General features: G+C 38.2%; 1 protein-coding gene across 1 annotated transcript; it reads right to left on the bottom strand.

The window, feature by feature from the left end:
- Window positions 1–73353: 73353 nt before the first annotated feature.
- LOC122808366 (2',3'-cyclic-nucleotide 3'-phosphodiesterase-like) lies at window positions 73354–135724 on the bottom strand. The gene is made up of 2 exons (XM_044079333.1): window positions 135710–135724; window positions 73354–73938 (listed from the first exon to the last, which is right to left on the bottom strand). The coding sequence occupies exons 1-2, from the start codon at window positions 135722–135724 to the stop codon at window positions 73354–73356; spliced, it is 600 nt and encodes a 199-aa protein (XP_043935268.1).
- Between the last annotated feature and the right edge of the window lie 8455 nt (window positions 135725–144179).

Genomic DNA, 144179 nt, shown 5'->3' with positions numbered 1-144179 from the left:
GTTTTTCAAATCAAGTCAGTCATCTGTTACATTTGGAGCTCATACCCACTGTGAAGAAAGTATTACTTTTTGTTATTAAACATTAAATAAGCTAACTGTGTGTGTGTGTGTGTGTGTGTGTGTGTGTGTGTGTGTGTGTGTGTGTGTGTGTGTGCGCGTGTGTGTGTGTGCGCATCCATGCCTGTCTGTGTGTCTGTGTGCCTGTGTCTGTATGTGTGTTTGTGCATTTGTTGAGTTCAATATACAAATATATATAGTGTATATATATATATATATATATATATATATATATATATATATACATATATACCCACTTCTTATATAAAAAGACTTTTGACAAAACATAAGCCCACAAAACTCGCAGATGACAACCTTCCCTCAGAATACCTAAAAATAGCAGCCGACACCCTAGCCTATCCAATTTCCATATCAATTAACTGCTCCATATCAGAAAGCTATGTACCTACACTGTGGAAAATTTTACACATCATTCCCTAACACAAAGGTGGCTTCCCCACTGACCTTTCCAATTACCACCCCATTGCCATCCTGTCCCCACTATCCAAGATTTTTGAGAAATATATTAACTCTCAGGTACTAAACTATCTCCTAGCTAATAATCTCCTCTCCAAAACCCAACATGGCTTCAGGCCATATCACAGCAACACCGCCACCTTGCTCTTCTTCACTGACATGATCCTACAACATAAAAACAATGGCTTATTCTCCACCGCTATAATTCTGGACCTATCAAAGGCATTTGATATGGTATCACACAATATACATCTCTCTGTCATCATTAATCTCTCTTTTTCCCACTTTACCACCAACTGGTTCCATAGTTATCTCTCTGGCCAACAGCAGTCAGTGGTTTGGCAAGATCAGCTATCCCCTCATCTCCCTGTCTCTCTCGGGGTCCCCCAAGGCTTTATTTTCCCTTTTCACCAACAACCTTCCTACTGCCACCAAATATGCCACTTTCATACAATACGCAGATGACTCCACCCTTATCTGCTCTGCCCCCACTTTACCAGAACTTCAAAAGATCACATAAGAGTTATTCACATTTGTAGAAAGTTGGCTTTCCAATGCCCAACTTCTACTCAATCCCAGCAAAAACAAACTCCTTATTTTTCAACCCTCCAAATCTAACCAATCTTCTGCCCACTTCAACATTTGTGCCAAAAACAACACCATTATCTCCCCATCAGAGCACACCAAACTTCTTGCTGTGGAGATTGACAACAATCTCAAATTTGACCTCCACATATCTCTTACCATAAAAAAGTTCACAAAAAACTGGGGTGCTATATAGAAACAAACAATACCTAACCAAAACAGCCAGAACCACTATTACCAAATCCCAAGTAATCTCCACCTTACTCTACGCCTTTCCCATACTCACTAACCTTAGACAGACTGACCTAAACAGACTTGAAACCTGCTACAATAAAATTGTAAAATTTGCAACAGGTGCATCCTACCACAGCCACCGCTGTAACACACTTAGGGAACTTGACTGGCTTGAACTCCCACAATTTCTTCACCTGAATCAACTCTCATTTGCCCACAAACTAGTAAACCACCCCCATAAAATCGCATCTCTTCAAAACCTAGTCCAACCCTACTCCTCCCTATGATTCAACATCAAAAATCTACTTCTTACCACCAAACCCAAAAACTCAGCAAGAGAAGCCCTATTCTTCTGTGCCATTTCCAAACTATGGAACAACCCCCCCCCCCCCCCCAATAACCAAATTACCATCCAGCAGTCTATTCGAAACCACTCTCAAGTCTCACCTAAAAATGCATTGGCTCTGCCCTTGCTCCAACCCTGACTAACAAAACTCCTAGCCAATCAATACAGCATTATTTCTTTTATATATTTGTATGTGCCACTAAACATGCTTTATCAGCATAATCCTTAAGTATCGTTTATTTGTCAGCTCAGTTTAACAACAGTCTAGTTCTTGGCATGCATTGTATGTTTTGTTTCTTACTATTGATCTATGTACTCTGCATGTCATGCTGTTTATTCTAAAGTCATTTACTAGTGTAATATTTATTATTGTAAGATTTACTTATTTGTACTTGTGGAGCTTTTCTCCCAGGGCCTCCCCTGAAAAAGGACCCATGTCCAGTCGGTAAACAAATGTAAATAAATAAATATTTGCATTTTTCTAAAATAATTTCATACCTTATACTAACCTTCAGTCATTATGCAGAAAAGCATTTTATGTCAAATGTATGAAAATAATATTTATTAATAATAAAACAAATGCAAAACAACTTATCAGACACCTCATTTTCATAATAACACCATCCAGAATATGTCTTACAGGGATATAATGGACACTCCTGTGGTGGTGCAGCTGTCTGCCATCAGAATTAGGCAGTGCAATATCTCTAGACAGAATATTATTTCTCTATAAATCCCGCACTGAGAGGTATTAGTACTTGCTTATTTCATTTGAAGAAAGGTATCATTTAACTATTTTGTCTATAAAAAGTAAGCTGCATCTTTTTGTATAAAGCAAATTACAGTGACCTATTTTATGAACATACTACAAGTGTTTAGAGTAGAAGTGTGTTTCTGAATTGTAGTATGGAAAACATTAAGGCAGTCACATTTAGTGAAAAGTGATACGAATCATTGGTTCCATGGATTAGGTGGATGAATAACTAACCATAACTCAGCTGACCCAGATCTGATTAGCAGCTCAAGTGCAGGAGCTCACACAGGTATTGAGGTGAAAGGCATGACAATGTCAGATTGTCTGTCTCAGTGGGGCAGAGGGGGGGCTGGGGACATGCATGCTCGGGGACTGCATAAACTGACATTCTAGTGGATACCAGAAGTCAAAATGAGAAGCTATTTTGACTTAGAATGGTGGGAGGATTATTTAGGAGCACATTATCGTGCAGGTGTGGATAACTGTCTTGCCACACTGCATTCAAATCTAAGCACATCACCCAGAAAATCCAGATGTAAGGGTGTAGCTAAGCCGGTCAGTATACAAAATGAGCAAGGGTGTAGGTACGCCAATCAGTACACAGGCTGGCCACAGTATAATGACTGCCTGTGCACAGCATCATGTTTCTTATCATAAGCAGTACACAGCTTAACAGTCATCGGGTTGTCCTCTCTGGAAAGAGAAGATAAACTCAAGGTAGTGTCACATTGTCCAGACTGTGGCACAGAGGGATAAAGCCCTTACTGTGTCTGAGATGATCTGGATTCAACTAGTGGCACAGTTGCTAGTGGGACTGATGGGTGGAGGATGGAGGAGACCAGCTGATGCAGGTTCACCCATCCTGGGCAATGGATGCTGTCTATGCTTGATGCAGTAGCAGTATTAAGAGCCAGTTAAGGTCTGCACAAAAGCAGTATAAGCTTGATCAGGAGGTTGAGCATGCACTGAAAAACAGGTGCACCTCCTGTAGACAGCAATTGTGAGAGATCACAAGGCTGCTGCAAGGGTGGGATTCATACCTCTCAGTTGTCCAGATTTTTGGCTCATACTTTTGGCGTGGCAAATCACTCAGAAATGAAGTCACTAAATAACAATATACATTTGAGTTTTAGACTTCATGTCCTTCAGAAAATCCATGCTAATACAAATCCTGTTATTCTAGTAACTTTCTAAGTTTATAAGAGCAGTGTTTAAAACCTGTGGCTATTTTTGACATTTGAACCCCCATTATTTTAGGCTTTGCCTGATTTCTTGTCTTAAGCCTCGTCCAGTAGATGTGCTGAATGAGGAGAGGAGCTGGTGTGGGGAGGAGGAACAAAAAAGAAAGAAAAAGAATGAAAGAAAGAAAGAAACATAGAAAGTGTCACAGCTGGGTACATCCCAGCAGTGGCCTAGAGTGAATGTAGTAGTAGGAGCAGGAGTGTAAAGTCAATGACATCTGACCTCTGAATTCAAGACAACATACAACAAATTGAGAGGGAAAATTTGCTCTGTGATAGTCTATGCTTTTGGCACGATAACTGATGATTATCATTTTGGACTGCATTATCTAGGAATGTTCAGTAAAGTAAAGAAAAGGTTAGATGTAAGGGTCATATGGGGTGCAGTAAGAAGCAGTATCACCTCACAGCAAAAGGATCTCTGTTTTGATTCTCAGTTGGGGTGCTGTCTATGCAGACTTTGCATATCTTACCTACATCTGGATTTGTTTTCTCTGGGTACTCTGGTGTCCTATTACATTCAAAAGACATGCAGTAGGTGGATTGGTGAAATCTAAACATCCTCATGTGTGTGTACAGTGTGTAAGTGATACAGAAGACAGGCCTGGCCATCTACTTCTGTTCCCTACATGCCTTTAAACTCTGTGAATAATGGTAGCTGTTAACAGGCTCACCATAGGAGCTGATATGAATGATAAGCATGGCTGGAGTCACAAATAAAGCAAAAACTGAGATTTTTATTTTTGGTGCAGAACATACATCTCACACGTTAAGAGGATGTGTAGGTGGATATTTAAATCAGAGTAGAGAGTGAAATCCTGAAATGATGATTTGTGGTATAAGTGACAAAGAAGGTGACTAGAATTAGGATCCCGCCAAACTCATGAACAGAATCAACCAGCTAGCACCTAAATGTCAGTTGGGACAATTCCCAAATATGCTTCTACATTCTGTAAAATAAACAAGGAGATCATTATTGTGAACTTCCTGATTTAATAGCACTACAGTTGAACATATTATAGTCTCTATTCCAGTTTGTAATACTTCTATATGTTATTTAATTACAGTATGTGCATATTAGCAGAAGCAGAATATACCTTTGAAATCTGAACCACAATGATTCAGTTTTGGGTTATAAATGGGCTTCATTCAAAGGAGCATTAAATTCCATTTCAGCTTATGATAAACATTGCACATCTAGCATGAAATGTAAAGTGGTAGCCAATAAAGACACCTGTTACTCAAACTGCAGTGAGGTTCCTAGATATGGCCAGTTCATTTAATTTAACAATTTTACTTTGGAATACTTATGCACGCTATATTATTTTCAGGTCTCAACTGAGGGATGTGCTTGTCACATTAGATGTGCCTTCATAGTTTTCATTTAGAAGTAGGTCATTATTTTAAACTTTCATTAGGCTGATGCATTGTCTAACCTAGGGGCAATGATAACAATACTGAGGCATTAGCATTCGTTATGCAGTCTTTATAAAATGCACCAACCTTTAAAGTAAGCAAATAAACAAAAGCAGAAAAAAAGTGTAATAAGACAGCAGTAAATGAGACATGAAACAATAGTATCAAAAACTGAGGCTGATGAGAGTGAAAGCACATTTACGAAGCTTAAATATAAAAACAAATGCTTAAGGAATGTTTACTTTGTTATCTAAATCTATGGCATTACACAAATGCTGCAGATAGAGCAATGTAAGTTAATAAGGTGGTGTAAAACTACAGAACCCTGCCAGGAATAAAGTTTTATTTAGGGGGTTAGTGCTAAGAGAATGAATGCAACAATGTTAGATAGGACATAAGGAGTGTGCTTTGCATGTGCATGAAGCATGATCTCCCAAGATTTGGAAAACTCATTTATGCCTAGCAAATGGAACTTTATGTTCCATCCTTGCCTTTTTTTCCCCATAAGGCATATTTTAAGTTTACCAGTTAATGCAGCGAAACATGTCAGTTAATGAGCAACCTCCTGTAAAGTAGGATACAAGGTTTGACTCCTTCAAAGTCCATTTGCTACTGTGTGACTCTGAGCAAGTCATTTAACCAGGCAATGCTTCTGGGTCACTCCTGAAAAGGGACAATTATTTTCAGTGGTTAACAAATGAAAAAAAAAGTTATTGTGAGCAGCCCTCCAAATAACATTAGAGTCATAACCACACATAAAAAATCAGTTATCTCCCAAAACACAACTCGGTTTATGTATTTGTTTTTTTACTTACTTCTTCATTACTTTTTTTCTGTTAGTATCCATTTTTTTTCATGTGCTTGTTTCTGTCATAGACCATTCACCCTCTCTCTGTCCCTTTCATTCCAAAGGTAGAAGCTTTGAGGATTCACACAATCATGCTGCTCATCTGGAAGAGGTTAGCTATGGAACCACAATTATAAAAGTTCAGACTCTGAGCTATACATACTGATGTTTCCACATGTCTTGTCATGTTAGCTTGACTAGTCCTATTCTGCTATGAGGTCTTTCAGGTAGGATGCTGTCATCACCAACAGGAAGACATAGGCCTATGTCTCTCAGTTCCATGACAGAGACATTCAGTCACTTGCACCCCCTTTCCCAGAGTGGTTCTCCAGTTCTAAAGCTGCTAACTGAATCCATGTCATCAATGACATGTATGGGTGCCCTGTGCACCCACATTATTATTATCTGAATAAAACAGCAGATCATGTCAAATTTAATGAAGACAGTCAAATAACATATAACAGAATCCAGAGAACGTTACAATGGTAACCAGATTGCCAGGACTCTTCAAGCCATTGTTAAATTAAATATATGTATATATTTTCCTTCATATTTGGCTTGTATTATCAGCCAGAAGAATTTTATTGGAGAATGTTGGTTGATGTTTGGAATTGTCATACCCATGTGTTATTTACATGTGTCACTTTAGCATTACTGGTGGCGTGTATAATTACTTCCCTTACTTACTTCTGTGCATGTGCACAGCACATATACACTGCTGTTTCAGCTGTCTGGAGCACGTTAGCATATTTAAACTTTTCTCTAGAGGTCTGGATTACAAGACAGTAGGCTTTTACCTGTTCTGATGCACAGTGATTAACAACACAGAGTGACTATAAGAACTAAGAACTGAGTGCATATGCATTAAGGAAAAAATAAGGTGAATATGAAATCCTGTAAAGTGGAGAGAACTAGCCTGGTTAAAGCATAGGTAAATGATCAGCGAAAACATGAAAGACTATAGACTGAAGATAACTTCAGGGAAAATAATGTGAATGCCATGAAAAAATACCATCCTCTGGCAGGCAAAGGTAGATTTGTAAAAAAGAAGGCCAGGCAGGGAAGGAATGGATGAGCAATATCTTCATGTACAATTGATAACATTACAGGAATCAATGCCACATTTTGCTGGTGTAAAGAGATAGAAGTAGAACATTCTCAAAATTATGCCAGTTAGGCAGCAATGCTGAATGTGTTGAAGGTTTATTTATGCAGGTGACGAGGTAGATAAGACATTAGAGGGGCAAATGGGCAAATGCGAAAAGGCAGTGGAAGTACTAAAAAGACATTGGTGAGATAAAGCACAAGGTTTGGATGAGCAGCACACTTAAATTCTAAAACAGATCTAGAAATGGTGTTTGCTGATAAGAAAACAGTCTTTCACAATGGTGTGGAGCAGTAGGTAGGTGCATAAGTGTGCTTCAGCGAGAATATAGGTAAGTTAGGAGGAACAGGAGTATGGGTATGTGTGGTACAGAAGGATGGGTGTAACTGTGGTGTTGCAAGACTGTGGGTAACTATGGTGAAGCAGGATAGTGAGTAACTGTGATGCAGACAGGACTGTGGGTAACTGTGATGCAGACAGGACTGTGGGTAAGTGTCATGTGGCAGGACTGAGAGAAGTGGGGTGCAGCAGGACTGCGGGTAAGTGTGATGTAGCGGGACTGTGGGTAAGTGCGGTGTGGGTACATGTGGTGCAGCAGGACTGTAGGTAAGTGTGGTGTGGGTACGATTGGTGCAGCAGGACTGTGGGTAAGTGTGGTGCAACAGGACTGCAGGTAAGTGTGATACAGCAGGACTGTGAGTAAGTGTGATGCAGTAGGACTGTGGGTCAGTGTAATACGGCAGGACTGCAGATAAGTGTGCTACAGCAGGACTGCATGTAAGTGTGGTGCAGCAAGACTGCAGGTAAGTGTTGTGCAACAGGACTGCAGGTAAGTGTGATGCAGCAGGACTGTGGGTAAACCAGGAGGAGCAGGAGTATGGGTATGTGTGGTGCAGCAGGACTATGGGTAAGTGTGGTGTGGGTAAGTGTGGTGCAGCAAGACTGTGGATAAGTATGGTGCAGCAGGACTACAGGTAAATGTGATGCAGCAGGACTGTGGGTAAGTGTGATGGAGCCGGACTATGGATAAGTGTGATGCAGGAGGACTGCGGGTAAGTGTGATACAGCAGGACTGCAGGTAAGTGTGGTGCAGCAAAACTGCCGGTAAGTGTGATGGAGCCGGACTGTCTGGGGTTCAGAAAAGAACCTACTATGCTCACATAAATTGCTGCAGACAAAAGGGGCAGTTAAAGTAAATGTGGGAAATGAGATTCAGAGACATGATTAGTCTCGATGAGAAATACCTCAATATTAACTAATTTGCATGTCTCTGAATCAGGTGTAATAATTTCTAGTGCAAAGCATAGACGGTTTTGATTAGGTGTCCAATCTGAACCATGTTATTATGTGTTCAAGACATAGATGCCAAGAAATTCACCTCAAGAGTGAGTCTCCAGACATGAATCTTGGCATTCATATCAAGAACATATAATAATGGGTTAAGATCAGTGAGACCCGATCATAACTCTTTGTACTGTTTGGAGTCTTATCTACTCCATGTACCGTTACAAAAGAAAAAAAATGTGATCTGTTTTACAGGCTTTGAAAGCCAGTAAAGCACTTAGCAAGACAACGAGTAAGAAAAAAGTCAGGGACAGTTTTTAAATACTATCCTAATTTAATTAAATTATTTACAGATTAACATTTGTAAACGTTAGTGAGCATAGGATCAAAGATATTCAGGGATCAAAGGAACATCCATTCCCTTATACCCAACCATTACACACCTCTAAAAATGCTGTTATGGTCAGGTCTTGTGGTACAGTAATGCATAACAGGCTTAACCTTTTTAAGATTTGGAGCATAATCTTGGAGCTGCATGCACTACATTATTTTTCATGTGTAATCATCACTGGTAGCACAGGCAACCCCCCCCCCCCCCATCATTCACTCTCCCACACGCACATGCAGACATTCATTCAGACACACACACACACACACACACACACACACACATGCACACTCTCACCCTTTCATGCATACACCCATCAACTCACCCACCCATACATCTCAACTGTTCCTAATTTTACAGAAATTCCTTGATTTCACTTCTTATTTTTGTCTCTTCCCTCATAAAATAAATCAAGGAGGATTACAGTCTGTTAATAATGCCAGTCATTAGAGTTTCATATGTAATGTTCATTCATAGGCAGATATTTTGGGGATACTGTATAAATGTGCATATTCATTGTTTGTATCCTCAGATATGATAAAATTGTATATCCTTACATATTCCATTTTGCCACATGCAAACCTATTCCTTACTACATTGCGCTGAGTGACATGTTTGGCAATATTTTATCATAGCTCTTCAATCTGCCTTGAGTCAGCATTTATGCACATCTATCATAGGTTCATAGGTTCTTAGGTATGTACTCGGCTAACGGACCTGAAGCCTTTACAAGTCTAGCCCATAGGATTACCCTGGCATCGTGCCACCCTACCTTAGTTCCTAGTGCCTCTGTCGAGTAGAGCCACTGCAGTGATCCCAAGGGTGAAATTTCTATTTCCCATCCACTCATCAAGATTTCTCTTGAAGAGGGCCAGTGAGGTTCTCTGTTTGACATGTATGGGAAGTCTATTCCATTGCATGGGCAGTCTCTGGGTTATGAACCTGTCCCTCCAGCATGTTCTGTTGGTTGTGGTAATGAGGTTGAAGTCTCTGGAGTGTGTGGTGCTGATGGATTTGGATTTCTTTAGATGTAGCATTTCTAACATAGCTGGGTCAGACATGGCTTTGTAAATCAAGCAGAGATCGCCTGTAAGTAGGCAATATGAGACAGAGAATAGTTGGAGCTTTTTGAGTCTGTCCATATAGGACAAGTGTTTAAGGCCTAGGATCCTCTTTGTGAGGCACTTTTGAGGCCTCTCCAGTTATTGCAGGTGTCTAGTAAGATAAATGCCAAATGGGGCATTATACTTGATGATTGAAGTAACGAGGGAAGAGTAGAGTGAGACAAAGACCTCTTTCTTCCTGGATGCAAAACCCTTAGTAATTAGATGTGCCACATAGAAGGACTTTCTGACCACAGTGGCAATGTGGTGGTCAAAAGAGAGGTTGCTGTCAACCTGTGTTCCCAGATCTCCTATAAATCCTTCTGTGTTCAGTGGACTACCATCGATGTGGTAATTCATGGGAACCTGTTTTTTCCCAAAGGGGATGAAACACATTTTTTTGGCATTGAGCTTAAGGCCATGGTTCTGACACCAGTCATTGGTCTCAATGATGCCTTTCTGTAGGATGTCAAGATCACTTGGGGAGTTAATAATGGCTCCCAACCTGCAATCATCTGCAAAATTTGTCAGCCATAGTCCCTTCATGTTGGCCTGGACTTCAGAGAAGTAGATACCAAGCAGGAGAGGACCTAGGACTGAACCCTGTGGGACTCCACTTGTGACTGGTCAGCAGTCTGACTTGGAGTCAGCTACTTTCACACTGTGGGTTCTATCTGTGAGCCAGTTTGCAACCCACCTAGTGATATAGGGGTTGATGCCTAGCTTAGTGAGTTTTTCTATGATTCCTGAGTGGGGAATGGTATCAAAGGCCTTGGCCAGTTCAAGGTAGGCTGTATGAACCACCTTGCCTTCATCCACAGCTCTGGCACCTGACTCAAAGAAGTCGACCATGTTGAATAGGCATGATCTAACCTTCACAAAACCAAACTGTGTGCGATCCAGAGTTTGGAGATTCCCTATATCCTTGTTTATTAGGTCCATGATGATGATGCATTCCATAGCTTTGCATATCAGACTCATCAGGCTAATGGGGCGAATGTTCCCAGGGTCTGTAGTCACTCCTCCTTTGTGGAGAGGGATGACTGTAGCAGTGTGCCATTTGGTAGGGACAAAGACTGAGCTGAGGCTGTGATTGAACAGGACACACAGGTGAGGTGCCAGTTCACTCTGTAGTTCATGTAGAACACAGCCAGGGATATTGTCAGGTCCCATAGAAGCTGCATTCTTGGCCTTGGACAGTGCTGTTTTAACCTGTGCAGCAGTAATACTGGGTGCCTGGCAATCTACTGGCATTGTGATTGGTCTTTTGGGGGGGTGGGGTAAAGTTAGCAGTGAATCTGTCGGCCAGTATATTGGCAATATCTGTTGGCTTGGTATAGGCGGTACTATCGTGCAGTAGCTCAGAAGAAATCTGGGTATTGCCGTGGAGATTCTTTTCATAACTATAGAAGGCCTTGTGGTTGTCTTTACTATCTGCTGTAGTTCTGTTTTCATAGCTAGCTTTAGAGGATTTGATGAGGGATCTCACCTTTTTGTTGAGGCTGATTAGGGAGTTTTTCCAGTCTTGGGACTTCAGCTTATTCCGCATCAGTTTCCTCCTTCTGCTGTAGAGTTTGTTTATGGCAGGGGACCACCAGATTGGCTTCCTTTTTTTGGAGGACAGCATCTTGGTTCTATTGGGTATGTTGAAATCCATGCATTTATGTACGTGTTCATACAGTGCATTGGTGTATGATTCAGCGGTCATGCAACTATTCTCCATTTGCATGAGTGCCATGAAGTTAGCCACCTCTGTTTTTAGGAGCCCAAAGTTAGCATTGGAGAAGTTTTTCATGGTGGTTACTTTTGCAGTTGTGTTTTGTTTTCCTGATGTGTATATCATGTTAGATGTTCAGGTCTGCTATCATGAACATTGTCAGTATGTGGAGTTGCTGTATATACCGCTCACTCTTCAGCTGAAGTACAGTGCTAACAGTCTAAATGAAAAGAAGTACTTGAATAGATCAAGACACCAATTTGCTTCACATGGGTATAGGCATGCATTAGCATGACTGGTAGCCTGACACTGGTGTTTTATAGATATATATATATATATATATATATATATATATATATATATATATATATATATATATATATATATATATATATATACACACACACACACACACACACACACACACACACACATGTATATATATATATATATGTACACACACACATAGATATATATATATATATATATATATATAGGTCCACTAGAGAATTTTTAAGTTCCACAATCCCGACTTTCTAAATACCAACGCTCAGAACCTCAAGATTGTGGAATCTCTAAATTAAAAAAAAAACAAAAACAAAAACAAACAAGAATACATCAAAAAACACATTTTTGCAGGGGCAAGCCCCCCTGCACCCCCCCCCCTGCAACTTGAATATACTAACTGTGAGGTCGCACTACAGTGAAGAGAATGGTAATGTTCCCATTCCGCACTGTGTGGTGATCTCCATTTACAGGTTTTAGGATTCCTCAATCTTGAGGTTCTGAGCGTCAGTATTTAGAACATCAGGATTGTGGAATTTTGAAAGTCTATAGTGGATCCATATATACTGTATATATATATATATATATATATATATATATATATATATATATATATATATATATATATATATATAGTTTTGGATTCTTGTCAAGAATGTCACACTGGAGGTATTGTTTGCTACTACATATCTCTGTGTAAATATCAATGTGTACCATCAAGAGAAAAGCAACACCACCGTTCAAGCAGTAAAATGAAAATTTAACAACAACGCAATCTTTTTTCATGAGGCATTCTCTTCTTCAGCAATAAATGTGAATGACATGTCTCTCTTACATGAATTAGAAAACCTGGCATGAATTAAGATAATTGCAGGTCAAGTCAGTTAAGTGGACTATGATGTTTGCAGATGACATTGTGATCTGTAGTGAGAGTAGGAATCAGGTTGAGGAGACTCTGGAGAGGTGGAGATATGCTCTAGAGAGCAGAGGAATGAAGGTCAGCAGGGCTAAGACAGAATATATCTGTGTAAATGAGAGGGAGGGTAGAGGAATGGTGAGGATGCAGGGAGTAGAGTTGGTATGTGAATGTGGAAGAGAGGTGAAGAAGAGAGTACAGGCAGGGTGGAATGGGTGGAGAAGAGTGTCAGGAGTGATTTGTGACAGACGGGTACCAGTAAGAGTGAAAGGGAAGGTCTACAAGAGGGTAGTGAGACCAGCTATGTTATATGGGTTGGAGACAGTGGCATTGACGAAAAGGCAGGAGTCAGAGCTGGATGTGACAGAGTTAAAGATGTTAAGATTTGCACTCTGTGTGACTAGGATGGATAGGATTAGGAATCAGTATATTAGAGGGTCAGCTCATGTTGGACAGTTTGGAGATAAAGCAAGAGAGATGAGATTGCATTGGTTTGGACATGTGCTGAGGAGGGATGATGGGTATATTGGGAAAAAGATGCAAAGGATGGAGCTGCCAGGTAAGAGGAAAAGAGGAAGGCCTAAGATAAGGTTTATGGACATGGTGAGAGAGGACATGCAGGCAGTTGGTGTGACAGAGCAAGATGCAGAGGATAGGAAGAAATGGAAAGAGATGATCCGCTGTGGCGACCCCTAATGGAAAAAGCCGAAAGAGAATGATGATGCAGGTCAAGTCAGTTCAGACTGAGCCTGTAGTGTAATAGAATCATTTGTATGGATAATGTCATTTAAAGTAAGACAGACATAGCTTTAAACTGTCTAGGTTTTCGCAAATATTTTTGCCTCATAGTTTTGGTTTGCTCCTCATAAAACTTGTGATTTTCTGCCAAATCACCACTATATAATGACAGTCGTTTGAGTTTCAGACTTCATGTCCTTCAGAAAATGTATGCTAACATAAAACCTGTTATTTTACCCACTTTCTATGAGCAATATTTAAAATCTGTCCATATTTTTGAGCCTTTGCCTCCCCATAATTTTGGCTTTGTCCACATTTTTTATGATAAAGAGGTTGATAGGTATGTATATAAAATGAAACCAAAAGAAAACTAAATGAGGCATAAACCTATTAAGAATAAAATATGATCATGCAGTTTGTTCTAAGAATTAAACCATGATATTAAGTCAAAACCTCGTTTTACATCCATCAGTATAAGCATATTTAGGAAAAATATCCAGATATTTTCTTTCTACTTAAATCTATTCTCATCATGCCTGAAAGGTTTAATTTGTGCATCGCTCATATATCTGAACTGAAAGTTGAAATTCTATAGGTAGTTCTGGGATACACATTCTCAAACAATAGTAATAGCTTGAAAAAATGAACAGGATTAGACAGTAATTTTCTATAGCTTTTATTATCGGACAATCAGTTCTTTTCTGTCTGGAAGATAACACATACTGTACTAGCATACTCAGATTATATTTAACAATAATAAAAGAAAAAGCAACGAGCTCACAATATTTAGCAGATTTTTCTCAAAGACAGAAAAAGCAGGCATTGTCAGCATTAGCCAAAAAGTGGATTTAGGAGTAAATAATTGAGAACGCAGTCTGCTGCCAGAATTAACAAATTAAATTTCCTACATGTTCTTCTCTGCATCATTTAATTTATATATAGTGTCATCTTCTATTTCAGAGGTTTTATAAAACATAGAAAATGTTTATTTGTCTTTTATTTGTCTAAAAATAAAAAAAATCATTTATGACATATTTGCAATCCAGAAACACTTATAAAATTATAAAAGTATTCAACATTAGTGAACATAAAGAGCAATCCTTTTATGTAAGACCCTGAAGTTTAGAAATATAAAAAAGTATCCTACCATTTAGCTAATATTGTTGATTACATGTATACCTGTATACTTTTATAACATTGAATTAAGGGCCTTGTGCAAAAATTATTTATATAACAAATATATGCAGGCTCGAACCAGGGCTGGAAGTATTGCTAGAAGCTTGTTTCTTTTTTCTCCGTTTACAAGTAAATGTTCAAGGATTTTCATTTCGCTGGCATCTGTCTTCTGTCATTGGGCAAAGAGTACCCTGATTTCTGTCTTTGGTTATTGGCATAAAAGTAATCAGCATAAGAATCCTCAGCTTGTTTTTCAGCATTTATTCACTGTCACAATCTGACAGTGTACAGTCTATTTCTCCTTGAATTGATCTGCATTCAGAGTGATCCAAAAACGTGTCAAATTGTGCTTTAGAGTTAATAATATATTTTATGTCAGCCAGGCTTTCACTATCAAATTTGATAAATAAAGCCAGAAACATAAGTTTGCATAAGAATTAATTACAGCTAACAAATCATCCTGAAAGGGGAACAAACTGACACCAGAAGCAACAGTTAGAAAAGAAAGTAAAGTTGAAAAAGTCATTTGTGTTTATAGTGTTCCAAAACTACAAGGTTTTAAAAATGTCATCAGACTCTTTTTTATCCTTTGGTTAAATCTCTTACCTATGTCTACTAAACCAGGATCTAGAGTAATGCTTTCTTTATTCATTATTAATAAGAAAAGTTTACTGATGCAGCTGCAATACATTTGGGGTACAGTAAAACAGCACCAAATTCCTATAAGCCTAGTGGTGCATTCAACAAGTAGCAATGTAGAAAGATAATGTATAATTGTCCAGGAAAAGCAGAAATACATTTGGGGTGTAGTAAAACAGCAGCAAATTCCAATAAGCTTAGTGGTGCATTCAACAAGTAATAATGTGGAGACAGAATGTATAATTGTCCAGGAAAAGCAGCACTTTTCAATTTAGAATAGGTGTATAGTGAAAAAATTATATTAATAACAGTTCAAAGAAAAAGCAAGACCACTGTTCAAGCAGCAAATTAAAATGAAATTGTTCACAGCCCTGTTTATTGTGCTGAATACAAATCTATCTTCAATGATGAATTGAAACAGTGCAGCTGCCTTATATAGCTGCAAAAAAGTAGCATTAATAAAGAAAATTAAATCTTACATCCAGCCATATCAGGAATGAACTGTAATGAACTCATTTAAAAGGCCACATATATGCATCTATCATAGTAAATCAAAGCCAAATGCATGACACTCCAAAGAGAAATAATGAATCAACAAAATCATCAGAGCCTAGCAAAGACATTGTAACCTGCAGTGTGTTATAAGAATTACACTTGAAAATTATTTTAACCAAAAACACCCTTCCATCTAAGGATATTCAGTTTTCTACCATGAATGCTAAGAGTTTTACTACATTCAGTGCTCAAAATATAAAACCTCTACACCGAAGTTATGATGGGCAGCAACACATTTTTCAGTGAGGGGACCCATTTTTCTCTAATAGAATTTTTCATATGTTCCCTACTATACTGCACCTGGTGTTATCTTGTCAGGTTCCACATGGTGCACAGTGATGTCCTCAGCAAAATTGTAAGCACACCAATGTGGCATGCAGAGCTGTTTCTATGTGGTTCTGTCCTCTGTTCTGTCAGGTGCATTTAATCTGTACTATAGCCTTAGGTCCACTAAATGAAGGGAAAGTATCCAACTGGGGGTTCAAGAAAAAATGCATGCTGATATGATTTACTCTAGGCTTGATTATAAGACTGACACCTGTACCAGGTGTCAATGACAGAAAAGTAAAACCAACAGCAACAGCATCTGCAGCGTTTGATAATATAATCTGATAGAAAAATGGCAATGTGTGGCTGATTAGTATAGTTCTCACTTTTTTGGGACATCTATTATACTTTTACTTTTTTCTGTATATCGTAGTATAACAGCTCATCTTGGGTTGGTTATGATATATATAATTATTTTTTCATTCATAGTCCCTAGATATTTTTCTCTTGTTTCTGATTGTGTTTTGACCACATTTGTTATGCTGTTGTGATTGCACTTACGAATAGTTTTATATGAAAATCTTTATTTCATCTAATCTGTACAGTTGGATTATGCACAGACAGGCTCATGTGTTCATACAAACATGTACATAATGCCCTACATAGTACATGGAGCACCATGATTATGCTCCAATATCAGTTAAAAGACACTCCTGGTTCAGTACTACTCTGTCGTGAAATCTGATCCTAACAATGCTTAGAAGGATGCTTAGTAATTATTAAGCACTCCCTACATGCTGGTAAGATCACGCCTGGTGCTAGACACTAAATGCTGTCAGTGCTGACCAGTAAACACAGGCAGCAGAACATGAAACAGCTTCATTTCAAGTCCTTTTCTGCCTGCTGTCTACAACATTACATGCACTCAAAGCACACCTAGGAACCAACTGCTTCTCTTAGACATGGAATACATATCTTTTCTACAGTCCTATTCATGATTGTTTTATGGACAGGAAATCAAGTCACTACTGAAATACAGGGTATATCCATTTTGTGGATGTGAAGGTTGAAGCTTTGTTGTTCATAGGTTCATAGGTTTATACTAGGCTATCTGCCCTAAGGCATTTATAAGCCTAGCCCAAATTTTTGTGGCTTACGCCACCCCTTATATGAAAAAATACTGTGCCCATTAGTTTGTTGGGCTTCTGTCCAGCAGTGACACAGAGATGAATCCCGGGGTAAACCTACGATCTCCCATCCACAGGTCTAGATTTCTCTTGAACAGAGTCAGCGAGGTGCTCTGCCTCACATGGACCGGGATTTTATTCCACAGCATAGGGAGTCTCTGAGTGATAAATCTATCCCTCCAGCACGTCCTATTTATATCCGTGCTAAGGTTTAAGTCGCTTGCTCTAGTGGTTTTGGTGGATTTGGATTTTTTGAGGTGGAGCATGTCCATTAATTCTGGGTTGGACATGGCCTTGTATGTCAGGCACATGTCACCTCTGAGCAGACGGTATGCGACTGAATAGAGCTGGAGTTTCTTCAATCTGGCAGCATATGACAGATTTTGGAGTCCCTTTATCCTTTTGGTGAGGAACTTTTGGGGTCTCTCCAATTGCTGCAGATGTCGGGTGAGATACATCCCGAATGGGGCATTGTACTCGATCATTGGTCTGATAAGTGAAGAGTACAGGAGAACAATAACCTCACTAGATCTGGATGTGAATCCCTTCATGATCAAGTGGGCAATGTAGAAGGTCTTTCTAACCACTTTAGCAATGTGAGTGTCAAAAGAAAGGCCACTGTCAACCTGGGTCCCCAGGTCCCTGATAACCTCTTCTGTGCTTAGTGGATTGCCACCTATATGGTAGCTTGGGGTTACCTTGTTTTTCCCGAAGGGTATGACTATAAATTTTTTGGCGTTTAACTTCAGGCCATGGCTCTGGCACCAGCTATCTGTTTCCGTGAGTCCCTTCTGAAGGATATCCGTGTCTGATGCACTTTCCACTATGGCCCAGTTTGCAGTCATCTGCAAACTTTGTCAGCAAAGTCCTCCTATGTTGGCCTGTACTTCTGAGAAGTAGATGCCAAACAATAGGGGGCCAAGGACCGAGCCCTGTGGGACACCACTTGTGACCGGCATGGAGTCTGACACAGCGCCAGCAACTCTAACCCTGTGGGTTCTGTCCTTAAGCCAGTTTGCAACCCATCTTGTGACATATGGGTTCACATTTAAGCTGGTAAGTTTTTCTACAATACCCGAGTGGGGTATTGTGTCGAAAGCCTTTGCAAGGTCAAGGTAGGCTGTATGGACTGCCTTTCCCTCATCAATGGCCTTGGTGACTGTTTCGAAGAAGTCGACCAAGTTCAAAAGGCATGATCTTCCCTTGACAAAGCCAAACTGGGTCGGGTCCCCTTTGTTTATGAGCTCCATTATGATCCTCTCCATAGCTTTGCAGACTAGACTTGTTAAGCTTATGGGGCGGTAATTACCAGGGTCCGTAGAGGCGCCGCCTTTGTGGAGTGGGACAACAGTTGCCGTACGCCACTCCTTGGGCACGTATCCTGTGGTAAGGCTGAGATTAAACAGCTGCCTTATGTGCGGGTTTAATTCCTCATTTAGCTCGTGTAGCACACAGCCGGGGACACCATCTGGTCCCATTGATGCTGTGTTTTTAGCTTTAGAGAGAGCAGCTTTCACCTGCGCATTTGAGATGTCCGGGAGGCTACACTCGGCTGGGATAGTTATCTCTCCTTTAGGGGGGGAGAGGGGGGTGAAGTTTGCACTGAACCTGTCTGCCAGTATGTTGGCAATGTCTGTGGGTTCAGTGATGTCTGTGGGTTCAGTGTATATAGATTATGCTGCCCTCTTGGCCTCAAGTGACTGGGATGTCCAGTTTGCACTAGAACAGATCACTGCTGCTTGTGATGCAGATGGGATGAAAATCAACATCTCCAAATTAGAAATTATTGCTCTATTCTAAGAAGGAATGGATTACATTATGCAGGTGACCAGGAAACAGCTCTCCCAGGTGGAGGTAGTTAAGTAGTCTGGGGTCTTGTTCATAAGCTTAAATGAGAAATGACTAATGTTGAAGCACTCAGATTATTGGTCAGTCTATGTCCCTAGCATCATTTATGGTCATGTGCTGAAGGAACTGACTGAAAGGATTTGATCACAGATACAGGCAGCAAAAATTAAGTTCATTCACTACATTATTTAACTCAGAGTTCATGATAATATAAAAAACTTGAAAATCCTGGAGGTTCCTGCTCATGTAGGCTGGCAGGCTGGGGTAATTTGGACACCTGGTGATGATGTCTCTCGAATGCCTCCAGGTTCACTGGTAGACCCCCACTAGAAGGAGGCCCAGGAGCATAATCTGGACATGCTGGAGAAATGATTTCACTCATCCTGCCTAATAACACATGGATATCTACAGGATAAAACTGGGAACCACTTTTGCAGAGAATAAAGTCTGATTTTTCCTACATACCTTGCTACCGCCATGACCCCCACAAGTCGAAACAGCTTGGCTGGGTGGACGGATGGCTGGATAGTATAAATCAGAGAGCAGCACAAATATCTGTCTATATTGTTCAAGTGAACTGTGTAATGATAAGTTTCACCATAGCTGTATAGAAGATAATCGAGTAAAAGTTATTATGACGAATAATAAATTAGTAGAAAAAAGTGAAGTGGATTATATTGCTAAGATAGACTTAATCTGATTCTTTGACAATGCATGTAAGAGAAGGGAGTGGCCAGCTTCAATGGGAACACTTATTGTGAAGGAAAGGTTTAAAGAATAAAATGGTGGACAGTTTGGCTTAGACACTCCTTAAGCTGGAGACAAAGACATAATTAGCTCCTACATTACAGTGCTTACATATCTCAGTGGCTATCACTAAGCAGGGCATAGGACCCACATAAGTTTGTTTCCTGAATAAATATTTTACATTTGGTAACTAAGATCCCATTGGGTGCAGGTTTTATCTATGGCTGAACAAGTAAACGTAGGACTACTTCCAGAGTCAATATTAGGACAACTGTAACTTCTCCAATATGACAACATTTTGACCTTACTGTAGTCCATGGAATATTTAAAATAACTGTTAGTTAAAAAGGTCATTCACACAAATGCCTGACTCAATGTTTTTCTAAGTTGGAAGAAAACAAAATTCATGCTGTTCACCAGCAATATAATGGATCCAGATTTATTTTCTAACATTAAAATGTTGTCTAGAACTCAGACTGAGGAAGTCAACAACACAAAACTAATCAATGTTATCAGTGACTACAAATTAAAATTGTATCTCCATGTTGGCAAAGCTGTTTGAAAATGGACATCAAGAGCCTGGCCTTTTGCACAGAATAAACCATATAAAAAGATATGATACAGATGAAGCTTACGTCATCATCATACCCTTTTACTACCAAGGACACTTTGTTCAGGCTCTATACTTAGTCGATCTACCCATTTGTCAGTTTTCAGACATGTCATAAAATTGCTAAATTTGTATCTATCTAAGAAACAAAAATGTTCAATGCCTCGGCCTGCAGAAGATCAGTTTGCTAGAGCTTTCTCACTTTATTAGCTCTACACAAATAAAACTGGTCCACCAGCCACACAGTGGTATAAACATTGACTCTAGGTTAAGCATTGGCTCTAGGTGTTTTGGTGGCATTGAGTTATGTTGATGTGCCACCCTAAACCGCCATGTAAAAATGGAAAAAGTATGGTTTATCGTGATGGTGACATCCTACATTCCTCTGATTAAACTCTATAGTGAGATGTTCAGTAATGTACCTCCGTGTGCAAAGTTAGGTAGCAGTCACAATATCTGATCAAATCCAGTGTCCATTAACCACCAAGGTGACTTGCTTTGTCCCATTTAAGTGCCTGCCTCTGTAATAAAGAAAAACAAGACAGATTACAAAAACTATATTCAAAAACCAGCTGGCTGCATATGAAGATATAAAGCTTTTACAACTTTAATAAAACTGGAATACCGCTAAAGAAGGAAAGTCTTAGTGGCACCTTGATTCTTTTTCGAAGATATAAAGCAAACCATAAATGAAATGTGATTCACGCATCAGTAAGAAAATAACCTTATTTTTTTAAAACAATCAGTAAATGCTTTCATCATATATAAGATATTAACAGACTTCATGAGACTACCACATTAAATGTTAACCAAACCTTTATACACAAATTGTAACCATCACATAACCTGAATCCAAAAATCATGCAGTCGAGTACCCAACTGACATGTCTTATTAACATTTTCATTCAAACCAGGTGAGGACAATGAATCTAAACTGTCAAATATGTTTGTGCCTGTCTAATGCAGCCTCAACACCCCACACCCTTAATTAGTTTAATCAGTTTCAATTTTTTTCCAGCACAAAAAAAAGTAATTTAATCTTTCAAGTTGAATGATTCAAAACTTTGACATTTTGCATGGTAAACAATAGCCAATGTTTCACATAAATATCTACCATATGAAAAAACTGTCCCAGATGTTAAAAATGTATCTGCACTGAACTTAGGAACACCTTATGGCTAAAAAAAAGATACCAAAATGACTTAGTATAACATAGTTTAGTTGTACAAACTTTAGGAGGTTTACATTTTTTATGCTGGAAAAAATGAGTTAAGGGGGATTGTTGAGACTATGTTAGATAAAATGAAAAAAGAAATCACTGAAAACCAGGGCAGAGAGAGCTAGAATTCTTTAATAATTCCAAACAATTTTTCCAGGTGCACAGAGTAAACTGAAGTCATTTAATGATTTCAAGCAATTTTAAGGAGAGCACAAACTTATTTGGCAGTTTAAATAAATTTTCCTGCATTGTTTAAATGAAAATGCTGATATGGCATGTTTTTTTTTTTTTCAATTAAATTGTTGCAATATTGAGCCATATGATTTGTGGCTTCAAGTCATGTGACAACTACAATTTGTGTTTAAAGATTTTGTTAACATTCAGTGTTATAGCCTGATGAGGTCTGTTAATCTATTCTATGGGACAAAAGCACTTACTAACTGTGTTTTTAAAAAAAATATTTTATTAAACAGTGTGATATTTCTATGAACAAGTTGTGTTTTATTTATAGATTACAGTAAATAATCAGATTAACAAAGCAGTTTAATCCCTCACACTGGCTTGTAACTATAAGTGAGATATCATGTAAACCTACCTATAATTCCGTAGATGTTAAATGGTTACAATTATTTAAGCTCTAAGCTATATCCTCCTATCCAGAGATCTACACACTCATCTGTTTCCCAAACAATTAAATCATGTCCTCTTTGTCCTTTTTTCTCTTGGTCTCTTCTTGCTCTTGTCTTGCTGCCCTTAGCACCCCTCTTTACCAATCTCTCCATATTCTATATTTCCTCTCGCTAACTCGTTTGGACTCTCATCGTCTCTCTCTCATACTCTATCATAGCTCCACTGTATATCTTTCTTTTGAACCATTACATTTGGTGAAATTGCTTATCCTTCTAGGAATATATGGGTAAATTATACTCTTCATGAAACAAATAATATATTTTACTTCTACTGTAAATGTGTGGATTCTGAGTTAATATGACAATTCCAAAACCAAAATATTTAATTAAATAAACATATGTGGCTACTGATACTTGTTTATTTCCTCACAGTGTTTTGGTTATCATGTATTCAAGAGAAATGTTAGAACTAAAAATACGCCTTAACATATAATATAAATAATTAACCAAAAATAGTCAAATACGGCATACAAGTGAAGGCTTAAAGAAACAAACTACTAAACATTTTTATACTAAGATGCCACAATAATATGTGTATGTGCAAAAGTTTAGAGGTGTGCTTTTAAATACCCAAGATATGTAAAATAGTTAATGCATGAGTGAAATAATTTTACATAAATCCAAAAATTTTAAACATAGAAAATGCCACAAAAGTCATTTAATAGGAAAACAGTATTAAGAATTTTATAATTACTATGTTAAATATGAAAATGTAGTGTATCTCCAGTATTTCCAAATACAGTGTGCTCTTCTCCACCTAACAGAGATCTTCAGGGCATGCATTACTCTGCACCTGAAACTAGATATATTTTTAGAGGGTATGTTGAAAAAAAATTCATAGCTTCATAGGTAAATACTAGGCATTCAGTCAACAGATTAATACAAGCATAGCCAATAAACTATATTCAGAAGTTCCCTGCAGCCTCAAGGAGATTGGAGGACATGAATTTACCCATCCAAGTGCCTACGTTTACCTTGAAGTTGTGTTCTGCTCTACTTGACATGTACTGGCAATTTGTTCCAAAGATGTGGATTACATGATTCTATTATGCCAATGTGATTTATTTGTCTGTGAATGAATTAAATGGGCATTTGAGGACCCATTTGCAATGTGAAGGAACAGGAGCTTAAGGAAGGATGACACTTTCATGGCACAAAAGGCTAAACACAGATCACCATGGAAGGGTCTATAAGAGACATAATACAAGTAGATAACTGGACAACTAAAAGTATTGAAGGCATTGAGCTCTTTTAGTTAGAAATGTATGGGGTTTCAGGTTCACTGATATGTTTCAACAAACACATCCCAAAGGGGAGCATTATATTCAGTAATGGTTTTGATATGAGATGAGTAAAAGAGAATAACTGCTATGGGGACATGGTGGTCGAAAGGTAAGTAATTATCAACAAGATTGTCTAGATTACTTATAACAGTGTCCGACTGATAGAGTTATCGCCTATATGGTATGATGTGAAAACATTTTCTTTACCAAATTAACTATACTATATTTTTTTCAAATTTAGTCTGAGACTACTGCCCTGCACCAAACATGGTCTAATCCATGTTTGGGAAATTGTGAGTGAGTGGAGAAATGAATAACAACTCTCAATTTACTGTTGTCCTCAAACTTTGATAATCATGAGCTTGGAGTGTTGGCTTGAAGGTCTAAATAATAGATGTGAAGTAGGACAGAGTCCAGCACTGACCCTTGTGAACACCACAGGTATATTTTCTCTTTCCAGAAGTGACACCTGTGAATCTAACCACATGGATTGAAGTCATACAACCAGATAGCTATCCATCATCCCACACAAGATATGGAATTATATTCAGATTTATAAGTCTGTCAGTAATATCTGTATGAAAATTAGTGTCAAAAGCCTTGACCAGGTCCATATATGCTGCAGGTACTGCATATCGATTATCTACTGTTTGGTGAATTATTTTTAAGAAATTAATAAGGTTAAGAAGGCATGACCTTCTTTCAAGGAAATCCATATTAAAGAGGTTCCAGTCTTAAGAGATTTTCAATGCCCAGATTAATGTGTTCTGAGATAATACATTCCATAGCTTTGCATATATGGCTAGAAAAAGAGCAATAGGCCTATATTTACTTGGGTATGTAGTAGGGCCATCCTTGTGTAGCGGTATTACAATGGGCCTATATTTACTTGGGTATATAGTAGTGCTACCCTTCTGTGATGGTATTACAATGGGCCTATATTTACTTGGGTATGTAGCTGGGCCACCCTTGTGTAATGGTATTACAATGGGCCTATATTTACTTGGGTATGTAGTAGGGTAACCCTTCTGTGATGGTATTACAATGGGCCTATATTTACTTGGTTATGCAGTAGGGCCACCCTTCTGTAATGGCATTACAATGGGCCTATATTTACTTGGGTATGTAGTTGGGCCACCCTTGTGTAATGGTATTACAATGGGCCTATATTTACTTGGGTATGTAGTTGGGCCACCCTTGTGTAGTGGTTTTACAATGGGCCTATATTTACTTCGATATGTAGTAGGGCCACCCTTGTGTAATAATATTACAATGGGCCTATATTTCCTTGAGTATGTAGTAGGGCCATCCTTGTGTAAGGGTATTACAATGGGCTTATATTTACTTGGGTATGTAGTAGGGACACCCTTCTGTAATGGTATTACAATGGACCTATATTTACTTGGGTATGTAGTAGGGTCACCCTTCTGTAATGGTATTACAATGGGCCTATATTTACTTGGGTATGTAGAAGAGCTACCCTTCTGTAATGGTATTACAATGGGCCTATATTTACTTGGGTATGTAGTAGGGCCACCCTTCTATAATGGTATTACAGTGGCTGCTTTCCAGGTTTCATTAATGTAACTAGTGGGGGTGTAGATTAAAGAGTTTAAGCAGGGTTTCATACAGGCTATATCTGACACTTACTATCAGACAACCTGGTACATTATCAGGGCTTATGCATGAGATGCCTTAGCTTTTGAGAGTATTGTGAGGACTTCTTTCATAGCAGTTATAGAGAGAGAGATCTGAGACTGTGGAATCTGCTGAATAGTCAGAACTGCGGGTGTAGTAAATTTGCATGAAATGTATCATTTAGGATATTAGCCATTTTGAGTGGGTGGTATTATTGCGGCCTAGCTCTAAACATTATTGGTTGTTAGCTCCCAACTTCACATCATAGCTAAAGAAAGATCTGTAGTTATTTTTTATTTCAATGGCTTTCAGCTTCCTAACACTATCTAGTTTGCTTAAGTTTGCTATTAAGATGGGTAGAATGGGACCTCTTAAAAGGATTAAGTAATTTATTTCTCTTATTATATAGTTTACTTATGCTGGTGTTCCATCACAGGAGTTACTTTTTTTAGGTTTCACATCATGTGGGTCACACAGACTGCTTTATTAAAACATTTAAAGGCGATAAAAGTCAGAGGCATGGGCAGCAAGATTAGACATGAAGGGTTGTAGGGAATCATAAAGAACTGTAAACAATGCTGTTTTATATATCTCCCATGTGTTCCTGTATGTGAAATATGAATTGTCCAATAGTACTACCCTTATAATTAATATTGTAAGCACATGGTTCAATAGACAATTTTTTCTGTATCACAAGTCAGGAGGAATGCAGCTCACTACCAGCCTTTGCCTGATTACACATTCTGTTTTTGTTTCCAAGTTTCTATGTATGATATGCCTATGTTTCTTAAAACTGTCATTACGTAAAGGTGGGAAGCCTAATTTGTGTTTGGATTCTGGGTGGCAATTAGCTTTTTACAAGGAATGATCAAAGATTATGACCACTATAAAAGAAACCAGGAACTTCAGTATTTAATTAATTTTAAAAATGTTAACTAAAATAATAACTTCCAGGCATCAAATGTGTTATAGTCCAAGACTGATTGTTCTCTCTGTTCTTTTCTTAGTATAAACAAAGTCCTGCAATTATTGTATAGCAGCACCTCTCTAGGTATTTCATTAACCATCTTTACAACTTTTGCTTCGGTATAGGTTCTGAATTTCCTCCTGGTAACAATCTTATTTGAAGGTCTATACATACTATTCTGAAATCTTACAAAACGTGCAATTTATGGATTATTTTTATCCATTTCATGGATGTCAGGCTCAATACCACTACTTAAATGACTGTCTCATTGTTGATCACTACTGTCGGAGGATTTTGAAACTAAAGATTGAAACTGTGCTATCTTGGGGATATATGCACACATGGTTCCCCTGCATTTGACTGAATGTACGAATGCTGGGGGTGTGATTTTATGCTGATGATGAAGAAGGCCAAACGGTGGATATGTCAACTGTACGGAATGCTTGGGGAGATGATAGCTTGTGTGTGTGTGTGTGTGTGTGTGTGTGTGTGTGTGTGTGTGTGTGTGTGTGTGTGTGTGTGTGTGTGTGTGTGAGTTAGAGTAAGGGTCAAGGAGGTCAGTGAAGGATAGGTGTTGTGTGTTTGCAAGTGAGTTGGTGTATTTTAGGCTAAGAGTAAGGGTTAGGTTACAGGATAGATGGAGCGTTGTTTGTGTATGTTTGTGAATGTTTGCATGTCTGAGTCTGTCTTGTGCAGTGACAGTGTCACGAGAAGGTTTTAATGACCTTAAGGTATAGTGTTAGGGCTGGAGGAAGGGACATTAGGTTTAGGGTTAGTACCCATTATTAAGTTGGTACAGGGGAGGCAGACTCTTCTTAGTAATGAGTGGTAAACCTAACCCTAACGCTGACCCTTCCCCCAACCTTAACCTTACACCTTAAGGTAAGAGTCTTACTTATTAACATCAATAATTTTATGTTGACTCTTTTCATATCTAGCTGTTATGATTTAATTCATTAAGTAATGATCTGAGATCTGTTGGTACTAAGACAGACAAGATTCAGTACAGCTACAGAAATGATCGGTATGCAGCTGACTTATAAATATCAAAGGTGGAGGACACAAAACAAGATGCAGTTATCTGATGACTGGGCTGTGCTGTGGGTTTTAGTCTTTCTAACAGGACTTAACTTACTAGGATGACATATTGTAACAGGAGGGGTCAGCTAACCGGAATGATACTGTATCTGGCTGAGTTAATTATCAGCAGAGGCAGATGAAAAGTAACAAAGGTCTATTTATGTATAGATGCATTTATACATTTATTTAATAATTTATCTATGTACTTATTTATTATTTGATTGAAAAGTTTCACAGCACCACATCCTGTAAGGAGATTAAGAGTTTAATAAATACAGAAAATATTACATTTGTCATTGCACTCAAGAGTACTGTGCTACCTCAGAAAGCACATGATCTTAACTTTTGCTAAACTTAGTGCATGAAGACGACTTTAGTTTCTCCATGGGATTATAACAAACAGCTTGTAAAAAGTATTAAATGCTTCTAACATGCTATTTCTGAATGACAAATATCAAGCCTTTTGCAATGATCTGCTGCTTTCTGTTTGTTTCTGGCCTTATCTTCATTATGTAAGTTAGACCTGACTATTTCTTAGTTTAACTAGATGCATTCCACTTACTGCCATCTAAAATGTGGAAATCAGTATTGTCTGCACCTTAATCTGCATTATTGCCACTTCCTGGAAAAGACTGATTCCAAAGCCCTCTGGGATTTAAATATCTTTAGAAAATAAAATTCTATGGACGTTGCATGTCCATATGATTTCTGCGATATCTTAGGGGTCATCATAATGTTGTCAGCACTAAGCTGTAAGTGTTTTTCCAGAGTTTTATGACACACCTGCCTTTGTAAAACTCATCCCAATCATTACACTGGAAATGTGTCACATGTGTCACAGCAGAAGGTGCTCGTTGTCAGCCATAAATCTGACAGAAGAATCACTTCTAACAAGCAGAGCTACAGTCACATTTCTTGATTTCTGTTATTATATCTCACTCTACATGCTGAGTATTGCTATCAAACAGTGTTTTAATTGCTTTCCAGTAATGATACAGTGACTCAAATGCCATTTCAATCATTCTGTCTGCCCAAATATAGTTATCCTGAAACTACGAAGTATAAAAATGGTTTACACATGTGTAGGTTCACAAATTTATAAAAATGTAATTTCATAAATATAAAAAGAATATGTCCCATTATAGTTACATACTTTACAGTTCAGATTTCTGTTAAACCTCAGTGCACTCTAACAACTACTATTGAATCTTTTTGGCTGATTATATTCCATGGAACTGCACAGAACACAAGAGAAATGGCATTTACAAAAATAGGTAAACTGTGCAACCAAAGTGGAAACCTTTTATATATACATATATATATACATTTATATAAAGAGATAGAGAGAGAGTGAGAGACAGGTTCTACAGTTATCGTGTGTTGTCTTATTTTAGCAATCCATTTATGATGGTGTCTTCTACATTCATCATACAATGTCTTCCGAGTTTGTTTCTTAGGACCTTGAGAAAATTAAATAATTTCACCAATTCTCCAGGAACACAACATTAGGAAACTGTTACAAAGAAAATGAATGATCATCTGTAGTCAATGAAGGAAACCGTGCCCTTGTAAAGAACAAATGTTGAATAAATGACAGCAGTTAGTGCAAACGATTAAGAACATAGCTCTCAACCTGTTAGCACAAACAATCTGGATAGAGACAAAAATAATGGGGGGACAAAGCCCCAAAAATAGAGACAAATTTTAAATATTGCTCTTAGAAACTTAGCAATTTGCCAAAATAATGGGTTTTGTGCTACCATGCATTTTCTGAACAGTATGAAGTCAGAAACTCAAATGCCTGTCATTATTTAATGAATTCATTCCTTGCTGATTTGCCACAAAAATCCACAAAACTTATGAGGAACAGACACAAAATATGTTGCAAAAATCTGGACAGTTGAGAGGTATGATACGGTTATTAACTGTTAACAAGGTGCTTACTGTTGTCAACATTTGATAATCTCAGCATTCATGTATTTATTGTGTGACTGAGCAAGTCACTTAATCAAAGTGCTCTGGAGCAACTGGGAACCTGAACTAGGCTTCTCATTGGCCTTCTGAACCTCAAGCCTAACAACAACAACAACAACCTAGAACCATTAAGGTGGGCAGGAAATTGTACAGTCCAAGGTAAACTTTGCCCATCCAGTATCTTTTAAGTGTGATGCAATAATGAAACACAATGAAACAATTAGAGGCACTGTTGTACTCCCAAAATCTGAACCCCCCCCCAAAAAAAAACATATACGCTGTGCACTCTGCATACATTTCATTCGGTACTAACTCAGTTTACTTTTCCTGATTTTTCTACTGCATGCTTTCTTGTGTCCTATGTCATACTCTGTATCCTTGCTGTCTGCACCTACAGATGAGCTACTCTTAACCATACGCGAAACAATACTTTTGTCAGTGTTACCATTTTTCCCTAAATATTATTTCTTCCTAGTTTCTATTTTCAGACCGTTTTTCATCTGACAATGACTGTTTATATCCCAGCTGTCTCAGTTTACTTATACTTCACTCCCTGAATATGGCTATCCCAAACCTCCAGCCTGATCATCCAAAACCATTTCCTCTAGAACTTAATCAACTCATCACTCAGTCTCACTCCCTTTAAAACTTCTGTGCCTTCCAAATTCAGTTAAAACCTCCTTAGAGTCATCCCAAAATATCATAAACTCTGATCCAGTATGCCCCCACTATTATGCATTTGTGCCCAGTATGTAACTGGTCTACACCCTCCTCTCCACACTTCTAGCACTTAACATCACCAAAAAAAAAAATCACCATTTTATAGGTTCATAGGTTTGTAGGTATTTACTAGGCTAATGACCACAAGGGCCATTTCAAGCATAGCCATGCATCCCAAATGTCTGACAGGTTCTGGTACGCTTGATAGGTGTACGCAGGGGCTTGGAAGATGAAACATTTACAAGCAGGGGCCTGGGAAATGAACCATTTATGGGTTGCCTATGTCCATTAGAGACATAGGTTCCAAGCCAGGGATGAATTTACTGTTCCCCGTCCCATTGTGCAAGTTACACTTGAATTGGGTTAGGGAGGAACTCTGCTTCACATGGATGGGCAGCCTGTTCCAGAGACAGGGTAGTCTCTGGGATACATACCTGTCTCTCCAGCAGGTCCTATTTATATTACAGGCAAGGTTTAAGTTTTTTTAGAATAGGTAATTCTGGTTCTGCTAGTTTTGTGGATATGCAGCAGGTCCATCAGAGTGGGGTCTGACAATGCCCTGTACACCATGCATAGATCTCCCTTAACAGATTGTAGAAGATTTTAAATAAAAAAAAAAAAAAAAATCTTGCATTTTAAAATTCAACAAAGTTTCTTTCTCATTTTATTTTTCTTAAAATGTATACTCTCCATCCCTTTCTCCACCACCACCATAATCTTATTCTTCTTAAGTCAACTGCACACTCTCATAATTTGTTATAGTTTCTCACACCCACATTGCCATACATTCCATAGTGCCCCATCAAAAGTCAATCCATTTTTTTTTCTTTTTTTTCTTTTTGCAACATCCTTATACCCTCCATTTATCATCATATAATACCTTCACAGATATTTCAAGGCCACCATGAATCATGTCAATTCCCACCTTTCCAATATCCTGCCTCAAACAGCACTTCCTTTCTCCAGGAGGGTCAACCAGTCAATCCTGTATAAAATTTGTGGATACCCATCACATTATCTAGTTGCATTTAAAGGAAGGTGGTGAGTCACACTGCATAACATGCAGGGACGGTCTATTTCTGCGGACTGGAAAAAAGTGGGCTCTAAATCTGTAACTTCATCATGTTTTATTTACATGTTGGTGAATATATATGTCCCTGATTCTAGTATTTGTAGAGATATTACAGAGAAACATGACATCCAAGATAATTGCATCTCTAATGTTGAGATAAACAAGAACAATATCACCCCTCTGCCATCTATAAAACACAAAATAAAAGGATAAAGCTTCCAGCTTCACTTAGTTGTTCAGGAACATTTGGCCTCTGACCTTTTTTGATTAGGAACATTTGGGGCCTTTATAACTGTTTGATATGTTTATTGAGATACTGTACTCAATAGCTGGCCTGATCAATGATGAATATAAGGGAGTGATTACCTCTTTAGACCTTAATAGTATTCATTTGGCAATTAGTTGTGTTTAATAAAAGGATTTCCCAACAACTATTGTTACAATTATCAAAAGAGAAGGAGCTATCAACCCAAATAATTAAGTCCCTAACTTCATTTTGATTTTGTAACAGTGAGCTGTCTAGACAGTAGGGTGAGAAGAAAGATTGCCCATGAAAAGTAGAGATAATAGGGAGGTGGAACCAAGATGGCACCGAGTTAACAGCTCTTTTTAGAGCTCTGCAGTATTTTATAAATTCTGACAGGAAAAATCCTAAAATGATTATATTTTTATATCCTAAAGTTTTCTAAGTACTTCTTCTTTTTCTACAGTCTAAAGTTTGGATTTTTTTTTTTGAGAAAAAAATTCTTGTCAAACTATTTAATGGAATAAATTCCTATATACTCAAAGATGAGTAACTCAAACAGTAATCATACAGATCCTTCTATTAAGAAAGAATTAAATCAAGTCACAACAACTCTTCAGGTTTACCAATTAAAATAGATGGATTCCAGGAAAATCTGCTTGAAGTTGAAGAAAATAGTCTTAAGCCAAGTAATATCTTTAAAGACTTATTTCAACAACTGCAATCAACAATTTTGGATTTTGAATATGCTCTGTCTAAAATTGATAATAGATTGAAAGAAAATGAATTTCAAACAGAAGCTTTAAAAAACACAATTCCTTTTTATTAGAGAAACTGGATGATCTAGAAAACTTAAAGAGAAGGAACAACTTAAGATGTTTTAGTTTGCCAGAAAAATCAGAAAGAAATGACATGCTTTCTTTTTTGACAGCCTGGATTCCAAAGATTCTTAATCTACAAGAAAGTTTCTCTTATGGAATAGAAAGAACACATAGTTTGATTGGGAAAATCCCTCCTACTAGTCCTTCAGCTAGACCTAGCTCTATTATAGTAAACATTTTATCCTGTTTAGACAATGAATTAGTACTAAAGTCTGCTTGGTCAAACACTCCAATAAAATTTAGACAATCACTTATTAGATTTGACAATGATTGTTCATCCAATTCTATGGAACTTTGAAAGAAAACTTGGCCACTAATTAAGCATCTTAAGCAAAACCATGTCAAAGCTCAATTTGTCTTCCCTGCAAAAGTTGGACTGCAACTGCCTTCTGGCATAAGGACTTTTTCCACTACTGAAGAAACACTCTCTTTTATTAAAAAAAATAATAACATCTTTCTCTTTCAGAAGATATGGATTTGATATCTTCCACTCCTAAAAGGTTATCAAAAAAAAGACAATTGATCTCACACCTCAATTGATGGTTTTATTTCTAAACTTTTAATATACAAGTCATCTATGTTTAAATAGACAAGGCTGTTCTTCATACCTGCAGACATTCAGCTAATACAATACAAAATCCACAAAAATATGAACTTACAGATTGTTTTTCTGCTTAGCTAGTCCAGCTAAGAAGAGACCAAGGTCCATCCTGCTCTGTTCACCCTCGGGCTCACTCCACTCCCCCACCCTACCCCTATATCCCAGCCACCCCCACTGCATCTAAACCCATACAAAACTAGCTAAACCCACAACAAGTTATCAACCTATCACCAGAAGACTCTAATTAAATACACATAATCACATTAACTATTCATATCCTTTCACCTAATCCCTAACAACTAACACTACACGTGATCTTGTTACCTCACACAATACAACCTTTTAACTAGAAACAATGAATCACAACCACTTTAGTAGTCTCCAAATTAATACATCTAAATCTCCTACCTATAATACTTACAAAAATGTCCTTACCAAGTTTACTTTACATAATAGTTATATTCAACAAATAAAATGTTATCCCTACAAATTATAATATTTACTATGCTTTCCTTGGCCTCAATCTTAACTACCTATACTCACCTAAATACATCATCTGTCAACCAAAAATCCACAAGTTCTTTCCAACTCCAGAAATCAAACCATACTTCAAAATATTCCCAACTATTTTTAACACTACCATCATAGATCCATTTACTTACAAAATACCTTCACCTGATGCTCCACTACACATCTCTTTCAGGGTTCATAAATGCTTATTACCTTCCTTAAAACACTAGTAAATATAGCACCTTGACTTATAATAAGCAATGATATCCACCCAAACTCTGGCCGTTCAACTACCCCTCATCCACCTTCTAAGACCACCTCACAACCTCAGAATATATCAAACATACCTCGGACTGGATCTGACCTCTTTCTCTTAAACTAAATATTAGAAGCCTTCTTAACAAGATTCATGAATTTCATTCCACACTCTCACTATACACACCAGACAAAGTTGTATTAACAGAAACATGGCTAAAATCTCAGGCACAAGATAAAGAGATTCTTCCCCCCAGCTACAATATTCTCAAACTAGACAGAAAAGGTAAAAAGTAAGAGGGGTAGCCATGGTTTTTAAAAATAAACTAACATTACAACCATTAAACCTTAACATCCCAACTTTCAATAATGCTGAAATTGTTTTCACTAAACTAAAAATAAACTCCAACAAATACCTAGTCATAGTAGGAGCTTACATACCACCCAGTAACAAACTCACCAGCCTTGAACACCTCAAAAACTCTTCCCCAAGAAACAATTATCATGGGAGATTTTAACATAGACTGGTTTACTTGTAACTATCAAAACCACACATATCATTTGAACCTGTACGGATATACGCCATGGCTTTCTAAAGAGTCTAAACTCAAAATTACCCTTAGAAACAAAGCATGGGCTTTATGGCGTTCTTCTAAAGACCCTCAAAATCACATTAAATATAGGCAATCCAGGAAAGAAACCAAAAAATCAATTTTACAAGACAAAAAACAATACTACTGTAATTTACAGACAGTAAATCAAAATAACCCTCAGAAATTTTGGGCAGGTTTAAGTAATCTACTACATCCTGGACAAACTTCAACCCCAATCCCTGCTGCTACTATTGACAAAAACCCTTGAAGATGTTTCTGACAGTTTTAACTGATTCTTTACTGAGACGATTCAAGCCCTAGCTAGCCAACTACCTCCTAGCTCCCCTGGTCCTGAAAGTAGCACCCCTAGAAACCTACTCGCGTTCAGCTTCCAACCATTCACCACTTCACTTATCCGTACCTTGATCAAAAAATTAAAATCCACTACACTTTCTGCAGATCAACTCCCTGCCGAGTACCTACAAAAATCAGCTGATGCTATTGCTTACCCCGTCTCAATACTAATCAATCGAACCATAGTAGAAGCTAAAATTCTCACCATCTGGAAAATATCCTATGTAATCCCACCTCACAAAGGAGGCAGCTCTACTGAATTCTCCAATTATAGGCCGATAGCTATACTCTCTCCCCTTGCAAAGATTATGGAAAAATGTATTCATAGACAACTCATGCACCACCTAATCCAGAATCACCTTATGGCAGACACTCAACATGGCTTCCGTCCTCATCACAGCACTACTTCAGCCCTCCTAGCCTTTACCAACACCATAAGCCATAATTGCAACAATAATTATATATCCTCAGCCATCTTCTTGGATCTTTCCAAGGCATTCGATATGGTCGATCACCAACTTTTAATCCACACCCTACAAACATTCTGTCTAGATACTAGAGCCCTTCAATGGTTTCAATCCTACCTGAATGGTCGACAGCAGGCTGTCCTCTGGCAGAACAAACTCTCTAACCTTCTACCTAACACCCTTGGAGTACCACAAGGCTCTATACTAGGACCCTTGCTGTTCTCCATCTTTATTAACGACCTTTATACTGTCATCCCAAAAGTCAGCTGTATCCAATATGCTGATGACTCTACTCTGATTTGCTCAGCCAAATCTCCAGTAGAGTTATGGTCAGCTACCCAGACCACCTTTAACACGATAGAAAACTGGCTTTCTGAACATTGTCTTGATCCTAAATCCCACAAAAACTAAAATGCTGTTATTTTCACCAACACGTAGGTCTACCACTTTCACCTTTACCATAAAATCAAATGATGGCACAATAATCTCCCCTGACCCCTCTACAAAACTATTAGGTGTCATCATAGACAATAATCTAAAATTTGACCTACATGTTAACCAAACTATCAAAACCATCAATAAAAAACTAGGGTCACTTTACAGAATAAAAGCCTTAGCTTAAAGTTAAAATTGCCATAGCTCGCTCTCACCTTCTTTCAACCCTTCTGTATGCATCCCCGCTACTCTCGAATTTAAACAAGACTGTCCTTAACAAACTCTCCATTTGCTACAACCACATTGCCAGGTTTGCCACTGGGCTGCCTTTTAGGACACATCATTGCATCAATCTAAATCAGCTTGGGTGGCTTGAACTACCCAACCTAATCCAGTATAACCAACTGATTATGGCCTATAAAATCCTCTATAATCCGGACAATACTCCTGCACTTAAAAATATTATCACCCCCTATAACAATCCTAGACCACTTCGATCCTCTAACAAACTACTAATTCAGACTAGCAAAATTAATAACACAGCCGGTGATTCTCTCTTTGCAAACTCTGTAAGTAGATCCTGGAACTTTCTTCCAGCTGATATTACCTTACTTTCCGCATTAGGTCAATTTAAAACTAGACTCAAACAACATTTGTCACTTAACTGGCTATGTCAATGTATCAAGCCTGGCTAACTCTCTCTAGAATGTGTAAAAATCTGCTAACCAGTTTACTGTGTAATTTAATTTAATCCTGACTTGCGCTCAGAATTAGCTGTAACCTGTGGAACTTGTTTAACTTGCTTACTTATGTAATCTCTGTAAATAGTCTGTTTGTAATATGTAATGCTGGTATTATGTAATGCTGTATCTGCTTACCCTTGGAGCTTTTCTCCTCGGGCCTCCGCTGAAAATGGACATGCATCCAGTCGGACTATCCCGGTCAACAAATGTAAAATAAAATTAAATAAATAAAAATAAAATAAATATACACATCTTATTCAACATACCACAGGAATAAATAAAAAATCAAAAAGGCAATCCATCCTAGGCCGGACCCTTACCAACAAAACTTCATACTACAAACATTCCAGCTGCCTTCCAGATAGTCTAAGCAACCATTCTCCAACCTTCCTACTGAGACAAAAGTCCAATATTATTAAATGTACTGCCTACCATCAAATCCGAAACAAGAAAAAATGTAATCCCCAGACTATGGTAACCACACTCAACCAATGCAACTGGGCTATTCTAAAGGAACTACCACTTAGATCAGCTGTAGAATAGTTTAATAACACATTCCTAAATATTCTTAATAACTAGGCACCTCCAAGGACAGTTAGAACTAAAACTAACTACACCCCTTGGTTAACCAATGAAACCAGAAATCTATTCAAGCTAAGAGATAAAGGCTGGGAACACTGGAAAATTACTAAGTCTCTTCAAAATTGATTAGTTTACCTTCATCTTAGAAACTAAGCTAAATCTCAAATTAAACAAGATAAAACAAATTATTACACCAACATACAAATCACAAGTCAAATGAGGAACCAGAAAAGAACAGAATTAATAAACAAAAAATATTCCCAGGTAAAATGGGCTGCTCATACAAATCAGCTTTTCATCAGTAAGACTTCTTTGTAATACAATAGACACCCTGAATCAGTTCCTTTATGTATATGTATATGTGTATATATATATATATATATATATATATATATATATATATATATATATATATATATATATATACTTACACACACACACACACACACACACACACACACACACACACACACACACACTGAGTTGATAGTCTTAATCAAGTTTGTGACAAAATGAAATGTCCTAAAGTGAAGTTTAAAAACACACCACTAATTTTTTTTTTCTCTGACATGAAAAAGACTGAATAAAATATAAAAACTGTGTAAATATGAGAAGTGTAATAAAGACTAAGTAACTCTATGCAGTAAAACTTTATAAAACCACAGTATACAACAAAATAAAAATAATAACAAATATATAACTTATTTAGGTTCTGAGTTATATATATTTACATATGTATATTAATGTCTAACAATAGTGGAACTTCCAGCATAAGCAATAATAGATTTTTGTGTGTTTAGGCTGACTAATATTTCTCTGCCCTGAATTTTAATAATGACACCAGGTATAGGCAGTCATTCATTCCAGGGAAATGGGTTGTATCTAGTTTAATTTGCCAACTCAACTCTTTTAATTCCAACTTGTCTTTCCACCCAGCCCCTCTAGGATCAACAGGAACATTTTCCAATATAATAAACAAAAATTGCTTAAAGCCACTACAACAGGATGATGATAGACTTTGCTGCATTTTGTAGCTGCAGTACTGGATGGCCCAATATATCTTTTCTCTGGCTACACATTCCATATTTTTGGGTACTTTTACAAACTTTTTTCTTTTTCCTCTTTGTTGTCACCACTAGATTCTAAACTATTCTAGATATTTTTACCTTTTTTGTATATAAAAGTGGGTCTATTACCCACTATATCTCTGATTTGTCCATCTTCTACCAATATTCCCCAGTTTTTACTTATGATGTCCCTAATGCTATTGGAACCAACACCTTATTCAAGTTCCATAGCTCTAGGGAAGTCTTTAGCTTTTACTACTTCCTCACATTCTAACTGTGGACAAGCATCTATTCCTTCTTCCCCATTTTGAATATTATTGTTAATAGATACCAAAATAGCTCCCTTATTTAAGTCTGTTCCCAATAGGGGAAGATATTTCTTCCCTCTGTTTTGGGCAACCTCTGTGCTAATGGTTCTTACAAAAACCTCAGAGTATCTCCTATCAAGGAACATATCCTCCAATTTTCTTTTTTCAGTTTCAAAAGTTAGATTATCAGACACCATCCTCACCAATCTAATAAACTGTCCCTTAAAAAGACTTTTTTTCCTGGGACAAAGGATGCATACTACTAAAATGTAAATAACAGTTCGAGAAAGTTGGGTTTTGGTAAATAATAGAGGAAAACCCATTTTCTTTCTTCTCTAAGGTGAAGTCCAAGTAATTGATGCTTTTTTGTCCATTTGGTAAGTGAATTTCAAGAAAGGGGTAGTATTATTCCAATACTCTCTGAGCATACCAATCACATGTCAAAGAAATCCACAAAAATGTTGGTCAGCTATTAAAACTATTCTACACTTTGGTCAAGCATCTACCCCTCCACCCTCTATCACCCAAAACTCAACTTCTATTCCCAAAAATGTTAACAAATATTTCATTGAAAGTATTTTAGCTCTATCATTAAACAACTGTCCTCTACCAACCCCTGCACCATTACCAGAAGTAACGAAAAACACAACATTCACCTTTCAACCGACACAAACAAACACCATTAAAAAAACACCATTAAAAACCTGCTTAAGAAACTAAAGTCAGCAACCACAGCTGCAGACCAACTCCCTATGGAATACCTCAAAATAGCAGCTGATGCTATTGCCTTCCCTGTTTCTATTCTTATCAATAGGTTTATTCATGAAAATCAGGTCCCTCAAATCTGGAAGGTCTCTTACATAATCCCCCAACACAAAGGAGGTAATTCAACTGAACTATCAAACTATTGACCTATTGCCATACTATCTCCTCTTTCCAAAATTGTAGAAAGGTGCATACACTCTCAACTTATGCATTACCTTTCGACCAATAACTTTCTTGTCAATTCTCAACATGGTTTCAGACCCAACCACAGTACAACTACAGCCGCCCTCCCAAATTTCACTAACACCGTCAATCAACACAGAAGCAAAGGCAAATTAGTCTCATAAGTATTCCTTGACATGTCTAAAGCCTTCGACACAGTGTCCCACTACAAGCTACCCACTTCCGTATCTAACCTAAACCTCAGTTTATCAGCTGTCTCTTGGTTCCATAGCTATCTAACCAGTCGACAGCAAGCAGTGAAGTGGCTGCAAGACATCACCTCCTTCCTCCCAGTCACATTAGGGATCCAACAAGGCTCCATTCTTGGACCCCTTCTTTTCAATATCTTCACTAATAATGTAAATGCAGCCACTTCTCTAGGTATCTTCATCCAATATGCAGATGACTCCACACTAATATGTGCAGCCCACTCCCTTCACGAAGTAAAGGGCAGAACACAAAAATCCTTTACAGCAGTTGAAACATGGCTCACCAACTCACAACTTATACTTAACCCTAATAAAAACAAGCTCGTAATCTTCCACCCTATTAGAGACACAACTGTCCCCCCTTATTTTCCATAACTGCCACAGATAACACAACTATCATACCTGTTACCCAGACAAAAATCCTGGATGTCATTATTGACAATAACATGAGGTTTGACCATCATATATCACAAACAGTTAAGACAGTTAACAAAAAAACTGGGCACCCTATATAAAAACAAACAGTTCCTATCTAATAACACCAAAGTCACCACCGCTAGAACATCCCTACTTTAAACACTTCTTTACTCCTCACCTATACTCACTAACCTCAGAAAAATAGACCTTGGAAAACTCAAAACATGCTATAACAAAATAGCAAAATTTGCCAATCACTCCCCTTACAGAACACACCACTGCTCTATACTAAAAAGCTATCATGGCTGAATTCCCACAACATCTACATTATAACCAATAGCACATAAGTTATATAATGAACCAGGCAAAATTCATGTATTGCTAAATCTGCTTAATCCATATTCTAATCACAGATTGCTTTTCTCATCTAACAAATCTTTACTAAAAGTTACCAAAGCCACAAATCCCTCAGCAGGCTCTCTCTACTCTAGCTATGTAGCCAAATGTGGAATTCCCTACCTCTAGATTTAAGAACCACAACTAGTAACACTCAATTTAAAAAAAAAAAATGCTCAAGGAACATCTATCCAGCAATTGGCTTTTCTCATGTAATGGACCAGGATAAAACAATAATTGTCCCTGTCCTCTTCAAAAAACACATCACACTGAATGACATTTGATGACCTTTATTAAATTTCCATAAACATAAACGTTAACCAATATTCATTCATTTCAGGCAAACATGATACAGGTGAAACAACAGTCATGTAACATAATCATAGAACAGGACAGCATAAACCTGCTCATCCTGATAAGTAAGCAGTGTCCATACCTCTACTTACTTACTTATGAAGCAGCGTACCCGCTCACGTCCGTTACCATTTAATGCATTATACCATCAACCAATAAGCAGCTTCCTCCGCTTATGTACTTATCAAGCAGCATAACCGCTCACTTTCCTTTTCCAACTTATTGAATTGACCATCCAACACCAGAGGGGGAACAGAAGAAGGCAAGCCTGCCCCTCTTCTCCTCCCTATCAAAACTACACATAACCACATCCTTACTAATAAAAAGAGGAAGGGGAGGGGTGGGTAGCACGTTCATGCCAAAATGTGACTCCTACTCCAGTTACACTTGCCTAACATCCATTAAGCCCCTCCCTACCCCTACCTCACTTTCTCCCAAACCTCATCCATTCCTATTTAACTCTATCCTCCCAGTTCCTGCTACTCTATTTATCTAACCCCCCCCCCCCCTTGAAGATGTCCATGGACAAATTGGTCTGTTACAAACCTCATTTGTCCCGGTCCCCTTCAAGAAACACATCACACCAAAGACATTTGACGACCTTCATTAAATTTGCATAAACGTAAATATTAACCAATATTCATTCATTTCAACCAAACATGATACAGGTGAAATAACAGTCATGTAACATTATCATAGAACAGGACAGAGTAAACCTGCTCATTCTGATCAGTAAGCAGCATCCATACCTCCACTCACTTACTTATGAAGCAGCGTACCCACTCACTTCCATTACCATTTAATGCATTATACCATCAGCCAATAAGCAGCTTCTGTTGCTTGCTTATGTACTTATCAAGCAGCATAACCACTCACTTTCATTACTGTTTATTGCATTATACCATCAACCAAATAAGCATCTTCCTTTGTTTACTTATGTACTTATCAAGCAGTGTAACCGCTCACTTTCCTTTCCCAACTTATTGAATTGATCATCCAACACCAGTGTGGGAACAGAAAAGGGCAAGCCTGCCCCTCTTCTCTGCCCACCAGCCTGACCAGGCTGTCTCCCCTCTCTCCACCAAACCTCCATCATCTAGACACCATTAGGGGATAAGGCCAAACATCATTCAGTGTACAATAATTACCAGGACATTACCAGCCCCTGGCAATTAACTAATGATTACCAGGGCATGACCTGCCACTGGAGCAGGAATACTCAACCCCCAACCACCAAAACCACCCTTCAAATAGCAACCCCTTTTATTTGCCCAGTGACATTTAAAACAACCTGAAAACTTTCAAATGCCATTTAACAGCCACCTTGCCAACACCAACTACCCATTATAAATAATAAGGTACCTAAACCCCATGATAGTTTTAGCAATCTGACCCCTCTTAGCTCTATCAGTACCCTTGAATGCCACCAGCAATATGCCAAACTTGAAAATGCCCTATGCCACCCATTCAAAACAAGATTAGTGACATGCCAACTCTGTCCAGAATGTAGAAAATAATCCATACCCTTTCTCTCCTTCAAGTACGGTAAATCAAAGCCACACTTCCCATGAAAGGACACCCCATATATTTCACCACCTGAACCCACTTACTCAATGCAACCCACTAATCCCCTACCCCTGAAGGCTGCAACCCTACCCGAGCTCATCCAAGAAAAAGAAAAAAAAACACAGTTACCAATAATACAGTGTAAATTCACTCCTGATACCCCCACCCAAAACAAGCAAACAAACCATTACATTGTAACTATTGGGAAGAAAATATAACAACAATTCCATGTGTGGCTGCTTTGCTGGAAGACCATAAACTCTTTTTACACCACTCTATCAACCGACATCATCCTCGATCCCCTCTCTCGCCTGTCGAAGCCACCTTCCTTCAACCTAGCAAGTAATGCCCAATCTTCCCTTCTCCATTTGCAACCTCTGAGGGATCTGTGAAAGAAAAAACTGTAAATACTTCATTCACACATAATTACAGCTTCTTAATGACAGTATGCACCACCACTGGCATAGTTCCTTCATCAACTGCATAAAATGCATCTACTACCGCAAACAAAAAAAAAACAATGAAACTTAAGGTGTGTTAACAAAAATACCAGTAAGATTTCCTCCACACCTCATAGAATCATGGTACAATCGACACCCATGCGAAATAAAACAAATATGCGAAATAAAACAAATGATTGCATTAAAAGGCCTATTCTATAAATAAATATATGACTCTTTTCCCTGCAGGATAGTTCCCAACAACATTGTGACCCATAATTAAGGCAAAGAAAAAACATCCATAATTGTGCTATTATAGCCTATTACCAAACCTGAAGTGTAAATTCCCCCCTATGGCTCTACCTATATCCCTTTGGACACAGGCAACAATCACCCATGTCCCTCTTAAATAAGAGCAACATGCAGTGCACTCTGGATTAAGGAATCTTACTTACCTGAAGCTGGCTCAGGCGGCCACGGTGGTGCAGCGGTTAGCGTTGCCGCCTCACAGCAAGAGGTTCTATGGTTTGATTCTCAGCTGGAGTGCCTTCTGTGTGGAGTCTGCATGTCCTCCCTATGGTCACGTGGGTTTCCTCCAGGTACTCCGGTTTCCTCCCACATCCCAAAGACATGCAGTAGGTGGATTGGACACTTCAAATTGGCCCTAGGTGTGAGTGTGTGCATGTGTGTGCCTTCTGTGGAAGGTTGGGCACCGGACTGGCAACTCAACACCGTAAAACTCCATTGCCAATCATGAGCAGACAGATGATCCGCTGTGGCATCCCCTTACTGGGAAAAGCTGGAAGAAGATGAAGAAGACTTACCTGAAGCTGGCTAGTTCATCAAAACCTTAGAGCCATTAACCTAGTAACTACCCCCGCTCCTGAAATTGGTGCCACTCCTCCCTCCAGTAAGAACCTAAAACTACTTCTAAGCAAATATCAAACCCTGCTATAACATGCCCTCGACATACCTTATCCTCCCTTGGCCTTAACCTACCCAGCTGCACCAACCTTGAAACGCCTTAATGAATACAAAACAAACACTTGTTAACATACCATCTACCAGACATCAACCAAGCCTCCCCCAGCAGAATACCTTACCTCCAAATACAAGTGCATAATAACCATAAATAAAACAAATATAGATAAACTGACTTTTAAGGGCCCTATCACCAGTAACCTAGTGACTTTCTATGCCTTTAATTACTGCGCATCCAACCCATCTGTGGAAAACCCCCAGACCCCTCCATAACAGATCCGCAACCCTGCTTTACCCAGCCCCCAACCTACTCCTTTACTTGTCGATACCCTAGCCAAACCGCACCAAGTTCGACATATCTTGCTAAACAGCAAATAAAATAAAATTCCCTATGACCCCTTTGTACACAACTCCAACAACTGGAACGTCCAGCCCCTCAACATCAACTATCTTTAACCACTTCCTGCAGGACAGTGACTGTTTACATTACACTCCCCAATCAAGCACATTTATGCATCATTCCATCAATGGCAACAGCCACTGGTACATGCACTGTCACACCCCTAGTCCTACCTTACCTTGACCCAAACATACCTCCTTACATAACTCCCTATGCACCACTCCAGTAGCAAAATCCACAATCCCATTATACACTAGTCCAACCATCAAAATCCACATAAAGCATCCATTACCTTTCAAAGGGATTTAATCAGGGTTCTGACCACTGGTCACTCAGCACATGCCCATCTCTGGCCTTCCTATGCAACATCCAAGCAGCAGTGGCATCCATTGAAATGGCTCCAACACCTCCAACTCTCCTTCCCTCCAGTCACCAATCCCATCCACTTGATTCCACACCTCCGCAATCTATAATAATGTATTGTCGTATATACCTTTTCTCTCAGAATACCTACAGGTTGTCATGGGTGTACCTTACTTTAGCAAGTTCACGCCAAAATGTGACTCCTACTCCAGTTACACTTGTCTAACATCCTTTAAGCCCCTCCCCACCCCTACCTCACTTCCTCCCAATCCTCATCCATTTCTATTTAACCCTATCCTCCCCCTATCCTCCCAATTCCTGCTACTCTATTTAGCCAACCCCTCCCCCCCTGAAGATGTCCCTGGACAAATTGGTCTGTTCCAAACCTCATTTCTCCTAGATTCCCTTCCACCACACATTACATGTTTGCAAACCTCTTCTTGACTTTACTGTTTATACTGTCTACTTCCATGAATAACTCTCCAGCTTTTTTCTACCACATGTCATAGAATCTCTCTCTCATCCGAACGTTATAAATTAACTTTGATAGGCTTGACTTTTAATAGATTACTTTATGTCTTTACCTTATAATTATGTTTTTATTTAAGCGAATACCTTATATTACCCAGCTCACTACTTTGAAATCCTTACTTGACAAAATGATGAATAAATTCTAACTGTAATCAAGAGTATCTCACCAGTTTAATACTGTTTATATTGTACCCCTGAAATAGTTATTGTTAAATATGTCCTTGTTATTACTTGTCTGTACTTTATGTGGAGCTTTTCTCCCTGGGCCTCCCCTGAAAATGGGCTCACACCTACTCGGACTATCCCAGAAAACAAACACAAAATAATATAAATAAAGAAATAAAAAAAATAGAAAAAAAAAGAAACAAAAACAATTTCTTCTAAAGATGCATCTACTAAAAAATTATACAGACTTAGTGTAATATGTTTATATCATTATTAAATGTGACATTAATTACATTATAATTCTTCTTCTGCCACATAATAAGGTAAGGTCTTTTGAGATGTTTACTTTTCCTGACTTTCCTTCATAGTGTGTCGCACCTAATAGATCTTATTCCAAGTAACGTGGTTTGTACTGTAAGTGAGAAGGAGCATTCTTATATAAATAATTAGGTTTGGTTTCGTGGTGTTTATGAGAGATTTTAATATGGGACTGCTGGAGGATAGGTGATCTTTCTCTTCGGTGTTTGGAAGGTCTGTAGATGGAAGGATCATGGAAATGTTTTTTTTTTATTATTATTATTATTATTATTTTTGTTTTGTTTTGTGGTGGTTTTTGGTTTCTTTATCTTAGTGATTTATGTGGTTTCAAGCTGGTTTAGACACATGTATTGGGTTGTTGTTATGTCTTCTTCTTGGTGTGGTTCCTGGTTGGCATCACAAATTAACTTTTTTTTTCATAACTCATACTTGTCAGTTAGATTCAAATGAATAGATTGAAGCTTCTGTTGTTCAGCTCATGAGAGGTTCTTTCCACTTAATGCATGCCTTTCAGCTCTGCAGGATTTTATAGAATGTCTGGATTTTCACATCATATTTGTGGTCTGTTTGTCATGGGACTATGATTTTCTGGCAAGCCATTGGCAGATTGATGGTGGTTTGGGTCTGGAAGTGGCGACAGTCATTTGAGTTTTGGATTTCATGCCCTTTACAGTATTCATACTAATATATCTATATATTCATACTAATATATCAATATATCCCTGAGCCAGAGGAAACCACAACCCAAGCTGCGGAAGCCCTTACAAATGCCTTCTATGAACACCTCCAGGACTGCATGGATCAGGCAATCCCAAATAAAACCAAGACTCTTTCCACAAAGGGCAAACGTCCAGTCTGGTGGACCCCAGCCATTAACAAACTTTACAATAAGAGGAGAAAGCTATTACATGATAGAACAAAATCCATAAAAGGGAAGTCACCCCTGATCATTATGAGTAAAAAATTACGAGCACTCATAAAATCAACTAAGGCCAATTTTGAGAGAAAAATTGCCATGGATTCAAAGGACAATCATAAGGCCTTTTTCAGCTATGTTAGGAACCTGGGTGGAAACTCCCAGATATGCTCAGAATTAGTCCAAAATGATACAAAAATCACTGAACCCACAGACATTGCCAACATACTGGCAGACAGGTTCAGTGCAAACTTCACCCCCCTCCCCCCCTCTAAAGGAGAGATAACTATCCCAGCCGAGTGTAGCCTCCCGGACATCTCAAATGCGCAGGTGAAAGCTGCTCTCTCTAAAGCTAAAAACACAGCATCAATGGGACCGGATGGTGTCCCCGGCTGTGTGCTACACGAGCTAAATGAGGAATTAACCCCGCACATAAGGCAGCTGTTTAATCTCAGCCTTACCACAGGATACGTGCCCAAGGAGTGGCGTCCGGCAACTGTGGTCCCACTCCACAAAGGCGGCGCCTCTACGGACCCTGGTAATTACCGCCCCATAAGCTTAACAAGTCTAGTCTGCAAAGCTATGGAGAGGATCATAATGGAGCTCATAAACAAAGATATAGGGGACTTGCAGACATTGGACCCGACCCAGTTTGGCTTTGTCAAGGGAAGATCATGCCTTTTGAACTTGGTCGACTTCTTCGAAACAGTCACCAAGGCCATTGATGAGGGAAAGGCAGTCCATACAGCCTACCTTGACCTTGCAAAGGCTTTCGACACAATACCCCACTCGGGTATTGTAGAAAAACTTACCAGCTTAAATGTAAACCCATATGTCACAAGATGGGTTGCAAACTGGCTTAAGGACAGAACCCACAGGGTTAGAGTTGCTGGCGCTGTGTCAGACTCCAAGCTGGTCACAAGTGGTGTCCCACAGGGCTCGGTCCTTGGCCCCCTATTGTTTGGCATCTACTTCTCAGAAGTACAGGCCAGCATGGGAGGACTTTGGCTGACAAAGTTTGCAGACGACTGCAAACTGGGCGCCATAGTGGAAAGTGCATCGGACACGGATATCCTTCAGAAGGGACTCACGGAAACAGATAGTTGGTGCCAGAGCCATGGCCTGAAGTTAAACGCCAAAAATGTATAGTCATACCCTTCGGGAAAAACAAGGTAACCCCAAGCTACCATATAGGTGGCAATCCACTAAGCACAGAAGAGGTTATCAGGGACCTGAGGACCCAGGTTGACAGTGGCCTTTCTTTTGACACTCACATTGCTAAAGTGGTTAGAAAGACCTTCTACATTGCCCACCTGATCATGAAGGGATTCACATCCAGATCTAGTGAGGTCATTGTTCCCCTGTACTCTTCACTTATCAGACCAATGATCGAGTACAATGCCCCATTCGGGATGTATCTCACCCGACATCTGCAGCAATTGGAGAGGCCCAAAAGTTCCTCACCAAAAGGATAAAGGGACTCCAAAATCTGTCATATGCTGCCAGATTGAAGAAACTCCAGCTCTACTCAGTCGCATACCATCTGCTCAGAGGTGACATGTGCCTGACATACAAGGCCATGTCCAACCCGGAATTAATGGACATGCTCCACCTCAAAAAATCCAAATCCACCAAAACCACTAGAGCAAGCGACTTAAACCTTAGCACGGATATAAATAGGATGTGCTGGAGGGATAGATTTATCACTCAGAGACTCCCTATGCTGTGGAATAAAATCCCGGTCCATGTGAGGCAGAGCACCTCGCTGACTCTGTTCAAGAGAAATCTAGACCTGTGGATGGGAGATCGTAGGTTTACCCCGGGAATCATCTCTGTGTCACTGCTGGACAGAGGCACAACAAACTAATGGGCACAGTATTTTTTCATATAATGGGTGGCGTAAGCCACAAAAATTTGGGCTAGGCTTATAAATGCCTTAGGGCAGATAGCCTAGTATAAACCTATGAACCTATGAACCTATAATAATATCTTTAAAGCATCATTCTATCTGCTTCTGAGTTCATAAGAGCAATATTTAAAAAGTGTACCTGTTTCTGGAGCCTTGCCCCCTTGTTGTTTGTGCCTTTGTCCAGATTTCTTGCTCTGAGAAATCGGGAGATATGGCTTAATGTTCTTGATCAAGAAAGCTTTTTAAAGTATGAATGTCTCAGAAGAGGTGTGGCTTCTTCTGAGATGCTCTACTCTCAGTTTTGCAAAGTTTGTTCCATTACACAGGTCAGTGCATTCTGACATTTGGACAATTTCTAAAGTCAGTCAAATATTTTATAGTCAGAAGACATGGTGGATAGTGATTTTAGTCGCACATTTTTTCAGGGATAGTGGATTTTATTCAGAGCTGGCTTGCATTTCTGTAGATTTAAATAGTATACTAGTGAATATGCCCTATCAGCTTTAGAGTGAATATTTTTATAATTCTTGTTACCTTATTTCAAATTAAGTAAAAGCTAAATGAGTGAATGCAACGTCACAGTATTTTACAAGGTATAAATAAATAAAAATAAGATTTTAAAAGGGAGAAAAGTGGAGGAAAAGGGAGAGAAAAGGAAAAAACTAACACAAGGAATACTTAGTCTACAGAATACTGCTCTTTGAACTGGAATTATTATTTTCATATATATATATATATATTATTTCATATATATTTTGCAACAGATTTGTGTTACATTGGAAAAACTATTGAAAATAATACTCTGCTTATAATATGTCTATTGATAATATCAGATTCTGAAGCAGTGCCGAAAATTTAAAATAAAAGAGAGCATTAACTTCTGTTTACATTCTCTTCTTACTATCAAAGCGCCTCTGTTATCTTTCCAGATGGGATGCTCACTGTAGAAAAAGTTATACACTATTCTTTTTCACATTTATTCTGCAGACCCTGGTGTCATGAAGAATGGATTTACTATATAGTAACAATGCATCAGAGACACAGGCTTATCATTGTTCTAGGGTCAAGTCTTGAAGGACTCCTTCAGCAATGCAGTCAGTTGTTTTCATCTGATCAGCTTTTTTTGTTCAATTCAGCACATGCTTTGTAATTATGATCCTTTTAAGCTTTATAAAGGAATTAGTTTCTTGTCTAACATAATTCTCACAGATCATAATATCTATGTGTATGTGTTTAAGTGAGTATGAGTCTGTGTATGGCTGTGTGTGTGTGCGTGTGTGTGTGTGTGTGTGTGTGTGTGTGTGTGTGTGTGTGTGTGTGTGTGTATACATATCTATGTATGTGCATGTGCACATGCAATTATGTAAGTGTGCATGTTTAATGATATACTTATTTGAAAAATATTTTATTCAAACACCCTGAGAGAACAAGGTGTGTCTATATTACCATGCTGTTTAGTTTTGTGGCCTTTTTGTTTTTGCTCCAGAGTATTACTCTTCAACTGTGAAAAGTTTTAATAGCTTTTATGCTGTTTAGATATGTTATTACTTTATGTATATTACAACATGTACAGGGGAAAACAAATCCATTCTTTGATTATAATTAATTTAAAATGATATATGTACAATGGCAGTGGATAATGGAGAAAAGCAATGCTTATACAAATATATATGAACTGTGAATACATTGCTATAAACTGGTAACACCTCCAAATGTATATTCATGAAAAATCACATGTATACACACACTAGTTTTTGTTCACATTATATTTTATTTCTAGTTGTCATTGTTTTCATCTGAATAGCTGAATGTGTAGCATGTTAGAAGTATTTCTATTTGTTATGAACTAAAAAGGAATCTATATTTTAATGTGTATCTTCTGACAAATTAGTGCTTTATCTATAATATAACAGTCTTACTCCTGATTTGGAGATTTGATTGTGAATCTGATAAATGTTTATATTTACCGTGGACAACAAGAAACAAACCAATTGGGTGCACACCAGCAGACGAACACCAAGGTACTCCTAAAAACACAGGTTTATTCAGAAATGTACAGTTGAGCACTTTCATCATAAAGACACCTACGATGTATTTTCTAGGACATGTGTTTTTAAATGGAATGGATTTCAACTAATTGATTAATTAACTAAAAATAGGAAGGGTATAAAAGGGAAGTGTTTAACAAAGGGAGTTGTTCTGATGAAGTCTGATTCAGGTAACAGATGAAAGCGCTCAACTGTACATTTCTGAATAAACCTGTGTTTTTAGGAGTACCTCGGTGTTCGTCTGCTGGTGTGCACCCAAATGTCCATATTTGCCTGACATCTGTAAAGGAAACATAATGCTCTGATAACTGTTGGTGGTAATCTGTGTTCTGGGTTTCACACTGTATGTGCCTTAATTTAAACAGTGGGTTTCTTCACTGTTTGCTGCTGTCATTACAATACATTTTGACACTGGTTTGATGTACACATAAACAATTATTTTAACTAGACTTCACCTCTTCTCATGAGGTCAAAGGTTCAGATACACTGAAATGTGTCTATACCCTATATATAATCTTATTTTGATATGGTCAGTACATTGAAGTGGCAGTTTCTTCTCATTGCTACATTACAACTGTATGGTTGAATATATTTTGTTACAGTCATTTTGCACTATGCAATGCATAATGTTTGGATAGTCAGTAGCACTACTTGATGTCTATACATGGCATTTGTCAGTCAGTGATATGATTCAATTTTTTAACCTTGCATAATTCTGCATGCCATCCATCTGCTGCATTTATACAGTGTCTTATAAGGTTCAAAAAGCTGTGCAAAGCCAACATTTATTTTTCTCGGTAAAGATGCAGTTAAGGTACAAAATAAAAAAAATGTGAAAAAATGTAAATTGTTGATATAGTCAGTACATTGAAATGGCAAGAATGTACTAGTCCATCTCATTTATACTGAAATTATTTCAACTAACTTAAACACTTATTTCAAATTTAGTTGTAAATAGAAATATCAAAAGATGCATAGTTAGTCAGTTGAGATGTTCACAATATAGTCTAAGACATGAGTTCTATACTATTTTCATAGACATGTAGATTTTACTAATATTGTAATGTTATTTAACCTTTAAGCATTATTCTATTGAAATTAGGAACTCTGACATAGTTATTTCTATATGTCATTTCTATAAGGGAACTTTGAAAAAGTTGTACTAAGGAGATATTTTATATGTTCTATGACCTTTTCTCCTTGTATTAACATATAGGTTCATAGGTTCATAGGTTGGTACTAGGCTATCGGCCCTAGGGCCTATGCAAGCCTAGCCATAACAATTCCCTGGATATTTCTTCCCACAATATTTACTTGTCTGGGTCCCTGTCTAGCAGGGCAACTGACATGATCCCCAGGGTGAATTTCCTATCTCCCATCCAATCATCAAGGTTCCTTTTGAAGAGGGCCAATGAGGCACTCTGCTTGACATGTATGGGCAGTCTATTCCAGAGTATGGGGAATCTCTGGGTCAGGAACCTATCCCTCTAGCATGTTTTGTTCATTGTGATGACAAGGTTTAGATCCCTGGAGCGTGTGGCTCTGAGGGATTGGGATTTCTTTAAGTGAAGCATGTCCAACAGCACAGGGTTTGACATGGCCTTGTATGTTAAGCAGAGATCACCTCTGAATAGACGATATGCCACGGAGTATAGCTGGAGTTTTTTTAGTCGGTCAGCATATGGCATCTGCTTTAGGCCTGTGATTCTTTTAGTGAGGTATTTCTGTGGCCTTTCCAGCTGTTGCAGATGTCTTGTGAGGTACATACCAAACGGGGCATTATATTCTATAATGGGTCTAATGAGGGATGAGTACAGTGGGACAATGACCTCCTTTTCTCTGGATGAAAAGCCCTTAGTGATGAGGTGTGCCACATAGAAGGATTTTCTGACTGTTGTGGCGATGTGGTTATCGAAAGTGAGACCACTGTCCACCTGTGTCCTTAAGTCTCTCATCACACTTTTGATGTTTAGCGTCCTGCCACCTATGTGGTAATTCATGGGTACATGTTTTTTTTCCAAAGGGGATAACTATACATTTCTTGGCATTAACCACCAGGCATCTGTTTCTGTAAGGCCTTTTTGTAGAATATCCACATCATTTGGGGATTCAATAATGGCTCCCAGTTTGCAGTCATCTGCAAACTTTGTTAGCCAGAGTCCCTTAGTGTTGGCCTGTACTTCAGAGAAGTAGATGCCAAACAAGAGTGGTCCCAGGACTGAACCCTGAGGTACTCCACTTGTCACTTGTCTGGAGCTGGATTTGGAGTCAGCTACTTTTGCAGTCTGGGTTCTGTCAGTAAGCCAGTTGGCAACCCATCAAGTGACGTAGGGATTTATGCCCAGTTTAGTAAGTTTATCTATGATTCCAGAGTAGGGGATGGTGTTGAAGTCCTTGGTGAGGTCCAGATAGGCTGTGTAGATCACCTTACCCTCGTCCACAGCTCTGGAGAGGGATTTATATGGCATTTAAATGAAGTTAAGAAGGCTTGCTTAGATTAATATAAGGAAACAGTTATTAGACAGTTGAAAACATATGGAATATCTTCAATTTTTGAATACTCTTGACTTAATATAGTCTAGTGAACTCATTTTAAGACAATGACAATATTACCATGTACTACAAATCTTTTATGGTTTTAGCACAGTAATTTAAAGATGTTTGACACTTCTGTTTATATTAATTGTCAACTGATTATATAACATACATAGTAAGTTTTAAACTCATCTAATGATTTTCTCATTCTCACCCTTTTGCTGTACTGAATGAAAATTCTTAGAATGTATTGTTCTAATAAGACATGCTTTGACATATATGCTTGTATGTTTACATTTAAATTTAAATAGCAAATATTTTAACCTTTACACTATTAGTTTGATTATGCTAATCATTTTATTATATTCTATTTGTTTGTGATGCCCATGCACTGGCCCAGTAATCAGGGAGCCTCAATCCTCACCACTAGCACCAGTCATGGGTGTCCTCATTGGGAGGATAACAAGTACAATTTCCCTTAAGAGCACACAGAGATCACAGTCAGTCTGGGGCTGGTTTCTCCCTTTCTCTCCAGATCCCCACTAAGACTCTCCACTGACACAGCTATAGGGTTCAGATCTCAGCCTAGTGGTCAAGCCAAAACCTCCAGCACTGTCAGCCTGGGTACTACTACTCACCTCTACCTTTGCAGTCACTCTGTCTAAGGGAACATCAGTACCTACAAGTAGCTGTGGCTCACCTTCAGTCTCACTGCTACAGGGAATCTTCCTCCCTGAAGTAACCACCTCACCAGTCCTGGCTGCAAGTGTGGAGTCTGTCTGGGTCTCCCCCAGACTACCAGACCCACATGCTTGTCTCCAAGCCTGACTGCGTGTAACTGCATGAGCACATGGTACTGCATTATCAAAATCATTCCCTATCAGGACATCTGCAAGGATATCCTCAAACACACCTACTTGCTGGCTTCCTTTTCCACCCTAGTCCAAACAGCACGCCTTGCACGTACAGCATGCTCGGCCAAACCAAATCAAGAAGAAACACTAGAGGCCAGCATGAGTAGTTCCACGACTTTATTGGTATTTTTATAATAATCTGCAAAAGGACATGATAATGTCCAAATATCAAAACTCAAACCAGTTTCGGCTAATGCCTTCTTCAGTGAGAGAAAAAGAATTACTTAAACCAGCAAACCAGTTAATATTTATATATTTACCCAGCCAATAGCAAAAAAAGGTATGGTCCATACACTCTGAATTATTCATTAGTTAGCAAACCAGGCTAAAGTGAACAAAAATCAAAGGAAGACATATTCCTAAGATGCCCTTAATGATAGGTTAATGTTTGGTATATAACATAAAAATTATGCACTTATATAGCAAAAAACATTAGCTGATGAATTCATAATCTATCTAGATATACACAATTTAACAATAGTTGAAAATTAAGCAACAGGGCAATAATGTATTATCTAATATTTGTAAGAATCAATAAACAATATCTCTGAGTCCTGTAGTCTCATAATAATAAATAAAGGAGTATACTCATCATAAATGGTCATTCAGACCTGGTGGAAATAGAGCTCCGAGATGAATAATCCAATATTTTTCTTTATGACTACGTCTACTTGGCCGTCCTTGTTGATTATGCCTGTTGCCAGTAATTTTATCAATGACTGTAAACATGAATTTAGCCGTGGGGTGTTTAATGCTATGTTGGTAAAGAGCATTCATCGATTTCATATTACGAATGTCACTCCGATGTTCACCTATTCTTATTCTTAGTGAGCGTGAAGTTTTGCCCACATAGAAAGCAGAACACTGACATGTGGCCAAGTATATGACCCAGCTGCTAGAACAATTACCAAATATCCTAACATCATAAACTTTGCTTGTGTTGGTACTGGTAAATTGTTTAAGCTTGTTCACCTGATTACACGAAGAGCAGTTGCCACAAAGGAAAGTTCCCAAGAGTTCATCCCCTATTATAGTCAGTTGTTTGTATTTGGCCCCGCCACTCTCTCTCTCTGTTTGTAATGTGAAAATAATGATCCCAAGGTTTTACCTCTCCTATATGATAATTGACATTTGTTACCCAGGATACTACAAAGATAGTCATTTACTAACAAAATGTTCCAATTGTCATTCAAAACATTCCTAACCACCTGGTGGTTCCTACCAAAGGGGGTAATAAACCTAAGAGTGGTGTCCATTGGGTTGTGGGTGCGGTCCTTGTATTCTAGCAAGGTTTTTCTATCTTGTTCGTCTGTCCATGCACTGGTGGATGCAATATCAAAGTTACAATATCCCCTATCCAAGAATCTATTCTGCAGATCTACTTTAGCATTCTCATAGTCGATATTAGAAGAACTGATCCGTTTAATTCTCAAATATTGAGATTTGGGGATATGCGGATGCATACTAGATGCATGAAGTAATGAGTTGAATTGTGGATATTTGCGATGAATCTTGGTACTAAGGGTATGGTCCTCATTCCGATACACAGTAACATCCAAAAAATCAATATGATAAAGATGAGATGTAATAGAGAACTCAATACCCCATATATTGCTGTTAAGATATTCCACAAATTCATTAAGATATGTTAAGTCAGCACGCCACACCATCCAACAATCATCAAGATATCTCCGCCAGATGTCAATTTCCACCAAATAAATGTTATGCAGGGGATTATAAATAAGGCATTCCTCAAGATAGGCCATAAACAGATCTGCATATATGGGGGCAAAGGAGGCCCCCATGGCCATACCTTGCAATTGCCAATAGCACTCCCCTTGGAAATAAAAAACATTTTTGCTAAGCACATGCTCAGACATACAGATTAGCAATGTATTGAATCCCGGTGGATACAGTTCGACCTTGTTCAACCAGTGTTGCAGGGCCTGCAACCCTGCCCAGTGTGGTATACTTGTGTACAAGGATTTTACATCAAGTGTGCACATCAACCATTGAGGCTCAAGTTGTGTATCTTCAATCATTTTCAAAAATTCTGTAGTATCCTGTATTCTTGCCCTTACATGTCCCAGGAGTGGTTTAAGATATTGGGTTAAGAATACCGACAATGGTTCCGTAAGTGAACCATTACCCGATGCAATGGGCCTACCTGGAGGATGAGTAATGGATTTGTGTATCTTTGGGAGTAGATACAGAATTTGCTTAGATGGATCCTTAACTTTAAGGTGTTGCACTGTTTTAATGGGAATAATACCTTCTTCCACTGCTGAGTCAAGAAATACATCAATCTCCTTCTTAAACCGATGTGTAGGATCAATACCAATGTACATATAACATTTGGAGTTAGATAATTGTCTGAGTCCCTCTTAGACATAATAATCCATATTTAGAATAACCACAGCTCCTCCCTTGTCAGCTGGGAGTATAGCAATGTTATGATTTTGCCTAAGTTCAGTCAGAGCCCTCTTCTCAGATGAATTAATATTGTCTTGTGAAATATGACATTCCAAATGAGGGAAATGTAAATCCTTAAGTACTGCCTGTTGAAAAATGGCAACATTTTTATTCATGGGTGGTTGAAAAGAAGATTTTTGAAATCTAAATCCAGCAGATCTTTGAGTATTTGATGTGTCTTGTTCTGAAAAAAATATTTTAAGATTAAAACGTCGACAATAATCCAACACATCCAATGCAATTTGATATTGATCAGAGAAAAAGCTAGGTACAAAACCCAATCCTTTATTAAGTATTTTATATTGGTCATCAGTCAGTACAGAATCAGATAAATTTAGAACATTGTTGAACTTCGTTGTTACTGTTTCAGTAAGGACTGAATCAGTCCTGTCATTGATTCTGTTCCTAGTTCGATTGGTATGTTTCCCCACCCCTCTATATTTCCTGCCTCTCCTAAAGGGATGTTGGTATTAATTTTTTTCTTTAATGGTGAGTTGACCAATGTTCCACACTCACTGTCGGTATATGAGGACTCCTCCCCTGATGTACTGGTATAAGATTTGTCCCTATGTTTAAGTATGGATCTTGGTCTCTTTCTGGTCCTGCCCCTAGCTGTTCCTGGGGCCGAGTCCTGAAATCTCACTGTCCTTTGTATTTGAAAAGGGTGTCCCTTATTGTAGTCCATAACATCCCTGTTAAATTTTTTAACTTTTCTGTCCCTTATCATTTTGTCATATGTGGTTAGTTCCTTGGACAACCTATCCACTAAGTCATGATAATTGGGAGCTAGACTGGAATTTTTTACACTCTGTACTCAAATCCTTGACTTCTGATACACATAAGTCAATAATCCTTTCATAGTATGAAGCTAAGATTTTGACAAAAATCATAGAGCCATTCTGCAATGCCTGTTCCCATTCATCAGTCAGCCTCTGTTCAGATCTGATGACTATTGGTCGTAACTTTATACAAAGGCCTCTGGGGGCCATATTTTTATGCAAATAGGCCCTAAATAGCCTAAGATGCCATATATTAGCTCTTAGCCCTTTCAGGCCTTTCTCTAAGTTCCGAAACGCCAATTCACAACTATGAGAAATATTACAATTTGGTTGACTTTGGTTGTTGCTTGGGATTTGGTCTAATCCAAACACACCAATATCTTCCCTATCAGCACACAACCTGTCCAATATTTTATCCAAATCCATTATTAAATTTGGTATAGGTTGTCCAAAAACTAATATCACAACAGTTCAAATGAAAGGTTCCTCAGTAAATCCCAATGGAAAGACCAGGGGCAGGGCCAGAAAAAGTGACCAATCTGTTCCACACAATATATGTAGAATTGTAACTATTAATGATACATAGGACAAATCAGACCAGTACTTAAAGTAGAACTAGTATGATATATATCCAAAATGACTACACATTCCTATCACCATGATAGTATTGGGGAAAAAGAGTGTAATAATAAGGCACCTGTGCATTCAATAACACTTATAACACAGTCTACAAATGGGGATGGATTTTGTTAGTGTTGCTCTATTTTGCTGTTACAGATGCTGTATTTTACCAAAATGTTATTGAATAGTGATGCTTACAGTAGAAAAGTCAAAACACCACTTAATCAGAATGAAATAAGTAATGCACTGTTGTGATATTATCAAAAGTCACATGCTCATTGCCCCATTATATGTTCATAAATCCAAAATCAAAAACACAATATTAATAATCATGAATGACTCACAGAGTAGGTTCAAAGTAATAACAACATCTGAATAGCTCTTGTAGTCTGTAGATTGAAAAAATCCCCTCAAAATATAGTATTCGAATGTGTTAATATGCCTAAATGATAATATTTGGGGAACTTATATTATTAAATGATAACCTGTTAACTATCCCTGAAGATGATACATAAATGACTAGCAAATAAGCAAAATCATGCATAAAACAATATTAGAGAGGGTATGCCCAATGATATATCAACATCCTAACTGTTCCCAGCAGTTAACCAAAAATATCCGATAATCCATTTCTCATATTGTATATATACACAAATGACATTCATAAACAATATGCCTCAGAGAGCATGCCTCAGCGGGCTGAACGACACTAAATGTCCATAAAATATATTTAAGTCCAAACCTGGGTGAAAGATAGACCAAATAATGTTCTCCACAGAGATTAATGGCGTGCTTCCAGATAAACCATAGGCCCTCCACAGTGTAATTCCAATGCATGAGCGCTGTAATCCACAAAGTCAAATGTCAATATGTAGAAATCATTTGTTGCTTCGCCCTCCTTTAATGAGTCATTATCAGCCCCAAATGTCTAAAAGAAATCCTGTTTTATATAGAATATTCAGTACCTAAATTCCACATAAACACTCGCTCCTTGTCGCAAAAAACAGTCAATCGCACTTGTGCGTTAATCCAACCATAAGCCCAGGTAGCCAAAAGATAGATAATTCCAATAGAATATAGACCCAAAAATTCGCTGGTATAATGCTGGTGTAACGCTGGTATAATGTAATAATATTCCAGGGGAGGAGTCCTCTCCTACCGAAAGTGGAACTAGACGCCAACAGCGAGAGCCAACAAACCAAGTTCAAACAGCACGCCTTGCACGTACAGCATGCTCAGCCAAACCAAATCAAGAAGAAACACTAGAGGCCAGCATGAGTAGTTCCACGACTTTATTGGTATTTTTATAATAATCTGCAAAAGGACATGATAATGTCCAAATATCAAAACTCAAACCGGTTTCGGCTAATGCCTTCTTCAGTGAGAGAAAAAGAATTACTTAAACCAGCAAACCAGTTAATATTTATATATTTACCCAGCCAATAGCAAAAAAAGGTATGGTCCATACACTCTGAATTATTCATTAGTTAGCAAACCAGGCTACAGTGAACAAAAAGCAAAGGAAGACATATTCCTAAGATGCCCTTAATGATAGGTTAATGTTTGGTATATAACATAAAAATTATGCACTTATATAGCAAAAAACATTAGATGATGAATTCATAATCTATCTAAATATACACAATTTAACAATAGTTGAAAATTAAGCAACAGGGCAATAATGTATCATCTAATATTTGTAAGAATCAATAAACAATATCTCTGAGTCCTATAGTCTCATAATAATAAATAAATTAGTATACTCATCATAAATGGTCATTCAGACCTGGTGGAAATAGAGCTCCGAGATGAATAATCCAATATTTTTCTTTATGACTAAGTCTACTTGGCCGTCCTTGTTGATTATGCCTGTTGCCAGTAATTTTATCAATGACTGTAAACATGAATTTAGCCGTGGGGTGTTTAATGCTATGTTGGTAAAGAGCATTCATCGATTTCATATTACGAATGTCACTCCGATGTTCACCTATTCTTATTCTTAGTGAGCGTGAAGTTTTGCCCACATAGAAAGCAGAACACTGACATGTGGCCAAGTATATGACCCAGCTGCTAGAACAATTACCAAATATCCTAACATCATAAACTTTGCTTGTGCTGGTACTGGTAAATTGTTTAAGCTTGTTCACCTGATTACAAGACGAGCAGTGGCCACAAGGGAAAGTTCCCAAGAGTTCATCCCCTATTATAGTCAGTTGTTTGTATTTGGCTCCTCCACTCTCTTTCTGTTTGTAATGTGAAAATAATGATCCCAAGGTTTTACCTCTCCTACATGATAATTGACATTTGTTACCCAGGATACTACGAAGATAGTCATTTGCTAACAAAATGTTCCAATTGTCATTCAGAACATTCCTAACCACCTGGTGGTTCCTAGCAAAGGTGGTAATAAACCTAAGAGTGGTGCCCATTGGGTTGTGTGTGCGGTCCTTGTATTCTAGCAAGGTTTTCCTATCTTGTTTGTCTGTCCATGCACTGGCGGATGCAATATCAAAGTTACAATATCCCTTATCCAAGAATCTATTCCGCAGATCTACTTTAGCATTCTCATAGTCGATATTAGAAGAACTGATCCGTTTAATTCTCAAATATTGAGATTTGGGGATATTGCGGATGATGCAGCGCGGATGCATACTAGATGCATGAAGTAATGAGTTGAATTGTGGATATTTGTGATGAATCTTGGTACTAAGGGTATTGTCCTCATTTGATACACAGTAACATCCAAAAAATCAATATGACAAAGATGAGATGTAATAGAGAACTCAATACCCCATATATTGCTGTTAAGATATTCCACAAATTCATTAAGATATGTTAAGTCAGCATGCCACACCATCCAACAATCATCAAGATATCTCTGCCAGATGTCAATTTCCACCAAATAAATGTTATGCAGGGGATTATAAATAAGGCATTCCTCAAGATAGGCCATAAAAAGATCTGCATATATGGGGGCAAAGGAGGCCCCCATGGCCATACCTTGCAATTGCCAATAGCACTCCCCTTGGAAATAAAAAACATTTTTGCTAAGCACATGCTCAGACATACAGATTAGCAATGTATTGAATCCCGGTGGATACAGTTCGCCCTTGTTCAACCAGTGTTGCAGGGCCTACAACTCTGCCCAGTGTGGTATACTTGTGTACAAGGACTTTACATCAAGTGTGCACATCAACCATTGAGGCTCAAGTTGTGTATCTTCAATCATTTTCAAAAATTCTGTAGTATCCTGTATTCTTGCCCTTACATGTCCCAGGAGTGGTTTAAGATATTGGGTTAAGAATACCGATAATGGTTCTGTAAGTGAACCATTACCCGATACAATGGGCCTACCTGGAGGATGAGTAATGGATTTGTGTATCTTTGGGTGTAGATACAGAATTTGCTTAGATGGAGCCTTAACTTTAAGGTGTTGCACTGTTTTAATGGGAATAATACCTTCTTCCACTGCTGAGTCAAGAAATGCATCAATCTCCTTCTTACACCGATGTGTAGGATCAATACCCATGTACATATAACATTTGGAGTCAGATAATTGTCTGAGTCCCTCTTGAGCATAATAATCCATATTTAGAATAACCACAGCTCCTCCCTTGTCAGCTGGGAGTATAGCATTGTTATGATTTTGACTAAGTTCAGTCAGAGCCCTCTTCTCAGATGAATTAATATTGTCTTGTGAAATATGACATTCCAAATGAGGGAAATGTAAATCCTTAAGTACTGCCTGTTGAAAAATGGCAACATTTTTATTCATGGGTGGTTGAAAAGAAGATTTTTGAAATCTAAATCCAGCAGATCTTTGAGTATTTGATGTGTCTTGTTCTGAAAAAAATATTTTAAGATTAAGACGTTGACAATAATCCAACACATCCAATGCAATTTGATATTGATCAGAGAAAAAACTAGGTACAAAACCCAATCCTTTATTAAGTATTTTATATTGGTCATCAGTCAGTACAGAATCAGATAAATTTAGAACATTGTTGAACTTCGTTGTTACTGTTGCAGTAAGGACTGAATCAGTCCTGTCATTGATTCTGTTCCTATTTCGATTGGCATGTTTCCTCCCCCCTCTATATTTCCTGCCTCTCCTAAAGGGATGTTGGTATTCATTTTTTTCTTTAATGGTGAGTTGACCAATGTTCCACCCTCACTGTCGGTATATGAGGACTCCTCCCCTGATGTACTGGTATAAGATTTGTCCCTATGTTTAAGTATGGATCTTGGTCTCTTTCTGGTCCTGCCCCTAGTCGTTCCTGGGGCCGAGTCCTGAAATCTCACTGTCCTTTGTATTTGAAAAGGGTGTCCCTTATTGTAGTCCATAACATCCCTGTTAAATTTTTTAACTTTTCTGTCCCTTATCATTTTGTCATATGTGGTTAGTTCCTTGGACAACCTATCCACTGAGTCATGATAATTGGTGCTAGACTGAAATTTTTTACACTCTGTATTCAAATCCTTGACTTCTGATACACATAAGTCAATAATCCTTTCATAGTAAGAAGCTAAGATTTTGACAAAAATCAGTGAGCCATTCTGCAATGCCTGTTCCCATTCATCAGTCAGCTTCTGTTCAGATCTGCTGACTATTGGTCGTAACTTTATACGAAGACCTCTGGGGGCCATATTTTTATGCAAATAGGCCCTAAATAGCCTAAGATGCCATATATGAGCTCAGCCCTTTCAGGCCTTTCTCTAAGTTCCAAAACGCCAATTCACAACTATCAGAAATATTACAATTTGGTTGACTTTGGTTGTTGCTTGGGATTTGGTCTAATCCAAACACACCAATATCTTCCCTATCAGCACACAACCCGTCCAATATTTTATACAAATCCATTATTAAATTTGGTATAGGTTGTCCAAAAACTAATATCACAACAGTTCAAATGAAAGGTTCCTCAGTAAATCCCAATGGAAAACCAGGGGCAGGGCCAGAAAAAGTAACCAATCTGTTCCACACAATATATGTAGAATTGTAACTATTAATGATACATAGGACAAATCAGACCAGTACTTAAAGTAGAACTAGTATGATATATATATATAAAATGACTACACATTCCTATCACCATGATAGTATTGGGGAAAAAGAGTGTAATAATAATAAGGCACCTGTGCATTCAATACAACTTATAACACATTCTACAAATGGGGATAGATTTTGTTAGTTTTGCTCTATTTTGCTGTTACAGATGTTGAATTTTACCAAAATGTTATTGAATAGTGATGCTTACAATAGAAAAGTCAAAACACCACTTAATCAGAATGAAATAAGTAATGCACTGTTGTGATATTATCAAAAGTCACATACTCATTGCCCCATTATATGTTCATAAATCCAAAAATCAAAAACACAATATTAATAATCATGAATGATTCACAGAGTGGGTTCAAAGTAATAACAACATCTGAATAGCACTTGTAGTCTGTAGATTGAAAAAATCCCCTCAAAATATAGTATTCGAATGTGTTAATATGCCTAAATGATAATATTTGGGGAACTTATATTATTAAATGATAACCTGTTAACTATCCCTGAAGATGATACATAAATGACTAGCAAATAAGCAAAATCATGCATAAAACAATATTAGAGAGGGTATGCCCAATGATATATCAACATCCTAACTGTTCCCAGCAGTTAACCAAAAATATCCGATAATCCATTTCTCATATTGTATATATATATACACAAATGACATTCATAAACAATATGCCTCAGAGAGCATTCCTCAGCGGGCTGAATGACATTAAATGTCCATAAAATATATTTAAGTCCAAACCTGGGTGAAAGATAGACCAAATAAAGTCCTCCACAGAGATTAACGGCGTGCTTCCAGATAAACCATAGGCCCTCCACAGTGTAATTCCAATGCGTGAGCGCTGTAATCCACAAAGTCAAATGTCAATATGTAGAAATCATTCGTTGCTTCGCCCTCCTTTAATGAGTCATTATCAGCCCCAAATGCCTAAAAGAAATCCTGTTTTATATAGAATATTCAGTACCTGAATTCCGCATAAACACTCGCTCCTTGTCGCAAAAAACAGTCAATCGCACTTGTACGTTAATCCAACCATAAGCCCAGGTAGCCAAAAGATAGATAATTCCAATAGAATATAGACCCAAAAATTTGCTGGTATAATGCTGGTGTAACGCTGGTATAATGTAATAATATTCCAGGGGAGGAGTCCTCTCCTACCGAAAGTGGAACTAGACAACAACAGCGAGAGCCAACAAACCAAGTCCAAATAGCACGCCTCGCACGTACAACATGCTCGGCCAAACCAAATCAAGAAGAAACACTAGAGGCCAGCATGAGTAGTTCCATGACTTTATTGGTATTTTTATAATAAACTGCAAAAGGACATGATAATGTCCAAATATCAAAACTCAAACCGGTTTCGGCTAATGTCTTCTTCAGTGAGAGAAAAAGAATTACTTAAACCAGCAAACCAGTAAATATTTATATATTTACCCAGCCAATAGCAAAAAAAGGTATGGTCCATACACTCTGAATTTTTCATTAGTTAGCAAACCAGGCTACAGTGAACAAAAAGCAAAGGAAGACATATTCCTAAGATGCCCTTAATGATAGGTTAATGTTTGGTATATAACATAAAAATTATGCACTTATATAGCAAAAAACATTAGCTGATGAATTCATAATCTATCTAAATATACACAATTTAACAATAGTTGAAAATTAAGCAACAGGGCAATAATGTATCATCTAATATTTGTAAGAATCAATAAACAATATCTCTGATTCCTATAGTCTCATAATAATAAATAAAGGAGTATACTCATCATAAATGGTCATTCAGATCTGTTGGAGATAGGGCTCCGAGATGAATAATCCAATACTTTTCTTTATGACTAAGTATACTTGGCCATCCTTGTTGATTATGCCTGTTGCCAGTAAGTTTATCAATGATTCTTATAAATATTAGATAAGAGACAACTGACTGTTGGCATTTTGTCCTTCCCACTTACTGGCTCCCTTACCATTTGTTCCCCACCTTGCCTCTGTAGGCATCTATATGCCACATGGCCCCACTGGTTGCATTCAAAACATTTAACTCTAGGTACTGGACATGTATCTGGACTAGTGGCTTCCCCTGCTACTGGCAGATTCTGTTGGGGCAGTCAGGGCTACCCACCATGGGTTCCCTTAGACCCATGAGCAGCACTGAGGGTCCCTTTCCTGTGCAGGGATGCCCTGCTTCTTAGGTATAGGTCTCCCTTCTTCCCCAACTCATCTGAAGTAGCACATTGTCTATCAGCTAACCAGATCCTCATGTCCTCAGGCAAAGTGCTAAGGGCTTGTTCCCTTACCAAAAGGTCTGTCAGCCCTTCAAAAGTGGTGACCTGACATCCACTCACCCACCTATGAAAATAAGAGCTTAGTTCACCAACATATTCACACACACTTTCATCTGCCTTGCCTCTATGCTCACAAAACTTTTTCCTATAAGCTTCAGGTGTTAGCTTAAAAAATTCTAGCAAACAATTTTTTACAGCATTATAATTTAAGAAATCATTGTCAGGCAGTTTGGAAAGTACATTTACAGCTTTACTATGGAGTAAGGGGGTCAGGAACCATACCCAGAGCCTTTGGTCAACATCATACTGTTTACATACCCTCTCAAACATATGAATGAAACTATTAAAATGATCCCCCGCTGTAAACTGTGGAAGAAATTTACTGACCTTTTGTACTTCTGGGGTACAGTTACTCTCTTCCCTATTACCTCCATGACTCTGACAAAGAGTCAGCATCTCCTTTTTATGTTGCCTCTGCCTCTCCTTCTCCTCAGCTTCTATTTCCAAATGCCAGGCCTTCAACTCAAGTCTCTTTAGCTCCAGATGGATTTTTATGTCCTCTGTAGAAAAGTTGAGCTGTCCCTTCTCTGAGTGTTGCACATCTCCACAGCCAGTCTGACCATCCTCCTGGTTGCTATTTTCTGATGCAGCTCTGACCAAAACTGCAATAATGTCTGCCTTAGTCAGGTTTCCATGCACCAGTCCTTTAGCCTGGCACATTTCAGCCAAGTGGCTCCTAGTCAGCTTGCCATATTACTCATTCCTCTGCTGACATGTTTGCCTGTTCTCCATGACTAACTAAGCTAACAAAAGAAATAAAACAATTATGATCTGAACTCTGAATGTTCACTGTGTGGCTGATTTAGAGTGCAAAAACACCTTTACTGATCACTGTACACAAGCTACAGGAATTCAATATCCACACCACTACAAGCCAATTAATATGTGATGTGGCTAACTCACCACTATCAAACAATTAATACTAGAGGTGAATATCCCACCACTGCCAAACAATTAATATGTGATGCCTATGCACTGGCCCAGTAAATAAGGAGCCTCAATTCTCACCACTAGCACCAGTCAGGGGCATCCACATTGGGAGGATAACAAGCACACATACAGTAAAGTACAATTTCCCTTAAGAGCGCACAGAGATCACAGTCCATCTGGGGATGGATTTTCCCTTTCTCTCCAGATCCTCATTTAGACTCCCCACTGGAACAGCTATATGGTTCAGATCTTAGCCTAGAGGTCAAGCCAAAACCTCCAGCACCCTCTCTGTTCAACCAGTGCTTTGTGTCCCTGCCCATGTAGCTGGCACACACACACTGTGAGATTTGATTTATATACAAACACACAGGCACTCCTGGGGAAGGCTGGTACAGATTCTACGGCTATGCCCCCTTTCTGCCCAGACTATAAGGTAGTACGGCTGCCAACAACCACTACTAGCAGCTACTATAAAGGCCCTTACCAAAGGAGGTACAATTCGACTGTGCAATATTACTGCTATCCAAATAGGCTATTGGCGAGGCTTTGCAAAATATCACCAAATACATGCAAGTACTCTAGAGCTTAAATTATCTCTACACAAAACAGCCACAGATGAAAGGTTTAAAAATATTTAATACTGATAAAATCACAAGACAATACTCATTACTTCACCACAATGACATTACAGAGTTCAGAAATCACAGGAAATACTTTAAAACAATATTGTTGGATAGTCTGACAGAAATATAGAAAACAGCTGGACTAATCTGGCTAAATTCCTATCTAACTCTAAGAGAAATCACTGTTCTAAATACTACTTACATACAGAGCAATCAAGTTGTGGAGAGTGGATGTTCTTACTAGATCCAAGACAAGATACAAAATGCTCAATCTTTCTCTCTGAGAAAGTCTTAAATTGACAATGCACAGTACTGTTGACTCATCTCAGATTACATCATTTTTATCATTTCTCCTATGGTTCGCAGGCTAACAGAAACTCAAAATTTACATTTCTTTGTTAGCTGCACCTGCCAGGAAACCACAGCAATAAAAGACATGTTTACATGTGAAACCTAGTAATTATCAATGTCTTAAGACAATTGAAAAAATGTCCCAGCCCAGACATCCTGTCTCCAAGCTTGAGATCAAAGAGACATAAAATGCTTTACTTAACAGCTTTCTTCCAGCAGGGTGCACTATGGTTATCTTTTTGAAGCTCAGAACATAACACAATTTTCTTACATTTGTTACACAAGCCTGTGGATCATATTAGTATTTACAATGACATAGAAATATTTACAAAATTCTATCAAGCTAGGCTGGCAGCCTTCACATTGTTCATAACTATGTTAGAATATTTTGGGGGGAGGAGAGGAAGAACATTTAAAATAATGACTTAAATTATTTTTAGACAGAAATACTATGTTAACCTGTAAATTTTGTTTTATAACCAGCTGTTTTTTGTTAAGTTTGTAGGAGAGAGGAAATAGGAGTGTTAGTATATCAAATATTATATATACATATATATATATATATATATATATATATATATATATATATATATATATATATATATATATATATAGTTATTATTATTATTATTTTCCTTTTCTCTTTGTTTCAGTCATTATTTTAGATACAAAATATTTTTTTTCTGTTTTAATTCCAATTACATTAATCATTTACTGCAGAGCTCTTTAAATATGTTATAGAAAATTTCTTTTTTATCTTTTGGGTGCTGGGACCGAATTAGTCTTGAGATTTGGTTTTCTCAGATAAGGACTAGGAATCATAGTTATTCCATGTGTAGGATTTTATGGAATGGGAGATGTTTTATTGTTATTATTTTTTCTTTTGACTGAGAGCCTTTTTAACTTAACTATATTAAAATATAAGATTATATGTAATTTTATCAAACCATTTTTCTAGAATATGGAATTAAACTTATTATCATTAAACATAATGGTCTAAATAATGCTAAAAATATGACAACTTTATTAAAATAATTCGAACTAAATAAACCACATTGTATTCCTTCAAGAGACACATTCTTCCTATGAAACTGATAATCAATTTTTGGAATTTTAATAAATTTAATTCAATCTTCCTCTAAATCTGAAAAAGAGAGGTAGCTATACTACGGAAAAAAAGAGATTCAAATGCCACAAATTTTATTTAAATACTAAGAAAAGGAGGGTTTAATCACTTTGATTAATATAAAATATTGTGATAGGATTTGGACTTTGGCAAATGTATATTGTTTCTCTGGAATGGGAGTCAAATTAGCCAAAAAAATTGATTTTATAATAAATAATTATAAGTTTAATTTAATATTAGGAGGTGATTGCAACAGTCATTTAGATGATTCTGAATCCAACTCAGGTAGAAATTTCAAATTACACCCTGTTACAAATTTTAAAGAATAGAAAGATACTTTTAATATTAAAGACACATTTAATTTCATGGATAAGAACTCTTTAGATGCCATCCATTATTCTTTTAATTATGGTACTCAAATGACAATTAATAAAATACTGATTTCTCTAAATATTACATCTAAAATAATCAGTTTCAATGCAATACCTTGTCCATTTTCAGACCATAATGCATTCATATTAAAAATAGAAATCAATTTTAAACATCTGACTTTTATTAATGGAATTCCATCATATTTATTTATTTATTTATTTCAGTTTGATTACCGGGGAAGTCCACTGGGCCAAGAAGTACCCATTTTCAGTGGAGGCCCGGGGAGAAAAGCTCCATAGGCAGTACAATAAGGATACAATGCAAGAGATAAAAATTACAATAGAATGTCCATACAGCAAGAATACATAATAAGAACACTGCAAATCTAAAATTACAATAGAATGTCCACACAGCAAGAATACATATTAAAAACACTGCAAATGCTAAATAACAATTTTTTTTTTTTTTTTTTTTTTTTTAGGTACCAACATAATTTGCAATATTTTTATCCTTACAGCCAAGTGAGAGTCAGCTAAAACCATTTGCTGGAATTAGAGAGCAGAAAGGTTCTGGAGTAGAGGGGCTTAGTGTAGAAAAACCTTGAAATTATGTAGGGTGAAAGCAGGAACATTTCCATTTGGAAGATAGGTGTAAGAAGAGTTGGATTTTGAAGTATTCCATGTTAGGTATGGTCCTAAGTGAAGGAGGGAGAGAGTTCCATTTTCTACCTAGAGAGAAGGATAGTAGTTGCTGGCCGGCGGGATGTTTAGGTCTGGGAATGGAGATTAGATTTTGGTGTTCGGATCTTAATGATTATCTAGGGATGTAAGGAGGAAGGATGTTGGATAAGGCTGGGCATTTTTCTGAGTAGAATATTAATTTATGAGTGGTAGTTAGTTGCAGATAGTCAAGGTGGTTGGGAAGTTCTAACCAGTTCAGAGATTGAAGGGTGAGGCAGTGGTGGGTTGAGGTTTTGGATTTTGTGGCGAATTTAGAGATTTTATTATAGCAAGCTTCAGGTTTAGAGGTGAGGGAGGCAGACAGATTAGTTAGAAGAGAGGCACCATAAAGTAGAGAGGGAAGAAGGTAGGAGGTAGCTAATGTTTGCCTAGAGGATTTTGAAAGAAATAGATTATTCCTGTAGAGCATACCTAATGTTTGGTGGGGGTTTTTTTATGTTTTGTTGTATGTGGAGGTCGAATTTGAGGTGTTCATCAATGGTTATGCCAAGGAATTTAGCAGAAGGGACCACTTCTATAGGGGTGTTGGTTTGGCTGAGGATGTTGAAAGTGTTTTTGTCAAAGGAGGACGCCTTGGTAGGGAGGAAAATTAGTATTTTAGATTTATTGGAGTTGAGGGAGAGATGGTTTTGGTGCATCCAGTTTTCTGCAGTGGAAAAAGCTGTTTGTGTTTTAGAGAGAAGTTCAGAAAAGCTGGGGGCGGTACAGACTAAGGTAGAGTCATCAGCGTATTGGATGACTGGGAGAGCAGTGTGAAGGTTGTTTATGAAGATGTTGAAAAGTATGGGACCGAGGATGGATCCCTGAGGAACGCCGGTAGGAGTAGGTAAGAAGGAGGAGGTAGAGTCCTTCCATCTGACAGCCTGAGATCTGTCAGAGAGGTAACTTGAGTACCAGGATAGAGTATTAGTGGAGAGATTAAGGTTGGAGAGATGGAAGAGAAGGTGTGTATGGGAGATGGTGTCAAAGGCTTTAGACAGATCTAACAGAACAGTGGATACAAGAAGTCCAGAATCTCGGGCTTGATTAACTGTTTCTAAGAAGGAAATTAGGGCAGTTATGGTGCTGTGGCTGGGATGGAACCCGTGTTGGGTGTGTGTAATTAACTGCTTCTGAGTTAAGTAGGGTAAAAGTTGGTAGTGGACACATTTCTCTAGAATTTTAGATATTGGAGAGAGGAGGGCTATGGGGCAGAAATTAGAAATGGAGTTGTTTTTACCTCCTTTATGAAGCGGTATAATGTAGGCTGAATGCCAACGTTTGGGTACGTATGACTCTTTTAAGGATCGGTTAATCAGGATGCTTATTGGGAGAGCAATTCCTTCTGCTGTGCATTTGAGGAAGGAGGGGGGAATGTTGTCGGGGCATTAGAACATGGCTTTAGTTTGGATAAGAGCTTTTTTATAAACGTTGTGGAAACTGGTTTGAGTTGGAAATTAGGGTGACAGTTATTAGAAGAGTTTAGGAAGTTGGAAGGATTGTTGTCAGGGAAAGTTTTGGTTACCTTGGCTATAGAATCTGTAAAGAAAGTGTTGAAGCGAGAGCTCAGTTCCTTGTCAGTTAAACTAGGGTCAGGGCAGGGGTTATTTCTTGACCCAGGATGGAGAAGAGAGTTAACAGATTTCCAGAATTGTTTTGGGTTGTTATTATTATTGGACTGAAGTTTATTGTAGTAGTTTTTTTTGTCCCAGGTGATTAGTTTTTTTACTTGGTTGTGGAGTTGGGTATATTGGAGCAAGGCAGAAGACAGTTTACTTTTCTGATATAGCTTCCAGGATTTGTCTCTGAGATGCATAGTATGTTTAGTTTCTTTGGTCAGCCAAGGAGCAGAATTGGCTTTGATTTGTTTGTTGCTTAGGGGGGCTAGGGAGTTAAGGGTATTTAGGAAGATGGAGTTAAAATATTCTACGGCGTTGTCAAGGGAGAGAGTGTAAAGGATTTGCCAGTTGATTTGTTTGAAAATGTTGGAGAAAATTGTGGGGTTGAAGTTGCTAAGGTTACGAGTTTGAATGTAATGATGCTGGAATTGTGAGGGGTTAGCTGAGTGATGAATGAAGGCAGGGAGATGGTCACCAAAGGAGTCAGGGATAGTTCCAGATAGAGAGATTTTGTTTGGATGGGAGACTAAAATCCAATCTGTGATGGATCCTGGGGGGGTGGTTTTTGTTAGGTCTGGTTATAGAATGGATTACTTGGGGGAAGTTGAAAAGGTTGATAGCTAGGGAGGGGGAAGGTGTGTTGATTTTGTTCCAATCAATGTTGACGTCACCTAGAATAAATGTTTCATATTTTATTTCAGATGAGGCCCAGTGGAGAATATTCTCAAGGGTAGAGATATTATCACCTGGGGAGATGTATAAGGAAATGAAGCAGATATTTTTATGTTTATTGAGTTGGAGCAGACATGCGGTTATTTCAGTATTTTTGAATAGAGGGGTTGGGATTTGCAGGGGGATTATGGAGAGAAGGTTAGAGTAGATTAGGGCAGAGCCTCCATCTTTTTTATTTAATCAGTTACTTCTGAGGATGTTGAAACCTGGAGGTAAGATTTCAGAAACAGAGATATGGGGTTTTAGCTAGGTTTCAGAGATGGCTAAGATGTCAGGATGGTTGTGATTAATCTAAGCATGAGCATGGTGAATTTTGTTGTTAAGGCTCTGGGCATTGATAGTGAAGACCTTAAGGGTGCTAAGAGAGGAAGTAGGAGAAAAAGGGGGAGGAGGAGGGAGAGGCTTATTTAAAGTGAGGGAGGGGGGTGAAGGAGGGAATGAGTTGTTTGTACTGAGGCAGGGGCCAGGGTTTGGGTGAATGTCTCCAGATAAGGCTAGGAAATTACATGAGATAACTTTATGTCTTTTAAGTTTGGAGAGTAGGAAGATGTTTGGGGTTAGTGGAAATATAAGAGAGAAGTGTTTTGCAGAGGAGGAGAGTATTGTGGGATGGAAGAGGTGCATTGTGATAAGGGAGGGGGAAATGGAGTGGAAGTGAGAGACTAGAAAGAGGATGTGGGTGAGTGAAAGTGATAGTATGAGTAGTAGGCAGGTATGGGTGAGTTTTTAAGCAGTATGAAGTAGCATGATGGAGAGGAATAAGAAAGATGAGAAGAGAGAAGGGGAGTCTGAGGGAAAAGAGAATTTGGGAGGGCATGTTGAATGGGTGGGATGTGGAAGGGAGTAATAAGAAAGGTAGAAGAGAGCGGTTGTAGAGAGAAGGTAAAGGAGAGAAAGGGAGATATAAAGTTAGGAAAGGAGAGGGTAAGGTTAAGTGCAGTGAGAAGAGGGAGGAGAATAAGTGGGGGGGAATAAGAGGGGGGTTAAGATTGGTTAATTGATGTAGGGAAAGAGGGAGTAGGGTAAGACTGTGATTGGTTGAAACAATTAGAAGCAGGAGTTGGCGAGGTATAAATGTGGAGGTGCTGGGGGCGGGTGGAATTTGGGGGCAGGGTAGGGGAGTGGAGTGAGCCCGAAGGGCGAACGAAGCGGGAAGAGCCATAGGAGTTGATGGACACTTGGACATTACTCCTCTCAGTTTGACAGCTACCTGTATTATGGTAACTCTTCAAGGTGCCATTGTAGAGTGTCCATTGAGCACCACCCAATCTCTGGACATGACTTTTTTGGGAGATGAGTCACAAAAATTCAAACTAAGTCCAGTCCAGTGAAAATGAAAACCAATATCCCAATGTTGATGATATTAGCTTCAGCAAGAAGTGTGGTTGTACATCTATTCATCTGATGGTAACATAGTAGTGCATCTTCAGGCTGTTGAGTTGATTTCGGCAAGTCACTTGGGTTTTATAAGCACAAAGAAAAATAAGGATGACAAACAATATACATTAATGCTCTTTCACAAATCACAATTACTGAAGACATTCTGAAGCAGTTTCACAAGTAGGCATTGGAATCAAATGGATATTGGATCCTTGCTGAATACCCATGTCTGCTCTTAAGGACAGGCAGCTAACAAAACAGACGTCATTACACATGTTAAAGGGAAAATGCGGGTCTGTCCTTTCTCAACTTCAATAAAAAGCATTCTTTCTTCACTACAATAGCACGGTTCAAGGCAAATCCAAGTTTGGTCAGTTTTTGAAATTTCATGCGAGAGTTTAATTCCTTTTAGATAGACTCGTATAAGGATATGAAACTGCAATCATCAGAGTGATTAAACGCAGGGTCACATTTTAAAGTTCTTTGAACAAATGGAATAAAAACAGTTGTAAAAAATGTCTCTCTCAAATGTGCTTCCTGATGATTAAATAAGCGTGCACCCTCTAGTTTATTTCTTTGTTGTTGGGACTTTTTCTTGTTCCTTTTTGTGATAGCATCCTCCAAACATGGTCTTCACCTTGATCTCTTCATCAAGATAAAGCATCCACAAACCTTTACTGAAATAGTGAAGCTCTCCTTTAGAAATCTTTTCAATGTATTCCCCTTTACCACCACCCTTCTTCGGACTTATAAAATGGAGTAGATCAAAGCCAGTCACAACAGCTGAAATACCTTCAGCACAGCCTAAAGTGATATGTGCATGGCTCCCTTTACGTAGATTTGGCAGAATGTCTTCATCTTTTTCTGCAGCTTCCTTTTCTGCATCATCTGGCCACAAGAGAAGCTCCCTTTCCTCAAGCTTTACCTGAGCACCAGCTGTTCTGGGTGTAACAAACAGAGCAGTAATGTGTAGGTCAAATACATCTTCCAAAGATTTTGTGACAGCTTCCAAACTAGCATATTTCATCGATCCTGGAGCATTTCCACCATCAGAAAACTTTGTTGTACAATGCAATCTAGAAGGTTTGGTTACAAAAACTTCATCCAGATTAATTGACTTTTCACCATCTGCACCATCAGCAGCTAAAACTCCCTAGTAACCACGTGGGCAGAACCGAGGCGTGTCCTGCAGTAAAGCGTACAAGCCTTGGTACTCTTTTTAGAAAATACCTTGCAGGCCGTTCTGCGCAGAAGTGGGCATACCCTCAGTGACTGATGGGTGAATGTGCATCCTGTGAAGTATGTTTCTACTATAAAGCCATAACGGATAGCACTGCACAGGTAAGCTAGGGTTGCCACATTTTAAGTGGGCCAAAGTGAGGCATGTGGGCACATATTACTAAAATGAAGGAATATAAAGCATGGTTATTAGAGGAGATAGACAACTTTATTTTATTTAATGATACTCCTGAGTCTAACAATAATGGCATGGGACTCATTCAAAACATGTATTTATGGTAAGACAATCTCCTGGTGTAACATAAATTAAAAGAATTGAATAAAGAAATGTTAGATATCTAATTAAAGTTAAAAGATTGTATAAAAAGATGAAAACAATTCAGGAGAGAATAAAGATGAGATAAAAAATTAAATAATAAATATAATGAATTGTTGTCCCATAAAACTGAATTGGCTTTAGAAAATTCTTAAGGTAGCATCTTATTCAAGATCTCCTATACATTTAAAAATATAACAAAAATAATTTTCAACCAAATAATAATATTATTAAAGAGTTAAAAAATCTCATAATGAATACTTACTCTTAAACCAAAAAGAAATAGAAGAAAAAATGTAATAGCTAATATTGATCAATCTTCACAAAACTAATTCTATTAAAACATTTCTTTACAAGAGATCAATTAAATCTAATAAATCCCCTGGAAAGTATGGAATAATACCATAATTGTATAAATTATTCCTCAAAATGTTATATTACATTTACACAATGTTTTTGTAAAAGTACAAAATCTAGATCAAATGCCACTCTCATGGAATTGCTCCCTAATTACTCCAGTTATAAAACAAGGTAAATATTCTCAAAAATATTCCTCATGTATACCTATCGCATTGCTTAATGTAGATTATAAAATATGTATGTCTAGCTTAGCTGATAGAATGAAACTGATTTTACCAAATATAATTAGTTTAGATCAATCTGGGTTTATTCACAAAAGGCAAACTTCTGATAACATTAAAATATTATTTAATCTGATATACGTGATGAATAACAGGAAAACTGAATCTTTATTTATTAGTTTAGATATAGAAAAAAACATTTGATTCATTGGATTGGGATTATTCATTCAAAGTATTATATCTGTTTGATTTTCCTTCACAGTTTATCAAGATGTTAACAGCTATTTATAATAATAATAAAGCGTATGTAAAATTAGGTTAACGTACTTCAAATTTTATAAATCTAACAAAAGGAACTAAATAAGGTTGTCCTCTTTCCCCTATATTATTTAATTTAGCTACTAAGATACTTGTAATTCTTATTAATTCAAATACAAAAATTCAAGGTTTAGAGATTAATCAGGAATGTTGTTGTGTCTTTCGGCTTTTCCCGGTTAGGGGTTGCCACAGCGGAACTCTGGTCCGCTAATGATTGGCAGTAGATTTTCACATGCCGAGTTGCCAGCTCTGACACACAACCTTCAAAGGTACGCCCATTCACGCATGCCACCACACAGAAGATGCTCTAGCTGAGAATCAAATGGGACAACGTCTTATTACGAGGCGACAACGCTACCGCAGCACCATATAATTCCAAAATAATACTATTTGCTCATGACATCCTTTTAACCATTAAAAATTCTTCTGAAACATTAGATGAACTTCAGAAAATTATAAGAAATGTCCAAAAAATGTCTAGCTTACACTTTAATAATTCCAAATCTAATTGTATCCTTATTAATAAAAAAAAATCAATAAATACAGATATTCAGTTACTACGTAAAGAGTCTACTAATTTATTATATTCAGAAATTCATATTTTTAATAATACAGAAAAAAAATTTAAATTACAAGTATGAAAAAATAATAATCACATTAACTAATTTAATTAATTAACCGAAAAATACAGTAACAAAATGAAGCCACAGGTCACTGGTCCCTCTAAAATACTTTATTTGATGTACATCCAAACAGTTAAGTGCTTTCATCAAAAGAAATTTGACTTCATCAGAACAATGACATTCTCAAGTAACAAAATTAAATACCCCTCAAGTAAATCAGATTGGACAAGTATTCAACCAATACAACACAATAAATTTAAATAAATAATTGAACCCCTTAAACAAGCGCAACTTATACAATTTTATAAAAAAGTTTAAAAATAAAAATATAAAAATATGTGGATATATTAAGCACAATCTTGCTGAATAGTACATGTTCATGCTAAGAATAAAGTTAATAAAAGTTATATTGAACTAGATGTTTTACCATCACATAAATAAATAAATGAATGGTGAATGCATAAATGTTACATCTATAAATAATTTCTTACATGATATACATGTAAAGCCAATCATTAATTTTTCCTCTAAATTGCCTCACACAATGAACAATATTAAGCTTGACTGAAAAAATATAGTATAGATTGTAATTTAAATCTTGGCTGCTTTTTCTTTTAAAGCCGGTACAATGGAAATAAAGTAATTGAGACCTGGATGTACATTATCAGCTAAACGTAACTGCCACAACATTTCCTTAAAATTAAGTTATTAATTATCCAGTCAACATCCTTTTTCTCAGAAAAAAGGTATCATTAAAGGACAGGCCATCAGAATAGCCAGAATGACTTCACACAAGGAAGATCTGAGGAAAGAATTGGACATTTTACAAACAATGTTCATAGAGCAAGGTTATCCTATTAGTTTGGTTAAAGACATCTTGCAGGATATTTTTGATGGCTGGGGGGAGAAATACATACCTGTATTAGGCAAGAAGCTTGAAGAAGTTGACAATGCAGACCCTTTAGATCTTGGAAAAAGCAGGACAGGTGATTTCACAGAAGCATGTGTGATACAATATAGTTCCCATTATAAAGGGATTCAGAATATAGTAAATAAGAATTGGAACATTTTTAGAGCAAATTATGACATTTACAACTTGGGTGAAAAACCTATTTTCTCTACTAAAGTTGGTAAAAATATTAAAAACATCTTAGAGGATAATCCAGCTATTTCTACTACTGACAATGGAAATCAGGGAACTAAAGCATGTGGCCATTGTGGTCAATGCAAGTTTATATCACGTACACCCTCTATTGTGCTTGACAGTTATTCCAGAACTGAAGTTTTCTTTAGGAAAGGGAACTATGCTACCAAAAGAATAGTGTACCTTGCTAAGTGCCAGGGTTGTACCTGTTTTTATTTGGGCAAAACTGAGAGGGCATTAAGGTTAAAAATCTATGAACACACATATGATATTAGAACAAACAAGGAGAGCAATGCCCTCTTTAGGCATAGTAAGGTATGTGATAAACATTCAGGGTATAGTTTTGGTATCATTGATGAAGTAATTCATGATCCCGGGGGAGAGATTGGAAAAACAAACGTAATTTTAAGGAAATGTTGTGGCAGTTACGTTTAGCTGCTAATGTACATCCAGGTCTCAATTACTTTATTTCCATTGTACCAGCTTTAAAAGAAAAAGCAGCCAAGATTTAAATTACAATCTATACTGTATTTATTCAGTCAAGTTTAATATTGTTCGTTGTGTGAGGCAATTTAGAGGAAAAATTCATGACTGGCTTTACATGTATATCATGTAAGAAATTTTTTATAGATGTAACATTTTTGCATTCACCATTCATTTATTTATTTGTGTGATGGTAAAAAATCTAGCTCAATATAATTTTTCTTAACTTTATTCTTAGCATGAACGTGTACTATTCAGCAAGATTGTGTTTAATATATCCATATATTTTTATATTTTTATTTTTTTATAAAATTTTATAAGTTGCGCTTATTTAAGGGGTTCAATTATTTATTTAAATTTATTGTGTTGTATTGGTTGAATACTTGTCCAATCTGATTTACTTGAGGGTTATTTAATTTTGTTATTTGAGAATGTCATTGTTCTGATTAATTCAAATTTCTTTTGATGAAAGCGCTTAACTGTTTGGATGTACTATCGAATAAAGTATTTTAGAGGGACCAGTGACCTGTGGCTTCATTTTGGTGCTGTATTTTTTGGTTACTTGTCTTGCTTTATAGCCTCTACCATTGGTTTTATTTGATTTAATTAATTCTTGGAATAAAATATAATTTAATTTGAAGATAGATTATAAATTATAAAATTACTTTATTTCCAAAGTTATTATATACAACTCAATCTCTTATATTACCAGCTAATAAGAAATAAAGACAATAAATACATTACTTATACATGTTTATGGTATCCAAACAAATCTAGATTAACTATAAACCATAATTTCAGATGTTGGAAATAGGGGGGGGGTGTAAATTTTTCAAATATATAAACCTATGCAAAAGCAGCAATTATTAAGATGATTTTCAAATGGTTTGATATCATTTACATATCCAACTGGAAACTATTGCATTCTCAATTGCTTAATGTTAAAAACTGAACTCTTTAGAATCAATTAATACTAAATTATGCAACCCATTCTGGTTTTATATTTGTAAATATATTAAAGCTCCTACATATAACCAATCTAATTCTACTTATTTAAATGTAATCTTAAAAATATTTAAAAAAATAGTATTGAATAACTCAAATTATAAATTTTGGTTTTAACCTCTTATTTATTTATTTATTGACATTTGTTTACCAGGAAAGTCCACTGGACCACGAGTCCATTTTCAGTGGAGGCCTGGGGAGAAAAGCTCCAAGACAAGTAACAAATTAAAATACAATATTAAAATACAATATTTATAATGTAGCACAACATAAAAAACAAAAATCCAGGATAATAATAGGACCAATTTATAGTGAGCAGGTTCTACCATACACAATGGAGTCAGGTACTACAGCTTTTAAGTCACAAAAAAATGGATTGAGAGTATAATACAAATAAGTTCTGTAGAATTACACAGTTTCAGTGGAAATTCAGACATGTAGTGGTCACATAAGGAATAATAGTTAGTAGCAGGAGGAATCAGTGTAGACATTCCCAGTCAATAAAAGTGTGGAAAAAACTAAATTTAGGCAACTTCTAGTAAAAAGATAGAATGAGAGATAGAATGGTTTGAGAGGCTAGAAACTTTAGGAGCATGCAAGGTAGTTAGAGAGGTTAGAATTGTATAGGAGAGAAGCTGAGACAGAAGGGGAGAAAAGGTCAAGTAATGGCTTTGTGGTTGGTATGAGCTGCATTTGGGCAGTTACATATCTAGTTAGAGTGGAGATGATTCTGTAGGACAGTTTTGAAGTTAGAGGATGTTGTTCACTGCGTATAGAGGAAGGGAGGTTATTCCATATTCTGGCAATGGTCCAAGACTATAATAGTTTACCTGCAGGTAGTTTTGGTTTATGAATTTGTAGTAAGTGTTGGTGTTCTGATCATAGTGGCCTGAGAGGGGAGTAAGGGAGTAAGGGGGGAAGGAAGGAGCTAAGGACCAGGCAGTCATGTGGTTTATAGATAAGTTTATATGAAGTGATCAGCTGTAAGAGTAATAGGTAATTGGGGGAATTCTAGCCATTGCAGTTTTCTTAATGCACTGCAGTGATGAGAGGAGTGACAGCTGCCTGTGGCAAATTTGGCAATCTTGTTGTAGTAGGATTCTAGCTTGAGTTTCAGGGAAAACTGTATATTAATTAACAAGGGTGCACCATTGGTTAAAGATGGTAGGAGATAGGAGGGGCCTAAAACATCTTTGGTTGGTAAGGAGAGAAACTTGTTATGCCTGTATAGAAGCCCTAGTTTTTTATGGGTTTTATTAATATTGGATTGGATGCACAGGACAAACGTTAGGTTTTTGTCTATTATGACTCCTAACAGTTTGGTACTAGCTACTAATTCAATTTTAATGGAGTTTAGTGAGAGTATATTGAAATTTTCTTTGTTAAAATGCTTTATTTATTTTTGGGGTAAACAGCTTAAGTTTAGTTTTTTTGGTGTTTAAAGAAAGATGTTTTTTGTGAAGCCAGGATTCTACTATGCAGAATGCTATTTGCATCATTTGTTGCAGAGTTGCGGGGTTAGGTGCACAGCATAGTATGGTCGAATGCACTAGGGAGGCATTTGGAATAGTTTGGTGAAGCTTATTTATGAATATAGTAAATATGAGTGGTCATAATATTGAGCCTTGAGGAATGCCTGTAGGGTTGGGAAGGTAGGGAGAGATAGAATTTCACCATTTGACAGCATGTTGCTTATCTGAGAGATAGCTTTTAAACCAGTCAAGAGACTGAGAGGATAACCCTATAGAAAAGAGTTGAGACAGGTGAATGGCATGTATCGAATGCTTTTGATAGATCCAGAAAGAGAGCTGATACTGTTTGGCCTAAGTCACAGGCTTTGTTAATGATATCCAAGAAGGAGATCAGGGCAGTAGATGTACTGTGCCCTGAACAGAATCCATGTTGGGTTGGGGAGAGGATGTTGTTATTTAAAAGATGATGGATGAGTTGCCTTTGGACATATTTTTCCAGTATTTTGGAGTTAAGGGATAGAATGGTGATGGGTCAAAAGTTTGATATATCAGAAGAAGGGCCACCTTTGTGTAGAGGAAAGATCATAGCTTTTTTCCATAGATAGGGGATGTAGGATTCCTGGATAGACCTGTTGAAAAGAATACTAACTGGATAGGCTACAGCTTCAGCACTAATCATGAGGACTTTGGCAGGAATAATGTCTGCAGAATTAGAACAGGGCTTTAGATTTTGAAAGAGTTTTTTTATAACGGATGTGGAGATAGGGTAGAGATTGAATTCTTGTTGGGGGGGGTCCTTAATGCAGTTTTGAGTAGGAATATTTGGCATCTATTTTACATGATCAAAGCTTTAGGTAGTCAGATACCTAAAGCTCAATCACTAAATGTTGAAGTCCCAAAACCATGAACGTCAGTTTCCACACAGGAAAACAATTTGTTTGGCCGTTACATGGATTTTGCCCTTTCTACAATGTGGATCTCAGAGTTTGTATATTTAGTTATGGGGGTGTGGGTGGCATAGCTCCCTACATTGGGGGTGTGGGGGTGAAGCCCTCCACTTGATTTGTGTTTAATGGGGTTTTTTTGTTGTTTTTTTTAGTTGAGACAATGTCATTGTTTCCCTGTGTTGAAACTGCTGTTCGTGGTTTTGGGACTTCGACGTTTAGTGATTGAGCTTTAGCTATTCGACTGACTAAAGCCTTGCTCATGTAATATAGACCCAATATTTGGGCTCGAGATATTTTGTAATGGTGGAGTAGAGGAGGTTGGTATATTGGTTTGGTTACTTGGTAGGGCTGAGGGGAAGGAGGTAGTAAGATTGTTTATAGTATCAATGAAGTAGGAGTTGAATTTAGAGGCAATAAGGCCAGGTGACATATTAGGGTATGGGCAAAGATTAGATTTTGTACCGGGGTGTAAGAGATTATTGATAGAAGACCAGAAAGGTTTGGGATTATTTTACCTATTTGTTTGTAAGTTCCAGAAATATTGTTGCTTGCCTTTGCAGATAAGTTTTTGGCTTGGTTTTGAAGCTGTTTAAAAGGATAAGGTTGGAAGGAGTTTTGGAATTGAGCCATCATTGCCAGGCTTTGTCCCTGTTTTTCATAATTTCTCTAATAGATTTAGAAAGCCAGGGGGCATGGTTGGATTGAATTCTTCTGGATCTGGAGGTGATCTTATTCCTTTTTCATTAACAAAAATTTTATTAATGAGTTACCAGTTAATATAATTAACGTTTGGAAAAATCAACATTTTTATTATGGTTACCAATATTTTGAAAGAATTACAGTTAAATCAACTGACTCTTATTTGTTTAGAATGCAATATCAATACTAATGATGTAATTTATTTGTAATTAATTTTAAAATAAACTCAAACTAATCCAACTCAAGTTGTGTTGAATTTTCAGGATAGATACAAATTTTATTTGAAATTATTTATAAATATTGAGAATTTAATAATTTAATCTTGAAAATATATTCAGTTCTAGTTAAAGATAATTCTAACATAAATAATAACTTCTGGAACTTTTTATCTGAGGAGCATTTTACAGTTTTTACTGAATAAAATAAAACAACTTCTCTCCTCTATTAGAAACACATTTTGGACCCTTTACTGGAGTATATTTACTTGGAAAATTTTGTTTAGTGCTTTTTTAACTCCTGTAAGGGTTGCCAAAATGAGAAAATAAAGTACTGTTGAATGATGGAGATGTAATAAACATATTAATGGCTAAATTGTCACAAATGTTTTATGACTGCTTTATGGTCCATAGTTTTTGGATAAAAGTTCAAGATGTTTTTAAAGCTTTATGGAATGATACCATCATTTTAACAAAATAAATGGTTCTCTTAAATATACTGGAAACAGAAACATCAAAAAAGACCTTTCTTATCTAACATGGACTATGCTCACTGTGGCTAGAAGAACTATCACAAGAAACTGGAAAAATTCTTCAGAATCAAAATTTGAAGACTTCCTTATCCTTTTAAAGGACATAGTAATTAAAGAGACTATAGTAAAAAAGATAAGTATATATATTAACAAATTAAAGAATAATCTTTGGTTGAAGATTTTGGCCCTTAAGGAATCATCTTCATTATCTATTTAATCATTTTAGATTGTTATTAACCTTTTTTATATTTCTGTTTTATTTATTAATTCATTGGATTCAGGCTTAATGTACATATTGTAAATAGTTGTAATTTAATTCTTTCTTTAAAACATGATTTATTTTATTTGTATATTATATTTCAAATGTTATATTTGTAATCATTTTCAAAAATCTTAATAAAATATTTTAAGAAAAGAAAGAAGCAATAATAGGCAATTTTAGCATTTAGTTTGAGCCCATGTTTATTATACAAAGAGTTGCTAAGTCAAATTCAGTTTGAAGGTATTGGTATCATACAGTGACTTAACAACCATTAGTTTGCAATTATCTGCAGAATTTGTTAGCCAGAGGTATTGTCTCCCTGCTTGGTGATCTAAAATTAAATACCAAAAATGAGACGTCCCAGTACCAAGACCTTAGGGACACCATGTGTCAATTTCATTCTTTCTGATGAGATACCTGCTGCTTGCACTGTTTGGGCCATGTATTTCAGCCAGTTTTTTATCCATCTTACCACATGTGGGTTGATTTTTAAAGCACGTACCGTTTGTATGATGCCATCTTAGGGAATGGTGGCAAAGGCTTTAGACAGGCCAAGATATGCCATCTATACTGCATGGCCACAATCTAAAGCTTCTCTAACCCTTTTGAGGAATTTTGCCAAATGAAGTAGACAGACTCTACCCTTCACAAAACTAAATTGTTGGTGGACAAGTCTAACAAGATTCCTGACATTACAGTTTATGAGGTCAGTTATGATACATCCTCTGCCTTTGTAGGTGAAGCTTGTTAGGCTGATAGGCCTATAAATACCAAGACTGGTTTTAAGGCCACCCTTATGGAGGGGCTTTACCACTGCTGTGCATCACTTATCAGGGACAAAACCAGTAGCTAAACCTAAGTTAAACAGCTTGAGAAGTGTGCCTACAAGGTCATGTTTACTATGGAATGTCCATGTGTATTTTCTGAAAACAAGAACTATGCAGAAAAATGCCACTGAGGATCCAAAATGATGAATTCAGTCCTCAATCCTCAGTGGCATTTTTTCTGCATGGTTCTTGGTTTATACTAATTACACTGCATGATTTATACAGTTTTATTTTCTGAAAACAGTCATGGGCATACTCTTCTTGAAATTTTTCCTAAAACATTTTCAGTTTCCCAGCATATTCCCCCCTACATGCTGCATGCTCCATTGTTTCCAATATATCACAAATTTCACATACTCTTTCATTTTGCTGCTTATATTGTATTTGTGCCTTTACAAGCAATTTGCCCAATATTAATATCTACAGAAAATCACTAATTTCTTACACTTCTTAGAACTTTTCCTGACTTTCTTTTATAAATATCTTTATTCTCTCTACTAAATGTCCCAAGGTCGATCATAATAAAATTTCTCATTAGTGCTTCAAACCAACATTTTTTCAACCCTTGAAACTATATTATGTCCATAACCTCAATTTTACATATATATTTGTCCATTTCGTTGCTTAAAATACCTTGTTCAATTTTCTGTCTAAATGTTTAACCATTGTATCTTATAATTATTCCATTAATTTTATCATTTGTTGCATCTTTGTCAGTATACAATTCAAATTTAAAAGTTCCAAAATACTGCTGGATTGATTAGCCCCCTTACCACACCATCTTTTCTGTTATGATATAACTCCTCTTGCTTAATTAGGTTCAGATGTGAACACCATATAACCCAAAATATTATCTTGAATAAGTTTTTTTTATTATTTTAAAGACAGGGAAGGCATACCTACTCATCTCCCTAAAAAGTATGAATGAATCACATATATCTTTAAAAATATTAAAAGCTTTCCACATCAAAGTACTGCTTCTAACTTCCAATAAAATATTTTCCCATTGCTTCATTCTCACTTCCAATGCAATTATTTCCTGATTAGTGAAATAATCGCCTCCACATTTTTGTCAGATGCCTGAAATCTTTGCTTTTCTCTTTATTTAATTTTAATCCAACCTCCCTTTATATATTTTCTAGAACCCAAATATTTTTGTTCATCCAGGCCTTATTCTTCATTATAATCACCAAATCATCAGCATATACCATAAACTGGGATAATTTCACTCCTTACGGTATCTCACAATTTATTTTACTTACTTTTGAAGTGCTCGCATTGTAATTCATTAGTAAAATAAATGAAACTCTACCTATCAGACAAACTTGCTTTACCAATTTCTGTACTTTCATCTTTTCCTATCAGCCAGTTTACTACCACCCTATTCCATGAATGCTCATATACTTTTTTTAAAACAATTATTACTTTACCACCCAAATTATAACCCCTTAATACCTATTATATTTCTTCATGCTTTACACAGTCAAATGTTTTTTGTACATCATACACTACTAGCTTTCTATTCCTCCTTTCTCTCACTAAGAAAGCCATACTTGTTTTATCAACAGCATATATTTAGCTTGTTTTTCCTTACTTTTATATATTCCACTATGTACTCTTCGTCAATTCACTTTAGATAATCTCATGTGTATAATTTTCATACCAATTTTATAATTGGCATTGCCTAATGTTATAGGTTTACAGTTCTTAATATCTTTCTCTCTCTCATTTCCTTTTTAAACTAAATGCATATACATGGATCTTCACTTTTCACCCCCTCTTAACTATTCATTTAATGCATTCATAAACAAAAGTGTTTCCTGTATCCTTAGTTACTGATAAAAGCCATACCCTAAGCCATTTGGGCATGGAAAGCTATGTTTTAACTGAACATAATATCTTGTCTAACTCTTGCTGTTATCTCCTTCATAAATTCCTTATTTTCCAGTTCTGTAATTTTTACCACCTGTCATCTCTTATAATTCCTCCATTTCTCCTAATAACTTTTTACTTACCTTTCCACTATTTCTAAAATACCTTCCTGACTTTCTACTTCATGATCATCATCAACAACCCTCTTTTTCTCATTTTCTACATGGGAGTCAGGGTATTGTGTTAACTGTAGCCATTTCTCTCGATTCAAAACAATGCTCCTGTCTTCTTCGACACTCATGCCTGACTGTCACAGATCTTCTTTCACACAATCCATCCACCTCTTTGACAGACATCCTCATTTCCTCTTGCCTTCTTTCTGTCTGTCCCAAATCTTCTTCACCAGGTTGTTTTCTGCTTTTCTGCACATGTCCAAACCATCATAATCTGTTCTCTTTGATCTTTCCTGCAATTGGAGCTATTTTAGCTTCTGCTGTTATGCCCTCATTTTTAGTCTGTCCAATAGTGTGCATCCTACCACCCTTCTCAGGCACTTTATTTCCATCACCTCTACCTTAATCATCTGCTCTGCCTTTACTGCCCCGGTTTCTGTAACATACAGTAGTACTGGTCACACCAATGTCTTGTATACCTTACTTTTCAGCTTCTTTGGTATTCTTCTGTCACTCACTACACATGAGATTCTATGCTAGTTGGCTGCAGCCTCTCTGATTCTAGCACTGACATCTTCATTTAGACTTTCCTTCTCAACCACCTCTACCAAATATTTGACGCTATTAACCTTTTCCACTATCTTCTCTTTTATTTTAATTCTCAGCTTCTTCTGATTTCCCCTATTTGCTGCCATTACCACTGTCTTATCTGTGCTTAGTTTCATCCTATATGCCCTCAGTTTTAAATTCCATTCCCCTATCCTTTGCTGAAGTTCTTGGTCAGAGTCTGCCTATAATGCCACATCATCTGCATACAGCAAATTTGTTGATCTATCCCCTCTGACCTGTTTGCTAATGTAGTCCATCATCAGTATAAACAGCAGTGGACTCAGAGATGAGTTCCAGTGCACACCCACTCCCACTGGGAACCTCTCTTTGAGACCAAACACTCTTTGTACTTGAGTCACTGGGTCCTTGTACATAGTCTGTACTAATTCTACCAATGTTTCTAGGGCTTCAAGCCACTGCAGTACTTCCCAAAGAAGCTTTGTTCGGACCTTGTCATATTCTTTCTCCAAGTCTAGGAATGCCCAGCTGGATCCCTTCCTCATCTCTAGCTTCTTCTCCACTATCTGTCAAATCAGTAAGCTGTGTTGTATCTTGATCTGAATCTGAACTGCTCATCTCCCATCTTATGTTCTACTATTCTGCATATCCATTTATCAATCACCCTCTCCCAAACTTTTATGCAATGTGATAGGTGTTTGATTCCTCTGTACTGCCCACAGTTGTGGATATCCTATTTGGTCTTGTACACTGGCATGAGAACGCTTATTCTCCAGTCATCTGCACTGAGTACCCTCACTAGCCATTTCCCTCCTATCTAACCCAGTCTCTTTATCATATCTGCTACTTTTCCTGACTTAATTTTCCTTAATGCTATTCTTACTTCTTCAAGGGTAGGCTAGTCTTCTTCTTCACTCATTATAAGCTGTGTATGGGGTAATGCAGTGGTCTATATCACATTATCGAAATTCCAAAATGTCGAACATCATAAGCTTGATCTTGGAATCTCGAAATGTGATATACTCGAATGCTAAGAACAGTGAATTTTTTCAAAGGGAAAAAATTCACTGTTCCTAGAATACACACACACACAGCACAAGCACACCAAAATACATAATCCACACATACACACTTCACAGAACCCTACACTAAACCATACATACACTACTAGCTATCCACTTACCTTAACCCAACCCTAACCCTAAGGTCCCTAACTACCACACACTCACCTTACCCGCTCCCTACCCCTAAGGTCCATAACTATCACACACTCACCTTACCTCGGTCCATTCGCACACTTATCTTAACCCAGTCCGTCACCTTTGTATCACAGTCGAGGAAAAAGTAAAGCCACAGAAACTGCCCACCGAATACTTTCCCTAGGAAAATATTCTGTGTTCTGCAGCTTCACTATTTCAAGCATTCACTGAATTGGGGTCGATAGTATAACATTCAAAGTTTTAAGACTTCAATGTTATAATATAGACCCGTAAAGGTTCTGTGGGGTTTTCTTCATTCAGAAGCTGATAGAAATACTACTTCCATCTGTCTTTGATATCCTGTGGACTGGTGAGTAGGTTGTTGCTGGCATCCCTTATGAAGGGTGTCTATCTCCAATATCTTTCTGTCTTTGCCTTGCAACCTGATATAGTTTCATTGTGCCACCTACTGAGTCACTTTCCTAGTAAAGTGCCACTAATGCCCTGATCTTTGAAATTGAAACTCCTTTCTTAGCTTCTTTGTTAGCCAACCAGTATTCCTTCCTAGCCTGGTTGGTCTTTTCTATCTCCCACTTTTTCCTGCACTCCTTCTTTCTTTTGATAACTTCCTGGACTTCTGCATTCCACCAAAAGCTTTTCTTATGTACCTTATTTCCATACCTGGCTTTGCCACATATCTGTTCTGTAGTCCTCACATATGCTGTTTTGAAGCGCTACCATTCTTCTTCAACTCCATCTATTTCCTCCTCTTCTTGGGGTGCTAGACCCTGAGTAATTCCTTGAACTGTTGTACTTTCTCTGCAGTCAACTTCCAGGTTGATAGCCTGGTCTCTGTTGACCTTAGAGCCTTCTATGACTACTGCTTGCAGCTGATTGTGGTAACCAGTGGTTTATGCTGTGGGCTGACTGTTTCACTGGAGATGACTTTGCAATCACAGATTCTACCCCAGTGTCCTTTACTTAATAGGAGGAAGTACACCTGAGTTGCATGTTGACTACCCTTGTATGTGATCTTGTGGCTGTCTCTCTTTCTGAACCATGTGTTGGCTATTATCAAGCTATTTGCCAGACAGAAGCCTAGAATGGCCTTGTCTTCTTTATTTCTGTTGCCTCACCCATGTGGACCCAGGCAGACCTCAAATCCAGTTCTGTCTCTCCCGGTAGTGCATTCAAGTCTCCTATTATAAACATCAGTTCATGTTGTTCTGCTTTATCTAGTAAGTCCTGCAACTGCTGTCTGAATGCACTCTTTTCCTCACTATCACAACACCTCTGTGGGGCATAGGCTGAGATTATGAATACTGCCCTATCATTACAGTGGAGTCTGATTGCCATGAGTCTGTCACTTATTCTGATGATATCCCTCACTATCTTTTGAACCCTCTCTCTCCTCACAATTCCCACACTATTTCAAGCCTGTCCTCCTGAGTTGTAGACTCTTGATCCCAAGCCAAGTGACTTTGCTGCAATGCCCTTCCATCTTATCTCTTGGAAAATAAGGATACCCAGCCTCCTCTGTATCATCATGTCATCCACTTCCAAGCTGTGTCCTGCTAGTCAACCTACATTAAGTGTAGCAATTCTCAGTTCATGTTTTGCAGGTTTATTGGTTTTATGTCCAGCTTTTGCTCAGCAGAGCTATCTCAGGTATCCCAGGCTGGGCAACTAGACATCATCCGGCCAGTAGTTTATTGACCCAGGGCTGCTGGGCTTTATGATGGGCACACACTGGCCAGTAGGGGCACATACACTCCTCCCACCTTTAGTATGGGTCCCTGGTATAGGTTGGAGTAGGCCAGGTCCTCAACCTACTTATCACTGGCAAATACCCATGCCCATTTAGCAACATTATTCAACATGACCAAATCATCTAGAGCCATATTTTGCACCATTGAGTGGCTAGCTTTGCCACGGCTTGCAGTCTGTGATCCATGTTCCCCTATCTTGAGGATACTAACCACCATAGTAGATGATAAAGGGTTTGTGACCTGAAAGCTTTGTTTGTTTTATTAAACTTTTACGCTACTCAGTTCACTTCTTTTTTTGTTAATTCTGCATTGTGAACTGTGGTTTCCCTCGAGTTTGTGGTTATATTGCTTGCACCATAGTAGATAACCAAAGTGGTTGGTCTGTACAACCCTTCCCCCTATAAGGCAACATTTAGTGTCTATGCTGCTGCACAGAGCTTCATTCATTGGTGAGTTTGAGATGGAAATAGTCAACATGGTTTTTCAGAGGTGGAAGTAACCCCAAAGAGATACAGGGAGAATATGCAAACTTCAAACAGGCATTATCAGGAGGTCAGGATCAAATCTTGTACCTTGTGCATGGGAGGCGAAGACCTTAACTTTTCTGCCATCTGGACTCCCTAAATGATTCTTTACTATTTGCCAGTTTTCATTTTCCATTATTTCTACTCTTTCTTCCTATTTTAACTTTTACTTCACAAAGTTGTTACCTCTTCTTTTTTTTCCTTTAACCACCCACCCCTGTTTATACACAAAACATTTTTTTATCTTTTGCTTAGTTTTCTTCTATATCTTTCTTTCTTTCTGCTCATCCCTCACCCAAATTCTTCATTCTCTTTTTTAAGTCGCTTACTTCCCATTCTGTCATTACAAAAATCTTTCTATATGTCTGAGTAAATATCACCCACTATTCTGTCCAATTTCTACAAAAATGGGTCAAGTATTCATGATTGACCCACAACCTATGTATTTATTCTATCATTATATTGTTAGCTACTTTATAACCTGTCAGTTTCTTCATCTGCCACCTCTAATATAATTTTCCCTTTCCCATATTCTGGCCCATATTGCCACATGGTCAGAAAAAGCACCTCTTATTTTCCTTGCAACCTTTTTGATAATAATTCATACTTAATTTCTGTTCTACTCCTTCCTCCTCTATAAGTAAACTACTTCCCTTTGCCTAGCCTTATCTTCCCCAGTTTTGTCACATCCCTACACATTCTTATATCGTACATTATTTTCCCAATGTTTTCCTTATATTGCAGTTGAAATCTCCTACTATTAATAGGTCCATACTCACTGTTGCATATTTTTTTAATTTCTAACAGCTACTATGTCTTCTCCTATTTATCACATAAGCTTATACATACCCCTCATCTGCCTCATATAACTAGTATCATATGTAGTAGTTTAAAACTTCTTCCTGTCAACAACACTACAGTTCCACGGCAAGTATCATTTCCTATACTCTATACTACCTCTCCCCTACAAGGCCTTAATTTGATCTTTTTTGTGTGGGATATCAACCTTGCATTCTCCAAAGCATATACTACCTGCATGTATTTCCTTATTCTATTTATACCTAATATTTTCCTTCTTATACAGTTAACATTCAATGACACAGTGAAAAATGTATATTTTTCTTTTCTTTGCAGTTTTTAACCCTTTTAATTTCAACTTTCCTTTTTAAACTCTAGCTTCTTTTCACACTTTCTTCCTCCATACTTTCCACTCCTTCCTCTAAATGCTTTCATAACACTTCGTATTTATTATGTGTAGGAATGCCATGTATGTTCCCTCCTTCCTGCTCTGCTGCTTCACTTGCTTTACCCTCTTCCTCCTTACTCAACATTTCTTCACCTTCATCATTATCATTTAACACTTCTTGTCCACTTTCCTCATTGCTTAATTGCCTTTTCCTGCTTTCACTCTGAACCACGATATTTATTTATTTTTGTAAAATACCTTCCTGGTCTAATAACATTAGATAGTGAAATGAAAAATTACCTGTTTTATTCCATTTTACTATCTTTTGCCCTACAAGTTTAAATGAATAACCTACTTTCCTGTATAGTGCACCTGCCAGATTCAATAAAGCCTACACAATTCCTTTATGGAGTGCACATGGTAGCACACTGTTTTAGATTCAGTAAGCAGCTCTACATGGCGTGTACAGCTGCTCAAACAAGGTAAAAGCCATGACATGCTAATTACACCATAAGCAGCTGAACTGTATGCTAATCAACCAATCCAAGATGGAGGAACTATTCAACAAACTATAAAGCAACCATGTAGACTCAGTGCTGGTTTTCCCTGTGAATTCCAAAACCTATTGGAATACAGCCACAAAAAGGAGTCTACATAGAAACAATGTTAGGGGCTGCTGTTGCTTATGTGTAGGGTTACCACATAGGACTGCAACTAAAGTCCTTTTTTTTTTTGCTATACAGCTTAAGAGGACGAAATAATAAGTGCTGGTAGCAGCACATATTTTTTTCGTCCTCTTTCTACTCTCAGTTGAAGAGCAAAAAGGTCCGTGTTTGGGGATTTTTGATTGACTCGTATACTGATATATGAGCCAATCAAAAATGCGCATAGCAGACCCTCTTCTGTTCAATGTGGAACATTAAGCAGTTCTGCATTGAACAGAGTTCCGTTTTTTGATTGGCTGGTATGCCGGTATACGAGCCAATCAAAAAAAAAACAAAGCGGAGAAAAAACTACAAAAATGGGATGTCTGCTTTTTGAAAATTCTGCGATTTGTCCGGACAAATCGCAGAATTTTCAAAAACAGCCCAGACAGGAGCCTGAAAAGAGGACATGCCCGTGGAAACCCGGACGTATGTTACCTTATGTATGTGCAACAGGCTGAAGACTATGCTGCTGCTGCTGCTAATATACCATGGCCAAGAAGGAAAAGAGTTTTCAGACCCCATTTAACTTATCACAATCTAAATCACATGGAAATTGTAGAGTGCTACAGGGTGGATAGAGACACACTACAGGAACTCTGCATCCTCTACTGTCCTTAACTCAGAGCCAAGGCAAACCAAGGGGAGCCCATACCACTGGAGACAAAGGTATGTGTAGCACTTACAATTCTAAATGCAGAAACATTTCAGAGACCAGCAGTGTGCATTCTGGGGGTATCACAGACATCAGTGTTCAGGATCCTCCATCAATTCCTGAATGCTATACTACAACATGCCAGTGACCACATATATTTTTTTTCCATACTCCCGAGGATAAGGTCACAAATATGCAGGATTTCTACCCTGTAGGATACTACCCTGAAGCACTGGGTGCCATAGATTGCACACATATAGAAATTAAGGCACCATCAGGAGAATAGAGAAGGTTCTACATAAGTAGAAAGGGCTTCCACTCTATTAACTGCCAAGTTATGTGTAATGCCAAGGGAATCATTTTGAATGTATGTGCTGGCAACCCAGGCAGTTACCATGATCATATATCTGGCACACCTCCCAACTCTACCAGATGTTCACTAGGGGGGATATCCCACAGGGTCATTTACTGGGGGATGCAGGTTATGCACTGGAGCCATGGCTGACAACACCCATCAGAAATGCACATGCACCCGCTGGAAGAATGCCATAATATGGCACACACTCAAGCCAGAAATATCATCAAGTGTGTGTTTGGGCTGTTGAAGTCACGGTTCCAGTGCCTAGATACATCTGGGGGAACCCTGCTGTACAATCCATGTACATGTACTGAAATACTCACTGTATGTACCATGCTACAAAACATCATCCTGAGAAAACAGGTTTAGCAGGATCAACAAGGGGAATGGGTACACATCCCAACAGCAATGGCAAGGTCACCACAGCCACACACAGGTGATGAGCCAGAGGGGGATCCAGCAGCTGTTCTGGGTGTAGGCAGATGTAGACATGCTCAATATGCCCTTACATTGGCTAAGAGGCAACGCATAGCACACTCACCTACCACCTAAGGGGCTAAAACTTTCCTCCTATGTGCATACATATAGTAAAATTGATGCCAGGCAATGCTTACAACCCTTACCTACCCATGTATTGGCTGTGTACTCCTAGCATTAGACAGTGTTAGCCCTGAACTAAAATCTGTTGCAACTACTGGATTTACAAAGTAAATTTTGAACCTAGAGTGCAATGTTTAATAATACGAATGTATGGCATATCCTTGCATGTTGTTACTTGGTAATGTAAGCAAGCAAAAGGTTAGTGATTTCTACAGAAATTATCTTAACTTGTGGCAGCAGAGACTTATGTGACTTATATGTGTCTATTATCAAGTAGTAGGGCTCAGGCATTATAGATTCACACAGTCATACTCTCAAAAGTACTGATGTTCACTGAATGTCCTCAGTTGAGCACCATATATTTGTACTGCAAAATCATTAAAGAGAGAAGTTAGAAAATAATGCAACACATTTCAGTTTCAGACTTCACAACCCTCACAATATCATTAACAATACTGATGCAAAAAATGTTTGATTCTATCAACTGTCTAATGTTCTATGACCAATATAAGTCAAAGGTACAGTTACCAAATCAGCATCACAAATGCAGATATATAAAGCATTAAGTAAACTATACACCCTGAGCATCAGACACAAATGTTATGTGTCCCTGAATCCAAAAGATAGAAAACAGGGATATGGAACAGTTATCATCACTTGGACATGATGTTGTGTGGGAGGAGGGGCAGGAAGGCTAGACTGACACAAAAGGTCGGTGAGTGTGTGTGGGTAAGAAAGAAAAGCAGGCGGACATTTGGATTAAATAAAAAATGACCAGTGAGACAAAATGAGCTTTAAGCTTCACAGCTGAACAATGTAACTGTTGTGTGTGTCTGTATGATCCACCAGGTGAAACTGGTATGTATGTCTGCATTAACACAGTCAAGTTCTGTTCTAACTCTATGTCTTGGTAAGTTGGACAGATGTGAACCATGCATGGTAGACATACCCGACCAGAAGAACTGGCTCTGCCAGGAGTAAGGAGCTGCAAAGGTACACCCATGCCCACAGTCAGATGCACTGCTGCTACCTGAACATGAATGATGTCTGCTGGACAAGCTTCCCTCACAAGGATGTCCAGGATCGCAACCCCGTAACCTGCCACATTTAGGTGTGCACACCTCAACCACTGATGGAGCAGTCAAAGTATTGGTACTATGGGAGTGTAATTGGGCATGGCCATGTTGGCTAACAGCAAATGATGTGGCTGACCTATGCCCACAAGGATGCCATCCCCCTCACAGAAGATGTTCCATCACAGACACTGCCCATTCCAACGTGTCATTTATCCAATCCACTGAATTGGCAGTATGGTGGAGGCAGGTATGCATGTCAGCCTGTGCCGCATCTACAACCTTAAGCATTTCTCTGGAGGACCTGTGGGAACATGCCTGTGCCTTCATGATGGCCTTAAACATATGTCAAGTGGCACAGGCAGACACACCTGGATCAGGTGGAGGATGGGCAGCAGGCCTACTCTGAGCACCCCTGACAACCCTCCTGCATGGCACCTCACCCACACTTTGGCTATGGCCAGTATCAACAGGCACTGAAGCCACAGTAACCACAATTCCCTGATCGAGTGTCTCACCCTCCACCTTCCCAATATCTGAGGGCTCCTGAAATGGGTTGGCATAGGCCTACTGGCTGTGTCTGATGGAATTACAGGGAATGGCTGAATGCCAACCTCAGTGTCAGATTCAACCTCTGCACCCCCCACCTGTGCCTCTGTTTGGCCACCATCACCATCAGAGTCTGTTGATACTCTGACATCAGGTGGTAAGAGACCTACACTTCCACTGTCAGGATCACCTGTGATAATAAGCAACAAACACAGGGAAGAAATTAATGGCTACACTACTATAATCAAATGTATGTTAGCAAAGTAACAGTGGTGCCACTACTACAGACAGTACAAAAATACATACAACAGTCCTGACACCCACATCACATATATGGTAAAAAGTTATGTATTCCTTTGAACTGCTCATCACTACTGACAAAGAAGCTATTTGGATTACCATGTGCAGTTGATGCTATGCTTCCCATGGATGATGGGCCTGGAATAAGTTAAGCAAAAGTTAAGAACAACATCATCACAATTAACAGTAATACAGAGGGTTAAAATATTTTGCCCTTTATATTTCCATGAACTATATTTCAAGAAGAACTTGGATGACAAGTCCAACCTAAGCCCATGTGTAATAATCAGAATGTGTTGTTAACTGTAATAATCTACAGCCCCACCCACAAACCATTTTATTGTTAAACAGAACTAATGTACTGCTGTACATATTTTACTATACAAGAGTATTTAACAAGTGAGATACATAAGCCTAACTGTAAGCTCCTCCTGGGACATACTTGCTGTCCTTGAAACAGTAGCACCAATGTCAAGGACATGGTGTTCTGCAATTTTCTGGGAGCTGTCTGGATCCCTGACAGTGGACAGGAACTCTTCATTGCTGTTAGTGGTGGTTCTGTAGCAGGCCCCTCAAGTATCCATCCAATTATAGGCTACTGCAGCTGCTCTCCAACATGCAGATGAGATCATGTCAGTGGCCCTATGGCACACCTGATCATATGTCCTGCTATGGCCACCTACTGCATTCACATTACCAACTATCTGTTGCCACATTTGCATTCTGCCTGACATATCTCCATGTTCCCTTTCAAGCAGAAAGGCACCATGTTGTCTAAAGACTTCCACAATGACCTGATTCTCAAGGTCACTGAAGGGGGTTTAGGAGACTGAGACACCTGGGTGTCATAGTCCTAGGTGACCTAAAACACAACAGAAGAATAATACACATAAGTATCAGATAACTAAAAAAATCATGTTTCCAGATAGAACAGGTATTCACTATTAACCACTGAAAAAACATAAAATAGTCAAGATATTTGAAATATGAACAACAGGAATTGTGTGGTTGTTAACTTATTGCATTCACTAACAAAACAAGGGTGGATGCAAAACAAGGAGAGTAACAATAGCAGCATATCCTTCTTTCTGCCAAAACAGAAATGCAACTTTGCTCTCCCATAACCCAAAAGAACAAGTAAATGACACATTTTGCTAACAAACCATTAGTAAAATGATAAAAGTGCTATCAAACAAAATGTCCCTGAAACATGTCTAAAGATTTAACATACAATATTCCATTTTAAGCTATTGCCAGTCATGTATACCTGTGAAATGCCCTGACAAATAGTAAACAGATTTTCTTAATAACATTTCAGCAGGTCAGTAGTCTTCTGTACAGATATATATCAAAGTAATAGCCTCTTTTGTGTTCTCCATATAAACAAGTATCCTCACCTTTAGGTTCCCTAACTACACAGTTACCTTTTTATGGTGTAGATTCAAGTCTGTGAGCACAGTGAACATACAAATGAGGTGTGAACTCAGAACTGCTAAATCTCAAATACATGGCTCTGTGTAGCTGATGTAAACATAGTGCAGACACTCCCTCACTGTTTGCTGCTAATAGATTGCAACTGTGAATGATTACTGGTAGGTAGAAGGAAAACACAACAGCAATGCAGACTGCCCTACCTCCAGTGGGTGTGCCATGCTAGATTTACAAAGTATAGAAGTAATTTTATCAAGGTTGGAAATGTAAGTAAGCAGCACACAATTCACGGGTTCTGTTCACTAGCATCCAACTTCTCCTTCATTTGTTGACAACTGTATATTATTGCAATTTAATATCCTCACACATTTTAAGGACAATGATATAGAATGCCTTACAGATTGCATGTCTCAGGTTATTGGTCAGATAACACAAGAATGAGCAACAAACACAGAAAGATAAGATAGAGCTGCATTTTTGCAAGCAATAGTCATAAATGGTTGAATGATCACTCAGTGCACTACATCCAAAATTAATACATGTACAAATAACTGTCATACAGTTTGTTAGTACTGTGGATGATGTTGCAGTTGATCGCATGCAAAATTATTTCAGTTCCCTGCTGCAAAGCTGTTTGTGTGGCAAAGAGGGATAATGGAGTGAGTTCAAATCCAAAATTATCTGTACTAACAAACATTTTGTAGTGTTTATATCATAGATTGATTTTTATCATTTCCAGTACTTTTCCTTTTTTTTTTTTTTGGCCAGTGTTTGTGTGGTGCATGGCTTAGTCCAAACAAAGGAAACAGATAATGTCATGTTTGGCTGTGCTTATCACACTTGCGCATTGCTTAGCAGTGTATAAGCCGGTACTAGTGGCCCACACAGAAAGCAGACAGAATGAGCAATACTGCAAAGTGACATTGAGTGGTGGTTGACAAGGTTCACCAACACCTCCAGCCATCGATACCTGCAGATAGGATACAGTCAATAATTGAAAATGAATACATTCAATTAATTCTTTTGGGGACTGCATAAACATGCTAAGTAGTGTTGCATGATAGTTAACATATACAATTTAAGAATGAGTAGGAAATTATGGAACTGTCATGTAACTAGTCCTGTGTAAGGCTGGATTACAGATGGTCTTGGATTTTAGTATAGGGTCTGCAGCCTATTTTTACTGTTGTGACAGTGCAGTTTATAGCAATGAACTGGAAAATGTACAAGTATTATTTCAGCATTCTTGTGTAAGTGTACGGCTGCCATACACATGGTCCTGAGTTCTAATACAGGATATTCAAGACATTTTTACTGTTGTTCCATTTCCCATTATATTCATTCCCACTTGTAGCAGTTTAGATAGTGGAGCTGATATGAATTCTATGTATAAGGGATAGGACACCCTGGTTGTGTTTTCAGATGTATGATTGAGGGTATACTGTCTTCTATATTTCTGTAAGTATAATTCTGCTATCTGGACTTGGATGGCCTTCACAATTAAATCAGACACATACACAATTGGATCTATATACAAGAACCTTGTCAGGTTCATAGGTTCATCGTTAGGTTCATAGGTTCATAGGTAGGTACACACACATATATGTTTAACACCACAAACTGTCAGCTGTATTTATGAATGATTCCTGACTATGTCTGAGCAGCACTTCTTCTGTGGCAAAGATGGAAAATCACTGTTGTGGAAGAAAATGTTTTGTTCCTTATGCCGAGGTTTGAATCCCACACTTTAAAAATCAATTTTACCAGTGTATAAAGCCAAAACAATGTGTCAGGTCAAGACATTTATGTCCCCAGTGCATGTCTACAAACTTAACTCACCTAACAGTTACCTTCCAAGGTGCCATTGCTCTAGTTTGGATGTTATACATGTCTGGAGTTAGAGGTGAAGGTGCCCAGTTTAGGGCACAGAGGTGGGGTGTTCAGGGGTCCAAGATATTTATTAGACTCCTGGCAAAGTACCTCATCAAAAGGCTTCTGCAAGGGGGCAATTCTGGCTCCCAGTGCAAATCTGAGGCTTGGAGTAGTTTGGCTCAGAGTGTAGCCAGTGTTAACATCATTTTAATGACACACAGATGTGCAAGAGGGATATGTTCAACCAGTTTTTGTCTGAATTTCAAACTACTGACATCCCACAGCTGTGCAAGTATGATAATAAGAGAGTAATTATAACACATAGAAAGCAAAATATAGACAAGTGTGTATACTGTTCTTCTGTTCTTTTCTGTTTTTTTCCACATCTAATGCCGAAATAGAGTTTAATTGCTGGGCTCATGCTGATCAAATGGAGAGACTTAGGGAAGCAAGTGGTATCTATACAGCACAAGAAAAGTATTATTTTAACTTTAAAAGTTAAAGATATATTTTGGGTTTTCTATACAGTTGTAGCAAATTGACCATGTATATCCTAACTGTAAAAACAAGTATGCATCCATTAGTCTGTAGTACAAACTAACTTAAGGAGTCAATTCTAAGAATGTAGTCAGAGGTTGTAGGGTCAAATACCATGAGTAACAACTATACAATACTGCATTGGTTTAATAATATTACACAAATTAATCTCTATAAAAGTGGAATAAATGCCTTGTTGTTAACTGTAATCTGTATAATTGGACCAAGCATATGTGCAATATATATACATTGCAAAAATTACTTTCAGCAATCTGTGGTTATAATGTGTAGTATTTACAACGTATAGATAAATGTAATACTTCAGATAAAATACTTGTATAATTGTGTGAATGCATTGTATGCCATATATGATGGTACTAATTATATGTTTTTTTCTCTCACCCAAACCCTTACCTCTTTTTATTATTTTCTATTATGTGTCATCAAAATGTCTCCATGTCATCCATCTGTAACAAATCACTAAAGGCTTCACAGCACAGTGAGGTAGGCCAGCCCCAGTGGGTCAGCCTGCCCCCACTCCACTGGCTCCAGCTCCAATGCCCAGCAAGTCTGGGACGGAACCTAGAAGCACTACATCTGCTGCCCTGCACTACCTGTACCCTCAAGTAGTACTGCTCCAGCAGCTGGTGCTGTGGTACCGTCCAGAAGTAGAGGTAGAGGTGGGGATTTCATCACCTGCCAGGAGATGTCAGCGTTTGTGCATAGATTTCTGTACCACACCATTGGTATATGCCTACACTGGAAGGAGAGGCTGCTGTCTATCATCATACATAAGAGGAGAAGATGTCAAGCACTCCAGCCACCAGCAGAGTAAGGGGACGGTGATGACAGTCAAGTGGGTGAGGACTAGATTCTCACTGTCTCCATGTTTGACAAGCATGAGCCTGGTTGTCCCCTCCCTCACCCCAATCATGGTGTCCCCCAACCTTTTGTGCCCCTCACCCTTCCTGTGCCTTGTCTTGTTTGCCTTTTTTGTTTGCATTGGCTTCCTCACCTACCCAACTTACTTGACCCAGAAATACCAGCATCCCTTACCCAGCATTCCTCTCTTACCGAATTATAAAAAAAGGCCATCTGTCTCACAAAAACAAATATAATCCCATACATAGCTCTCCATTTTGCATATGTGTCTTCTTGACATACTTAATTCATGCAATTGGCTATACAACATGATTATGTTGCTGTCACCCCCTCTTTCTGGAGGTGACAGTCCAAATTCAGCTAATATTCTCTACATATTTTCAGTTCATACTGTTGAAGAAATTGATAGCTATGGTTTTTTCCTACCTCCTCCTGCATATTCCTATATTGCTTTCCCTCTGTACTTCTCTATGCTTGCTCCCCATTTCACCACTTTCCTATCTACTCCATTTTAACACCTATAATCTGGTCAAAAATAGAATCACATGCAACACACATAAGGACCAGAAAAAGCAATGGATCTCTTGACTTTCTGGCCTCTATGTTTGGCAGAGTTTGACATCACACACCAATGCCAAGCAACAGTGAGCAGTTCTATAATGCTGCAGTTACCTTTGTGCAATGCTGCTTTACACCGCTGTGCTAGGTCAACACACAGTAACACATGCTGAATGTACTATAAAGAATAATGTCATTGCATTCTCACTGTTTATTTCAAAGTATTAGATACACCTGGATTTGAACCCAGTATCATCTGGGCTCAAAAAGAAATGAGTCAATGCATTTACACCTGCTGCCACAGGCTCAGCTAAGCAGTAGGTGTGTTTCATGCACTCAATACTAACTCTCAGAATTTTAGCAACAAGCCCCTCATTTGTGCACTGCTTAACTAAGCACAAACAAGGAATGTAATAGAAATGTGTATCTCAAATACACAAACACTTTGCCAACTGTTGCATGAACCTGCTGTTTGCCGTTGCACTATGCAAAGTCGATATTAGCATATATTACTGCTGTTTAATGTCCATTTACTCTTCATGCCATGAAACTACATATAGAAACATAACAAACTGAAGGCCCCATCCAAAAATATGTGACATATTTACAGTGTAGCCATGCGTTACCTCCCTCCATGCATGGCAACGCTGGTCTCTAAGTACCTGTTCACAAATATATCAACTGCACTACATAAAATTAATAATAAATGTTATGTGAGATGCAATGCACATCAGTCTGATAACATGCAGAGCTAGAACTATCTTCACAGCTGAACATGTCTACACATCCATTTCATACAGGCCTCCCAATCTCTTCTTGCCAACATATACTGCTGATATCATTCACTATAAGTTGCCTTGCAGCCTTGTAAAAGTCATACTTGTGCCTTGGTGCTTGAGTAAAGTATTGAGTTCTGTAGTGTATGTACTTAGGTAGGGGGTTCTGTTTCATTGCAGTCATCTCTGTGTGTGTGTGGGTGTGTGTGTGTGTGTGTGTGTGTGTGTGTGTGTGTGTGTGTGTGTGTGTGTGTGTGTGTGTGCACTTGCTTTAAATTAGAGAGAGAGCCTTCTACACCAGCATGTAGGGCACTGCTATTGCCATATTCTCCTCAGCAGACACTGCTTATGCAATCAGCTATAAAGTGTTGTCTGAGACACTCCAAGTCAGACTTGAACTGTGCCGCTTGTCAAATACAGAGCTCTGTAGTCTGTGTACTTAGATAGGTAGGGGTTCTGTTCTCACTGCAGTCAACTGGTGTGTGTGTGTGTGTGTGTGTGTGTGTGTGTGTGTGTGTGTGTGTGTGTGTGTGTGTGTGTGTGTGTGTGTGTGTGTGTGTGCATTTGCTAACATTAGAGAGAGCCTTTTACACCAGCATGTGGGACACTGTTATTAAATATTCTCCCACCAGACATTGCTGATGTCATCACCTATATCTGATTTGTGGATATGTACTATTTCCACCAGCGCAGGGTCAGAAACTGGCCTGGAGGCCATGCAACAGTCACCACATCCTATACGTTACAGATTACAGTGACATGGCTTTCAGTCTATCCACATACATCATGGCATGGTTTGCTCTTTGGAAGAGCATTCCAGGCTCCGACTACAGAACACAAGTATAGAAGCTGGCCAGCAAGTAGGTTAGGCTTGTGTACCTGTATTAAGTGTTGATTTTTGGATCTGAGAGACCTTTTGGGTAGATAGTTGGTGAATAGTGAAATAAAGGCAGGACAGCTTGAAGGTTTGTAAACTATTTTATGCACAGTTGTTAATTGCAGGTAGGAGAGACTGTGTGGGAGTTCTAGCCAGTTGAGAAAGTGTAAAGCTGTGCAGTGGTGGGTAGAAAGTAAAGCATTTGCAGCAATCTCAGCGACTTTGATCACACATTTCTAGTTTTGTTTTCAGGGTGGATTGTAGGCTAGTGAGTAAAGGGGCACCATAGATGAAAGAGGGAAGTAGATGTGTGGTAGCAAGGTTTTTTTTTTTGTAGAAGGGCTAAAAAGTGTCTGTGTCTATAAAGGATGCCTAGCTTTTGGTGTGCTTTGTTAACATTATGCTGACTGTGCAAGTCAAATTTTAGTTGTTCATCTATGATTGCACCCAGTAGTTTAATGTGAGTAACAACTTCAATTATTGTTTCGCTCTGAGAGAGTATGGTAAACTGGACTTTATTTAAAAGTGTTTTTTTTTCTTGGGGGGGGGTAGAAGTAGGTTGGATTTGTTTGGATTAAGGAACATGATTGTTGCTTAGCCAGTTCTCTGTTGAGGTAAAGGACAATTTGTTGGAGTTCAGATAAGGAATCAACAGAACAAATGATAGTTGAATCATCTGTGTATTGTATTAGAAAGCCTGACTGAGTGAAGAGTAGAGATTATTGATAAAGATGTTAAATAAGAAGGGTCCTAATATAGATCCTTGGGGAACACCAGTAGAGTTGAATAGATAAGACGAGAGGGAGGTGTTCCATTTAACTGCTCGTTGCCTGTCTGATAGATAACTTGGGAACCAGTTAATAGAAGATGGGGAAGAGTCCAATTTGAGAGAGCTGATTTAGAAGTAGTGGATGAGGACTGTATCAAAAGTCTTTGATAGATGAAGAAATAGGGAAGAGACAGTTTTGCCTGAGTCTCTGACTTTTTTGACTTTATCCATGAAAGAAATTATAGCAGTCATTGTACTGTGACCTGGTCTAAAGCTATGTTGTGTAGGCGATAGAATTTGGTTATTAATGAGAAAGTCAAGAAGTTGCACTTGCATACATTTCTCAAAAAGCTTGGAAATGGGAGAAATAATGGCAATAGGATTATAGTTAGAGATATAAGTGGAGTTGCCACCTTTGTGAAGAGGTAGAATACGTGCCTTCTTCCAGAGTTTTGGAATGTAGGATTCAAGGATGAATCTGTTGATAAGTATACTAACAGAGCAGGCTAAGGCTTCTGCAGCTAGTTTTTGATATTCTGTTAGTAGATTATCAGCTGCATTAAAGCTAGAGCCATCTTCCTTATTGTTATGTCACCTTGTGTAACAGTCACATGATACACTTCTGCACTGTGCAGTCCCTAGTGTACCATATCGATATGTGACTGGTGTTCCCACTACAACTGTCTTCCATTACATGCCCTCATTTGCTGTACATCGGCTTGTTTCACCTGTCCTCTTTCCCTGTGTTAATTCCTTCACTTCATCTGTGTGTCCCTATTCAATACAAACACTTCCCCTGAGTGTTTACTTTACATGGTTGTCCCTGTACCCTTACAGATCATTTACACAACTAATGTACATAATGTCTGGTATGGGATTTCACAATACTCTGCACTGTATACTCTGTCCTGTACTGTGTTTGGACCACATACATACCTATATGATAAGCTCTGGTAATCACTGTGGCATTCAGCACAATCCTGCTAACCTCCTATGCTCTGAGGTAAACAGGTTTGCTATCCGTGTTGCTTTACATGGTTTCCTGGCTGGCAATAATACTATTACCAGCTATAAAACCATGCTTGTTTACATTTAAATGTGATGCACTGCATGAATATGTAATTAGCATTGCTGCTCACCATGCATCATCATGCACACATGTAAACTCTGTGTAGGCATCATATGAAGCCTACACGGAGTTTATTGAATCCCAAGGCACATATTTTCTTAGGACATTGATGAGTTACTGTAAATGATTGTCTTCCCCACAAAAAACATGCTTTTTGTTACACCCAATATTTCACATCAACTTTATCTAGAAACATTAATTATACTAGGTATTTGACCAATATTCCTTCCTTTTTTCACAGTTAATGCAGCCTATACCTCCCATTCCCAATTCCAAACACTTCAGTCATCATATTCTTTTTAATTTTATATACGGCAAGACACCATTGTTCAAAGTACATTCTTAAGTCAATTTCTTTAATATCAGCAGTTCTAAAGTGCAGACATTTTTTGTATTAAAATTCTTGCATGACAAAATATAGTTTTTCCAAAGTTGAAAAGAAATGTTAGCATCAATCCTACAATTTTTATGGTACTGCATAGTTTACAAATGTTATTTTACAAAAGATTTCACTTCTGAAATGCATCATAGCCCTAACGTCTTTAACAGTGAAGCCTAAAGGTACAACAATATTGTCCCAAACAACACATCCATCTATAGTAGTCCCATTTCTTTACAATATTCTCTTAACTGTTCTCTTTTTTTCATAGTCTGGACTTTTACTAAGTCATTAAATGGATGCCCAGAGCTCATACCTGACCATATGAGCATCTCTCTTCATTTGATTTTTTTAAATAGCTCCCAAAACTAGTAAATTATTATAATCTTCAATGTTTTGTTACAGTCACTTCAATAGATTCTCCATTACTTTTATAACCTGCTGTATTTTCTCAATTTACAGTATCACCAAAAGCAGTTTCAGTTTTAACACCAGGATTTTCCTGCACAGAAATACAGTATCAGTGGATTCTTACACACATGTCTACAATATCACTTCATGAAACCGTCAGTTCATCATCTGTTTTATCCACCTCAAACAGCTGCAACATTTTCTCTGTATGCAGATCTTCTTTCTCCATCACCACAACTTTAATTTTGCTTGCTGCCATATCTACACACTGCAAATCTGCCATTTCCCCAGCCACATTCCCCTTCATACTACTCTCAGCATTTTCCTTCATCTTTCCTCTGGTAACAGCCTTCTTATGCCACCTAGAGGAAAATTGTAGAGGAAGCTCCCTAGTGCCCTGGCCAAATTTCCTCTAGTCTGTGTGAATGCCAATCGGGGTCTCCCGAGAAAAGACGCCATTGGCGTAGTGGGGCTAATCCTGTCAACAAACAGTAAATAAATAAATTTAAATTAAATTACATACAAACAAGCTTAATCAGCAACATTAACAAAGTTAAGAATGTAGACCAAAATTGAGCATACAGAACTCAAATGCTAGGTTCAAATATGGAATATAGACCAGAAAAAAAGATAGATTAAGATAATCCCATATTGTCAAATGCTAGTTGAATTTAATACATTTTAAACAACCTGAAGAACTTGGCCAAGGTTGGCTGAAAGATCCAGGAACACCGGTGCTGAATAGTACCACTGGATTAAATCCATCAGGATAACACTGGCTGATTGAATAAGATCAGTCCTAGTACTATGACAGGTTCAAAATCCAGACCAAAATGGGATCATGAGCCCACTGACTGCAATATAAGATTTAAGTGGCATAAAGGCCACCGGCTTAGCATAGTCTAACCTAGTTTAGTGCCTAACCCCTGAGAGACCAGTGTGCAACCCATTCCATGACCTAAAATTGTCTACCCAAATACAGGTTCAGAAGACATGGATATGGAATTTCCAACTCTTTTCATAGCCAGCTTGGTAGATAGGGGCACCCTGAGACAATGTAGCAATTGTCTCATGTTCAAAGACAGCCATTTAATCCTTAGAAAAACACAGTATAAGAGAGATGCATATACGCAATTTCACTGGAGACAAAAATCTCACATACAAACAACATTATCAAGAACAGACACAGACACACACACACACACACACACACACACACACACACACACACACACACACACACACACACACACGCGCGCACAAACACACAGACACACACAGACCAATCTATGCTGTGTCAATCTTCCCAAACTTTAAATACTTCCTAAGCCTATAAATAGTAGTGCCTATCCTCAACAGTCTCAAAAGCTCTCAAGTAAAGCAACATCAAACACCAAGTGTACTCCTACAACATTGATATGGAATTTCCAAATTTCACAGTAGCCAGTTTTGTAGATATTTAGCAATTGTCTCATGTTCACATAAACCATTTCATCCTTTAAAAAACAAGCATAGTATTTGAGAGATGCACATATATAATTTCACTGGAGGCAAAAATTTTGCATGCAGACATGGTTATCAAGATCACACACACTATATCCACCACACATAATGTTCACCATATGGACACACATAGCCCAAGCTATGATGAGGCACAGAAAAACAATCTTCCCAAGCCTTAAAGGCTTCCTACTCTTATAAGTGATGGTGCCTATCCTCAGCAATCTCTAAAGAACTCAACAAAAACACCACCAAACACCACATGTACTCCTACTCCCAGTGGAACTCCAAGAGCAAAGCCCATAAGGCAAGCCAACACATAAACCATGACTTTTGTCTTAGGGGACTCCATTGTATGACACATAGATGCCCGACCCACTTGACTGAACAAGGAGAAGATAATAGTTGCTTATCTGGAGCCAGGATCCACCAAGTTTTGCAAGCACTCATGTCACTGTCACTACACCACAGGTGCCAGCATGGTTCCATAATAGTCAAGTGGGTGTTACTACGTACTGCACTGAGCATCATTCTACCTTCACCAAGGATGATTCCACGGTATGAATAAAAGATGACTGACTTCACTAATTGGCTGAATTTCTGGTACATTTCCAGGGGGCTTCAATATTCGTCAGCATGGGAAGACATGGTTAACAAACCATGTTCCTTTGCAAAGGATGGTCTGCACCTATCTCCCCTAGGCTTCCAATTATTGGCTAAAACTTTAGCCACCTCCTTAGAGGCTTTTTAGACAATGCCAAATTGACAAACCTGCTGACATAGCAAATAAAACCCCAAAAAACCTAAAGGTGTTACCGCTTAATGCTTGGAGCCTAAACAAGTAACTCCACACCCTACAAGCTCTCCTCATGCTGGAGAATGTAGACATCTGTGCCATTACTGAGACTTGGTTTAAAGTCGCAAAAAGCACTACAGCTGTGCAAGGCTATAGTGTCTTCCACAGATTTAGAATATCAGCTGCACAAACAGGAACTAATGATGAAGGAGTCTCAATGTATATTAACAACAAGCATACCTCCACTTTATCCATGTGCAAGTCACCATAGACATAGTCTTATACCATATCATAGCAAGCTGTTGCCCTGTATATCCCTAGAATCTCATAGTTTGTACTAACACCTACTGAAGACAATCACCATTAAGCCACATACCCTATTCATGGGAGACTTTGACTACCCCTCTATATGTTGGGAAACATATACTGCCTTATACTTGCAGGTACAATGATTCCTGTACATTATTAACACAAATAACCTTGAATCGATAGTGTGCTCACCCATCAGAGGTTGAAATATATGGGACCTGATGCTTACAAATATGGGAGAGCATTACACCCCTCCTCTCACCCAGTGTCACATCCTCACTGGTGAGGTCAGACCACAATGCTGTCTCCTTCAAATTAAAAATCAACTTGCTAACCCCAGTAAACCCTGCAACAGTTAGGAACTATTCCAAAGCAAAATATACCCTGCTAAGCAATAGTTTATCAAAATGCAATGCCCCTCCCAGCAGAGTCCACAGCAACCTATGTGAAATTGCTCACAAAGACCCTGTACAACCATGTAAATGGCTGTGTAGAGGCTGCTGTACCTACTAGAAATAAGACCAAAACAAACTAAAAAAAATAAACCACACTGGTGGAATTCTTATTAGGGTATATAACAAATGAAAAAAAGTTATGGCTGAAATCAGGAACAGCAGCTCCCATAATGACAGGAGCCCTTTAATTAAATTAAACAGCAACTAAGTGTACTAATTAAGTCCAACAAGGCCAATTATGAGATCAAGTTGGCCTCACAGGCTAAAGGCAACTACAAGGCCTTCTATAGATATGTCCAAACCCTCAAAGGCAGCCACCTTCAATGAGCAGAACAACGTAGCAAATTTGCTGCTGGACAAATTCAGCCCAAACTTCACCCCTTCACTCCCCTTCTGCCTCCCTCCATGAAATACCAACTAGCATACCCCCATCGATTAATCTGGAGCAGGTCCTGGTGGCACATGCAGAGGCCAAAAACAGCCTCAACAGGTACCAAAACTATTCAGGGATGTCTATTAAATAGCTGGAAACATGACCTATCAGAACCACTTGAGTCACTTTTCAACTACAGCCTCAGAACAGGATTTGTACCATGAGAATGGAGGACTGCAAATGTTATCTCACTACATGTAAGGCAGAGTCCATCCCTAATCCTGTTTTGGTATAACATTGACCAATGGATGGGAAATTGGAAATTCCCTCCAGGTCTGGCCTCCATGCCTTTGATAAACACAGGCAGATGGTAATGCCCAAATAAATATACCCCACAACACATATTCTCTAGAAGCTTTCTAACTAACACAATCCCTCCTAATAAACTCCCATGATACATGGGGACACAACTGGGTTGGATTTCACAGCTAGGCTTATAAAGGCCCTGGTGGTTAACTATGAACCTATTCCTCAGATCACAGTCAAGTGATCATCATAGTCAGGAATGTCAAAGGCCATCCAGGCAGCAGAATACTGAAAGCTTAAAAACACTGCTGAGACTATAGGATCAGACAGCAGAAGTACAGGTTTGACAGTGGCAATCTTGTCAGTGAAAAAAACAAGCAATGGCTTCACATCGCTGAGCAGAAAAAGCTCTATGAGTAGTAAATGCTGAGCTACACAGCCTGCCCACCACTCAGAAGGTATGGCTGGTCAATTAGTCCCTGTTATGATCTTTCTGGACATGCGAGCTGACTTATTACATGGCATCTCAGCCTAGTATCACATAATTCTCATCTAAGTTGAGTTTGTCATGCCACAGACAAGCACATCATCAGTGACACTTCAACCTGCCCTTTCTCATCAGGAGAGGTGAAGTTCCTGGTTAAACCATGCTCATACCTCCTGATAGAGACAAAATGAACTTAAATGGAGTAAGTAAGTTTGGTTCTGAGAAGAGTGACCTATTATAATAATCAACCAAGGTATGTAGGGAAACATTGCAATCCTCTAAGAGGACCTAAATGAGCACAGAAGAAAAATAATGGCGGGAATAATACAAATAATAAAAGAATGAAGATCAAGGGCACTGTAGTGCAGTAGCTTCAAGCCAAAGTGGACACAGAGTTGGTCAGGCCAAGAGATAGGTTCAATCACCAGGTCAAAAGCCTTGACATCTAGTGGAAAGATCAAGTACAAAGTATGAACTAATTTATGTTTTATAGAGATAATAGCCTACACAAACCTCAAACCTTTTATGGCACAACAAGATTCCTTATCACAAGCCACAGGCTCATAATCAGCCTGATACTGAAACCTCCAAACACAACTGATAACAGAAGTGAGAAAATTAGAAAGTCAGTGCATTCCTGTAGGAATATTCTTGCACAACTAGATAGATGTCAGATGAGAAGAAGACTATAGTTTACTCTTGCAACAAAGACAAATGCAAAGGAATGGGTCATCCTAGAGGCAACCTGTGTTAGCTGATAACTGTATTTACCACAGACAGTAACCTTACCCTCAGTACTGCCCTGCCTAGAGCTGGTGGGATAATATCCATTAAATATGGGATGACGTTATCATCAGTCCAGGTCTCTGTGATAAAAGCAAGGTTGAACTAATGCGATTGGTCAGAGATAATACTTAGTTTCTTGCATGTTGACATGGTATTAGTGTAAAGTGCTCTAAGGAAAGTCACAGGAAGATGAGTCCCAGTCACCTGCCATTGATGAAGAACTGGAACCCTGGATGCCATCAAAGGAAGGGACTACAGTAGTTCAACCAGAGAAATCAGCAGCAGGGCCAATGCTTAACAATAGCTAGGGCACACAAAGCACTGGTAGTACAATCAACCATCATATCCTTTTTGCCAAGGTGTTCCATTTCAGCATCCTCAGTCTATCAGCATCTTCACCTTCTTACCCTACATTAATATTATTCAGACATCACTTTCTCCATGATCGTCTTCATATATCCCCTCAGCAAAAAATCACTTAAATCTATATTCTTTGAATGTGTTGTCCATCTAGATATCACAAAGTACTGCCTAGTTATCCCTTTAACCACTTATTCACTTTCTTCTCCTTTCACACAAATAATTCCAGCAATCACTACAGCCCAACATATGTCTCCATCAAGTTTTGAAGAGTTCACGATTGCCTTCCCTTCTGCAACAGTATCCCACCAGTGTCATCTCCTTTACTACTTATTCCTTAAATTTCCTAATCCCACCCCTAGAATTAAACTTCAGGTTCCCCATAACTCAGTACAGTTAATTGGTTCCACTCTGACATACTAATTCCCCTGACATCTGCATTTCATCTCCTACAGACCTAATTGATAGTCTAGTGCTCCTCGACACATTTTATTCTGAATACCCGATCCAAACCACTGTAACCGGCATCAGACAGTTTCATTGTCACTATAGCAGACACCTCCATAACCCATATATAGGAATCACAAAATGTTGACATATTGCAATAATGCTGTAATAATTTTAGTTCAACCACGCAAATACCTCCTCATTCTTTGGACCATGCCATTTTATTCAGGGTCCATCTCAGTCTCATTTCTGTCATAAAAACACCAGATACATTTTCATGTCCCTTTCAGCCATTTATCAGGCAAGATAAGGGGATGTTAAATCACAGATATTTATGACAAATAGCCCGACATGCTGATTGAACTAAAGAGCCTTTTCTCTCTCTACTTCTCCACTGATCTCTTTGTCTGGCATCCCTATAGTGTTGTCCCAAATTTCTTATAGTTTTGTTGTAATCCTTACCCTAAGTCTTACCTGTGTCTGTTGCGGTCTGAAGCCTATTCCTTTATTCCTACTGCCCTTATTCCTTAGTGGTGAAATACTCCAGTTCTCCTTATGAAAACAAAAGGTAGATTTTTTTTATAAACCTGTAGAGTCCACAAAACCACATTCAGATTCTGCTCCAGTGCAGTCCACACTACCACCAGATCATCTGCATTTGACATTGTACAGACTCAGAGCTCATCACTGTCAGCTCCTTAAAACTGTCATCCACACTGCCTTATAACAGTAAATAGACAACTAGGAGATGCAACAGTTTGGCAGTTGGATAACCTGGATCTTTTCTTCTTCCAAACACTCCAGCTTCAGAATTTACTCACTGATCAAAACCTAGAATTTAGGATCCCTATACCGAGTACCATATTTACCCTAGAAGGATGTTCCCTATACTATGCAACTTCAGAATTCAGGGGGAAAAAGAACTTCCACTGCACTAAAGTCATAGCCTTTGGCCATGCCCATCTCCATGGGCTTACTGCCCTCTCCTCTGCCCTGTTCTCCCATTTTGTTATTACCAAGAGCAACCTTTTATTGTGTGTCCCTATCATAGCTTCTTCATGCCTACCTGTAACTCTTCTACATTTTAACCATTAAATGCTCAACCCTTGGTACACCATTCCAACTGCTACTTTAACAAGATTAGATTTTAATTTCATAGAACATACCCATTCTTCTTGGATAACATCAGTACTAAGGCTGTTTCTGAGCCCACAGCTAGGATACCATTAACTTTGCTCTATCAAAAATGAACATAGGATACCACATTTAGGGATAGAGGGATACCTGTTTGCATTCTCAGCTAAATATGTTTAACTAGCAACTCAGGTGTTGAGCTAACCAGCCCAAGAGGGATGGTGGTGAGTAACTATAGCTGTCTCACCCAGTAAGGGACAATGACTTTGTTTTGAATGTGGCTTTTGTCCCCTTGACTGCTGACATAAATTTTCCCAAATGGGACATGACTCATTCATTCCATTACCCATGAATTCTTCACAGGATCAGGGTGAGAATTATTTGGAGGTTGACATCATTCATGCAGCCTTATTATGCCCCTGCAATTAGGGCACTTTGTAATGGCCTAACCCTGTCCATGGGTGAGGTAATGTATGATCCACATCACCAGAGAGGCCCACAATTCTTTTCTATGTCACTGCACACTTCTGAGCAGCTATGTTTAAGGATGCCACCAGGCATCCTAGTAGCTGCTCCTATGCCATGCATTTACATCTCTGTGCCTTCTCAGAGTGATTGTGGCATTCTGCAACTTGTTTCAGTCCACCATTCCCCCAGGATAGGCAAGTCCATCCTCATATGGCAGACATCTGAGCCACTAACATAACTCTTGTGACCTAGGCAATAATCAGTGGTTTATCACCCAATGTCACCAGATCTGGCTTTGGTACAGAGACTTTGGCAGAATCTTGAAACAGAAGAATCCTGTGGAGAAGGCCTAGAAGTGTAGTTCAATGAAAATGTGTGAGCCTGTAAGGAATGTGCAGTATTCCAGCTGAGTATCACAGTTGTCTGGAAACATACAGCTGCTCCTGCCTTGGAGTATCAGGCATTAATACCAAAAAGGAAATGACACCAAGAGACTACATGAAATAGACACTTAGCTTTACTTTAAACATATGGGACTACAGGCATTCTTAAGCTTAAGAGCTCATATGTAAGCTGAAACTATTTGCTACAGTCTTGTCTTTTTTTAAATAATATTATATAGAGAGAATTAGGATTGAGCCTTAAATTGTAACCAGCTTGTTATGTGCTTGAGTCATGGATGCCATGACATTTATCTCATGAATGAACTTATAATTGGAGGCTGATGATCATAATTATTTGTAGTACACAGACCCTTAGCTGTCCCAATGTACTACTAGTCATAGAGAAAAAAGTGTAGGAGTACAAGTTTTTTTAAAGGATGACTTTAAAAACTGTTAGACTCCACTTTGATGCACTTGCTTTTTGAGTGACTGTGAAGTGTATTACACCTTTTAAAGCTGTGAAATGCTTCAGCTGTATTAAATATTCTAATATGAGACTAGACTTTAACAACACTGTAAGGTGCTGAGCAAAAATGTGTTAAGCACCTTTCTTATGTCAGAAAGGTGCTTAACAAAGTTGTCCTTTTCACAAAATTTGGAGCATAATCACAAAGCTTCATGTACTACATTTATTTTACGTGGACTCTGGGTTATTTTCCTTCCTTAGTATGTGGGTGGAGCTTCACTTATAAATGTGCACCCAATTGAAATGGAATGATGGCAGAAATAATTGCAGGAAGCAATTAATCATGATTTTCAACTAAAAGAATAAGGCTATTAAATGGTACCTACCAGAAAATCTGAGACAACTGCTGCTGATGGCCTACCAAAATCTGACTGTTGCCTCCATTGCTCATTCAAGAGATGTAGCTACAAATAACTTATTACCTACAGGTAAGAGGAGCCAACATGGCATGATGAGTAGTGTTTACCTGGTAGAACAGTTAATGACTAGGTCAGTGGTACACTAGCAGAAGTTTGATAGTCAAGACTGTAAGAAATGTTAATCACTAGCATGATGTCCTGTTGTGTGTATATATGCTATATGTATGTTTGTTAATCACCAGCATGTTGTCCTGATGTGTATACCATCTGTATGTATGTTCTACTTCTTTTTACTCTCATGTAATGTATTGTAATGTGGAGCTTTTCTCCCCAGGCATCTGCTGAAAATGGACCTGTGTCCAGTCGGACTTTCCCAGTAAACAAATGTAAAATAAATAAAATAAAATAAAAGGCTGGTAAGGACATCTGCACCAAATACATACATGCCCATTCAGTCAAACCTGACAGAGCGAGTATGCAAATTATTGAAGATCCATAGAAGTAAAGATTTACATGCCCCAGTGCCTGGAGCTCTACCCACTGCAGTCATATGAAGTCAGATAACTAACTCTGAAGGCACCAGGCCTTGTGGGAAGTTACATCAGTTTTGTTGCCTGCTCAAACCCTCAGGTTCAGTTGATTGGGCTTCATTGCGTTGATCACTAACACACGAACTACAGCATGAAAAGCATGAAACCCGTTAAATGTTCTTCCTTAGTACCTACCACCATCTGTCCTGTCTAACTTCAAATGCATCAGCCACAATTTCTTGTCATATGTCCATTGGTGTTGATACCCTACCCTTTTTTTTCCTTCAATTTGAAGGTAGGTTGCTTGAGTTTTTTTCTTCATGACATTAATTTATTCATGACTTGATTTATTCATTAATTCATGTTTCCAATTGCCAGCTTAATCCAGTGTATAGTAATAGGAGATCCAGATCCTTTCCTGATATTCTCTGTGAGTAAAGCAAAAAAAAGTTATCCTAAAAGGGATATTAGCACACCAGGGAGCACTATCTTAACTCATCTTCATAGAGCATGCACACCTAAAGGCAATTCTTATGAATGCTAATTTGTCTATTCCATGTTTTTTGGATGTGCATAGAAACTGTGTCACCCTGTGAAATCCACATGAATACAGTGAGGATATATATAATCCACACCAATGACAGACCAACAGAGAACAGACCTAGAGAACCAATCACTGTGAGGCAGCAACATTAATTGTTGTATCGCTGTGTCACCTTTTTATACGACTGATCACTTTCTACAGCTATACAATGGATTCATTGGCCTCACTTTCCTTTATGACAACATGTTCCATTTCAAATGAATCCCCCCTACTTCCTTCTCAAGCTGCCACCTATGTTCACCTGTGATCACACCAGTTATCCAATTCTCTCTTCTTACTTATAGCCCTGCTTCCAGCTCTGCTGTCTAATTATTTTTCACTTCTACATTTTTCTCTTCTTACCTTTCCTCACTCCTACTACTGATCGCTTCCTTCACTTTCCCCACATTACAACTGCTTCTTCCTTTTGACTCTTCCCTGTAACACTCTTAACACTGCCTTTCATAGTGTCACACAACTTTCATCTCAGGCAAGTTTATAATGCAATCCATTTCAACAAGCCATTCTATATTATTTCTTGATTTATAATGCAGTCTACTTGTTCATCCTACTAGTCAGAGAATCCAATCAGGATACTGAACTATCAACATATGAATAGTGATTATATATTTCTTTAACAAGGTGAAACAACCTCCACATATTGATCTTATCCCACTCCTCCATTAAAACTTCCAACAGTGTCAGGATTTCACCATTTCATCTCCCATGGCCATCCTATCCAACCTGATATGTATACAAAATTAAAATTAACTCTAGAACAATTAAAATTAACCCTAGAACAATATGTATCAGACACCTCCTACCTTACCTTCCCCAGGGCCTTCATTTAACCAGCTAATGGACCATTATAATCAACAATGGAACCATAACAGCACCCTGTTACCATTTTACCATTCCACAATCTAGATTCACCAGCATCTGTTATCAGTGTCCTTATAGGCATTTACCTTCCAGTTTAAATTATTATGTTTTCTTTTTGGTCATAGGTGAGGTAGATCCTACTTCATAGAAATACAATGAAGTAGAGTCTACCAACAACACATCTTAAACATTTCCATTACCTCTGTCTGATACATTTCTTAGAGGACAGGCCCCTTGACCACCTCCACTATGTGCTCCAATACTTATTTCCAATGAATTACATCACTTAGTCCTATTTCCTGATATTTACATTGCAGCTACACAGGGATTGTCCTTCATTATGGCATCTCATCTACTGTCCACGTCCTCTCTCATTTCCCTTTTTGCCTCTCTTTCTCTTGCTGACTAACACAATAACCCCATGTTAAACATGGAAAAACGTAGCCACATGCATATTTTTAGCAAATACTAACACAGGATGTGGAAATCAACCTAAAATGAAAATGTTAAATCTAAAATGAAAATAAAATCTACTGATGTGAAAACAATTTCATATTCAACAAGCTATACATTTTAATGTGTTAGTTTTCAGGCTCCAGTCCATTCTTCAGAGACAGAGCTATGCTAATATGCCTGGATGGGAAAACGAGTATATCTTTAAAGGAAAGTATCACAGGTTTATAACTAGAGTTAAGTATTTTATTAATGACCTTTTTTATTGTGGAGAGGCATATTGTATGAAGTAGAACTTTTTACGAATTATTTAAATAATGTGAACAATAAAGTTTTACCTTTATTTATAATACAGACGTTATTTTTTTATTTATTTATAATGCCAAAGCAGTTCTTGTGTCAAAAATGTATAAAAAGAGGTCCAAATTAGTGCATACCCGACTTAAGACAGTATGCACCCTACACCTTTAAAAAAGAACATAGCTAAAGGACAGTTTGTCAGTGAGTAATCTAACTGATGATAAATGATTTTTTGAAGAAGAAATTGCTTCTTTAGCCTCAAAGTTATATCACAGGGGTTACCATGTTGATGTCGTCAAGAAATGTTTTGCGAAGTTAAAAATGAAAGGAGCACCGATCATAAACAATGTAGGCATATGGAAGCAAATAAATTCAGGAATTGTACTGAATAAGTGTTATAACAAAGTCGGTTTATGCTCAGTAGACAAGTCTTGTGTTAAAGAATGAATAAAGAATAACGGGGAAATTTTTAGCAGGTTCCCAGACACATTAAGCAAACTGGGGAATGAACCACATTTGTAAGAAAAAGAGGGAACAACTTAAAGAAAATGTTCCAAACCAGGTTGTGTCACATGTCAAGCCCTATTTTAAAAAGTGCTATGATTGCAATTATTGTAATTTTATTAAGAGCTGAAGTTCAGAAGTTATTTTGAGAAGAAGAACTCCTTCTACACCTGATATTTTTATTTGCAAATTTAAATATGTAGTATATGCTGCAACTTGCAACCAGTGTGAAACATTTTCTATAGGGAGAATTACCAGGCAACTTCATTTTCCAATATATGAGCATATACATGCTATATAAATAAAAGATATTCGGAGTGTCCTATATAGGCATATAGATGAGTGCAATAAAACTAAAAGTGTTTTTTTTACTCTGTAAAGGCAACAGCCGAGGCGCTAGAGATTCGTAAGGTTTTATCAATAAATTTATTCTGGTGGAAAGTAGAGCTGTTTTTCACTGGTCCTTTTTTGTAGTCATTACTAAAAGTGTTTTTTATTCACTATTATTGATTCTGTTGTCAATTATGAATTTAAATTTGATGTAGATGATATTTTGGATTGGGAGAATATCTGCTGGCAGGTGAGGTTAGATACTGCAGTTATCCAGCACTGAACAGTATCGAAAATGTTAAGGTGTACTTAAAAAGGAAATTGTTAAAGTATGGAACATGTGATGCACTATGTGATTTATGCTCATTATTTAATCAACATTTTTTTTTTGTTTTCACTTCAGCCTTTTAGCTGGACAAAAACATTTGATGATGTTGCCATCTGAAATCTTAGGACCTACTTTGACGAGTCCCAAAATGTGGAGAATGAATACCCGAAAATCTGGACTTACATATATTAAGTGCAGGATTGCCATTTCTTGTAATATTCCCTTTCTCTTTTCAATGAGGTATGGTGATCTCAGGGTTGGTATACATAAGTGTGGGGGATGTGGGGTGCTGGCACTCATGCAAACCACAAGTTTAAAGGAGAAGGGGAGTTGGTGATTCATATAATGGCTAAGGTGTTTACCTCACAGACACAAGGTACAGGGTTTGATTCTCACCTTTGAAAGTGAACTTAGAATAGCCCACAAGGGCAACTAGCCTAGTACTTACCTATAAATCTAAGAACCTATAACAGCAATACTCGAAATTTGTTCTTCCCCAGCATTTCTGTCTTTTTGGAGGGTATCTTGGAACTCAGCAAAGCGAGTCTTGAGATTTCAATAGGAAGTCAAGTCCACTTATAAAATGAAAAAGGTTTGATTTTTTTTTTTTGTTTGCTTTTATTTTACATGGTTTACTTGTTTATAATGCTGACCCTTTAAAAAGTATATATATATATATATATATATATATATATATATATATATATATATATGTCTGTATTGGGGGGGTGGGTGGTAGATGTGTAAGGGTGTTTTGATGCCTCCTTGCAAAACAATTCTGGCTGGTTAAAATGACCAATGAATTAATATTCAGTTCAGCAGTTTGGTATCTATGTCATTAATAGCATGACTTTTACTGAGCAATTAATTTACATTCTATTCGTCATTGCTTCATCTGTGTCAGTAGCATCACTGAAAACTACTGAGCATTTCTTTTGTTGATTGCATGAAGAATTGCATATTTTTATCAAACAGTGCATGTATCATAATATGTTGTTTTTGAGACCATAGTTGTCAATAATAGCATGTATGCAGGAGTATGCAAATTAATCACTGTGGGTGTTAGGGCAGCAGCAGGGATTATACTTGTATGATCTGTGCATGAATGTTAAGAGCTTAGGTTAGCAAAAGAGAGTAGTGAGTTGCAACCATTGCTGGTGCATTCTGTTGCAGTGTGTTGACTGTGATTCTCTATACATGTGGACTTTTCATTTCTGTTTACAATAGTGTGATTGTGGAGTTAGCCCATAAATTAGGGGTGGGGATCAGAGTTTGTGATATATTAAATAATGTTGAATTAAAGTATGCTGAGAGATACTGCAGTCATTAGGATTTGAGGTTATTGTTAGCTAGGTATGGTAAGGAGTGTCACAATGTGATAAATTATCAATGAATGCAGTGTGCAATACGTATTTTTAGATAACTTGTAGTTTGATAAAAGGGTTGTTAGATAACTTTCAGTAGAACTGTCACTAGTATGGGACTACACAAAACAGTTGCAAGATGTTAGAAAGAAAGAAATTAGGGGAGTTTCAATATTACTGTAGTGCAACATGACTGAAATCTGTCAGATCCTGCCATTGCTGCAACTTAATTGGTTCTGACTTTCTAGTTTATAGGATCTAGTTAACATTTTTCATTATTTAGTTGAAGATCTACAGATTGTTAATCATTATATTTTGAGAACCATACAGGTTTTAGATTTCTTCCTAGTGAAGTCAGATCAGAAAGAGTACAGATAAAGCAAGTATTCTTCCAAAGTGGAAGATGAAGAGTTACAATAAACTACACCACTAAAACTCTCACTGTGCAAATAGAAACATAATGGCACACAGTAGCATTCCTGGGACATCAACCCTTGTGGAACCTCTTACGAATGTTCTGGTGTACACAGTTATATGCCCTCTTCTGGTCCATGCAACATGTATGTGCCATTAATAGTGGACTTCCATAATCCTTCCAATACCTAATGAAGGAGAAAGAGTCAAAACAGTATTCAGAACAGGACCAGAATCTGCATCATTTCTCCTGAATCGAAAATTAAGCTATTACATGAAGCCTCATTCCTAGTGTACTGACATAGGCTTTTCCATGGAAGATGGAGTGCATGATCCCTTTATAATTGGAACACACCCTACTGCCTCCCTATTTGAAAATTGGTCCACCACCTCAATTTGCCAGTCCAAAGGTACTGCCCCTCTCTTTTATGTAGTATTAAGAAGGCACATTAAACACAATACCCCAACAATATCTAGTGCCTTCAGAATTTCCATCCAAATTTCATTCATGTCCAAAGCCTTATCATCTCAGAATTGCCAAAGTGACAGGGTGGGAGATTCTTTTAGTAGGACAAAAGTGCTTTACTGATGTTAGTACTAGTCAATAATAACTGGACCAGTGGAGCATTATTGCAATTATTTTATTTTGTTATTAGTTTCTTTTACAAGTGAAGATAAGTCCATATATTCATTTTTGGTACATGCAGGCTGGTACGGGATAGAAGGGATCTATACTCTCCTGCTGTGCTGTAGTGCAGTGAGCCCAGACAAACAGCAAGAGAGATATTTAGAAATGACTGCATAATGCATCTGAAGTAGGCTAGTAATATGGGGTTCTAATGATATTAAAATATATATAAAATGAACATAGATGTAACTCATAGTCTTCCACAGGTGAATTTGTACAGCTGTTTCTGCCTCAATATAAAAGGACAAAAAATCCAAAGTATGCCATCACTTCTGAATGCTGATACTGTATATGCAGTCATGGCTGAATTGCTAAAGCACTTCATGTGTGATGCCATGCCATCAGTATCTGCAGATTGTGTCCTCTAATACTTTGCATGCTGGGCAGCTAACCTCTTCATCTCACCCCAGATAAGGTTCTGCATGTACAAGCATACAATGTCACAGACCATGTATTCAACCTGCTCAAAGCCTGCTTCTTCTCTTTTGATGTGTCTGGTGATGGTCTTAAATATGTCACAGCCTGCTGGATGTTCCTGACATGTTGTATGCTCCATAATTCTCCATAATATGGTGATGAAAAGATAGGATACTGCTAATGATGGACTGTGCATGCACACAGGCAGCAGGGAAGGTGCTACAGCAACATTGTCTGTTGAGAGTGAGGTAGAAGAGGTATAATTGCAGTTTACTATCATATTTCCGAATCAAACTCCGTCGACTGCACTTTTGTCGAACATGGAAATTCAAAAACGGTAATGTCGAACACCAAAAGCCAACCTAGGAACGGGTTTTAACATGGGTCGAGATAGGGGAGAGGTTTGTAGTTCAGCAATAACAGTGAACACCTATCTCGACCCATGTTAAAACCGTTCCTAGATTGGCTTTTGTTGTTCGACATTACCATTTTCGAATTTCCGTGTTCGACAAAAGTGCAGTCAACAGAGTTTGATTCAGAAATATGATAGTAAACCCTATTTGCATCAATCAATAGCCACACAACCACCCCTAAAGACAGTGACAAGAGAAGTTTACAGTAGTGTAAGCAAAGTATCAATGTCTAGTCCAGATCTATCAGTCTTGGCAAGCACAGAGTAAAAGTGTAGATTCACACAGGTCAGACATGATGTATGCAATGTAAATATCAGGCTATGTTGATTAAATCATGGTAAGGCCATAATGTGCATCAGATATACCCACATTTATAGTGCAGTAGAGACTGTTGATTATGCCGCAGTCATTATCATGTGCACAAATGGCTAGGGACACAATGACACATGCCTGTCTACACATACTGGTTGGGGAGCATTTTCTAGGAGTCTTAACCTGACAAGTATTCTGTGTCATCAACACTTTCCTGCTGTGATGACATGGGGATCCCAGAATGTGACCATGGCCTGATGTAGAGTAAAGAACACTGAGGTATTATAGACAATTTCATCCAGTGATGTATTTGGGGTGCCAATACATGGTTGTAATTTGCAAATCTTATGTAAGCTTGTTGCACTAGAACGTGTGGTTCCCCCTTACAGGATTGGTTTATGAATGTGAGTCTGTGACATAAATAAGGTTCGCTCATAAGGTGTCCTGTGAATAAAGGATGAGAGCCATTGGCTCCTACCACAAGAGGTGACAAAGTACAACTCATATGCAAATGCAGGTAATGTGTACCCCTTAATGCCCCCATGTGGCTTTGAAGATGGACAACACTGACAGTCAGTGTGGTGATAGTGGTACTGTCAATCTTCTGCATGGATATGGACAAAGCATTGGTGTGTGTCTGTGTGTGTGTGTGTGTGTGTGTGTGTGTGTGTGTGTGTGTGTGTGTGTGTGTGTGTGTGTGTGTGTGTGTGTGTGTGTGTGTGTGTGTGTGTGTGTTTATATATGACAACACATATGTCAGCAGATAGCACAGGTGTGTAAAATCTTACCATAACTGTATATGTCCATGCTTTCACTGCTGCAGTATTCTTAACTATATGGAGATTGCTGAAGCCCGACGTCCGATCAGTTTTCCAAATATTTCTGAATTTAAAAGGTATGCCGAATGCCACCATATGCTCCCTGCATACTGTAGGGCATAAAGATAATGTTCAGGTTTACCAAATACAAAACTGATTGCCCCAAGAGGAACACCATTCCAAAGAACCCAAGAGGTAATGCGTACATCCAGGAAGGTAAAGAACTAGGGGGATAGAGGGAGGAAGTGAATACCACAGCAGTGAAGGCAAGGACATCTACTGTTATGGTAAGATTTTACACAACTGTACTGTGTCCTTACATTCATGGCTGCAGTAATCTTAACTACATGGAATAATGCCAAAGCTCAAGCAGAAACTAGGGAGGAGGAAGGGGCAGAAGAATTCAATAAAACAAACATGAAGAACTAAACTAGCAAAACCAGTCCTAGCTCTAGAGACACCATCTAACTTGTAGTGCTTGGAGAAGATATGCACAGAAGTCCAGGTAGCTGCTTCAAGAACAGAATTTCAAAAAAGCACCAGAAAAACACACCGTTCTGGTAAAATGAGTCTTAATTGAAAAAGGAAGGCTCTTGCCATGAAAAGTATAACAAAAGGAAATAGCCTTAGAAATCCAAGAAGAAATTGTCTGCTGGGGTACAGCAAGCCCCAAAGATCTAGGATAAAAAGAAACAAATAACTGATCAGATTTTTCTGATAGCCTGGTCATATCCAAATAAACAGTAAGTTGCCTATGCATGTCCAAAGTATGCAGCACCCTCTCACTGTCAGTTTGCAGAGAAGAAAAAAGTAGGCAGATTAATAGACTGATTAACAAATAGCTCATTAACCAGCTTTGGCATAAAATAAGGGTTAGTGTGCAAGGACACTCTGTCCTCATGAGCAATCAGAAAAGGAGGTCAAGCCATTAGGCCTGCAACTCAGACACCCATCTGGCAGAAGTAAGTGCTAACAGAAGAACAGTCTTCCAGGAACAATGTTGCAAGGAAGCTGAAGCGGCAGGCTCAAAGGGAGTCTGAGTCAACTTCTCCAAATCAAAATTAAGATCCCAGGGAGGAGGAACAGGCTTCCTGGGAGGTCTAATATTAAGAATTCCTTTAAGAAATAGTTTCATCTCAAATCTAGCATCTAAAGAAGAAGAAAAAGGCAGACAAGCAGAGACAGTTGATAGGGGGACCTTAATAGAAGAATAGGCCAAACCAGTATTGAGCAACTCTCATAAATAAGAGAGAACCAAAGGAGCATACACAGTAAATGGGTCCAGGATATGAGAGAGACATCAAAAAGAAAATCTCTTGCATTTGGATAACTAGGACTTCCTAGTCATAGGTTCCTTCCCTCCTGAAGGACTTGCAGTACATCCTCAGACAAAAGGTGATTATGAGGAATCAAAATCTTATCACCCACAGTGTCAGTTGAAGTGTGAAGAAGTGGGGATGGATAAGAGATCCCTTGTCTTATGTGATTAGATCCACCTTGTGACATAACTTGTGATTATTGTCCCTGGCTAGATGCCAAAAGAGAGGGAACCAGTACTGTCCTGACCAAAAGGGAGTCACCAACAATATTTTGGGAGCATCCTGTTGAATTTTGAATAGGACTTTCAGAATGAGAGGAAGGGGGGAATGCATAAAGAAACATTCCCCTCCAAAAGAATGAGAGGGTGTCCGCCTTCCATACCAGAGGACCTGGGACTCTGGCACAAAACAAGGGAAGTTGTCTGTTCAGAGGGGAGGCAAAAAAGATCTACTTGAGGAGGACCCCACTGGTGGATAATGTCCAAAAACACATCCCCCATTCATGGGACTAAGCTAAGGACCTGCTCAGAGTGTCTGCCACAATGTTCTGACTGGAAGGGATATAAACCGACTGAAGAGTCACTTGACACTTGACAGCAAGATCCCATACCAGAAGTGCCAGCTGGCAAAGAAGATAAGATCTCGCTCCTCCCTGATTGTTGATATAACACATCACTGTGGTATTATCTGTGAATACCTTGACAGGCCCTGGAGAAAAGAGAGACTGAAAGGCCTGAACAGCCAGCAGGAGAGCTCTAATCTCTTTGACACTGATGTGCTCCTTCTACTTACAAGGCAACCACACCATCTGTATCTTTAGGTAGCCAAAATGTGCCCCTATCCCATGTCTGAGGCATCTGTGAACAATTCCTGAGAGAGAAGAGGTAGATGAAAAGGGATCCCTGGATTCAGAGACAACTGCTGAATCCACCAGAGAAGTTTCTGCCTGAAGCAAGGAGGAAGAGGAACTACAAATTCTAGAGGATAAGCATGTCAAAGCCACACTGACTTCAGAAACCACTGAAACTTTCTCATATGAAGTTTGTTCAAATAGAGCATCATAATGGTGGAAGCCATGAAACCCAGAACTCTCAGAAACTCCCTGGTGGTAATGGAAGCATGAGGAAGAAGAGTGTGAAAAAAAGAAATGAGAGTTAAGGGCTTTGGACAAGGCAGTGGTGCAAGCATTGGCACTGTCTGAATATTGCAACCCCGAAAAACATGATCCTGAGAAGGAGTCAGAGAAGACATTTTGAAATTTATTCCAAACCTCAGGCTCTGAAGAAGGGATACAGTAAAATAAAGATTTTACAAAAGGATCTCTGCAGAGGATGCTTGAATCAACAGGTCATCCAAGTAAAGAAATATTTGGATTCTTTGAAGTCTGCAGAAGGCATTCACAGGAGCAATGCATTTGGTGAGCACCATTGGGGCAGTAGAAACGCCAAAATGCATAGCAGGGCACTGAAAATGCCAGGAAGCAACAGAGAAATGCAAAAACTTCCTGAAAAGAGGATGGATCAGAATATGGAGATAAGCATCCTTGAGATCCAGAGACACCATATAGGCCAGATGGAGCAAGAGAGGAAACAGAATCTGATTGGACAACATCCGAAAAGAAGGTACCTTTAGAAATCTGTTTAGATGAGAGAAGTCTAGAATAGGTCTCCAAGTACCCTCTTTTCTGGGCACTAGAAACAATCAGAAGTAAAATCCTTTGTCCCTTTGGGACACAGGCAGCTCTTGAATAGAAATCTAGAGACAAGAGTTCTTGAAGAGCCTCTATTTAAAAGGGAATGTTCCCGAGGAGGCTGAGGAATGCCCATATAACAGAGGACAGGATTTCCACACCATGAAGTACCCCTGATCAATGATCAACAGAACCCAAGAATCCTGAATGTTCTGAAGCCAAAGCGGAAGACAAAGAGAAAGGTGAAGAAAAAGAGGAATTTGGCTGGGAAGGGATGGATAGTCACACAGTGCCTGGTTTGTCCAGAAAGGAAGACTTCAGAGTCCCTGAAAATTGAGGAGCCTTAGCAGGAGAAGTCTTTTTACTGCTTTTGTTACCTTTAGTAGAAGGATGGGTGTGCCTATGAACAAAGGCAGACCTATCAGGCTAGTTTCTCTAAAAATGAAGTCCAAGAGAACAAACACATGCTTAAGTTCCTGTAAGGCCTTACCCTTATCCCAAAGAGACTTAAATAGACCAGCAGCAGCTTCCCCAAGCAAAAGTTTAGAATCCAGAGGAGCATCCATCAACCTAGCTTTAATATCATTGGGTAGAGTTTGAAGCCTAAGCCAAGAATACCTCCCATACCTCTCAACTGTCCCTGATTTCCAGGGATATCCCTGATTTTGACTCAAATATTAGCTCTGTCCCTCTTAATCCCTCCTACAACTGGTGACTTTTGGAGGAAATGTGGTGCATTATACTCAAAAAATAATGGCAATAATTAAGAGTTATAGAGTTATTTTATTTCAGAAAATGTATATTAATTAACACAACTGTTGGTTTTTTCACTGTTTGTCTGAAGAAGGCTTGGTAGTGACCGAGCCGAAAGCGCTTACATTAAACAGTGTTCTATTACGTTGAGTCCGTTCTTATTGCTTCCAGACCCATCTTGTTTGTGTTTTTTATCAGTTTTATCTTTTTGATATTAATTAACATTCTTTATTCTGACAATGTCTCAAGCAATATTAATATTTTAAAAATGTCCCTGATTTTTTCTGGGTTTGTCCCTGATTCTGTTAAAATTTGTCTCTGATTGGTTGAGAGCTATGATACCTCCTCATAGCTGAACCAAAAACAGCAACCCTAGAAGAGGCATCCACGGTCCACCGCATCATAACAACATTTAATAGAATGACAAATGACTTGAGAGGAAGTCCCTAGCAAGGAAAGAAAATAAGTTTTACCCTCAGAGTCTGGAAAATCAGAAATAAGTTGACAGACCTGAGAAAGAACAACCAATACATACATAGATATATAGGTCCGATAATTAATAGTCCGAAAAGCTAGGCTAGCAGAAGTGTAAATGTTTTTGCCCAGCCTGTCTATAGTTCTGCTGTCCTTGTCAGAAGGCAATAACTTGGGCAAAGGAAGCAATTGAGATGGCTTACCAGAGGCTATGGACACTACCAAAGAGTCAGCAGCAGGATATTTATATAAAAAAGAACAATCCTCAGGAACCCTATAAAACCTATCAGGCTTCTTGGGAGCAAGAGCAAGAGAATCAGGCACCCAAGAGGCATTGTAGAAAGCATCCAATATAGCAGCCAAGACAGGAGTAATAGCCTCAGGTTTAGGAGAGTTCAACTGCAACAACTCATAGTACCTCTTATCCATATCAAAGACCTGAGTATAATCTCACTTAAAAAATCCATCATTTCCTCCAAAGGAACATCAGAACTAATAGATTCCTCATCCTCTGAACCATAGTCCAAAGGAGAAGTAATTTGAGTAGAATAAGTTAGGGATTCATCAGCATAATCTGATCCATCCTCAGAAGAATCCTGGTCTCCAGGCCTTTTAAGAGGAGTAGAGGACCAAGGAGGAGCAGGAACTGAAACCCTATGAGGAGGCTTTAAGGACAGTAAGACAGACGATAACCCCTTGGTAAAAGCCTGCCTCTCACTTTGTGGATCCCTAAAAGCAGAAGAAACATGTTTAATTTTTGGTTTCTTTTTAGGGAACATCCTGAGAATGCTAAGATCAAGGATGACAGTCAAGAACCGTAGCAGGAACGTCTTTGCCAAATAGAAACAGTTGAATTCCCCTAGGCCTCTCAAAAAAAAATCAACCGTGGTTCTCTCTGAATGTCCAAGACAGACACTTGCAAAGCATCTTTGGATATGCTGCCAGCCGGATACTCACCAGCCTCCATCAAGGTCGCAGCAGAGAAATCCGGCAACATAGCTGGGTGAGCCTCTGGGTTCATAATGACCTCAGGAGAAACACCTGGCAGAGGCTGGACAGCAGAAGATTCCAGTCATATCTTTTTCACCTTCTTCTTCCTTAATTGCTGACCCTCAGGGCAAGAGAGTCCTTCCATAGTATTTTTAGCGAGTAGCCTAAGACACTGGTTCGCAAGATACAAGGAAAGGGAAGAAAGTCTACTGCAAAGGGTTTCAAAACAAATGCCTGACAAATAGAACAAGACATATGGTCATGAGAAGCACCTCAGTAAAAAAGAAACTTATCGTGGTGGTCTCTATGGGGAATCTGTCTCTCACACTGGCATTTATCCTTCCTGGATGACATTAACCTCAAGGAACACAAAAAACAAGAAACAAACAAAATTCCAAATGGGTCACTTATCTTGCAAAAATAGTAAACAGGCGTAGGAAGTCCCTGGAAAATGAAAATGCGTTCAACTGGCAGAAAACAGATGCAGGTAAACAGACTGATGGTGTAAAAGATACATTCAGACTGGTGGCAAAGAAGTTCTATTTTTGGTAAGCCTGAACATCACCTTTATGTCCTACATTACGCAAGAAGAATATTTTGACATTCGGCATGCCTTTTAAATTCAAAAATCTTTTGAAGACTGGATGGATGTAGGGCTTCTGCAACAGGGAATCCCCATATAGTTAAGGTACTGCAGCAGTGAATGTAAGGACATCAAATATTACTGTGTATTTGGCCTCCATGCCCTGAATGATGCTACACAACACAGCAATGTGATCCATACTGGACTAGGTTGAAGTGGATTGCAGGCCTCTGGCACCCACCTTGTCCTCTAGACATGCAGACCATGTGAACACATGTCATGCATTTATACACAGTATACTATTGTGGGATTGTTAAAAAGCAGCTATAGACAAAGGGGTACCAAATGAAAAATATGCAATAGTAAAAGGGGTGACTGTAGAGGTATAGGGACAGATCGGGGAAGATATATAGTAGATACATGTGACAACATGTACGTATAAGGTAAGGCAGGCACTCCTGTTGCTGACAGATTGAATCATCTTAGAAACTGCCACAGATATAGCCCTATGCTTAGGGAGGGAAATGTGTAGTTATATGGCTACTGTAGACAGTACCACAGGCCAGTGCATACATCAGACAGACCATAAAAACACTTTATCAGTAACAGGCATAGAGAAGGACAGGTAGTCCAGACATTTATGGGCTATCTTGTTGCCATTGCCTTCAACAAACATGACACATACGCTAGCTCATTGTAGTGTGAATTGCAGAAAAAGGGAGCTCATCCTTAGGAAGGGGACAGAACACTGTTTGCTACACATTTGGGGTACTGTTTGCCTCCTCAGATTGCCTATAGATCCAAATAATTCTGCTCCTCCTCCCAATAATGCTTCCTAAGTATACAATGTTGCTTCTAAGGTCTGCATGACTTAGTCTACAAAATGGAAGCACACCTTCAATACCATGTAAGTTTATACCTGTCTGCACAACACATCTGCAAATTAGGTCAGAAGGAAAGAATGTCTATAAATCACCATATCTTCCTGTGGCACACTTGTGGCATAAGGTGTCGCCTTCTGCCTATGCTTGCCTATGACAGATCATGGCCATGACCTTGTGCTAGAGACCTGATATGTACATATATCAGGCTACTTTGTGAGTAGCCAGTTTGTTGAAGCATGTAGTACACGATGGACAAGCTATCCTCTTGCTCCTTTTGAAAGTGAAATTATTTTCAGAGAAGAATTAGGAGAAACAATGTTTCATTCTGGTATCTGTCAGAGAATGCCTACATGGTGCATAAAGAAGGCAAGATTATTCTTTATCTCCCTTGCTCCTCAGGTCCCCAATAAGACTCCCCACTGGATCAGCTATAGGGTCCAGATCTCAGCCTAGCTGGCAAGCTAACCTCCAGTACCCTCTCTGTCCAACCAGTGCTTTGTGCCCCTGCCCAAGTAGCTGACACACACACACACACACTTTGAGATAAGTATTTATACAACTTCACAGACACTCCTGGGAAAGGCTGACACAGATTCTCTAGCTGTGCCCCTTTACCCAGACTATATGGTAGTAATTACTGCCACCACCAGCTAATAATTATCAGCTACCCAAAGGCCCTTAAAAGGGTGTCCAATTATTACTGTGCAATATTATTATCCAATTGGTAAGTGTGACTAATCAGTCTTAAAGCTTATTGGAGTGGCTTAGTTCAGGATCACTTATAAGCATGCAATGTAATCTAGAGTTTAACTTCTCTGCATAAACCAGCCACAGTTAAGAGGTTTTAAAAATATTTAATAATAAATACTAAAAACACAAGACAATACTACTATGCCACAGTGCTATTCAAAAGTTCAGAGATCACACAGAAACTTAAAACAATACAGTAGGAAAGTTCTGATATAACAGAAAAACAGTCTAATCTTTATAGTCCTAGCTATTTCTACAAGAAAACACACTTCTAAAATAATTTACTTAAGACAACAGGCAGAGTGCTGAGAGTTGGATAGTCAAGTCAAAAATGCTCTGTAATTTATTTATTTATTTATTTATTCCAGTTTGATAACCGGGGAGGTCCACTGGGCTTGGAGAGCCTGTTTTCAGTGAAGGCCCAGGGAGAAAAGCTCCAACAATACATAGTTGCATGAATAATTACTAAGAAACTTTGCATTACTGACAAATAAACAGGTAGCATTCATAAAGAAACAAACAATTACAATTTTGTTTAGATGTAAAAGACAGGCAAATGGCCTTGAGGCTAGACTTTACAGTATAATTATATATACATAACACAAATGAGCAAGGTTAGATAGGTGCGAGGTTAACCAGGAGTAAAAGTGGAGGAGACCTTGAGAGGTATAGGGTGAAGAGTTCAGCTGCATTTCCTGTTTGAGGAAAGGCGAGAATGAAAAAAAGTTTTAAAGTTTTCGAGGTTATTGCAGGTCCTAAGAGTGGAGGGAAGAGCATTCCATTTTTTGGCTAAGGTGAAGGAAAGCAGAAGTTGACCAGCTGGGCGCTTGGGTTTGTGGATGGTGATTAGGTTTTGGTGGGTAGATCTAAGAGTTCTATGGGGAGTATATAGTTGTAGGATATGGATAGTGCAGGGCACTTGGTAGGTTGGAATAGTAGTCTATAGGCAGTCGTGATTTGGAGAAAGTCAAGTTGGTTATGGAGTTCAAGCCAGTTTATTGAGCGAAGGGAGGAACAGTGATGAGAGGAAAATTTGACTTTGGTAGCAAATCTGGAGATTTTATTGTAACATATTTCTAATCTCTGGTTCTCCCTGTTTAAATTGAAACTGCAGTTCTGATAAAACATTACATCATTTTTGTTTACACTTTCCTGGTTCCCATGCTGACACATTAACTACATTTACATTTTAACATCTCCCTTTTGTTACCTTGCAGCTGGTCAGGAACAGAACAATAAAAATACATTTGCATGTTTAAGTCTAACAATTTAACTCTTGGTTAAAACAATAGAAAGAATTTCTTCATCTAAACTATTTGGCACCACTGTTCCCTTGAAAGGGTCACCATATGCTTTTACTGGGTCAGTAGTGAGCACTGTTGCCACATTTTTGTAACAGCATTTCTTTACATTTAAAACAACAAGCCTGTAGTTTGCATTTATATTTACAAATGATAGAATTATGCATCAAATTCTATTTGGCTATGCTGGCAGCCTTCATCCATCTCTACCAGTCTTCACATCCTGTGCAAGAGTTTCAGAGTGCTTACTGGTCCACCATGATGGTGCATTTTAAAAAGGGGAGGCTCAATATGCTGTAACCGAGGAGATGTCCTCAGCCATGCGAATCATCAGGATTGTGAAACACTGCAGACATTGTTCTGGTGCAGGAAACCTCATGAACTCCATGCATAGGAAGTAGAGGTCATGCAGGCATGCCCCAAAAGGCATAGCATACATGGGTTTATATACTTCTACATGTTTTCCATTAATTCTGTTATAGATATGGAATTATTACTGCTCCTGGCAATCTCATCCTATGAATTTGGTCTACTACTGTCGGGTTCTTATATGCCAGGTATACTTAGTGGTGATGGCACTCCATGTCATATGCCTAATACATTTGTATGGGTTTCTGCAGTGCCTGGTTATGGGATGTGCTGCACCATGTCATAGTGACTACTTACTACCTGGTGTTTCCTCACATAGACCTGTGCCATATTCTCTTTACACATCTTAATGTAGGGGATGTGCAGTTTCCCGCTGCTTGTCACGTAGCTAATGAGAAATATTTATGGAATTGTTATCTCTTATTTTATAGCTTCAGCTTGCAGTTACCATGCTTCTCACACATTTTTTACTTTCCTATAAACCCCTTTCCTTAGATTCTATGGACCAAACAGATGTCCAAATATGTGGATAGAGTAGCAGTCCAGCAATATATGGCTCCTTAGCTGTCTGTGGCACCTGGTGTCCTCCCATCAAAAGACATGGAACAGTGGTGCAGTGGTAGTGGTTTCATCTCACAGCAAGAGGTTCTCCGGTTCAATTATCGGCTGAAGTGCCTTCTGTGTGGAGTCTGCATGTCCTCCCTGTGTTCATGTGGGTTTTCTCTGGGTACTCCGGTTTACTCCCACATTACAAAGACATGCATCTGGAGCATTTATTCCTGGGCCTCTGCTGAAAATTGGCTTCATTCCAAGTTGGACTTTCCTGGTTAACTGATGTTAAATAAATAAAAATGTAGCCTTGGTGCTACAAGCACTCGTTTATATTGCGATATATTGGCCTGTGTTCATATTTTTCTGTTCTTGGGAAAATGAGCTGTATAATACACAGGCTTTCTAGGGAATGGGTATTGTGCTTCTGTGTGTGGAATAGTTGCAGTTGATTGATGCTTTGGTGGTCGACCAGCTTTAGTTCTAAAATTTAATGTTGCAGTCCATTTTTCCACAATGTGTTGTACTGTGAGAGCCATTACAACATTTTTGCAGAGTGTTTCTCCTTTCTTCACTGTAGTATGACCATGAAGTTGGCAGATATATATATATATATATATATATATATATATATATATATATATATATATATATATATATATTAGGGAGGGTGGGTGGTAGATGTGTAAGTGTGTTTTGTTGCCTCCTTGCAAAAAAAATGCATGTTTTTCTATATTTTTTGGCTCAACATTTTCAATATTTAATTTTCAATCAATTATAGACTGAAAAAAATGTTCTATGATGACTCATATGTAAACCCATTTCACTAAATGGCTGTGTACATACAGATTCACTTCATAACTAGGTCCATCTTAATACTTACTTTGTTGCTTATTTATGTGCCCTAAAGGGCAGCTAGCTGCCCATAAACACTACATGCTTTCACTAGAATATTCAATGTTTCCCTGTGTTATCTCCTCCCCTAGAAAACAGCAACAGAATTTTGCTGCAAACAGTCTGAAACAAAAATTCTGTCCAGTAAATATGTATTTTTCCACCTTAACTGAACCTGTCCTACAGCTATATACTGAGATCTCCTCCCCCAGAAAATGGCAACAGAATATTGCTGCAGTCTGAAACAAAGTATGTTAGATGTTTCTGTTAATTCCAAACCTGTTACAGTCTATTAAACTGCCCTATTATTTAGGCAGTGTACCTAGGAAACCCTGTTGAGCACTGTACCTTAAATGACCAGCTGAACAATTCCCCTCTCTCCCAGTATTTTTCACTTCTCTCCCAACTATTGAAACCCTATGCAGAACACTTAATTATTTTTATTAAACCCTGTAGTGCTCCCACCCATCCCCCAGTACTCCATAAGGGCTCAAAACGAAAACGCCATGGAAGGGTCTATCCTGCCTTGTATTATGGTTGTATTTTACTAGCTTTTTCCCTTTAAATTGGCTTCTAAACCTACTGATAGTCTTCTTTCATCTATTGCAATATTCAGTGTCCTGGGTATAGCCCTCCCACCCCTCCTATTACCTCAGATCCTACCTTAGTCTATATCTGCCTCCTAGAGCCTTGGGCGATATTTTTAAATCTAGTTCACTACCTTTCTAGCCTCCCTCCTCCCTATGGTGTTCAGGTTACTGTGCTCAACAGTAAACCAGGTATAGTTTGCCAATATCCGCTTATTTTCTGTAGAAACAGTGTTTAAGTGACTGTTACAATATCATCGTCGTGGTTTAGCTGTTAAAATGTACTCTACACTGTGGTTTAGCTGTTAAAATGTACTCTAAGCTGAACTTGATTACTTACTACTAGTGTATGCTCTCTGTACATGTGTTCTCACACACGCAAGACACAGTGCTAGGCACTGTTCTCACTTTTATTCTGCTGGAGTCAAAAAGTCAACTAAGTTACTTTCATGCTGATTGTTTTTCGCTTTACAACATTGTTCACTCGCAAAAACAGTGCTAAGCGCTGTTCTTTGAATTATTCTGCTGCAAGATATATTGTTCACTAAGCCACTAAAATGCTAAATGTTGAATAGTTTAATATATGGATCTCTTGCATGACACAGTGCTAAGCACTGTTCTCGGCTTTATTCCACTGAAGCTATACGGCACTAAGCTACTTTTATGCTAAATGATATGTCGGTTAAAGTGATTTAATATCCAACTATAAGAATTGAATTGCTATAATTTAAGGAGTCTCTATGTGTTAAAGTGATTTAATATCCAACTATAAGAACTGAATTGCTATCATTTAAGGAGTCTCTGTCAATGACGTTTTAGCAAGGCAAAGATAGACAATATTGTGCATTTGTACCGAACTGTGTTTTTTACTGCTTAGGTTAGTTATCTCTTATGTGTAACTCAATAGCAATGAATGTTGCTACAATCACAATTATAGCTCCACGTAACCTTATTTGTTTTCTGCTCTGCCATTTTTCCTCCTAGAATTCTATCCAGTAAATCTATATTTTTCCACCTTAACTGAAATACAGAGTATCCTGTCCTACAGCTATATACTGAGATCTTCTCCCCCAGAAAAAGGCAACAGAATATTGCTGCAAACAGTCTGACATAAAGTATGTTAGATGTTTCTGTAAATTCCAAACCTGTTACACTCTATTAAACTGTCCTGTTATTTAGGCAGTGTACCTAGGAAACCCTGTTGAGCACTGTATCTTAAACAACCAGCTGAACAATTCCCCCCTCTCCCAGCATTTTCCCCTTCTCTCCCAACTATTGAAATCCTATGCAGAACACTTAATTATTTTTATTAAACCCTGTAGTGCTCCTATCCATCTCCCGGTACTCCATATGGGCTCAAAACGAAAATGCCATGGAAGGGTCTATCCTACCTTGTATTATGATTGCATTTTACTAGCTTTTTCCCTTTAAATTGGCTCTTAAACTTACTGATAGTCTTCCTTTATCTATTTCCTGCTTCGCTCCCCTCCCTGCCCCCAATTCTCACCCGCCCCCAGTGGTCCTACCTTTATTACAAACAGTAACCACTCCCACCTTTCAAACAACCTATAACATCACTACACCTATACTACCTCCTACCAGCTTCTCACAACTATCCCTCCTACTCAGGTAATATGTACAAACACACCATACCTATACTCACTGCATGCACACTCCTTGCATACATCACATCTTACCAAACCTCCACCATTCCCACATTCAACCACTACCACTGTACCACCACACACACCACCACTCATAGCCCACCTCTACTCTACTACTCTCCCATTAAGTCAACAACTTTCTTGATACACCCTCTATATAGACTACGGACCACAATACCTAAACTAAAAACAACCCCACAACTTAACATAACAGCCCTACCACCATACCTATTACCCACAGAACACAATCAAAAAACTTCCCTTATAAGCAAGCATATCCAGAAATTGATAAAACTAATAATCTCATCAATATCCAACCTAGCACTCAGTGGAGACATCCATCCCAATCCTGGCCCCTCAGTCTACAACCCCTTCCCTCATAATCAGATTACAAACCACATCTTCTCCCAAATCACAGCCCATAAAAAGCCAACCAACCTCCTTCTGATAAGCCTAAATATTAGAAGTATATGCAACAAGGTGCATGAACTCCATGCCACCATAGACTTCTACTCCCCTGATGTAGTGATCCTTGCAGAAACATGGTTAAAGCCACACATTACTAATGAGCAAACCCTCCCTACCAGTTACAATATATTAAGAGTAGACGACTAAACAAAAAAGGAGGTGGTATAGCTATAATATTTAAACAGAATCTAAACATCCAGATCTTAAAGTTAGCAGCTCCCCAAATGGGTCTATATCATATTATCGAAATTCTAAAAGATCGAACACCATAAGCACGACCTTGGAATCTCGAAATGTGATATACTCGAACGCTCAGAACAGCACATTTTTTCCAAGGGAAAAATTTGCTGTTCCAAGAATACACACACACAGCACAAGCACACCAAAATACATAATTCACACACACACACTTCACAGAACCCAACACTAAACCATACATACACTACTAGCTATCCACTTACCTTAACCCAACCCTAACCCTAAGGTCCCTAACTAATGCACACTCACCTTACCCGCTCCCTAACCCTAAGGTCCCTAACTAACGCACACTCACCTTACCCGCTCCCTAACCCTAAAGTCCCTAACTAACGCACACACACCTTACCCGCTCCCTAACCCTAAGGTCCCTAACTAACTCACACTCACCTTACCTGCTCCCTAACCCTAAGGTCCCTAACTATCGCACACTCACCTTACTCCCTCCCTAACCCTAAGGTCCCCAACTATTGCACACTCACCTTACCCACTCCCTATCCCTAAGGTCTCTAACTATCACACACTCACCTTACCTCGGTCCATTCGCACACTTACCTTAACCCGGTCCATCGCCTTCACACCACAGTCGAGGAAATAGCAAAGCCGCAGAAATGCCCACCCAATACTTTCTCTAGGAAAATATTCAGTGTTCTGCTGCTTTGCTATTTCAAGCATTCACTGAATAGGAGTCGATATTATAACATTCAAAGTTTTAAGACTTTGATTATAATATAGACCCCCCCCCCAAATAGGTAAGGAAGAAATAATATATACCAACCTTAAAATAAATCAAAATAAAACCCTAAACGTAATAGGTTGCTACTTCTTACCTGGCCCAAAACATCCCTCCACTTGAAAACCTCCTCAGCTGGACTACCCACTACCTACCCCAAGAAACTTTAATTCTAGGAGACTTCAACACTGACTGGCAATCCTGTTCTAGCAACCACCCAACCCATCATGTAAACCTTCATGGCTTCACCCAACTAGTCCAGTCACCTACTAGGATAAATAAAAACTTCAACAAACACACTACCCTTGATTGGATACTAGTCGATAAGAGCCCCCAGTCATATATAGCAAGCTGCCTATCTGACAGCCTCAGTGATCACTCCCCAACCTTCCTACTAAGAAAACACCTTTATAAAGCAAAGCCCATCATCTACCATCAAATAAGCAGAAAAACTAACTTCAACCCTCTCTCATTCAGCTCATCCCTAAAAGACTGTAACTGGCAACCTCTAAAATACCTCAAACTAGATGACTCAGTTGGCTACTTTAATAAAACATTCCTAAGCATCCTTAATTATCACACCCCCATAAGACATCCACGGACTAGAGCCCAACCATCCCCATGGCTACAAAAAAACTCTAAGTCTGATATGAAAAACAGGGATACAGCCTGGGACAACTGGCACAAAACCAAAAACCCCCTCTACTAGGCAAAAACTCCTAGAACTACGCAATAGAACCAAAAACCTTATAAAACAGAACAAAATCCAATGCTACCAGTCTGCCCTTACCTCCTCCCAGCATAACCCAAACAATTCTGGTCTTAAATAAACTCCATCCTCCACCCAAGTAAAGTAAGTACACCCACTCCTAACTTAACTCACTCCTCCAAAAATATTGCTACTCTTTCAACAATCACTTCACACAAACCGTACTATCACTAGCTAGACAACACAACCCCCCATAAACCCACACCATCACCTAGAACTAACAATCTCCCAACTAGCTTCTCTTTCTCTCCTGTTCTTACCTCCAAAATAAAACAACTAATAACTAAACATAAAACCACCAGATTAGCAGTAGACAACCTCCCAAGTGAATACCTTCACCTTGCAGCTGACGCTCTGGCCTACGCTGTATCACTCTTGATAAACAGATCTCTGTCAGAAAGTTATGTTCTCACACAATGGAAAGTCTCACACATAATTAACAGATCTCTGTCAGAAAGTTATGTCCACACACTATGGAAAGTCTCACATAATTAACAGATCTCTGTCAGAAAGTTATGTTCCCACACTATGGAAAGTCTCACACATAATTAACAGATCTCTGTCAGAAAGTTATGTCCCCACACTATGGAAAGTCTCACACATAATTAACAGATCTCTGTCAGAAAGTTAAGTTCCCACACTGTGGAAAGTCTCACACATAATTAACAGATCTCTGTCAGAAAGTTATGTTCCCACACTATGGAAAGTCTCATACAAAATTAACAGATCTCTGTCAGAAAGTTATGTCCCCACATTATGGAAAGTCTCATACATAATTAACAGATCTCTGTCAGAAAGTTATGTTCCCCACACTATGGAAAGTCTCACACATAATTAACAGATCTCTGTCAGAAAGTTATGTTCCCCACACTATGGAAAGTCTCACACATAATTAACAGATCTCTGTCAGAAAGTTATGTTCCCACACTGTGGAAAGTCTCACACATAATTAACAGATCTCTGTCAGAAAGTTATGTTCCCACACTGTGGAAAGTCTCACACATAATTAACAGATCTCTGTCAGAAAGTTATGTCCCCACACTATGGAAAGTCTCACACAAAATTAACAGATCTCTGTCAGAAAGTTATGTTCCCACACTATGGAAAGTCTCACACATAATTAACAGATCCCTGTCAGAAAGTTATGTTCCCACACTATGGAAAGTCTTGCACATAATTAACAGATCTCTGTCAGAAAGTTATGTTCCCACACTATGGAAAGTCTCACACATAATTAACAGATCTCTGTCAGAAAGTTATGTTCCCACACTATGGAAAGTCTCACACATAATTCCCCTACACAAAGGAGGCCCCTCCACAGATCTTACCAATTACTGCCCCATAGCTATTCTCTCGCCACTCTCCAAAACACTAGAGAGATGCATTCATTCTCAAGTCTCAGATCACCTCCTTGCTAACAACCTCCTCTCCAACACACAACATGGATTCCGACCTAACCATAGCACCACCACCACCTTACTCTCTATCTCTAACACTATCCTACAAAATAAAAATGCAGGTTATCTCTCCTCAGCTACCTTCCTAGACCTTTCTAAAGCTTTCAACATGGTCCCACACAAACAACTCAACTCTCTTCTGGATGACCTATCCTTCTTTCAACCAGTCATCAACTGGTTTCAGAGTTACCTATCTGACTGCCAACAAGCAGTTGTTTGGCAGGATGACCTATCCCCCAACTACCAGTCTCTATAGTGGTTCCCCAAGGGTCCATGCTGGAACCCCTACTCTTCTCTATTTTCAGCAATAATCTAGCCTTAGCCATAACACATGGCACACTCATACAATACGCAGATGACTCAACCATCATCTGCACAGCCCACTCCCTAGCCAAACTGCAAAAAGTCACATAGGAAGCATTTTCCTCGATTGAAACTTGGTTATCCAATGCCCAACTAATACTCAACCCAAACAAAACAAAATTACTAATCTTCCAAAGCACCAAACTTACCCTAGACAGCTCTCACTTTAACATCACAGCAAAAGACAACACCACTATCCATCCTACAGAACACACCAAATTACTTGGAGTAGACATAGACAATAAACTGAACTTTGACATTCACATTTCCATGACCATTAAAAAAGTGCACAAAAAACTAGGAGCATTATATAGAAATCAGCAACTATTTACCAAAGCAGCTAAAATTTAGGTAGTAAATCCTCATCTTATCTCCACCCTATTCTATGCCTCTTCAATATTTACTAACCTTAGACAATGCGACCTAAATAAGCTCAAAACCTGCTACAACAAAATCGCCAGATTTGTCACAGGGGCTTCCTACTGTACTCATCACTGTCTCTCACTAGCAGAACTGGGCTGGCTAGAGCTCCCCCACCTCCTTCAATGGTACCAACTCGCACTCGCCCACAAACTAATAAACCAACCACTAAAAGTCCTATCTCTCCATAATCTACTCCAACCCTACATAACCACGAGACCACTAAGATCCAGCCACAAAAACCTCCTACAGTTCACAAGAGCCAATAACTCTGCTGGAGAAGCATTATTCTCCTGCACTATAGCCAAACTCTGGAACTCCCTCCCACTCTCAATTACCTCTGTAACTTCTTGCACCCACTTCAAATCCTTACTAAAATCACACTTAAAAACTTGCCAGATATGTCCTTGCAACTCCCGTCTAATACCATCCACTCCATCCACCCACTACCTCTCTCGGCCCCCTATCAATAACCTACTCTTAGCAAGCTTGGCTACTCATGTTCCCAGCTACCTACCACATAGTGCTAACTTCTTGTAGCAACAACTGCTAATGGCTGTTATGTACCTCAAAAACAGATTGTATCAATTGTTCACTGATGAATCTCAACTACATTTGTAACCATGTTTAGTATATGTCACCATATTTTAAAATTGTACTATGTTCTACAGTTGTTTTACATCTATGTTTTATTCTTGTCTTATGTCTTCAGATGGACTAATGTCTATATTTTAAATGCTATGTTTTTTAACTGTATAATGTAAGCAATACTTAATGTGGAGCTTTTCTCCCCGGGCCTCCGCTGAAAACAGACCTGTGTCCAGTTGGACTCTCCCGATCAACAAATGTAAATAAATAAAATAATAAAATAAATAAATATCACACAGTGCCACTTAACTAAGCAAGCTTTTTGCAAAAGTGCATGGTATCTTTGAGAATCTGTGCATGCTAATGAACAGTTTTTGCATTTATTTGTCACATTGCCTGTTTCACTTATGTGTTTCATTGCTTATACTGTGAATAAAGCATTTTTATGCCTCCAAAGAAATATGAAGAAGGATTCCAAAATGGTGGACAGCTTGTAAACACACTAGCTGTGCAGCTCTCTTATCTCTTCATTAATATCTGACCTTCTGCCTGCACATCCTGAGGAAAAAACTCAATTTTTTAACAGAAACTAAGGCAACAAGAAGAATACATACCTATACAAGCTTTATTTTTCATCAGAAATATCATCTTTTGGAAAAATAATACATACTACAAGCAGATCCCTGAATGACATGGTGAAGATTCTTGCACACAAAGAGGCCTAAGGGGTGCAGGAAAAGAAAAAAGAAGATTGTCTCAACTTAAAGTTTCATCGAACATTTTATATCTTCTGTCTTATATACTATATCTTCCAAATAGCTCTCAAAATCAAAAATTAAGATGGATAATCATCCAGAGCACATGGAATCTCTGACAACCAAGTCTAAGCTGTCTAATATAGTCACTCCAGAAAAAGATATCACATCCAAAAGACAGAAAACAAATAAGTCTCAGTCAGAATCTACTAAACTAGCCCTCAGATCAAAGCAAGAACAAACAATATTGCTTGATGATCTTAAAACTGCTTTACAGCCACTTCAGGCAGAAGTACAAGGATTCTCATGCAAACTATCTACTTTCAGTTCTAGCAAAGATCAAATTATTCTCAGATTAGAACAGAATGAGACAAAATCCATGGAAAATGAAGTGAAAATAAAAGATCTTGAAAAGAATCTGCAGAGTGATGGGAAAAATATTAAAGAACTATAACAAAAAGTGCTGGATTTGGAAGCTAGAAGTAGATGCAACAACATTATTATCAGAGGTATTCCAGAAACTGTTGAAAGCTCTCAACTTAATACAATAATTAAAGAAGTACTAAGTACACTGTTAAACAGTAAAGACCTTCTGGATGATTTAATTATAGAAGGTGCACAAAGATCCATAAGACGCTCACAAACTACAGATTACCCAAGGCAGATTTATGCTTGAATCCTAAACTCAACACATGTTCAAGCAATATTCTCTGCATACAAAACCAAAAAGAACTTTACTTGGAGAGAGGGCATAAAGTCAGCATAAGCCAAGACCTTCCTCTTGAAATCAAACAAAACCGGCAAAAACTGAGTAAATACTGCTCTTATGTGATAGAAATCAACATGCTCTTCCAAATGAAGTAGCCTGCCACATTAACTTTTTATCACAAAAATGAAAAAATATCCATTGAGACACCTGAAGAGGCAAAATCCATTTTCATTTGTCTATTTAAAGTAAATCCAGCATGAAAAATCCTGTTTTAACATTTCTGAGACTTCCAACTGGCATTTTCTTCATTTTAAGTCCAAATCCAGCTTACCTTGGCTCTTTTTTAAGGTAAGAAATACAATCCATTTTTTCTGGTATTTTCTAAACAGGCCGAGGGGTCCAGTAGCGTTGCGACATTCCATTACCCATAATTTCACTGGAATACAAGAGATATCAATAACCTTTCACTTTTCAACTCAATAACCCATCTGTAGCCTTCGGGGAGCCCCAATGCATTACTGGGAATGGATTAAACAGCTGGAAATGCTTTAGAAGTAATGGAACTTGTTTTGGACTTAGTTATAAGAAGATAATTCCTCCTTTCATCTAGAAACCACCTCAGATGGCTTACTACGGGGAATAACTGGATTTAAACTTTTATTTGTAAGATGACTGACATCTAATTGGTACATTTTATGCATAAAGAATGTAAAGTCAATACAGTTAACTTAGACAAGATCTGCAGACATTATTCGCACCTCTGTCTGTTAAGTATGTCATTTTAGTCTGGCACTTATATAAGAATGCTAACTGATCTAGTAAACAAGGTAAACAATATAATCACTCACATTGCACAGTTTAAATATATTGGACAGAGACCATAGAGTTAGTAGTGGAACTTAATGTTATTTTTTCCATATGATGCAGTGGCACATATAATTGCTATTAAAACTAGTGTTCTCTTCTCACAGAGATCCTCAACATTATGCTATTTATTGAGAGGAAAAAAAACTGCTTTAGTACTGAAGTTTTTCTCATTTAAATGATAGGTTATAGAGACTCTTTACAAATTATAGTTGTTGTTTACTCTATTTAAACTATTTTTGCAGTGCTGCTGAATAGCCTCCAGTCTATAAAGAGGGGGTAAGATAAAAGGACAGTTGTTAAAAAGCATCCATGAAAAACATGCTAGAAGACTGAGTTCATTTATTTGAGCCTGACTAAGAGGCAGAGATGGCTCTAAATAACCAGTACTGCCTTCTTCTTTTAAGTAATAGCAGTGTTGGGATAATGTTATATTACTTGTTATTAGTCTCTTGTTATTATTTTGTTACTAAAACCATTTGGTGACCTATATACTGTTTAAATCAGCTGACAACCTGAGGCTAGTTACAGCTATTATGGAGTGTAGCCAGTGATTAACTGCTGTTAAAATACCCTTTAGTGCTTTTCTTTTGAGTAGAAATACTTAAGTTTATCTTTCTCATAAAAGCTGACAAGATAAATAATGTTTTATTTATGGTCAGATGCCTATCTTTCATTTAATTCTTTTTTTGAATGGGGAAACTGCCCCATGAGTGTTAGTACGGATGCTTGTGTACATTTGGAACATAATAGATATTTTTAACATCCCTCTATTTCATGAACATTATATTCAAAACCAAACTCAAAGACTTTGTATACTTTCATCTCACACTTACTTACCTTTACAGAGGGATGGGTGGGTAGGCACACATAAGGGTGGTAGGAGAGTAGAAGACACTGTACAGAAAGTATTACATACCACAAATAGCCAACAGAACTCAGGTTTATCTTTAGTCATGTACTTTACTTCATTATCATTAAACTATGATTATAATTTTAACTTCTTGAAATTATAACTCTCGATTTGTGAAATGTTAAGGGGATCTCAGATAATGCTAAAAGAAGCCTTGTCATGCATATCACATATCAAAATAAATCAATGGTAACCTTTCTCCAAGAAACTCACATGACCACACAACGTTGGGATGGGGAAAGGAAATGGATCAAACCGATAACAGCGGCAGGTATAACTCTTCTTCCAGAGGGGTGGCAGTTATGATAAATCGATCCTACCAGGGGGAGAGTCTATCTATAAAAACAGACTCAGAGGGGTGATGGGCTCTCTTTACTAGCAAGTATCATAACATAGACAACCCTTACTTTCTATTAACATTTATAGCCCCTGCTCCAACCAGCAATCTTTTATATATGAAATATTTAATCTTCTAGCTGAGTACCCGAATCATCAGTATGTTATTGGAGGTGATTGGAATGCTCTATTAGACCCAGATAAAGATAGGTCCCACAAAGAGACCAGACAATCCCATCATATTACAATTGCCTTTGATGAATTAATAACCTCTTTTGACCTATTTGATCCCTATACTAACTTTCAGCATACAAAACAATATCTAGATTTACCTTCTTCTCATCCTCCCATAAATCCTGGTCAAGGATAGATGCAGTTTTAATATCTCAACATTTTCGGTCATTTAGGTTAAGGTATTCCATTTCCCCTAGATCTATTTCAGATCAATCAAAATCAGTCTCTTCATAAATTCATTAAGTCCCAAACAGACCATTTCTTATATTAATAAATGGACATTAAACCCTAAAAGTGTTCAAAAACAGGAGGTAGCAAAGGAGATAAATAACATACTAGTGCAGTTAGAGGAGGACCTTAAATCCACTCAGATACCTTATGACAAGCAATAGGAAGCAGCTAAAGCAGTAATTAGAGGTCTTATAATACAAAAATTGGCCTGGTTTAAAAAAATACACAAATACTAAAATAAAATTAGAATCTCAGATTGCTTCAGCTGAGATAGATCTACAATGCAAATACTCAGAATTAGACAAAAAATGGTTGACTGCAAAAGCAGCTCCATAAACATTACTTAGAAAATCTAACCTTTTTAGAAAGCAGGTCCCTATACCAATATTCAGAATGGGTACAAATAACATCAAAGTTCTTAGCCAGACTAATAAATATAAAGAACGGCCCACAAAGAATCAAAGAAATACACTATGAAGGTCAGGGAAATCACGAGGATCAAGACATCCTAAATGTGTTTGAGACCATATATAAAAAAATGTATAACATTCCCCTCCCTTCCTCAAATGAAAAATTTCAAGATTATATGCAAAATCTAAAATTTCCACAAACTACCCAAACCAACAAAAACTTCTAGGGGGACCGTTGCATCT

Source organism: Protopterus annectens, chromosome 8.part0, assembly GCF_019279795.1.
Source record: "Protopterus annectens isolate FY-2018-M chromosome 8.part0, PAN1.0, whole genome shotgun sequence".
NCBI classification, from domain to species: domain Eukaryota; kingdom Metazoa; phylum Chordata; order Ceratodontiformes; family Protopteridae; genus Protopterus; species Protopterus annectens.
Note: the sequence above shows the minus strand (reverse complement) of the source record. Positions and strands in the feature narration are given on the sequence as shown.